The sequence below is a fragment of the Zingiber officinale genome, chromosome 9A (assembly GCF_018446385.1).
Source record: "Zingiber officinale cultivar Zhangliang chromosome 9A, Zo_v1.1, whole genome shotgun sequence".
In the NCBI taxonomy this organism is placed as follows: domain Eukaryota; kingdom Viridiplantae; phylum Streptophyta; class Magnoliopsida; order Zingiberales; family Zingiberaceae; genus Zingiber; species Zingiber officinale.
The window spans coordinates 17,282,397-17,426,575 of record NC_056002.1 but is presented as its reverse complement, the minus strand read 5'-3'; the positions used below and the strand labels follow the sequence as shown (position 1 = coordinate 17,426,575).

General features: G+C 43.2%; 4 protein-coding genes and 1 non-coding gene across 5 annotated transcripts; 3 read left to right on the top strand and 2 right to left on the bottom strand.

Annotated features, from left to right (window-relative positions):
* Positions 1–78,955: 78,955 nt before the first annotated feature.
* LOC122020540 lies at positions 78,956–80,257 on the bottom strand. Its single transcript, XM_042578506.1, has one exon. The coding sequence runs from the start codon at positions 79,899–79,901 to the stop codon at positions 79,140–79,142; it is 762 nt and encodes a 253-aa protein (XP_042434440.1). The 5' UTR covers positions 79,902–80,257; the 3' UTR covers positions 78,956–79,139.
* Positions 80,258–82,282: 2,025 nt separating this feature from the next.
* LOC122020539 (exocyst complex component SEC3A-like) lies at positions 82,283–119,092 on the top strand. Its single transcript, XM_042578505.1, has 25 exons — positions 82,283–82,673; positions 84,255–84,331; positions 94,709–94,789; positions 94,913–94,980; positions 95,125–95,227; positions 109,090–109,235; positions 109,737–109,854; positions 110,013–110,117; positions 110,672–110,773; positions 111,916–112,053; positions 112,143–112,271; positions 112,378–112,458; positions 112,543–112,617; positions 113,071–113,244; positions 113,331–113,481; positions 113,627–113,688; positions 114,313–114,483; positions 114,763–114,842; positions 116,769–116,850; positions 117,054–117,151; positions 117,257–117,365; positions 117,476–117,544; positions 117,951–118,016; positions 118,288–118,377; positions 118,841–119,092. Exons 1-25 carry the CDS (start codon positions 82,505–82,507, stop codon positions 118,949–118,951), a joined length of 2,655 nt encoding a protein of 884 aa, XP_042434439.1. The 5' UTR covers positions 82,283–82,504; the 3' UTR covers positions 118,952–119,092.
* Positions 119,093–121,328: 2,236 nt separating this feature from the next.
* TRNAT-AGU lies at positions 121,329–121,402 on the bottom strand. The gene has a single exon. It is a non-coding gene; the product is annotated as a tRNA-Thr (tRNA).
* A 91-nt stretch (positions 121,403–121,493) lies between these two features.
* On the top strand, positions 121,494–123,233 carry LOC122020898 (pentatricopeptide repeat-containing protein At2g22070-like). Its single transcript, XM_042578943.1, has one exon. The coding sequence runs from the start codon at positions 121,533–121,535 to the stop codon at positions 122,421–122,423; it is 891 nt and encodes a 296-aa protein (XP_042434877.1). The 5' UTR covers positions 121,494–121,532; the 3' UTR covers positions 122,424–123,233.
* A 926-nt stretch (positions 123,234–124,159) lies between these two features.
* On the top strand, positions 124,160–125,216 carry LOC122020899 (dof zinc finger protein DOF1.6-like). Its single transcript, XM_042578944.1, has one exon. The coding sequence runs from the start codon at positions 124,394–124,396 to the stop codon at positions 125,105–125,107; it is 714 nt and encodes a 237-aa protein (XP_042434878.1). The 5' UTR covers positions 124,160–124,393; the 3' UTR covers positions 125,108–125,216.
* The last annotated feature ends 18,963 nt before the right edge of the window (positions 125,217–144,179 follow it).

Below are 144,179 nucleotides of genomic sequence, written 5' to 3'. Positions count from 1 at the left end.
AAGATAGGTCGTCAAAGGGGACAACAGATGGGTTGTACATCTAACATGGTCGGGTCGTTAGTCATGTACTATTGCCTTACGCAAGCTATTTCGCTAAGGTTGGTGCTTCGCCTATCAAAAATTGTCAAAGATTGAGATCAAATGACTCGCTTGCTAGGGATCCTTTCATGTATCGGAGTTGCATGCTATGCACGATTGGCAAGGAGAGAGTCATCGAGCAAGGCTCATAGAGGGTGTGTCGTCTTGCACGAAGAAATTATTTATGTATTTCGATTATATTTATATACACGATTTGATATATATTGCATGCTTCTTCTTGCACGCCTGTGCGTGACTAAGACGTCTAGAATATATCCAGAGCGTCTCAATTGTAAAATTATTTTTTAAAAAAATTTTAATGAGGCACCAAAAATGAATTCAAACGTCTGGAATAGATCCAATCATCCAGACGCTTCAATACATATACAAATTTTTAATTTTTAATGAGGTAAGTTAATTAAATTTTACCTTTAGAGTTTAGAGATTAGATTATAATATTCAAGCTAAACAAAAAATAAAACAAAAAAAAATTTAAGTGCTCATGAGGTATATATTTAGGGTACCTAATAGCATTTTTTTTCTTTTTTTTTTTTACTCCGGAGTTAAGCTAATTAGATTTTACCTTTATAGTTTAGGAGTTAGGTTATAGTATTCAAGCTAAAAGAAATTAAAGCTAAAAAATTTTAGATGCTTACGGGGTATAATATATGTATTTAGGGTTTAGGATTTTAAAAAAAATTATTTACAAAATTAAAAAAATGTTAACTCACATACCATCGAGACGCCTGGATTCATTTCAAGTGCCTCGAGCACCCCCTCGCACACGGCGCATGGAGATGAGTCTTGCAGGTATCATTATATATAAAGATCGACATGATGCCCTGACTATTAGGCTTAATGACTATAAACCATCAACTTCACAAAATAAAGAAAATAAAAATTTTAACTTAATGTGCATAGAAAAAATAGATGATGAAACTGTTGGTGTTGTAAGGTTGCAAATATAGTCCCACATTGAAAACACATGGGAAATATCATGGGTTTATAAGAGAAAGATATCTCCATTTGGCATGAGGCCTTTTGGGGAGAGCCCAAGAGCAAAATCATGAGGGCTTAGACCCAAAGTGGACAATATCATGCAATTGTAGGGATATCTAAATTCTTTTCGATCTTACAATTGGTATCAGAGCTCAGATTGCCAGAAGGTTTAACCGCCGACTGTGCACAAGAGCTATGGTCTGATTGAACCATGTGGGTATAATATTGACCTCAAACAAAGAAAGTGGGGGCTCCTATATTCGGATCAAGAGGACCAAACATCGGGCAGGAAGTCCCAGTTGCGGTTAGGCAAGGAAGTCCTAGTAGGTCGGGTGAACCGAGGGGCAGGCCCAAAGTGGACAATATCATGCAATTATGGAGATATCTAAATTCTTTTCGATCCTACATAAACTTTCCTAGAAATTGAATAAACTAGAGAAATATTACAACAACTAAGAAAGAAATGTTGATACAATCGACCTAGGATTAAATGGGACAATCTTTGTTTTTGATGTGTGTGTCAAAGAGTTTAAGTTAGGGTTTATATTGGTTCTAAGATATACTCAAGTTGTGCAGGACCTGGTAAATTACACAAGCTTGGAAAGTCTCATCTTATAGCTCAGTCTCTTGAAGATTGGTGAAAGATGGTGCATTCAAGGGACCACGGATAAGGAGCAATGAAGTGAAGGGAAGTGAACCTCGAGGCAACGTGAAGGATGGCACGAAGAAGAGCTGCAGGCTTGAGTACATCTGAGGGACAAAGGCTGAGGAGAAAGACTTCAAAAGGCAACTCCGGACACCAGTCGACTGGTGCAGTCGACTGCATGTTTTAACAGTCGACTGGTATAATACCATTGAGATGATGATGCACAGGATCTTCACATATTCGAACGGAACAGTAGTCGTTGTGTGCTACCAGTCGACTGCATGTTTCAATAGTCGACTGATATCGGGAATTCCAGCAACTTGTATATAAACTGGAAGCTTGGAGAGAAAAGAGATAACTGATTCGAAATTATTGTTTGAGCTCTCCAAGTGACCTCCAAGACTTACTACTCTTATTCTCTCCTCCCTAAGCTCATTACAAATCTTGTGAAAGGAAGAGATCATCTTGTAAAGGTTTCTCCACCTTCACTCTTGGATTGAAAAGGAGAAGATCTTAGTAAAGCTTGATTGGGTGTGTGCGTGCCTTGGATTAGTCACCTCAAGGAGGTGGAGACCAAGTAAATCGAGGAGTTAGTCTTGTTCTCTTATTGTTTTTCAATTTCATTTCTTTTTGTGCTTCCACTAACAAATTGTAGGTAACAAATCAAAGAAAGGCTATTCACCCCCCTTATAGCCATACGCAAAGGTCCTATCAATTGGTATCAGAGCACGGTTCGCATCGGAAGACCTCACCGTCAACCGAAGCATCAAAATAGTATTTCAAGAGGGATATAGCACCGCAAGGCCACCTTTCTTTGATGACAACGACTTTTCATATTGGAAAGGTAAGATGGAGTATTATTTAATGAATGATATTGAAAATTGGTTTAGTGTTGTAGATGGATTCGAGATGTCGAAGGATGGGTTAGGAGCTCCTCTTTCAACCAAGGATTGGACAAAAGAGATGGCAAAGAAGGCCCAAGCAAATGCAAAGGCCACAACAACCCTACAATGTGGACTCTCAAAGGAGCAACTAAGCAAAGTAGGACCATTTAACTCCGCCAAAGAGCTTTGGGAAAAACTCATTGAGTTAAATGAAGAATCAAGCGAATCAAGGAGAGCCAAGAGAGATCTCTTGTTGGGGCAACTTCAAACTTTCACTATGAAGACCATTGAGACCGTGAGCCAAATGCACGGTAGGTTCAAAGAGATAGTAAATGAGCTTCATATAATAGGTGAGAAAATTGATAATCGAGACCTAGTAAGGTATGTTCTTCAATCCTTTCCTAGAACCACCTTATGGGCATCAATGGTTGATGCATATAAGGTTTCTAGAGATCTTTCTCTAGTTAAGCTTGATGAATTATTTTGTGAATTTGAACTTCATGAATAAGCTAATATGACTTCAAAAGAGAAAGGTATAGCTCTTGTTGTAGAAAAAAAGGAGAAGAAAAAGAAGAAATAAAAGAAAGTGGAATCCGCTGTTGGTGCAACCTTAGGTCAAGGTTGACCTGGTTGACTAGACTTGAGTTGACTGGACTCGAGTTGTGTTTTGATGTTTGACGAGTTATGTTTGACAATGGTTGTATCTTGATGTTTGACAAGGATACAAGCTTGGGAGATTGTGGGTGCAACCTGTGGTCAAGGTTGACCTGGTTGACCCGAGGTGAGTTGACCTGACTCGGAAAAGTCCAAGCAGGGAGCTTGGCACGGGAAAAGTCCAAGCAGGGAGCTTGGCATGGGAAAAGTCCAAGCAGGGAGCTTGGCACGGGAAAAGTCCAAGTATGGAAGCTTGGCACATGGGAAGTCGGAGAGGGCTCGGTAGCTCGTTCTCCGGACTGTGGTCAGAGAGGGCTCGGGAGCTCGTTCTCTGGACCGGATGGAAGTCGGAGAGGGCTCGGTAGCTCGTTCTCCGAACTGTGGTCAGAGAGGGCTCGGTAGCTCGTTCTCTGGACCGGATGTGGAAAAGTCCTGGTGAGTGAAGCCAGGCAGACGGGAAAGTCCTGGTGAGTGAAGCCAGGCAGTTAGAAAGTCCTGGTTGTTAGGATCTCTTCGTACGGCTAGAGAGGGGGGGTGTGAATAGCCGACCCCAATTGCTCGCGTTTCTTTCTACGATTAGGTTAGTGCAGCGGAAATACAACGTAGAAAGAAAACAGGAGAAGAGAGACAAACCATATAACGAGGTTCGGAGATGAACTCCTACTCCTCGGCGTGTCCGTGAGGTGGACGAAGCCTACCAATCCGTCGGTGGATGAGTCCTCGGAAACCCGGCTAATAGATACTCCTTGTGGGTGGAGAAACCTCGCCACAATAACTCGCAACAGCAAGATAGAATACAAGGAATACAAGAAGTAAATACAATGAATGTAACAATACAAGCTTGCCTTCTTGTCGTCGACTGAAGTCCTGGAAGCAACAACTTCACGGACGAATGCCAACAAGCAGCTCAGCCGAAAGAAGCTCACGCGGGGCTTCGGAAGTGAGCTCAACAAAGCTCAGTCGAAGCTTCAGCAGCAGAACGAAGTTCTAAGGAGGAAAAGAAAGAGTAACTGCACAGAAGATGCCTCGTCTCCTTATACCGCGAAGAAGAAATGAAGAAACTAGTCGGCTAGAACCTGATCGGCCCGTGGACCGATCAGAACATCTGATCGGTCCACGATCGATCGGAACCTTCGATCGGTCCGTAGACCGATCTCTTCTCGCTCGTTTGCCATCGGTCTCCTTCGATCGGTCTCGGCCGATCGAGATAACCATCGAGCATATCGATCGGTCACCGATCGGCCACCGACCGATCGATGAGCATATCATTGGATCGGTCTGCACCGATCCAAACTTCTCACCCTAAACCTAAGGCTTCCACACCAACATCCGGTCAACCTTGACTGTTGGTACATCATGCCTAGCATCCGGTCCACCTTGACCTCTAGCACTCCCGCTAAGTGTCCGGTCAATCCCTTTGACCCACTTAGACTTTTCCACACCGGATGTCCGATCATCCCCGATCCATCTGGATTTTCCTCTTCGTGCCAAGTATCCGATCACTCCCTTGACCTACTTGGACTTTCCAACACCAGTCCGATCATCCCCGATCCATCCGGATTTTCCTTGCCTGGGTTCACTCACTGGACTTTCACCTAGCTTCACTCACTAGGGTTTTCACACTGCCTAACATCCCGGTTAGGACTTACTCGGCTTCACTCACCAGACTTTCCAACCGCCTAACATCCCGTTAGGACTTTCCCACCGGCTTCACTCACTGGGACTTTCCAACCGCCTAACATCCCGTTAGGACTTTTCCACTGCCAAGCTCCCTGCTTGACTTTTCCGTGCCAAGCTCTGCTTGGACTTCTCCAGCCAAGTCTCCATACTTGGACTTTTCGCGCCAAGCTCCTCGCTTGGACTTTTCCATGCAAGTCTCCATACTTGGACTTTTCAGTCAACCAGGTCAATCCTTGACCTAGGGTTGCACCAATAATCTCCCAACCATCTATTCTTGTCTCACATCAAGAATAGAACTCTCTCACGAGTGTCAAACATCAACATGCAACTCAACTAGGTCAACCCTGACCTAAGGTTGCACCGACAATCTTCCCAAGTCAAACATCAAAATACAACTCGAGTAAAGTCACCTCGAGTCGGGTCAACCTTGACCTAAGGTTGCACCAACAATCTCCCCCTTTTTGATGTTTGACAAAACCCATAATCAAGTTAGGTTAACCCGATAACCTATCTTAGGTTTTCCAGTGCCATCTTCCAATGTCCAATGTTCTTTCCTTGAACATTCTCTGGACATTCTCCCCTTAGGTTAACCCGATAACCTAACTTGGGTTTTCCAATAATTCTCCCCCTTTTTGACACACATCAAAAAGAATTCCAATGTTCTTCCTCGAACATTCCTTGACATTCTTCCCCTAGCTTAGGTTAACCCGATAACCTAACTTGGGTTCTCCAATAATTCTCCAATGGACACTCTCCCCTTTTTGACACACATCAAAAAGAAAAAAGGAGGGTATCAAGGTCAAGAGTTTCTTCCTAATGAAAGTCCCATACCTTTCATTGAAACTCTTAATTTCCCCCTTGATACTAAACTCAACAATCAACTTAGTGATAATCCCATATCACTAATCCTCAAAAGTCTTAAGGAGTAAAAACTCCCCCTAAAAGTCAACTCCCCCTTGACAATTAGGTAAAACTCCCCCTAAAAGTCAACTCCCCCTTCGACCATTGCACCAACAATGTCTTTGAGAGTTCCAAACCTTTAGAAATCCAAAAACACCACTTCCATAACTAAAATTTCAGACAACAGCTGAAAAATCAGAAATTCGTCACTTCACCAGATCGCACTCGTGCTACTGGAACTCACTGGATCGGTCTGCAGACCGATCCACAATACTCTGGATCGGTCCGCATACCGATCAGATCTTCCCTGGATCGGTCCCCGGACCGATCCAGCCACTGAAATCAGAACTTCTGATTTCCCCTTCCGGAAAATCAGAAACTCCTAATAAATTCAAGAAAATTCCAAAAATTACGAAACTTTGAGGATACATTCCTCATATCATACACTATCATGGAAAAATAGTTTTCTATGAAAATAACTTCTATTTTTCAATCTTGATACAAAGTTTAAAAACTTTGAAATAGTTCAAGTTTAACTCAACTTTGTATCACAATGTTCAATGATGAATGCAATCACTAGGAAAGCTTCATCAAGGTTTTTCAAAACAATTTTAAAATGCTTTTAAAACCATTTGAATTTAGGACCATAATCTTAGGGCTAGATGTACATGACTTGTACACAAGCTTTCCCTATGATCCTTAATTTCTTGAATTAGGGTCATCTAGGTACAAGGACTATGCACCTTGATCCTAACTCATGATCCTAATATCTCACACACATCTAAGGTGTATCAAACCACTTTCAAGTCAATTTGATGTGAGATATGGATTAAGGTCAACTTAGGCTAAGTTCTCATGCATTTTCTAAACACCAATTTGATCTCAATATCAAATTATATGTTTGTCCTTAAATCAATTTCATTGATTATAATGCAAGAGATGATGACATGGCATATAATGATATCATAAGTAAAAACATGTGCCAATGTCATGATGTCATGGCATAAAGTTTGAAAACTTAAATAAAGCATGACATATAAACTAGCCTAAGCATTATCATGACATTTCAAATGATAATAAAACTAAACATGATGTCATGACATGTGAGGGCAAACAATCATGTCAAGATTTAGCATAAATAAATATACCTAGATTACCTATCTAAGTATCCTTAACCACTTTGCTAACCTAAAATTTAACCCTTGATTGCCCTAAAATGCCAAAATCCTAATTTTGACACTTCTTGAACTCTAGATTGATTCATGCCACTTAAAGATCAAGTTTATCCTCAAAACTTGGTATGTTTCATTTTTCCTCAAGAGTTCTCTAGATTTTCCCAAATTGTGCCAATTAAAATCATTTTTTTTCATAATGGCACATTTTACTCTTCCAAGGAGTAAATGATAATTCCATTTCATTTTCAAAGGTTCACAAAACCTTGAAAATGCTCCTTGAGTGTCAATTTCCTCAAAGTTGGGTTAACTACCCTTCTTATCGGAGTTGACACTCTCTAACCCATCTATGGGGTAGAGAAGATGCTCCTAGGAACCCAATATCTATGTGAGCTCATTGGGTTCACTAAATATTCACTAGGGATGACTTCCCTAGCAACCCTCCTAATGACCCTCTTAGGCTTTGAAGCCTTGGTCATTTGGGACTCATCAAGATCAACTCTAGGGGTGACTCCCCTTGTGACCTTGGTGGTGGTCTTCCTAGCCCTAGGTTTTGTTCCATAATCGAATGGAACACTATGATAAGTGGGCTTGACCACTTGGGACTTAGGTTTGTGACCCAAACCTTTCGTGTCCTTGGACTTGGGTTTTTGACTCTTAAACCCTAGAGATGACTTCTCCATGTTTTTAAGAGCCTTTTCTAAATTATCAAGTCTTGACCTCAAGACTTGATTTTCCCTCTCTAATACCTCAAGTGTTAATTTGTCATTTTCTCTTGAGATATTCCTAGGCATGTGTCTAGTCTTCTTGGGATTTCTACCTAGGTTTTCCTTAACTTTAGAAGCGTTAATCCTAGGGTTGGTATTTCTAGTGTTATCCTTACCTAGGCTAACATGTTTAGCTCCTAAGCACATGTATTGGTTCCTAAAGTTAACATGCTTATCATTATTAACAATTGCAACAAGACTACTAGCATGAGTTTTATTAGAATTGCAATAATGAACCTTAGAGATTACCTTAGGGTTTGCCTTAGCCCCCCCTATTGATGTGCTTGGTTTCTTGTCCTTGTGAGGTTGCCTCCCCCTCGGACATTGGCTCCTATAGTGTCCCCTTCGCTTGCATTGGAAGCACACCACGTGCTCCTTGCCTTTGCGTATCGGGCCTCCGGCTTCCTTGACCTTAGGCGCCGGTGGAGTCTTCCTAACTCTCTTTGGACATTTGCTCTTGTAATGTCCATACTCCCTACACTCAAAGCATAATATATGTAATTTGCTCGAAATTAAAATGTTTGAGTTACCTAGGTTTGTGGATGGAGATTAGCTTTCTTCTTCATCCCTTCCGGAGGTAGAATCTTCTTCTTGCTCCGATCTTGAACAAGAGGAACTCTCCTCCTCTTCTTCCTTGGATGTTGAGTAGCCCTCAACTCCCAATTCGCTCCCTCCATGATGTGAGCTACTTGGCTCACTAGGCTCCTCTTCATGGCTTGAAGTGGAGCTCTCCTCATGGTACTTGGCCAAGTTATCCCATAATTCCTTGGCATTGTTGTAACCTATCTTACACAAGATGTTAGTAGGCAATGAAAATTCAATTATTCTCGTTACCTCTTCGTTGATTTCGGATTTGTGAATTTGTTCTCTTGTCCACTCCTTCTTCTCAAGTGGTTTTCCTTCCTTATCCACCGGAGGAATAAACCTTCTTGTACACAAAACCAATTCATTATGTTAGTCATAAGAAAGTACTTCATCCTTACCTTCCAATACGCGAAGTCACCGCATTCGTAGAATGGTGGAATGGTGACATCTTCTCCGAGTAGATCCATCCTCTAGCTCGTGCTCCCCGGGTGTTAATCCGATGAAGAGCAAACCTGGCTCTGATACCACTTGTTAGGATCTCTTCGTACGGATAGAGAGGGGGGGTGTGAATAGCCGACCCCAATTGCTCGCGTTTCTTTCTACGATTAGGTTAGTGCAGCGGAAATACAACGTAGAAAGAAAACAGAAGAAGAGAGACAAACCATATAACGAGGTTCGGAGATGAACTCCTACTCCTCGGCGTGTCCGTGAGGTGGACGAAGCCTACCAATCCGTCGATGGATGAGTCCCCGGAAACCCGGCTAATAGATACTCCTTGTGGGTGGAGAAACCTCGCCACAATAACTCGCAACAGCAAGATAGAATACAAGGAATACAAGAAGTAAATACAATGAATGTAACAATACAAGCTTGCCTTCTTGTCGTCGACTGAAGTCCCGGAAGCAACAACTTCACGGACGAATGCCAACAAGCGACTCGGTAAAAGAAGCTCACGCGGAGCTTCGGAGCTCAACAAAGCTCAAGAGCACAGCAGAACAGCAGAAGTTCTAAGGAGGAAAAAGAAAGAGTACTGCACAGAAGATGCCCTCGTCTCCTTATACTGCGAAGAAGAAACAGCGAAGAAACTAGCCGTTGCGTCACAACGGCTAGAACCTGATCGATCTGTGGACCGATCAGAACATCCTGATCGGTCCACGCCGATCGAGAACCTTCGATCGGTCCGTAGACCGATCAGGCTCTCTTCTCGCTCGTTTGCCATGGTCTCCTTCGATCGGTCTCCAGACCGATCAGATAACCATCAGTAGCATACTGATTCGTCACTGATCGGTCACCAGACCGATCAGATGAGCCATGTATCATTGGATCGGTCTGCAGCCCGATCCAAACTTCTCAGCCCTAAACCTAAGGCTTCCACACCAACATCCAGTCAACCTTGACCTGTTGGTACATCATGCCTAGCATCCGGTCCCTCCTGCTAGCACTCCCCGCTAAGTGTCCGGTCAATCCCTTTGACCCACTTAGACTTTTCCACACCAGATGTCCGATCATCCCTGATCCATCTGGATTTTCCTCTTCGTGCCAAGTATCCGATCACTCCCTTGACCTACTTGGACTTTCCAACACCAGAAGTCCGATCATCCCTGATCCATCTGGATTTTCCCTTGCCTGGGTTCACTCACCAGGACTTTCACCTAGCTTCACTCACTAGGGTTTTCACACTGCCTAACATCCCAGTTAGGACTTTCTCACTGCCTGGCTTCACTCACCAGGACTTTCCAACTGCCTAACATCCCAGTTAGGACTTTCCCACTGCCTGGCTTCACTCACCAGGACTTTCCAACTGCCTAACATCCCAGTTAGGACTTTTCCACTTGCCAAGCTCCCTGCTTGGACTTTTCCCGTGCCAAGCTCCCTGCTTGGACTTCTCCAGTGCCAAGTCTCCATACTTGGACTTTTCGCGTGCCAAGCTCCCTGCTTGGACTTTTCCAGTGCCAAGTCTCCATACTTGGACTTTTCAGGTCAACCAGGTCAATCCTTGACCTAGGGTTGCACCAATAATCTCCCAACCATCTATTCTTGTCTCACATCAAGAATAGAACTCTCTCACGAGTGTCAAACATCAACATGCAACTCAACTAGGTCAACCCTGACCTAAGGTTGCACCGACAATCTTCCCAAGTCAAACATCAAAATACAACTCGAGTCAAGTCACCTCGAGTCGGGTCAACCTTGACCTAAGGTTGCACCAACACTGGTGAGTGAAGCCAGGCAGTTGGAAAAGTCCTGGTGAGTGAAGCCAGGCAGTTGGGAAATCCTGGTGAGTGAAGCCAGGCAGATTGGAAATCCTGGTGAGTGAAGCCAGGTGAAAACCCTAGTGAGTGAAGCTAGGTGAAAGTCCTGGTGAGTGAAGCCGGGCAAGGGAAAATCCAGATGGATCAAGGGTGATCGGACATCTGGTGATGGGAAGTCCAAGTAGGTCATAGGATTGACCGGATACTTGGTACGGAGAGAAAAGTCTAAGTGGGTCAAAGGGATTGACCTGACACTTAGCGGGGAGTCCTAGCAGGTCAAGGGAGTGACTGGATGCTAGGCGCAATGTACCAACAGGTCAAGATTGACCGGATGTTGGTTTGGACTTGGTTTGGGCGAAAACCATGAGTTGGATCGATCGGTGATCGATCCAGAGATCACGATAATTCGATCGGTCCGGTGACCGATCGGCATGCTGAATTTGCTGAATAGGACGATCGAGTGGTCGGTCGATCGAAGCAACAGAGCGAGCGAACGAGGAGCTGATCGGTGCGGGGACCGATCAGCCTGATCGGTCCCCGGACCGATCAGGAGTTCCTGATATCCGTGGACCGATCCTGATCGGTCCACAGACCGATCAGGGCGACGCAACGGCTAGATTCTGTGCTTCTTTCTCCGCAGGTATAAAAGGAGGCCGAGAGCTTCTACATTGGTTTCTTCTTCTTCTTCTTTTTCCTTGGATTGAAGCTTCTGCTCCTGTGCTCTGAGGTTCTGAGCTTTGTTGAGCTCGCTTCCGAAGCTTCGCGTGAGCTTCCAGTCGTCGATCAGCTGCTGCAGTTGGGTTGTGAAGTTGCTGCTTCATCGCCTCCGGTCAATAGAGAACGCAAGTGAGTGTTGCATTCATATTGTTGTTTGTATTTGCTTCTTGCTTTCCTTGTACTCCTTTCTTGTTGTTACAAGTATTGTGGCGAGGTTTCTCCACCCACAAGGAGCATCTATTAGCCGGTTCTCCGGGGACTCATCCACCGACGGATTGATAGGCTTCGTCCATCTTACGGACACGCCGAGGAGTAGGAGTTTATCTCCGAACCTCATTACATCGGTTTGTTTGAGGTTTGTCTTCTTTTCCTTTCGTTTCTGTGTTTATTTTCAGCTGCGCTAACACATTTTGTAGAAAGAAACGACGATTTGGGGTCGGCTATTCACACCCCCCTCTCTAGCCTCCGTACGAAGGATCCCAACAAGTGGTATCAGAGTAAGGTTGCTCTTCGTCGGATTAACACCCGGGGGAGCACAAGCTAGAGAATGGATCGACTCGGAGAAGACATCACGTTTCCACCATTCTACGAGTGCTGCGACTTCGCGTATTGGAAGGTAAGAATGAGGTATTTTCTTATGACTAACCTTGAAAATTGGAGTTGTGTTCAATTAGGTTTCAAGTCTCCGATGGACAAGAAAGGAGAAACCCTAGAGAAGAAGGAGTGGACCAAGGAGCAAATCCACCAATCAACCATCAATGATGAGGTAACGAAAATCATTGAATTTTCTTTACCTAATGACATTTTGTGTAGAATAGGTGGTTACAACAACGCCAAGGAGTTGTGGAATAACTTGGCCAAGTTTCATGAGGAGAGCTCCACTTCAAGCCATGAAGAGGAGTCAAGTGAGCCAAGTAGCTCACATCATGGAGGGAGCGAATTAGAAGTTGAGAGTCACTCAACGTCTAAGGAAGAAGAGGAGGAGGTCTCTTCTTCAAGATCGGAGCAAGAAGAAGCATCTACCTCCGGAAGGGATGAGGAAGAGAGCCTTCATCCATCCTCAACCCTAGGTAACTCAAGCATCGTAATTTCAAATAAGTTACATATAATATGCTTTGAGTGTAGGGAATTTGGGCACTACAAGAGTAAGTGTCCAAGGAGGGTTAGGAAGACTCCACTGGCACCAAAGGTCAAGGGAGCCGGAGTCCCGACACGCAAAGGCAAGGGGCACGTGGTATGCTTCCAATGCAAGCGAAGGGGACATTATCGGAGTTAATGTCCAAGGGGGAGGCAACCTCACAAGGACAAGGGATGCACATCGATAGGGGGAGCTAAGGCAAACCCTAAGGTACCTTTTAAGGCACATTATTGCAATTCAAATAAGAAACATGCTAGTAGTTTTATTGCTATTGCAAATAATGATGAGCATGTTAACAATAGAAAACCATATGTGTGCTTAGGTGCTAAACATGTTAGCTTAGATAAGGATAATACTAGAAATGTCAACCCTAGGATTAACTCATCTAAGGCTAAGGAGAACCTAGGTAGAAACCCCAAGACAACTAGACATATGCCTAGGAACACCTCAAGAAAGAATGATAAATTAAAATTTGAGGTTTTAGAGAAAGAAAATCAAGTCTTGAGGTCAAGACTTGACACTCTAGAAAAGGTCCTAAAGAATTTAGAGAAGTCAACTCTAGGGTCTAAGGGTCAAATTTCAAAGCCCAAGGACAAGAAAGGTTTGGGTCACAAACCTAAGTCCCAAGTGGTCAAGCCCACTTATCACAATGTTCCATTCGATTATGGAACAAGACCTAGGGCTAGAAAGACCATCACCAAGGTCACAAGGGGAGTCACCCCTAGAGTGGATCTTGATGAGTCCCAAATGACCAAGGCTTCAAAGCCTAGGAGGGTCATTAGAAGGGTTGCTAGGGAAGTCATCCCTAGTGAATACTTAGTGAACCCAATAAGCTCCAATAGGTATTGGGTTCCTAGGAGCGTGATTTCATCACGCTAGATGAGTTAGGGTGTGCCAACCTTACTTGAATAGGTAGTTAACCTAATCATGGCAAAAGGTGGCACTTTAGGAATTTTCAAGGTGCAATCAAGCCTTGAAAATGAAATTGAAAATTATTCCTAAGGTGATTAGGATGTGCCAATCACATTTGAGGAGTTCTCTTAGGTCAATTTAATTGGCACATAGTGATCTAAACATCCTTGGTATGTGATTTTAGGTCTATTACACTTAGGAATATAGAACCTATGGCGAAATGATCAAAACTATCAAAAATGGCAACTAAGGCTAGAATTAGGTATTTTCTATACCTTTATGTGCTATTTGACATATATTGTTTGCCATATGCCATGTCATGACATCATATTTATTTTATGATCATTTGAAATGTCATGATAATGCTTAGGTTAGTTATATGTCATGCTTTATTTTAGTTTCATACTTTATGCCATGACATCATGACATTGGCACATGTTTTCATTTATGATATCATTTTATGCCATGTCATCATTTCTTGCATTTATAATCAATGAAATTGATCTAAGGATAAACAACACAATTTGATATGGAGATCAAGTTGTTGTTTTAGAAAATGCATGAAAACTTAGCCTAAGATAACCTAAACTCATATCTCACATCAAAATTGACTTGGATGTGTTTGATACACCTTAGATGTGTGTGAGATATTAGGATGATGAGTTAGGATCAAGGTGCATAGCTCTTGTACCTAGATGAACCTAATTCAAAATTGGGGATCATAGGGAAAGCTTATGTACAAGTCATGTACATATAGCCCAAAGATTGTGGTCCCAAATTAAAGGGTTTAAAATCATTTCAAAATTGATTTGAAAAACCTTGATGAAGCTTTTCTGGTGATAGCATTCATCATTGAGCAAATTGATACAAAATTGAGGTAAACTTGAACTATTTCAAAGTTTTTGAACTTTGTATCAAGATTTGAAAATGGAAGTTATTTTCATAGAAAACTATTTTTCCTTGATAGTATATGTTATGAGGAATGTATCCTCAAAATTTCACAATTTTTGGAATTTTCTGTAATTTTCTAGAGGTTTCTGAATTTCGGGAGAAGAAATCAGAAATCAGAATTGTGGACCGATCAGAGGGGATTCTGATCGGTCCAGAGTTGCCTGGATCGGTCACCGTGACCGATCCAGGGAATCCCTGATCGGTCTGGTGACCGATCAGGGCGTGCCAATCTGCTGAATTTCGACTGTTTGTCTGAAATTACAGCTCGGGAAGTGGTGTTTTAGGTTTCTAAAGGTTTGAAACTCTCCAAGACATTGTTGGTGCAATGGTCAAGGGGGAGTTGACCTTTAGGGAGAGTTTTACCTATTAGTCAAGGAGGAGTTGACTTTTAGGGGGAGTTTTTACTCGTCGAAATTTTTGAGGATGAGTGATATGGGATTATCACTAAGTTAATTGTTGACTCTAGTGTCAAGGGGGAAATTAAGAGTTTCAATGAAAGGTATGGGACTTTCATTAGAAACCCTTGACCTTGATTCACTCTTTTTGATGTGTGTCAAAAAGGGGGAGAGTAGAAAGGAGAATGGAGAATGTCTAGAGAATGTTCAGGGAAGAACATTGGAAAACCTAAGTTAGGTTATCGAGTTAACCTAACTTGACTATGGGTTTGATTATGAGTTTTGTCAATGGGTTTTGTCAAACATCAAAAAGGGGGAGATTGTTGGTGCAACCTTAGGTCAAGGTTGACCTGGTTGACTAGACTTGAGTTGACTGGACTCGAGTTGTGTTTTGATATTTGACGAGTTATGTTTGACAATGGTTGTATCTTGATGTTTGACAAGGATACAAGCTTGGGAGATTGTGGGTGCAACCTGTGGTCAAGGTTGACCTGGTTGACCCGAGGTGAGTTGACCTGACTCGGAAAAGTCCAAGCAGGGAGCTTGGCACGGGAAAAGTCCAAGCAGGGAGCTTGGAATGGGAAAAGTCCAAGCAGGGAGCTTAGCACGGGAAAAGTCCAAGTATGGAAGCTTGGCACATGGGAAGTCGGAGAGGGCTCGGTAGCTCGTTCTCCGGACTGTGGTCAGAGAGGGCTCGGGAGCTCGTTCTTTGGACCGGATGGAAGTCGAAGAGGGCTCGGTAGCTCGTTCTCCGAACTGTGGTCAGAGAGGGCTCAGTAGCTTGTTCTCTGGACCGGATGTGGAAAAGTCCTGGTGAGTGAAGCCAGGCAGACGGGAAAGTCCTGGTGAGTGAAGCCAGGCAGTTAGAAAGTCCTGGTGAGTGAAGCCAGGCAGTTGGAAAAGTCCTGGTGAGTGAAGCCAGGCAGTTGGGAAATCCTGGTGAGTGAAGCCAGGCAGATTGGAAATCCTGGTGAGTGAAGCCAGGTGAAAACCCTAGTGAGTGAAGCTAGGTGAAAGTCCTGGTGAGTGAAGCCGGGCAAGGGAAAATCCAGATGGATCAAGGGTGATCGGACATCTGGTGATGGGAAGTCCAAGTAGGTCATAGGATTGACCGGATACTTGGTACGGAGAGAAAAGTCTAAGTGGGTCAAAGGGATTGACCTGACACTTAGCGGGGAGTCCTAGCAGGTCAAGGGAGTGACTGGATGCTAGGCGCAATGTACCAACAGGTCAAGATTGACCGGATGTTGGTTTGGACTTGGTTTGGGCGAAAACCATGAGTTGGATCGATCTGGTGATCGATCCAGTGATACCGCGAATATTCTGATCGGTCCGGTGACCGCGATGCACAACATCGTGAGAATACCGTGGTCTGGCACCGATCGTGAGTCGATCGGCACCGAGAGGAGAGCACCGATCGGTCTGGGGACCGATCAACACAAAGCCTGATCGGTCCCCAGGACCGATCAGGAAGTTCCCTGATCGGTCTGTGGACCGATCAGTAGGTTCCCTGATCGGTCCACAGACCGATCAGGGCACTAGCCGTTGCGACGCAACGGCTAGATTTCTTCTGTGCTTCTTTCTCTGCAGATATAAAAGGAGGCTGAGAGCTTCTACATTGGTTTCTTCTTCTTCTTCCTTGGATTGAAGCTTCTGCTCCTGTGCTCTGAGGTTCTGAGCTTTGTTGAGCTCGCTTCCGAAGCTTCGCGTGAGCTTCCAGTCGTCGATCAGCTGCTGCAGTTGGGTTGTGAAGTTGCTGCTTCATTGCCTCCGGTCGACAGAGAAGGCAAGCGAGTGTTGCATTCATATTGTTGTTTGTATTTGCTTCTTGCTTTCCTTGTACTCCTTTCTTGTTGTTACAAGTATTATGGCGAGGTTTCTCCACCCACAAGGAGCATCTATTAGCCGGTTCTCCGGGGACTCATCCACCGACGGATTGATAGGTTTCATCCACCTTACGGACACGCCGAGGAGTAGGAGTTTATCTCCGAACCTCGTTACATCGGTTTGTTTGAGGTTTGTCTTCTTTCCCTTTCGTTTCTGTGTTTATTTTCAGCTGCGCTAACACGTTTTGTAGAAAGAAACGACGATTTGGGGTCGGCTATTCACACCCCCCCTCTCTAGCCTCCGTACGAAGGATCCCAACATCCTCTTCATCCGAATCCGAGCAAGAATCATCGGATAGTGATGATGAAATGTCGGCAAGTGAAGTGGCTTACTATGTCTAAAAGATGATGGGAAGATCAAGAAAATTCACAATAAAGGATGTGAAGAAAATGTTTCAACCCTCAAAAAGTAAAAGTAGTCAAAGTTCAAGTTTTAACACTAATGTCACTTGTTATGGATGTAACAAGAAAGGACACATCAAGCCAAATTGCCCGGAATTAAAGAAGAAAGAAGAAAAGGAGAAGAAGAAAAAGGAGAAAAAGAAGAAGGAAGCCATGGTGGCCCAAGCTACATGGGATACACCAAGCATTGACTCATCGGATGAAGATGAGTTATGCCATGTTACTCGACATATGACATTTATGGCTTTTGAAGATGACAAAGAAGAATCAAGTCAAGAGGAAGTGTCAAGTGAAGAGAATTCATCAAATGAAGAGGAATCAAGTGATGAATAGTCATCAAGTGATTATGATGAGGTAAAAGAATCTCCCAAAGTAGAATTTCTTTATAAAACTATTGCTCGCCTCAAAAATCCTTTTATCAAATCACAATCTAAGGTGAAGACCTTGAGGGAAAGCTTAGGACCATTAAAATTGATGCATACATGTCTAGTGAGTCAAATATGCTCAAGGAAGAAAATGAAAAATTGAAGAATGACGTGATTGAATTAAGAGCATGTTTAGAAAAAATCACAAATGGATCCAAGTATCTAGATATGATCATTAGAGATTAAAGAGTCATTTACAACAAAGCCGGAATAGGATATAGACCTAAGGAAAAGGAAGTTGCATATATGTCTCTAATCAATGGTACTAGAAATGATGTACTTAAGAACAAAGTTAAGAAAAATCTTAAAGGGAAGGTAAAACAAGCTTGGGTGGCTAAAAAATATTTGAATGATATTTCCGAATCAAGTGCATGAATACCAAAGAGTTGTGTGTTTTATGTTTCTTAGGTAGAGGAGAAGAAGGATGCAAGTATGTGGATTGTGGATAGCGGTTGCTCAAGATATATGACTGATGATGTGAGCAAGTTCTCCACTATAAATTATATAAAGAATGGAACAGTATCATTTGGGAATAGTGGAAAGCTCAAGATTATAGGTAAAGGTACAATTGAGGTATCATCTAAAATTACCATTCATAAAGTCCTATTGGTTAAAAATATGGGGTTTAATTTGCTTAGTGTTAGCCAATTATGTGATACCGGATATAATGTAGAGTTTCATCCCGATAAGTGTTTAGTTAAGCACAAAAATCTTGAAAATGTTGTGCTAAAAGGATTTAGAAAAACAAATCTTTATTATGTTGATCTTTCATATGCTTCTAACCCTCCTATTAAGTGTTTGATATCAAAAGAAGAGGAAGGATGGTTATGACATAGAAGACTTGGACATATCAACATGAGGAACATAGCCAAAGTAGCCAAGATGGAGCTAGTAAAGGGACTACCAAAGATCTAGTGCATTAAGGACAAATTGTGTGATGCATGTCAAGAGTGTAAGCAATCAAGGTCATCACACAAAAGTAAAACTTTAACTAGCACTTCATTACCATTAGAGTTATTGCATTTGGATCTTTTTTATTGTTATAGAACACTTTCTTTGATAGGCAACAAATATTGTTTGGTAATAGTTGATGATTACTCTAGATATACTTGGGTGTATTTCTTGAAATATAAGGGTGAAACTTTGGAAACAATCATAGGATTTACCAAGAGGGTAGAAAATGAGAAAAATCTAAAAATTGATAGAATTCGAAGTGATCATGGTAGAGAGTTTGGAAATTTGAACTTTTCTAAATTTTGTTTGGAAAACAGCTATAAGCATGAATTTTCTTGTCCAAGAACACCTCAACAAAATGGTGTAGTAGAGAGGAAAAATAGGGCCTTACAAGAGGCGGCTAGGATCATGCTTAATGTATATTCCTTACATAGCTACTTGTGGGCCGAAGCCGTTAATACCGCATGTTATATCCAAAATCGTGTCTTGATTCATAAATTTTTAAGAAAAACACCCTTTGAACTATGGAATGGAACGATCCCTACAATTCATTATTTCAAAGTGTTTGGGTGTAAGGTTTATATTCTTAATACCAAAGATGACTTAGAAAAATTTAAGGCCAAGTCAAATGAGGGAATTCTAGTTGGATACTCATCTACTAGTAGAGGTTATAGAGTATACAACAAAAAGACTCAAATGGTTGAGGAATCATCAAATGTTGAGTTTGATGAGTCTACTAGTACTTACCCTAGGAAATCCTCTATTGATAAGGATATAATTGAACAAAATCAAACCCATCACTTAAGAAATACAAAATCTACATTTAGGGGGTATTGATTAAGGGGGAGGAAGAGATGGTTCGGATGATGAAAGAAACAATGTAATCAATGATCCTCCCAAAGATGATGATTCCATAACTTCGAGGACCTTAAGGCATCATCAAGATCATCCTATCAATCAAGTAGTTGGAGATGTTGCACAAGGGGTAAGGACTAGATCCTACTTTAGAGATCACACTAGTCAAATTGCTCTAATATCACAACTTGAACCAAAAATAATTGATGACGCCTTACTTGATACGGATTGGATTATAGCAATGCAAGAAGAGTTGAATCAATTTGAAAGGAGTGATATATGGGAGTTGGTTCCAAGACCTAATGATAGCACAATTATTACAACAAAATGAGTTTTTAAAAATAAGTTGGATGATCAAGGGAGAGTCACTAGGAATAAGGCTAGGTTGGTAGCTAGGGGTTTCAATCAAGTAGAAGGACTTGATTATGATGAAACATATTCTCCGGTAGCTCGATTAAAATCCATTCAGATACTATTAGGATATGCCGCCAATATGAGGTTTAAACTTCATCAAATGGATATAAAATCGGCTTCCCTAAATGGATTCATTAAGGAAGAAGTTTATGTAGAGCAACCACCCGGATTTGAAAATATAGATTATCCGAACCATGTTTATAAATCTAAGAAAACATTATATGGGTTAAAACAAGCTCCCCGGACATAACAGATCACTCCATGAATTTTGAGTATTTTTGAGGGTCTAGAGAATATTTGGTGATTTTCTGAAACTCAGATCCTGAATAATTAATCTGCGTGCCAGTCACCTGATACAGATATCAGTCGACTACATCAGTCGACTGGTTAGTCGACTGATAGCATTGTTCGACCATACAGAATGGTTCTGTATGATTTCTCTCCCGGGTGCAGTCGATTGCTAAAACATGCAGTCGACTGGTTCAGTCGACTGCATATTTTATCAATCGACTGGTGCCCTCAATTGTATATAAGGCGCGCGATCGGGCGACGACAAAAACCCTAATTTTTCGCCACCGCCCATTATTCCTCGCCGAATACTCTTCCTTCCCGGCCCCTCCTACCTTCTTTTGTCTCCTAAACCTCTCCAAAACCTTTTGATCTGCTCTCCTTTTCACTCTTTCTCTCCTCTGTCACCTGGAACAAGGTCCAGCCACCACTCAGAGGTTTGGGTTGAGGATCTCGTCGTTCCCCCTTCATCCGGTGAATCTGCGGCACAATGGAGCGTCGGTAATACTTTCTTTCATCTTGGATCTTTCATTTTGGTTTGATTCATGCCTAAAATCATCTATGTTTTGCTTCCTTTCTTGTTTGACTGAAAATGGTCACTGTGTATTGTATTTGCACGGTTTAGAGTTAGGCAAAAATGTCCTGTTAGAGAGGGTACCTCTCGGCAGCCCCCTTCAGCGCCTTCTGGGGGACAGTTTCCCTCCGAGGCTTGCCGCATTCGTTTTGAGAACACCGACTTCAAAATGATGAGTTGTCGATATCTAAATCGTCCCTATTTCACCGGAATTACTCCCGAAATCATTGAGATTAGTGTGCATTATGGGTTAGAAAAATTATTTCATTGCATGACTACCGTCAATTTAGATCTGTGTAAGGAATTTTATAATAATTTGTATCCGTCTAGTACTGAGGGGCATGCATATGTCACTATGGTGGACGGGACATCCATTAATTTCACCCCTGATATACTGAGGTCTTTCTTAGGGTGTAGGCGGTCTACTAGCACCTTTACATGTTTTCCTCAGGTCGAGGAGCCTCTCTCTAACTCGCTTTCCCATGTTTCCATTGATCTGATTCATCAGCATTATTTTCATGTTCTCAGGACTCTACTAAAATGTATTTTTGATGTCACCCGCATGTCAGCCTCCAGTTACATCCTCTATAAGGTTGTCATTGCTTGTCTTCTGCCTATCGTGACCAAAGGGCAAGCCAAAATTAGATTTCCTCATTTAGTTATGATGTATGCCCTAGAGCAGCGTCTTGATATCAATATCGCTCTTTAGGTCTATGAGTCTATCATCCATTTTTCTAGACCAGTCCAGGGGAAGTTATACATGCCCTTCTGTCATGTCTTGATATCATTTTTCATTGATAAAAGGATAGATGTCACTAAGGGTGCCTTGCATCAGTTGTCTAAGGACTTTGATCAGTTAGGGCTTCGCCAAATGTCTTTAGCCCAGATTGAGCAGCGTGACAGTGTTATGGTGTGGCGTCGCCGCCCTGGCCAGGATGATTCTGATTCCGATGATGATGCGGAGGAGATCCTTGCCCCTGCTACAGAGCCGGCACGTGCCTCCCTGCGGGAGAGAGTCTTTCATTTGGAGGAGTTTGTTCGCGAGGAGTTTCGGACTATTCGTCAGCAGCAGACCGAGATGTTTGATATGATGCGGCGCTGGGATCTTGCCTACCAGAGCCCCCTCCTCCTCCTCCGTCTCATGATGATGCTTCGACGTAGGGCCTTGTTTTGTTGTTTGGTGTCAGGTGGACTTTTGGCTCTGATTTGCTTACTCTTTCTCACCTCGAACACTGTTGATGATATTGTTGGATGTTATTATCTCTTTTGCCTATGTCGCTTGAGACCTTTTGTATTTCTATCTATGCATGCTTGTTATGTTTATGGTGTTACTGTTTGTCTATGACTATGTGTCACTATTTATCATTATTCATGTACACATATGCTTTTGTTTATTCTTGTATGGTTTTTTCTTTTTTTTTTAGAAGGTATTGTTGGAACCCCAAGGTTGTTTTGGTGTGATCAACAAGTTAAGTTAGGTCCTGTTTGTTTCTAACCTTGTGTCTAAGTGTGCAGGAGCTTAGGAACACAGGTAGTCTAGCGGAAGACGCAGCTAGCGAGAAGGACGGCACGCTGTGCGTCCGAGGGACGAGGCGCTGCGGAAGAGTACACCGGCGGACAAGAAGGAAGTGCGCGGTGGTTCCAAGGGACGAAAGCCGGAGCGGAAGATTGCTCGGGGAGCAAGAGACGCAGCTAGCGAGAAGGTCGACGACCGAGGGACGAAGACTGCGGATGAGTACGCTGGCGGACGAGAAGGAAACACACGGCAATTCCGAGGGACGAGAAGCCGGAGGAAAGCACGCTTGAGAAGACCGGAACTTTGGTTCGGGTGAGCCCTATTCCGGATAGCAGAGATCACCCAATCAAGCGGATCCGGAGCAGAGGACCCGGACGAAAGTCAACTAGAGTTGACTCAACACCCGGGGCGCCCGGACCAGTCCGGGCGCCCGGACAAGCCCGGGGTGCCCGGAACCCTTCCGGGCGCCCGGAAGTCAGTTTTTGACCAGATCGAGCTTTGACTCGATCTGAACGTTGGGGGATACAATTTATCCCCCCAGAGCGCCCGGAACCCTTCCAGGCGCCCCGACCAAGGCTATAAATATAGCCTTGGTCCAGAAGCTTAGATTTAACTCAGTAATTAGCATTCCAAACACTTGTGCGCTCACTGTTCTAGTTTAGCTTCTGTTTTTGTGCTTTCACCGGTGTAAGAGGCTTCTCCGCCCGAAGGAGTTTTTAGTGCGATCACTTTCCTTGGATTAACAACCTCCCCGGTTGTAACCAAGTCAACCACGGTGCCTCGTTTCTTTCTTGTATTTCTGCTTAGCTAATTTTATACAAGTGTTAGTTTAAGAGTTCGAGAAGGGTTGCTTTTGTTTTTTTATAGGGATATTCAACCCCCCTTCTAGCCGGCCCAACGGTCCTATAAGTGGTATTAGAGCCGAGACGCTTCAGGAGAACTAACCGCCGAACGAAGCAACGAGATGGTCGGACCAAGCATCCACCCGCTGAAATAAGAAGGGGACTTCACTACTTGGAAAAAACTGATGCAGGTATTTCTTACAACAGATATTGAATTATTTTTAACGATGAAACTTGGCTTTGAAGCTCCAGAGGACAAGGAAATAGATAAATGGACAAAAAAGGAGCAGGCCGACTTCGTGGCGAATGACAAAGCAGAGTACCATCTGCTAAGCGTTCTTCCGCCTCAAGAAGTCAACAGGATCGGTAAATACAAATCCGCAAAGAAACTTTGGGAGAAGTTCCTCGAGTTGCACGAAGGGACGTCCGAAGCCAAGCCCGCCAAAAGAGATCTGCTTCGCAATCAGCTCACTAGCCTGCGACTTGGGGAAGACGAGTCAGTCGCGCATCTGCACTCGAGAATAAAAGAAATTATCACCGGACTCTCGAATCTCGGAGAAAAGGTAAGTAACCGAGATTCGCTCAGGTACGCTTTAAATTCCTTTCCTAGAAATACCAATTGGGCATCATTAGTAGATGCATTTTATATTTCTAAAGATTTAGAAAAGATTTCATTAAAAGAATTCTTTTCAACATTTGAAGTGCATGAGTCAAGATGTGCAGGAATGAAGGAGCCTAAAAACAACGTCGCTCTCAAAGCCTCGAAAGACGAACCAGAATCGGAATCCTCTCTCGACGATGAGGAAATGGTAATGATGGTAAGAAGATTCAAGAAACTTTGTAAATCCAGATCCACTAACCATCCGCAGGGAAAGAGGAGAAGAACGATCCACTACTACCACTGCGACGAAGAAGGGCACGTCAAGGACAACTGCCCCAAGCTGAAGAACAAGGACAAGGAGAAGGGTAAGGAGCCTATCCAAAAGTGAAAGGCCCTAAAGGCGACGTGGGACGATACATCGTCCGAATCAGAAGTCGAAGCTTTCTCCGGACTCGCACTGTTAGCGAGTCATCAAGACGACGACTGCGATTCAAGCTCTTCCGAAATGAGCATCTAGAGCATCGATGAAGGGGGAGACACGTCGGAAGAAAGCAGCAGCTCAGGGGGAGAAACGGACAACGAGATCGACAAGGTAAGTCAGGTACGATCTCTTCCTCCCGATAAAATGTTTAAGTTTGTTAAACTTTTAACAAAAGATTGCTGCAAATTAGAAAGTGAAAAGAAAAAAATTAAAAGTAATTCTAGCTAAGTCTTGTCCCTTAGAAGAATTAGATAAATTAAAACTAGCAAATGAAAAATTGAAACTTGAAAATGATGATTTGAAAATTCAAGTAGATAACTTGAGAAACCATGCATGTTCATCTAAAACCAATGTTAGAAGATTTAATAATTTAAATTGGTATTTTAAATATCACCCTAGACAAATTAGGTGCATTTCAAGAAAATATGTTCCTAAAAACTTTTTAGTTAATCCAGTAGGTTGGAACCTATATTGGGTTCCTAAATCATGCTTAAACTAAATTTTTAAATTAAAATTAGCGCTTTAAGTGAGAAAATTAAACAATGAATTTCTTTATGAGGCTTTGTCTAAGGAAGTGGTTGTTGCTCCAATAACCAAGAAGGCCTAGTGCCTCGCCACGACCTGGAAGACAAAATATTGAAATAAATGTTTAATTAACTTTCTGTCAAAGCATAAAATTTAGAATTAATTAATGCTGTCGAAGTTTTTTCAAACATTTTTTCAAAATTTTTTTTACTTAGAATTTTTTTTAAAATTCTCTTTAACACTTAGAAAAATTCTCAGAAGATGTCTTTAGTTAAAGGTTATAATGAAATTGAAAATTTATGCTTCAAGTTTTTTTTAAAATGCCTAAGTTAGATTTTTTTATTTCCCTTAGAAAATTTTATTTATTTTTTAAAATTATTGCAAATTATTTCAATATTTTCTAAGTCTTTAACCCTTAGATTTTTTTTTTTGAAACCCCATTTTTTGTGTGATCAAAGGGGGAGAAGGATTAGTATAAGTCTAGGGGGAGGTAGACCAAAATATTAACTCATTTTATGTTTGCACTTTAATTGCAAATTACATTAGTTTACTTAATTTTATTTAATGTCTATTTTACCCTAGCTTAACTTGGGTTGATCACACCAAAAAGGGGGAGATTGTTGGAACCCCAAGGTTGTTTTGGTGTGATCAACAAGTTAAGTTAGGTCCTGTTTGTTTCTAACCTTGTGTCTAAGTGTGCAGGAGCTTAGGAACACAGGTAGTCGAGCGGAAAACGCAGCTAGCGAGAAGGACGACACGTTGTGCGTCCGAGGGACGAGGCGCTGCGGAAGAGTACACCGGCGGACAAGAAGGAAGTGCGTGGTGGTTCCGAGGGACGAAAGTCGGAGCGGAAGATTGCTCGGGGAGCAAGAGACGCAGCTAGCGAGAAGGTCGATGGCTGAGGGACGAAGACTGCGGATGAGTACGCTGGCGGACGAGAAGGAAACACACGGCAATTCCGAGGGACGAGAAGCCGGAGGGAAGCATGCTTGAGAAGACCGGAACTTGGGTTCGGGTGAGCCCTATTCCGGATAGCAGAGATCACCCAATCAAGCGAATCCGGAGCAGAGGACCCGAACGAAAGTCAACTAGAGTTGACTCAACACCCGGGGCGCCCGGAACTGTCCGGGGCGCCCGGACAAGCCCGGGGCGCCCGGAACCCTTTCGGGCGCCCGGAAGTCAGTTTTTGACCAGATCGAGCTTTGACTCGATCTGAACGTTGGGGGATAAAATTTATCCCCTCAGGGCGCCCAGAACCCTTCCAGGCGCCCCGACCAAGGCTATAAATATAGCCTTGGTCCAGAAGCTTAGATTTAACTCAGTAATTAGCATTCCAAACACTTGTGCGCTCACTGTTCTAGTTTAGCTTCTGTTTTTGTGCTTTCACCGATGTAAGAGGCTTCTCCGCCCGAAGGAGTTTTTAGTGCAATCACTTTCCTTGGATTAACAACCTCCCCGGTTGTAACCAAATCAAACACGGTGCCTCATTTCTTTCTTGTATTTCTGCTTAGCTAATTTTATACAAGTGTTAGTTTAAGAGTTCGAGAAGGGTTGATTTTGTTTTTTTTACAGGATTATTCAACCCCCCTTCTAGCCGGCCCAACGGTCCTACAGGTATGTTATGTCTCTATGAACTTGTTGCTTCTTCTTTCATTTTTGATGTTTGTCAAAGGGGGAGGATAAGACAAGTTTAAGTTAGAATGTTTTTGATAAAGCATATGTTAAGGGTGAGTTTTGGATATCATGATTTATGTTTCATAATAAAGCATATGATAAGGGGGAGTGTGTGTGGATTTTTATGCCTTATGGTTCATGATTTATACCATGCTTACAATCTTCAAAGTTATGAACTAGTATTCTTCATGATTTTATGTTTCATGATAACAAATATCAAAGTTTTGGATGTTATGTTTCATGCTTACATTATGTTTGTAATTTTCAAAGTTAATCTTATGTCTAACTTAAACATATTGTCACACATAAAAAAAAAAGGGAGATTGTTGATACAATCGACCTAGGATTAAATGGGACGATCTTTGTTTTTGATGTGTGTGTCAAAGAGTTTAAGTTAGGGTTTAGATTGGTTCTAATATATACTCGAGTTATGTAGGACCTGGTAAATTACACAAGCTTGGAAAGTCTCATCTTATGGCTCAGGCCCTTGAAGATTGGTGAAGGATGGTGCATCCGAGGGACCATGAACAAGGAGCAACGGAGTGAAAGGAAGTGAACCTCGAGGCAACGTGAAGGATGGAACGAAGAAGAGCTGTAGGCTTGAGTGCATCTGAGGGATAAAGGCTGAGGAGGAAGACTTTAAAAGACAACTCCGGACACCAGTCGACTGCATGTTTTAGCAGTCGACTGGTATAATACCGTTGAGATGATGACGCACGGGATCTTCACATATTCGAACGGAACAGTAGCCGTTGTGTGCTATCAGTCGACTGCTGAAACATTCAGTCGACTGGTATCGGGAATTCCAGCAACCTGTATATAAAGTGGAAGCTTGGAGAGAAAAGAGAAAACTGATTCGAAATTACTGTTTGAGCTCTTCAAGTGACCTCCAAGACTTACTACTCTTATTCTCTCCTCCCTAAGCTCATTACAAATCTTGTGAAAGGAAGAGATCATCTTGTAAAGGTTTCTCCACCTTCACTCTTGGATTGAAAAGGAGAAGATCTTAGTAAAGCTTGATTGGGTGTGTGCGTGCCTTGGATTAGTCACCTCAAGGAGGTGGAGACCAAGTAAATCGAGGAGTTAGCTTTGTTCTCTTATTGTTTTTCAATTTCATTTCTTTTTGTGCTTCCGCTAACAAATTGTAGGTAACAAATCAAAGAAAGGCTATTCACCCCCCTCTAGCCATACACAAAGGTCCTATCAAGAAATATCTATAATTAGCTAACCAACTCTTATATTCAAACAGTGATATGAATTGTATATTTTAACAAGACCCACAACAAAATTTTTTTATAATTTAAATGAATTATTATACATGCATGTAGAAATGACAACTTATTTAACCCCAAAAGAAATAACTAAACCTGAGAATTCATGTCTACTTCAATAAGTCTTATGACTACTTTTTCATCATCTGAAAATCTAGTGTTGTATAGTATTAGAAAGATTTTGGCTCCTATGTTCTTTCTTATTAAGCCTCTAAGGCCAAATACTATTAATCATAGATGTATATAATTATGTTTTCATTGTAAAAGTGCTCTTGTTGATTCGTCAGTCATAAGATTCAGCCTTTCTTTTTCTCCATTTGGAAGATGAAGCGGTTGTACGTGTTCTATGATGACAATAGAGTGATGTAGTAAGGACAATATTCCTTGATTATATAATCTCTTAGGATTTAAAGAATTAAACCGTTCATTTGATAAAGTTGTTAAGTTTCTTTCTACATCTATCAGGTCTTCTAATAGATAAGTGGAAATACTACATTGTCTGGTTATGATATTGTCTAACCAAGATGTTGTATTTGACTCTATTTGTCTTCTTACTATCTGTAAGGGGCCTATGAATGGCTCAGTCTGTGTTCGTGCTAGATTCATTATGTTGCTTGGTATAAGTTAAGAAGGAATATGTTCTGGGTTATCTTCTAGGGATAATATTTCCTGTAGATAGCTTGCTCAAGTCCTTTGTTAAAGTTTCTATACTTTCTCTCCACTCGGTAGCTTTAGTGGTTTTCTAAATTTGTGTTTCAACTTGAAGTAGTTTATTTTCTAATAAAGTGAATCGATGGTGTAAGGATGCTAGAAAGGCTAGTATAGTATTATTTTGTTGAACTAACACTTGGTCTCCTTGTCCAATTAACTTAATCTTACAATAGTTGTTCTCTTGGGTTTTTGAAAAGTGTTTAGAAAGTTCCAAGACTTCTTCATAATATGTATTTTCAAAGTTCAGTTTATTTATTTATTTATATTTGATCTCCTCAAGTGTAGTATGTATATTGTTCAATTTGTCTATTATTTGAGTTTTATGTATTTCAATTTGTTCTTTAATTTGAAGTAAAATAGTTTTAGATTAGAGCTCAAAATGTTTAGATTGAAATTTCTAATTTTTAGGTTTATTTTCTACGATCAGTTTTAAAAGGCTTAAGATTTATTTCTTAGTATGAATACTGAGTAAATTGAGTTGGCTAAATCTTCTATTCATGAGTCTTGAATGTCTTTTAGGAAATCAATATTTCTTTTTAAATCACTTAGTATTTGTGTTTGTTGATTTAAAGGGATAGTTATTTTTTGCAATAGGATTTTAGTTTGACTTTGTTGAGACTCTAAGTTGGTTCTTATACTAAGTTGTAGATCTGTGATTATATTTAAGTGTGCACTATCAATATGAAGACAATGATTATGTGCTCTAGATCTAAAATAACAATTGTGCTCATGTTGATCTAAAATAATAATTTTTTGAGCTAGGACTTGAAAGGCAAGATCTAAAAAATCTAATCTCTGAAAGTCCGAAAAATCTCTAGAATTAGAAGTCATTCATGATGGTCCGAAGATCTTATGACTCTGATACGAAATTTTTACGTGGTTCGTAAAAGTGAATAGTTCATGTCAAAGAGTTGTGTTTTTCAAATGTGAACAATAATCTTAAACAATGATTGTGAACAGTAAAAAAAGTGTAGGGACCTTTGTGCCCGCTAGAAGGGGGGTGAATAGCGCTTCGTCGTGCGCTTGCGTCGTTTGCTTCGTCTTGATGGCTTGCAACGGAATACAACTCGAAGACAAACTATACAATGCTAACAAGTAAGATTTACTTGGTATCCACCTCAAGAATAGGTGACTAATCCAAGGATCCACACACAGACTCACTCCTCCACTATGAAATACTCCATCTCGGTCGCAGCCGGAGGCGGAGAAGCCTTGTATAAACCCAAACACACAAATACAACTCACACAAGAAGAGAAATACAAAAATGCAAGTGAAAACACACTCTTCTTGCTTACTTGCTGTGTGTTGTTGTCGCCTCTTGAATCTTGGAGATGCACTCCAAGAACCCTCAAGAACTGACAAGAAACTCAGAGGAAATCACTGGTGAAGATCACAAAAAACCGCAGGAAGAAATCGCAAAGATCTATGGAGAAAACGCTTCCCCAAGGCTTTAAGCAGTGCTCCTAATCGATCCAATTCATCCCCAATCGATTGCCACGTCAGTATCGCTTCATCACAGCCGTCCATCACCTGCATCCTGTGCAACGGTCACTTCCCAATCGATCGACCGATCAATTGGACTGCCTGAATCGATCGGCCGATCGGTTTAGAACCTTTCTGTGCTCTCGCGATCGCGCGAGAGCTTCTGCTGCCCAATCGATGGACCGATCAATTGGCAGCTCCCAATCGATCTCCCGATCAATTGGGAATGTCTCTATGCTCGCGATTTCACATCCCAATCGATCGACCGATCGATTGGGCCTTCTCAAAATCGCAGCATAGTCCAAATCGATCGACCGATCGATTTGGACCATGTTCAATCGATCGCTCGATCGATTGAACACCTTGAACTTGACTCAAACTCAAGTTCAAAGTCCCAAACCCAACTTCCGGTCAATCGTGACCTATTGGGTCTCCATGCCTAGCATTTAGCCACACCCGACCAACCTCGAACTAGCCTTCTAGCCTCCTCCATCAGCCTTGCGTCCCTCGGATATCTCCCCATCCTTCATGCCTTGCCTTCAGGAGCTTCCTTCGACCTCATCCTAGTTGTCGGGTCTTCCTTGCCAAGTCATACCAGGACTTGCCTTGCCAGGACCACATGCTTGGACTTACATCCTTTGTCAAGATCACACTTGGACTTTCCAATTGCCTGGCTCCTCACCAGGACTTTCCAATTACCTGGCTCCTCACCAGGACTTTCCCGTTACCTGGCTTTTCACCAGGACTTTCTCCTGCCTAGCTCCTCACTAGGACTTTCCTGTTGCCTGACTCCTCACCAGGACTTTCTCCTGCCTAGCTCCTCCCTAGGACTTTCCCGTTGCCTGGCTCCTCACCAGGACTCTCCTAATGCCTAACATCCAGTTAGGACTTTCCCAGTCAAGTCTCCTGTCAACCTTGACCTACTTGACTTGTATTCTCATCAATCTGGTCAATCCTTTGACCATCTCCATAATCGGATGATTGCTTCAGCAATCTCCTTATATTGTCAAACATCAAAACTCAAATCCCGACTCAAGCTTGACTCAACTCAAGCTTAGTCAAACTGGTCAACCTTGACCTAAGGAAATTGCCCCCAACAAAAAGAACAGTGATTGTGAAGTGAACATTAATTGTGAATATTAAAAAATGAACAATAATTGTGAACATTAATTTTAAACAGTGATTGTGAAATGTTAATTACTAAAACTAGCTAGGATATTTCTCTCATTTTTGCTTTTTGTTAGTTATGTCTTATTATTTAAACTTTATCCCGACTTTTATAAGTCTTAAAATGAGTTTTTTTTTTGTAGCTCTTGCTGCCCAATTTAGTCAGCATAGGCTTTACAAGTTTAAACCATGAGACAGTTTCTTGTTGGGACCTTGATCGTCAGTTAGAAGGGGTGAATAGATGGTCACCCACTTTGTTTGCTTTCCTACACTTGTTAGCGCAACAAAAATATAAACAACAAGTATAAACGAAAGTTAAACCTAAAGACTAAGAAGACACAAAGGAAAACAAACCCTAACATGTTCGTTTAACATAGTTCGGAGATAATGCTCCTATTCCACGGTGTGTCTGTAAGGTGGGTGATCCCTCAATCCATCGATGGATCAATTCTTGACAAACTTTGTCTAGTGAACTACTCCTTCTCAGTGGAAAAACCTTACCACAATCTTGATCATGAACACTTGGATCAATGAGAGCTTGTAAATTCTAATTAGGGGTTAACCTCCTCTAATTTTGTTACCCAAGCTAGTCATCCCAAGCTCCATTATATATAGCTTGGAGGAAAATATCCAAGGTATTTTCTCACTACCAGTCGATCGGTAAAGTCATCAGTCAACTAGCCTCTATAAAAAATTGACCGTTACACCCTAACGACTCGATATCAGTTGATTGGTGCCAAGACCAGTTGACTAGTCCACTTCGGTTGAGAGAACAGAAACATTTTGTTCTCTCTCAGTTGACTGGGACTAGTTGATCGATGAAGACATCAGTCGACTGATCACCTTGGCTAAGCAAACAGAAGCTCGACTACTGAACTTCCTATTTCTCAACCTCCAATCGATTGAGACATACACCAGTAGACTGGTGATCCGGCGGTAAGAACAGGGACCCCCCCTCTGAGGGAAGTCAACGCCACGTGGAAGTCAAATGACCGACCGGAGAAGGGGAGACCGGTCGGCCGAACGGGGTTCCATCGGAGTCCAAGGCACCCGGCGAGGAGTCAGGGTTCAGACGCTCGTCGAACGAGATTATACGGCCGAGCGGGTGGAGCACTCGGCCGAAGGCACAAGATAGCAATGCTGCGAACAGTCTCCACAGAGCACACTGCCGGGAATATCCTAAGTGGACCAGCACGTGTGACCGGTCGGAAGCAAGGAGACTGCCGACCGGCTGGACACCCGGCACGGATTAAGAAGAGAACAGAGCCAGGAAACATCCTCTGACAGCGGATATGGCCAACAAGCAAACCATGCGCAGGATCTTATGACAGGGTTCCGCTGTCCCATCAAAGACATGCTTGGACTGTAACAGTATGGTGTCAGGTAAGCTCGCTGACAGGCCCTTACTGGGGTATGGGCTGAGGACATGTGTTTGCCTAGGTAGGTGTGCCTGAGCTCCTCCTCAGCTCTATATAAGGAGCTTTGCAATTCACCAGAGGTACGTGTTCTTTGATATTCGGAGCCACCTCTTTGCTTTCCACTTGCCTGACTTGAGCGTCGGAGGATCGTCGCCGGGAACCCCTTCCCGGCCCGATTTCTTTGCAGGTTCGCCGGAGGCCCGTACGTCTAGTCGGGGATCTACGTCAGCAACGAGGAGAGCGCCACGTGCCCAGCGTCCGTTGATTCAGCGTTCGGACAGGATCAATTTGGCGCCGTCTGTGGGAACGCGCCTGCATCCGATCGGAAGCAATGGACGAAGCTGGACGACAGAACACGGTGACGCTTTCCACGGAGGAACTCGACGCTCTGATCGAGGCGAGGGCCGCTAAGCTTGTGGAACAAAAACAGAAGGCACAAGTCGAGTGGCCTGAGCAGCAGGCAACATCAGCATCTGGTGGCCGAGCGGAAGCACCACCAGCCACAGTTCCATTCCATCGGGCTCTATTCCGCACTCCTGAAGCCGCAGTAGTTAATCGTGATCGAGGATCATCTTCAGATGAAGTACCAAGACGAGACAGTAGAAAAGGAAAAGCCCCTTGAGTGGACGCCTCGCCCGAACGGATCAACCGTCAATTCTCAGAGGCTATTCTATAAGACCCTCTGCCAAAGCACTATGTGCCCCCGCCGATCGGTGAATACAATGGAACCACCGACCCGGATGATCATTTGGGTAAGTTCGATAACACGGCTACTCTTCACCAATATACAGATGGAGTGAAGTGTCAGTTTTTTCTTACCACCCTCTCGGGATCGGCTCAACGGTGGTTTCGGAGATTGCCGGACGGATCTATATCAAGTTTCAAAGACTTCCGGACGACTTTCCTCCACCACTTTGCAAGCAGTCGGCGCTATCAGAAGACTAGTGTCAGTCTGTTTGCCATCAAGCAAGAAGCCCGCGAATCGCTCCGAGCCTATATTCAGCGGTTCAACAGGGTGGCCATGGATATCCCTACAGCCACCTCGGAGACCATGATGAATGCCTTCACACAAGGCCTCATGGATGAGGATTTCTTCCGATCACTCATTCGGAGGCCGCCCCGAAACTACGACCACATGCTACATCGGGCCAACGAATACATCAACGTGGAGGAAGCCCAAGCGGCCCGAAAAAAGGAAACTCCAACTATGCAGGCTCCTCCTGCCGAGCGGAAGCCGCACACTGCTCATCAGCCGCCCAGAGGACCAAGAGCCGAAGCAATCCGCTCCCCCCATGCTAGGTCCCACGTGCAAGAGGTAGCTGCCGCGCAGCCCAAGCCAAAGAAGAAATGGACCCCAATGTTCTGCTCCTTCCACCGGACGAACACACATAACACCAGGGATTGCCGGAGCCTTCCTCTAATCGCCCACCCCGTTCCCAGGAATGGCGGTCGTCGATCGCCATCAGCCGACAGGCGACAGAGGCCTCGTGAATCCGATCGGACGATAGCTGACAGGCGACAACAACATACTCCCGAGCGACATCACACTTCGAGGCGTGAGAATCTCCGGATGTCTAGGGAACGGCCCCGATCGTCCGCTCGGGAAGAAGAAAATAGAAGTAATACTTCACGAGGCGAGATCAACATTATTGCTAGTGGGCCGACCGGAGGTGACTCTAACCGAGCAAGGAAGGCGAGCATCCGGCAGCTCCAGATCCATGCGGTCGGCTGCAGCCAGGAACGGGCAAGCGGACCCGAAATTAGTCTCGGGCCCAGGGACTTGGAAGGAGTTGAAGTTCGTCACGACAACGCTCTTCTCATCAAAGCGGTAATAGCCAATTACATAATACACCGCATTTTTATTGACACAGGAAGCTCAGTCAACATCATGTTCAAAAAGGCCTTCGATCAACTACAAATTGACCGAGCCTAGCTGCTGCCCATGACAACCACCCTTTACGGGTTTACGGGCAATGAAGTTCAGCCGGTCGGACAGATCCGGCTGGCCATATCGCTGGGAGAGGAGCCGCTCAGAAGGACGCGGACTGCAAACTTTGTTGTGGTGGACTCTCCGTCGGCGTACAATGTCATATTGGGACGACCGACTCTAAGTGAATTCCGAGCAGCCGTCTCCACCTTCCACCAAAAAATCAAGTTCCCAGTCGAAGACAAGGTGGGAGAAGTACGAGGAGATCAACTGGCAGCTCGGTGATGCTACGTCGAGATGGTCCGAGCTGAAGCTAATGCTGCTCGGAAGGCGCCACGAATCGAGGTGAACGCTATAACTGAAAAATCTCCTCCTTTGGTTTATGAAGAAAAAGAGGAAGTGCAGATTCACCCGACCCGATCGGAGGCCACAACGTTCATTGCGGCCAATTTGGAGGCAAGCCAGAAAGAGGATGTGATCAAATGCCTCCAGAGGAACTGTGATGTCTTCGTCTGGTCGACGCACGAGCTGCCCAGAATTTCGCCAAGCATAGCACAACACGAGCTACATGTCCGACCGGACGTTCGGCCGGTGAATCAGAGAAAAAGGGATTTCAGCGCTGAACAGAATGCTATCATCCGAGCAGAGGTTGAGAAGCTCCTAGAGGCCGGCCATATACGCGAGGTCCAGTTCCCGAGCTGGCTGGCTAACGTAGTATTAGTCTCCAAGCCGGGCAACAAGTGGAGAGTGTGCATAGATTTTCGGGACCTTAACAAGGCGTGCCCGAAAGATTTTTATCCTCTGCCTCGGATCGATCAACTAGTGGATTCTATGGCCGGCTGCGAGTTGATATGCATGCTCGACGCATATCAAGGCTATCATCAAGTGCCGCTCGCCCTAGAAGATCAAGAAAAAGTCAGCTTTGTTACAGCCGACGTCACCTATTGCTATAATGTGATGTCGTTCGGACTAAAGAACGCGGGAGCCACTTATCAGCGCTTGATGAACAAAGTGTTCAAAGAGCAGATCGAGCGAAATCTGGAAGTATACGTGGATGACATTCTCATCAAGTCCGTCCGAGCGGCCGATCTCTTTAAAGACATGGAGGAGACTTTTCGAACGCTGAGGAAGTATGAGGTCAAGCTCAACCCCCAGAAATGTTTGTTCGGAGCAAAGGGCGGACGTTTCTTGGGCTACATAGTGACCGAGCGGGGCATCGAGGCAAATCCCAGCAAAGTGAAAGCACTACAAGATATGCCGCCCCCAAGAAATCTGAGGGAAGTGCAGCGCTTGACCGGTCGGATAACTGCTTTATCCAGATTCATCTCCAAGACTGCCGACCGGAGCTTACCTTTTTTCAAAATCTTGCGTAAAGCCACTAAGTTTCACTGGGACGAAGAGTGTGATCGGGCGTTCGAAGATCTGAAGACGTACCTGAACTCTCTACCTGTGCTAGCCAAGCCGACTGTTGGTGAGCCACTTTGTATCTATTTATCTTCAACTGAGCAAGCAGTCGGCTCGGCACTAGTAAGGGCGAGCGGAGAAGAGCCTGTATATTTTCTAAGCCATATTTTAAAAGATGCTGAATCTCGCTACACTGGGCTCGAGAAGTTGGCTTTCGCTCTGGTCCTCGCTGCTCGGCGCCTCCGGCCCTATTTCTTGGCTCATACTATCATCGTCCGGACGAATAACCCATTGGGAAGAGTGCTGTTGAATCCCGAAGCGCCCGGACGGCTCATCAAATGGACCACGGAGTTGAGCGAATTCGACATTCAATATCAACCCCGCTCGACGATAAAGGCGCAGTCCTTGGCAGATTTTATCACTGAAGTACAAAGGCCAGAGCCCGAAGCAATGTGGAAATTGTTTGTGGACGGATCGCCCACCCGGCTCGGTAGCGGGATTGGCGTGCTGTTGCTCTCTCCACAAGAAGAAAAGATGCACTTATCCGTTCGGCTGGATTATAGAGCTACAAATAACGAAGCAGAGTATGAGGCCCTTATAGCAGGCTTGCAGGCCGCCCGGCATGTGGGGGCCGGACGGGTGACGCTACATTCAGACTCTTTGTTGGTCGTTCAGCAGCTCTCTGGTACTTTTGAGATTAACAACGCTCGGCTCAAACTCTACGCTGAAGCCTTCAAAAAGCTTAAAGCCAATTTCAGAGAAGTCATTATCCAGAAGATACCCCGAGCGGAAAATCAGGCGGCAGATGAGTTGGCCAAACTCGCAAGTTCAATAACGCCAGTCGTCATCCAGCAGCCAATTGAACAAGTATCTTTGGTGGTACATGTCGACCGGATGGAAGGCCTCGTGTTTTCGAGCGATTGGAGGACACCCATCATGGAGTTTCTCCGCTCGGGTGCTACACCGTCCGATCGGGATGAAGCCCAGCTGTTAAGAAGGAGAGCCGGTCGGTTCACGCTTATTGGAGACTAACTCTACAAGATGGCTTTCTCCCGCCCATTGTTGAAATGCGTGAGCTCGGAAGACGCGGTGTACATCCTCCAAGAAGTGCATCAAGGATCGTGCGGAGGACATCCGGGCGGACGATCGCTGGCTAGGAAGATCCTGCTAGCCGGATACTTTTGGCCAACCCTGCAAGCAGACGCCGCTCGGACCGTTGCGACGTGCCTTTCTTGCCAAAAGTATCATAACTTCTCACACCGACCGGCGAAGGAAATGAAAGCAGCTACTGTGTCCTGTCCTTTCGACCAATGGGGAATGGATATTGTGGGTCCGTTTCCTATGGCGATCGGGCAGCGAAAATTTCTACTAGTGGCGGTCGATTATTTTTCCAAGTGGGTGGAGGCCGAGCCGCTAGCCAAAATCACCGAGCAGATGGTCAACAAGTTTATCTGGCAACATATCATCTGCCGGTTCGGCATCCCTCGTCGACTTGTTTCCGATAATGGGCGGCAGTTCACGGGAAAGTTGCTCGAAGATTGGTGCAAAAGCTATGGTATCGAGCAACACTTCACATCCGTGGCATATCCCCAAAGCAATGGTCAAGCCGAAGTAGCCAACCGGGAAATTCTTCGCATTCTGCGCGCTCGGCTCGATCACTTGGGAGGAAGCTAGGTCGATGAAGTGTCGGGCGTCCTATGGGCCATCCGAACGACCCCGAAGGAGGGCACGAGCGTGACACCATTCCACTTGGTGTATGGCGGCGAAGCAGTTATTCCTGTTGAAGTCGGCGTAGAGTCCGCCCGGATCCATAATTATGATGATGATAACGTTGAGCGGAGGAACATGGAGCTGGATCTGGTCGAAGAAGAGAGAGCCAAGGCGTCCATCCGGCTGATGGCGTACCGACAACGGATGAAGCAAAATTACAACCGGCGCGTAATTCCCCGATCGTTCCAGGTGGGTGACCTTGTTTGGAAGAAAGTAAAGCCGGTAGGCAACGTCGGTAAGTTGGAAGCTGCTTGGGCGGGCCCCTTCAAAATCATCGAAAAGCTCCGCTCGGGCGCTTATTATTTGGAGGATGAAGATGGGCGGCAGCTAGATCGACCATGGTGCGCGAATCATCTCCAACCATACCGAGCTGGGTAAGAGGTGCGCTGATGTAATTTTGCATATGTTTTGGTCGCCTATGTACTTGTAATGCAGGCAGCAAAAATGATAAAAGGATGACAAATAACTTCGCCGAACGGCAGTGTTAAAGTTAGCCTTAAAGGCCGTCGAGCTCCGACGTTAAAAATCGAGAGACGAGCCGGCGTCTATAAATCATCCGAGCGGAAGACCGTCGAGCTCCGACGTTAAAAATCGAGAGACGAGCCGGCGTCTATAAACCCTCCGAGCGGAAGACCGTCGAGCTCTGACGTTAAAAATTGAGAGACGAGCCGGCGTCTATAAACCCTCCGAGCGGAAGACCGTCGAGCTCCGACGTTAAAAATCGAGAGACAAGCCGGTGTCTATAAACCCTCCGAGCGGAAGACCGTCGAGCTCCGACGTTAAAAATCGAGAGACGAGCCGGCGTCTATAAACCCTCCGAGCGGAAGACCGTCGAGCTCCGACGTTAAAAATCGAGAGACGAGCCGGCGTCTATAAATCCTCCGAGCGAAAGACCGTCGAGCTCCGACGTTAAAAATCGAGAGACGAGCCGGCGTCTATAAATCTTCCGAGCGGACGAAGAAGGCAATCAAAAGGACTTGTAAGCGCTATTGATATCGTGACCGACTATGCGTTTTGCTCGGCCCAGTACCCAAAGGTACTTCATCAATATCCAGTGAATAATCTCGTCGAAGCGGGACCTATTCGTCCGAGCGGAAATGGTACGTAAGCACGAGAGGTGATAAGAGGCGAGCGGACAACACATATTAACTAGCAAAAGGACAACAAGCGAAAGGATAGCATATTAAAAAGACTGGCCGAGTGGCCAAATTACAAAAAAGGAGTGCCTTGGGCCGAGCGGCCAAATTACATGTAAAACTCCTACTCTAGGTAATCATAGAGGTCCTTGGGGATGTTGTCGAGAAGAGCCACTTGATCTGCGGCCGGGATGACGACGGACTCGGGAAGGTGCCCCTTGGACTTCAGATAGGTCACCGTGGTGGTCATGGCAAGGTCAAACGCAGTATACATCCGCTCGCAAACCTTCTCCGAAAATTCAGGCGAGCGGATGTAATTCTGTCTCAGAGCGGCGACCCGACTCGGCTCGGCCTCCTGATATTCTGTGAAGACCGCTTGGGAGGCAGCGAGGGATTCTTGCAGAGTTTTCAGCTCGTCCTTATTCTTGATTGCGTCGGTCGAGCGGCCCGCCTTCTCTTTATCGAGCTGCTCCATCAACTCCTTGACTTTCAGCTCCAATCCCCGAGCCTCGACATTCTTTTTCTCCAGGTCGGAGATGGCCGTGTTTTTGCGAGTGGTGGCCAAGGTTATTTTCTAGTCGAGCGACTTGACTTGCCGCTCAGACTCGGCCAAGGCGTGGGCCTGATCGGCCATCTTCTTCTGCTCGGCCACCAGCAAATCCTGAGTCTTTTTGAGCTCCTTCTGAAGCTCGGCATACGAAGGGCCTTGCAGAGGAGCGCCGCCCGAGCTCCGCAGCCTTTTAAGCTCCTCGTCCACCATCGCAAGCCGATTGGAAACGGCAATCTCCTCCACCCATCTCTGACAAAAGAAAATTTATTATGAGCCGTTCGGAAAGAATGTATGAGGAAATTGAAGAAAATACACCTACCCCGGTGGCCTGTTGCATGTGGCTATCGGCCAAGTTGCGGAGCGGAATTAGTGCCACACGCGCCTGAGCGTCGGCCCACATTTCAGCTAAGGGCCCCTTCATTGTGATCATGTGCTCGGGCGCTGTGGGTCGGTCAGCCTTGGGCAACAGTTCTTCGGTCGGGAGGTGGAGTGAGACTCGGATGGTGCGGTGCCGACCGGGGGTCGTCTGGGCGGAAGCCGGAGAAGGAGCGGAAGCCGGCGCAGAAAATTAGGACAAAATTGTAGAATGATGGACCTGGTGGGGAGCGGGCGGAAGGACGCTTACTGGAACTGCCTCGAGAGGGTCCGCGGACGCGTCAAGTTGAGAGGGAGTCCGATCGGACGAAATTGCCTCGATCTCTGGAGCTTTACCTCGAGAAGCGGCGGTAACCCGCTCGGATGGATGTATAGCTGAAGCTGCCGAGCGGAGTGGCGCTTCCTCTCGGCGTCTTTTTTGTCGAAGGGGGCGTTCTTCCCCTTACGCTGAGCCCTCATCCCGAGCGGAAGGCTCTCGACTGGCAGTTGCGCCAGTCGCTTGCCCGGGAAGAGAAGCCTGAGCGGCCGACTCCCCAGCATGGGTCTCGCTCTCCCCCTCATTAGATCCGACCGGCTGGATGCCAAGAGCCTCCATTTCTTTGGCCGCTGCGGCTTCGAGCGCCGCCACCCTTTTCTTCAAGATGCCAGCCATCACTGACTCCATGACGGTGTTCGCTGCAAAGGAAAACAGAGAAAATCAGTTAGCAATTAAAATGAATTTACCAAGTTAAATTCTTACCGAAGTCGTTCGGTAGTGGGGCTCTGATCGGACTCAAGCCGAAGATGTACATAACCCCTTCTGGAAGGAACTTGTTGATGTCAAGCCGCAGACCGGATAGCATGTTAGCGGCGTGGAGATAATCCGGTCGGGTCTTGAATCTTTTGAGTTCTGGGGAGAGTGGATTTCCGACCTGCCATTGGGTTCGAAAGGGAGCCCGCTCGGGAAGGCGGATATAAAAATAGAATTCTTTCCAATGCTTATTGGAAGATGGAAGTTTATTGAAGAAAACCAAGTCAGACCGAGCATGGAACATGTAAGTGCCCGGCTCAGACTGTTTTGGGTAATAGAAGTAGTAGAAGACCTCCGGTCGGAGGGGAATGTTATGGATTTTGAAGAGGACGACTACACCGCATAAGAGGCGGAAAGTATTGGGGACCAGGCTTCCGAGCGGAATGCCGAAAAAGTTGCAAACTTCTACAAAGAAGGGATGAATGGGGAGTCGCAGACCGGCCGTGAACTGGTCACGGGAAACACAAAAACGCTCCGCGCGGCGGTTTGTTTGGCCGAGCAGAATCTGTGGGTAAGATGATTTCAAGGTTGGAGGGGATCTCAAAAGTATTAATTAGAAGGTCAGCATCACGCCGATCGAATCGCAACTCCATGGTAGTATACCATGGACCGAGGGCTTGGTCTTCGGGTTGAGAAGATTGGGCCATGGTCCGGACGGACGAAATCAAAAGAGAAGGAAGAAGATGGCAAAGAAACAGTAGCCCAAGAACGAAAACTTGGGAAAGAAAAGCAACGAAAATGCCAGAAACAAAGAGAAAAAGAAGCAGAAAGAAGCAGAACCTTACAACGGAGAGGAGGATCGAGGGAAGAGCACTGGAGACCGCCGGAAACAGAAGCGCAAGATCGCCGGAAGTCTGGAGCGCAAGAGGAATTGGGAGGCACGCGATAGCAGACGTGAGGTGAAGGAAAGAAAACGAAGCCTTTATAGGGTGGAGCCCGAGCGACCTCCACCGTTGGATCCAGGTCGCGAGAATCGGAGCACGCATCGCACCGTTCATTTCGAACCGCCTCGATCCCATCAAAACCCACGCTATCGCCGTACGATGACGGCAGCACCTCCACGTGGCATTCAGTCACTGGAATGCATTTAATGAGCGCGTGCTCGACCTTAATGATGGAGATTGGCGGAAAATTCGAAGGGATGCTGAGTAACGGTGGCGTTGACTGGCGTTTTGGCTGCCCCTGGTTTCTGGGCGGATGGTGGTTTCAGCACGCCGCTCGGCCCAACTGATGGTCCAGTCAGTCGGACTAATCGCCTCCTTCGACTTGACTTGAAGGGAAGGCAAGTGATACGGCGGTAAGAATAGGGACCCCCCCTCTGAGGGAAGTCAACGCCACGTGGAAGTCAAATGGCCGACCGGAGAAGGGGAGACCGGTCGGCCGAACGGGGTTCCATCGGAGTCCAAGGCACCCGGCGAGGAGTCAGGGTTCCGACGCTCGTCGAATGAGATTGTACGGCCGAGCGGGTGGAGCACTCGGCCGAAGGCACAAGATAGCAATGCTGTGAACAGTCTCCACAGAGCACACTGCCGGGAATATCCTAAGTGGACCAGCACGTGTGACCGGCCGGACACAAGGAGACTGTCGACCGGCCGGACACTCGGCACGGATTAAGAAGAGAACAGAGCCAGGAAACATCCTCTGACAGCGGATATGGCCAACAAGCGAACCATGCGCAGGATCTTATGACAGGGTTCCGCTGTCCCATCAAAGACATGCTTGGACTGTAGCAGTATGGTGTCAAGTAAGCTCGCTGACAGACCCTTACTGGGGTATGGGCTGAGGACACGTGTTTGCCTAGGTAGGTGTGCCTGAGCTCCTCCTCAGCTCTATATAAGGAGCTTGGCAATTCACCAGAGGTACGCGTTCTTTGATATTCAGAGCCACCTCTTTGCTGTCCACTTGCCTGACTTGAGCGTCGGAGGATCGTCGCCAGGAACCCCTTCCCGGCCTGATTTCTTTGCAGGTTCACCGGAGGCCCGTACGTCTAGTCGGGGATCTACGTCAACAACGAGGAGAGTGCCACATGCCCAGTGTCCGTTGATTCAGCGTTCGGACAGGATCAACTGGTAAACCTTAAACCTAGGATTTTACCCTGAATACAATCTCTCAGCATTCGTCCTCGCATGCACAGCTTAGACCTTGCCTTCTAGCCTCCTCCATCAGCTTTACGTCCTTTAGATGCTTTCCCATCCTTCACGCTTTACCTTCAAGAACTTCCTTTGGTCTTGTCCTTTGTTGTCAGGTCTTTCAATGTCAAGAAGCTCCTCAACTCCAAGACTTCAACCTTGCCAAGAGCTCCTCACTCTGGGACTTCATCCTTGCCAAGAGCTCCTCACTCTGGAACTTTATCTTTGCTAAGAGATCCTCGCTCTGGGATTTCATCCTTGCTAAGTCACACTTGGACTTATATTGCCAAGACTACATACTTGAACTTACACCACCAAGGTCACACTTGGACTTTACCTTGTTGTATCTACATCCTGCACACTCACAAGCACATGTTAAACAATATCCTAACTTAGACATTTGCACAAACATTAAAACCTAGGATCACACTGATTGCTCCAACAATCTCCCTCCTTTTGATGTTTCATAATACATTTAAGTTAGGGAAGCATATAATGCTATTACATGCAAGTAAATATACAATCTACTCATGCATATATCATGGAATCTAATCCCAGACTCCCCCTTCACCTAATCTCCTCCTTGAGTTAGGATTTCTTACAAAGGTATTTAGGTTTCCCACTTAAACATAAACTTCTCCCCCCTTGTTATATATCAATAAGAGCTCCAACAATATCCCAATTATTAGACTCTTTTAGCCTCTAATGACCATTAATCATTATGTATTAATCTCCCATAAGATTACATACATTTATATAATCCTTTTGGTCATTTCCAAATGCTGAAAAACAGTTTCAGACTATATCAGTCGACTGCCCTATGCCCCAGTCGATTGCTCTCATTGAAATAATCTCATAGAATTGTTCTGTGTTTAATGAACATTGTTACTAGTTGGCTGGTCTCTGATACAGTTGACTGACACCCTATTTCAACCTAAAATATATTTCTAAACCCAATTTCAAAAATACACCAATAATTTTACAGATCTCCAAAAAGTCTTAAATTTTATAGAAATGTCTGTTTTATCCATGTCTACTTGAAAAAAATATAATAAAAAATATATTCATCATGGATCCCAAGATTGATATAAAAATTCAAAACCATCAAAATGATTCAATTGAAATTTTACCTAAAGTGCTAGTTTTAGTTCTCTCTTGATATATTTGCTTATACTAAATTATAATGCATCCCTAACATTAGTTTATATGACATTTATATATCTAAAATTAATTATCATGCAATATGAACTTCATTCATATTCTCATACATGAATCTTATATTCCTATGTGCCAATTAACTAGATTAGCAACTCAAGTCTATCTCTAACCCCTTTAGCACATTCCATGACTCATCTAGAATTTCAAGCAAGGTTCACTTGAGATCCATTGACTATGAGTCCCAATTTGACTCATTGAGATCCACTTAGAGCTCTTAACCCTAGTCACCTCCCTAGGTGACTCATCTAAAAATACGAGGCCACAACGATGCATCTTGGGTGACACTTGTTGACTCATTGAGATCCACCTAGAGCTCTTAACTTTATTCACCTCCCTAAGCGACTCATCTAAAAATACGAGGGCACAACGATGCATCTTGGGTGACACTTGTGTTGGTCCTGGGTGACCAGTAAGAGGGGATGAATTGCTTAAAAGCAAAGTTAAAAAAAATAATCTCTTACTTTTGCTTAGCAAGGATATATAATTAAATGTAGCAGTTAAAGACAATTAACATTAATGAAAATAATAACAACTTAAAAAATAAGTAAGAAGGACAAAATTTATTTGGTTACAATCTAGGTGGTTGTTAATTTAAGGCAAATGAAAACACTAGAAAAATCTCCTTCGTTGAAGGCGGAGAAGCCTCTTACACTCTTTGACAGCTCAGAAATAAACTAGGAATTAAATACTGAAGTTGTTATTAATTTTCTACCTCTAGAGGTCTTTTTATGGCCCTTGAAAAACTCTATCCGTAACTTGAATGCACATTCAAGTGGGTCCAAGGCACTTTCAATAGGCTAAGGTTTATCCGCCGAAGATAAAGTTGTATCTTCGACTAACGTCTATAGAATGCACCTCCAGTAGGCTGGAAGACGCCTTCGACACTATTCATGGAAGACACCTTCTAATCCATTGAAGGTGCCTTCCCTGAAGTAGATCAGCTCCTTAGCTGATCTTCTTAGCGTGGTTGATGCTTTGGTTAACCAGAGTTGAGCTCACCCGAACCTAACTCTGACCTTCTCCTCGAGCAAGCTTCCTTCCCGACTTCACGTCTATCGAACCTCGCACACGTCCTTCTCATCGATCGGTGTACTCTTCTGCAGCACTTCGTCCCTCAAATGCACCGAGTCCGTCGACTCATTTCCCGTGTCATCCTTCTCGCTAGCTACGTCGTTTGCTAGACTTCTTGTGCTCTTAAGTTTCTGCACACTTAGACACAAGGCATCAAAGACAAACATGACCTAACTTAACTTGGTTGACCATATCAAAACTACCGCAGGGTACTTACAATCTCCCTCTTTTTGATGTGCATCAACCCAAGTTAAAGTTAGAGTTAAATAGATAAAAAAAAAATTAACTGAAATAAATTGACATAATTTGAATGCAACAATTTATAAGCATGCTATCCAATTAATAAATTTATAAAATTAAAACATTTAATATGCAAATATGTACCCCATACTTAAATTATAATTCTCCCCCATTGATTACATTAAAAATAGAAGGAAAAATTTTAAAAAAAATACTAAGGATTATACAAACAGTGACTAACACTTAGAAAAATCCTAAAAATTATTTTTTGAAAAACTGAATTTTTGTGACTTAAAAGTTAGTTTTAAAAAAATTATTTTAATTGTTAAAAAAATTTAAAAATTTTTGTAACGGTTAAACATACTTATCCAAAACATTCATAAAATTTTCATGAAGTAACAACATTAACATAATTAATTATTCTATATAGAGAGATATATTTTCATTAAAAAAATCAAAAAAATTTGTAAAATTTTCTGAGTGTGTAAAATAGAAAGTATTTCTAAAAAAATAAATTTTCAAAGAGAATATTTGAGATGTTTTAATATTAAAAATTAGAATTTTGATAAAAAAGATTTCGTAGAAAATTAAATAATGATTAACAAATTTTGAAAAAAAAATTAATAAAGAACATGAAGTTCTATCATAGAAAAATAAAATTTTTCAAAAATAACTCTGTGAAATAATTTTAATTTCAAAAATATATTTTTTTGTTAAAAAATTCATAAAAAATAATGTATCAGTCAAAAAATTTTAATTTTTTTTTCTACAGATAAGTAATAAAATCCTTTTTCATGAATAAGATTTAATTAATTTTGAATAGAAAGGATTTGAAAAAAATTATTTGATATTTAAGCAAATAAAAATTAGAGCATGCATGGAAATTTAGTATGATTTTGGAACCCAATATATGTTTCTACCTACTGGATTAATTAGAAATTTTCTTGGTGTATATTTTCTTGTTAATTTTATGATTTGACTCTTATAAAATCTATAATATTAATTTAGCCTTTGATAACTTCTTAAATTTGAAGTAGCAAAATTTAAACACGCAGAATTTTTTAATTTTCTATCGCTTCTTTCTACTTAGCATTTCCAATTTTCAATTTATCGAAATTCTCTAATTAAACATGATTTTGCTAAAATTATTTTTATTTCTTTTTTTTTTTTGCAATTTTTCATTTTTTTTTTCTGAGTTTACACATTAATTTAGACATAGATTTTATTCTAAAGTATAATTGATTAGAAGGTAAGAGACATACCTCACTTACCATGTCGAATCTGAAGCTAGATTCTCCCCCTGCATCGTTGCATTCATCTGATGTGGCACCTCCTTCATCGATGCTAGCTTCCGAGTTACTTGGTTCTTCGTGACTAGACATAAGTGCAAGTCCGGCATATGCTTCTATTTCAGACTCGGATGACGAATTTTCATCCCAAGTAACCTTAAGATTCTTGTGCTTGTTTAGCTTTAGCCCTTTGTCCTTTTTCTTCTTGAGCTCTAGATAATCCTTCTTTATGTGTCATTCCTTTTCGCAATGGTAGCATCTAACATTTCTTTTGTTTCTTGGATTTTTCCTTGTCTATATTTCTTTAAACTTGTTAGATTTAAACAAACATTAAACTTCCTTACCATATAAGCTTCTTGGTTTGCTTTCATATTTGAGTTTGACTCGAGTTTGTCCTTCTTGTTGGCTTTCAGTGCTAGATTCTGACTTGACTTTTTTTGTTATACCTACACATCTAGTTTCATATAATTCTAATGTTGATAAGAGTTCTTCTAAGATACTTACCTCTAAGTCCTTAGAGATGTAACAGACGTCTATTATCAGGGTCCACTTTGTAGTTCTAGGAAATGCGTTGAGCGTGTAGCGGATCAAGTCCCGGTTGGTTACCGTTTCGCTAAGATTAATCAATTTGGTGATCTGCCCCTTGATCTTTGTATGTAGTTGAGTCATCTTCTTACCTTTTTCCAAGCAGAGGTTCATTAGCTTGCTTCAAAGAATATCCCGTCGTGCAAGCTTTGCTTCGAATGTGCCTTCATGGACCTCCAGGAATTTATCCCAGAGTTCTTTGGGCGAGGTGTATCTCCTGATGCTATTGATTTCTTAAGACAGTAATACACTTAGTAAGTGACATTCTGCTCTACTATTGGCTACGAAGTCACTTTATTCCTTTTTTGTCCATAGATTTTCTTCTTTATCTTCTCCTTGTTGATCCTTAGAACTACAAAATCATATTTTATTATTAAAAAAATTTCAAATTTTATTCTTAGAAATACCTTCATTCGGCGTTTCCAGTATGTGAACTCCTCCTCGAACTTTAACGGGTTGAGGCTTGGTCCGACCATCGATTTCTTTACTTCAGTCGACGGTTAGTTCTTCTGAAACATCCTCGCTCTGATGTCAATTGTTGGTCCCTGGGTGACTAGCAAAAGGGTGGTGAATTACCTTAAACCAAAGTTTAAAAAAATCTCTTGCGTTTGCTTAGCAAGGATGCATAATTAAATTAAGAAGGCCAAAATTTACTTGATTACAACCTAGACGGTGGTTAATTTAAGGCAGATGAAAGCACTAGAAAAATCTCCTTCGTTGAAGGTGGAAAAGCCTCTTACACTCTTTGACAACTCAGAAATAAACTAGGAATTGAATACTGAAGTTGTTGTTAATTTTTTTAGCTCTAGGGATTTTTTTATAGCCCTTGGAAAACTTTATCCGTAGCTTGAAGGCACCTTTAAGTGGTTCCAAGGCGAATTCAATAGGCTAAGGTTTATCTGCTGAAAATAAAGTTTCATCCTCAGGTAACGACTATGGAAGGGGCTTCTAACAGGATGGAATGCACTTTTGACACTGTTCATGGAAGGTGCCTTCCAAGCCATTGAAGGTGCCTTCCTTGAGGTAGATCAGCCCCTTAGTTGATCTTCTTCGCGTGGGTGATGCTTTGGTTAACCAGAGTTGAGTTCACTCGAACCCAACTTCGACCTTCTGCTCGAGCAGACTTCCTTCCCGGCTTCTCTTCCCTTGAACATTGCATAAGTCCTTCTCATCCACCAGTGTACTCTTCCGCAGCACCTCGTTCCTCGGATGCACCGAGCCCGTCGACTTCTTTCCTATGTCATCCTTCTCACTAGCTACGTATTCTGATTGACTTCTTATGCTCCTAAGTTTTGGCACACATAGACATAAGACATCAAAAAAAAATATGACCTAACTTAATTTGGTTGACCACATCAAAACTACCACGGGGTATTTACAACTTGGCCTACAAACTTAACCTTCTTAACTTTAGACACCTTGTCCTTGGTTAATTTTTCTTTATCCTTAAATGACTTTCTCTTATCATTTCTTGACCTCTCCTTGCTATAGATATATGTCACCCTAGCACCTAGCATATGACTCTTCTCTAGCTTTGGAGGATTTCCCCTTGCCATTTGCACTTGCAGTCATTGCATGTGACTTTCTTTTGGCCTTAGGAAACTCTTGTTGGTTGCTACTCGGAAAACCTATAGGTTCCACTGTACAAAAATTTTGTACAAAGGTCTGAACCTTTTCCTAGCTACCATGTGTTCTTTTAAATTAAATTTTGGATCTCCTGCGGAACTTAACACGTTTGATCCAAAACTTAACCTATTTGTTCTTTTAGGTTTTGACTTGGATCTCCTGCGGAACTTAACACGTTCGACCCAAGTCTCCTTAAGTTACTAATTCCATTAAATATTAATTTCCATAAAAGGTTCCCAGTACTGACGTGGCGAGGCACATGGCCTTCTTGGATATGGGAGCAACCACCACCGACTAGACAAAACCTTTAATAGAAAGCTAATATTTAATTTCCTAAAATAACTTTAGGTTAACCAAAGAGAACAATCAAATCACAAGGAAAAGAAAGAAACAAAAGAACACAACTTCGAAAAAACATATTCGAAATACTAGAACGTAAGCCTCTTGTATTTGGTATTATTTCCATAAATAACTAGCATGATGCGGAAATAAAATTTACTAGTTATACCTTGTAGAAAAACCTCTTGATCTTCTACCGTATTCCTCTTCTAACCTCGGACGTTGTGTGGGCAACGATCTTCCGAGATGAGAAACCACCAATCACCTTCTTCTCCTCCTAGCTAGGTTCGGCCAACAAAGAGGAAGCTTCACCAAGGAAGAAAAACAAAATACTAACCAAGCTCCAAGAGATGCTAGCTTTCTCCTTCTTCTTCTTCTTCTCCGAGTAGTATCCGCCACCACAAGAGCTCCAATAGAAGGGTAGGGTTCGCCACCACAAGAGGAAGAGAGGAGAGGTTGGGCCACACCAAGGAACAAAGAGGGAGGAATAATAGATGTTGTGTCTTGTGAAGGCACCCTCACCCCTTCTTTTATTCCTTGGCCTAGGCAAATTAGGAAATTTAATTACAATAAATTTTCCTTAATTTCCTTGACATGATTTAATTGAGAGAAATAAAATAAAATTTCCTCAATTAATTTCAAGTGGCCGGCCATCATTGGATAACAAAAGAGGATAAGTTTTAATCAACAATTAAAACTTCCTAATTTGTTTCCGGAAATTTTAAAAAATAAAATTTCTCTTTAAAATCTCTTCATGGTTGATAAAAGGAAATTTCTATAATTTTAATTTTATCTATATGTGAATAATTTTTAAAGAAAAAATAAAACATCTCTCCAATCTACAAATAAGGAAAGAGATCTAATCTCTTTCTTTAATCTTTTGTAGATCTTTTACAAGAGTGATATTTTAATTTTAATTCTCTTTAAAATATATCTTCCACATAATAATAAAAATTAAAATTAAATTTCTTTTTAAATTTATTTGGCCGGCCCTACTTAGCTTGGGTTCAAGCTAGGGCCGGCCACCCAATCATACCTAGGCCGGCCCTAGCTTGATCCCAAGCTAGCTTGGCCGGCCCCCATTGGGTGGGTATAGAAGGTGGGTATAGGTGGGTATAGAACTCTATAAATAAGAGGCTACGATAGGGACCGAGAGGAGGAATTGGTTTTGGTCTCCCGATAAAATTAAGCATCCCGTGTTCGCCCCGAACACACAACTTAATTTTATCAATGATAATTCATTCCACTAGAGAACTATCATTGAACTACCGCACCAATCCCAAATTACATTTTGGGCTCCTTCTTATTATGAGTGTGTTAGTCTCCCTGTGTTTAAGATATCGAATGTCCACTAATTAAGTGAGTTACTGACAACTCATTTAATTAATGTCTAAGTCCAAGAGTAGTACCACTCAACCTTATCGTCATGTCGGACTAAGTCCACCTGCAGGGTTTAACATGACAATCCTTATGAGCTCCTCTTGGGGACATTATCAACCTAGTATCTCTAGGACACAGTTTCCTTCTATAATCAACAACACACACTATAAGTGATATCATTTCCCAATTTATCGGGCTTATTGATTCATCGAACTAAATCTCACCCATTGATAAATTAAAGAAATAAATATCAAATATATGTGCTTGTTATTATATTAGGATTAAGAGCACACACTTCCATAATAACTGAGGTCTTTGTTCCTTTATAAAGTCAGTATAAAAGAAACGACCTCAAATGGTCCTACTCAATACACTCTGAGTGTACTAGTGTAATTATATAGTCAAGATAAACTAATACCTAATTACACTACGACCTTCTAATGGTTTGTTTCTTTCCATTCTGGTCGTGAGTTACTGTTTATAATTTATAAGGTACTGATAACATCATCTTCTGTATGTGACACCACTTACTATGTTATCTACAATATAAATTAAATGAACAACTACAAACAAATGTAGATAATTAGACCAAATGTGATTCTTTATTCATAATGAATGTTTACAAAGCTTAGGCTTTCAGTATACACTCCAACAATCTCCCACTTATACTAATGACTAGTGCCATATCTTCTACCATACATCCGATTCTCATTCCTCCACATGCCGATCGAAAGCTTTCGATGGAAGGGCCTTAGTGAAAGGATCGCCAGGTTATCCGGTGATGCAATCTTGGCGATGACAACTTCTCCTCGCTTCACAATATCTCGTACTTGCGCTCTATATGTTTACTTGCCTTATGAGCTCGTGGTTCCTTCGAGTTTGCAATGACCGCTATTATCACAATAAATTGTGATGATTTTGGGCAAACCAGAATCACATCTAAGTCCATTAGAAAGTTCCCGAGCCATACTGCTTCTTTAGCCGCCTCGAGTGCTACATACTCAGCTTCCATGGTTGAGTCCGAAACGCATTTCGCTAACACTCCTCCATGAAATGGCTCCACCTCCTAAAGTAAACACATAGCTCGATGTAGACTTCTGTTATCCCTATCGATTGGAAATCAATCGTATAACCCACGGGGAGCGGATCATCTCGCTGGTAAACTAGCATATAATCTCTAGTCCTTCTCGGGTACTTTAATATATGCTTTCCATGCATCCCAATGTCCTTGTCCAGGTTACTCGATATCTGCGACCATGCCCACGGCAACAGATATCGGGTCTCGTATATAGCATTGCATACATTAGGCTTCCTACACCGAAGCATAAGGAACTGCTTTCATGTCCTCTATCTCTTTTGATGTCTTTGGAGACATCTCTTTAGATAGAGCTACTCCATGTCTAAAAGGTAAGAAACCTTTCTTGGAGTCTTGCATGCTAAAACGAGCAAGGATTGTATCTATATATGAAGCTTGGGATAGACACAACATTCTTTTCTTGCGATCCCTTATAACTTTGATCCCAAGAATGTGTGCACATTCTCCTAAGTCCTTCATATCAAATTGTTTGGACAACCATACCCTTACATCTGATAATACCTTGACATTGTTGCCAATTAACAAAATATCATCTACGATAGTACAAGAAATACCACCACGTTTACACTTCTTATATACACAAGACTCATCCGGACTTTGAATAAATCCATATGATGGATTACTTCATTAAACCGAATGTTCCAAGACCTTGAAGCTTGCTTCATCCATAAATGGACCGATTGAGCTTGCATACTAGATGCTCTTTGCCTTTTCAATAAATCCTTCCGGTTGCTTCATATGGATGTTCTCTTCAAGACTTCCATTAAGGAAAGTCGTCTTGACATCCATTTGCCAAATCTCATAATCCATATGAAAGCAATGGATAAGAGTATCCGGATAGACTTAAGCATGGCTCGGTGAAAAGGTTTCCTCATAATCGATTCCCTCTTTCGGAGTGCCCTTTCCAACAAGCCTAGCTTTGAAGGTTTCTACCTTCCGTCATCCCTCTTTTCCTTTTGTAGATCCACTTGCATCCAACGGCTTTTACACCATCGGTGGTTCTACAAGCTCCCGGACCTTATTAGAGTACATGGACTCTATTTGAATTCATTGCCTTTTGCCAAGATCTGCATCTATATCTTGGAGTGCTTGTCATATGATGGGGATCGGGTTCATGTTTACCCGGATCAAGTCCAAGACTCTCCCAAAACATGAATCTTTCAGTGCCTCACAACCCTCCACTACGACGAGGCATTATCGTGGTTGTGTATCGTGTGTGACACGTGTTGCGTCTCTTGTGATACTTCATCTTGTACTGTTAGTACTGAAGTAGACATGTCCTCTCTAAGTTCTTCTAAAACAACTTTACTCTTGGGCTTGTGATCCATTATATAGTCTTCTTCAAAAGCGGGCATTGGTGCTAACAATGACCTTCGGTCTTTAGGACTATAAAATAAACCACCTTCGTTCCTTTGGGATATCCTACAAACACACGAACTTATGTACGAGATTCTAACTTATCAAGATCTTGTACATGTGCTGGACTACCCCAATCCGAATATGTCTTAGACGGGTTTCGCCCATTCCACAATTCTATGGGAGTAGAAGAAACTGATTTAGAAGGTACTAAGTTCGGAATGCACTTCTTGTTTCCAGAGCATATCCCCAAACGAATTTGGTAATTCGAATAACTCATCATCGATCTAACCATTTCCATAAGAGTCCTATTCCTTCGTTCTGCTACACCATTCTGTTTGGGGTGTTCCAGGTGCGCACAATTGGGATTGAATCCCACCTCCGATAAGTAATTCCTAAACTCTCCTAAGAGGTATTCGCCACCACGATCGATCGTAGTGTCTTGATACTTTTACCTAATCGTTTCTCCACATCGACCTTGTATTCTTTGAACTTGTCAAAGCACTCGGACTTCGGCGCATTAGGTAAATGTATCCATATCTTGAATAATCGTCTATGAAAGAGACAAAATATTCAAAACCTCCTCTTGCCTGGACAGACATAGGACCACACAAATCGAGTGAACCAACTCTAACACTTCTTTGGCTCTATACCCCTTGGCCTTGAACGGCCTCTTGGTCATTTTACCTTCTAAGCAAGATTCACAAGTTGGAAAATTTTCCAACTCTAATGAACTCAAAGTCCATCGGCTATAAGCCTCGAATCCTACTTAAATTAATATGATCAAGTCTTAGATGCCAAAGATATGCTTGGTTCATTTCTGAAGGTTCTTTTCTCTTATTAGAATTAGAAGATGAGTTATAAATTTCCATGTTTTGCTTTGTGGAAGAAATTGGATTTAAAATATACAAATTGCCAACTAATGCACGAGAACAGATAATCACTTTATTTCTTTTAATAACTACATCGTTCTTGAAAGAAACGAATATCCATCTATAAACAGTTTAGAAACCGAAATTAAATTCTTTCTAAAACTAGGTACATAAAGACAATTTCTTAAAACCAAATTCCTATTTCTACTAAAAGATAAGTAGGCGTCTCCCACTGCAACAGCTGCCACCTTAGTAGCATTGCCCATATAGACGGTAATTTCTCCTTGAGATAGTCGTCGGGTTTCCTGGAACCCCTGCAGGAATTGCAGACATGATCAATGGCTCCGTATCTACACACGGTGTTGGTAGATAACACCGCTAAACATATTTCAACAACTAGAGTATGAGATATACCTTTGTTTTGGTTCCTACGAGGACAGTCCGCCTTAATGTCCTGCCTTCTTACAGATGAAGCACTTGCCCTTGGCTTCTTCATTCCAACTTTAAATCCCGTACTCGAGATTTATTCACTTTCTTTGATGAACTTGTTTCTTCTTCTTCTTTCCTTCGGTTTAGAAGTAGAACCATTTTCATAGTGAATATGAGCATTGTGACGAAATAATCCTTCTGGCTTGAAGTTCCATCAGTAGTTCCGCTAATGAATAAGCCCTCTTATTCATATTATAGTTCAGCGGCTCAAAACTTCTAGGTAGCGTTTGGAGGATCATATCGATCTGGGTTTCCCATCAATTTCTCCTCCAAGGAGTATCTCGTTCGGATAAGCCATCATCTTTAGGATATGATCCCATACGAGTACCCTCTTGCATGGTGGGTCATTATCTTTCTCATGGCTTCTTGCCTAGAAGCCCTATCCCGATGACCAAAGAGTTCCTTGAGATTGTTCATAATATCATATGTTGTTGGTAAATCTTGATGTTGCAATACATTTGACATTGAAGCCAAAATGTAACACCGCGCCATCTCATCGCTTTTACCCATTTCCTATGATATTCAATCTCCTCTTGTAGATTCACCGATGGGTGCATCGAGGCACTTTCGGTCAAGACAAATTTATAGCTTTCAAAGATGAGAACAATGTCCGTGTTTCTTTTCCAATCTATGTAGTTTGGTCCAATAAGTCTATTCTGTTGAAGTATGATGGACGGTGGGTTGAAAGACATCCTAAGAATCACAAATAACTTTTGGTCGAACTCTAAATTTAGAATAATATTGATTCCTCAAACAATACTATTTTAAATTAACCAACACTCATAACACCGTGAATTTTGTATGCCACGTTAGTGTGGACGTATACAAATTCAACATTTGTAAAGGAGGGTTTTAACCCATTAATTTTATTATCTTGTCAACCTAACTTTTGACAAATAAAAATAATAGTTGGTATCATTTGGTCACACAAATAATAGCGATGACTCCGTTGGGAGGATACTATTAGATGTGTCTAAGTGTATACCATTACTTGACACTAAGTCCATTAATAAGATTATGCCCTTCCGTTGGGGAAGATCACACGCTCTTAACTAACTTCCTATAGTCATCCAAAGATGAAAGTCTGTTCTAGTGATCCGCAAACAAGCTCATCCGTTATGGAGGAAGGCACTCAGAGCCAACGCGCAAGCTTGTTTGCATCACTTACAAACCAGTAATGGAGACCATGGGATTTATTTAAAAATCCCTCTCCCACTTAGTTATTTATAAATGAGGAATTTTAACTATGTTAGCCTACTTAAACTTGTAAACTAACATGCACACACAGTACAATATAAAAGCAATAAATAGAAAATTTAATTTTCAACTATATGTCTTTTATCTCTAATTGTCCTCCGTGTGTTGTCATCCCAAGCTGCTGCCATATTTGGCCACCGCCTCCGGGTCTAGCTGTCGCATCCATCTTGCTCCTAGTTCCGCTGCGCCTCTGGTCCTTAGAAGGTTCCACGCTTTGCAAGATTCGATCCGCGACATAAATAGAATTTTACATTTTTGATCCTATATTCCATAAAAGGAATGTACATGTATCTAGATCAAAAATAAAATCCTAATAAAACTAAATACAGCTCCTGCTGTATTTTAATACAATCATGCACACACATATAAATTGCCCTTGACATGTCCAAGGGTCCAATCACACACATAATTAACTAAAAGCCATAATAGTTGGATCCTGCATCCACAAAGTTAGCACATCCTACTATTATCCTGCCTAAATTATGTATGACATGTGCATAATTAAACTAAATACCAAATACACAGAGGCAAAACCTAGCTCGATACCAATTGTTGGTTGCTACTCGGAAAACCTATAGGTTCCTCTGTAAAAATTTTGTACAAAGGTCGAACCTTTCCTAGCTACCATGTGTTCTTTTAAATTAAATTTTGGATCTCTGCGGAACTTAACACGTTTGATCCAAAACTTAACCTATTTGTTCTTTTAGGTTTTGACTTGGATCTCTGCGGAACTTAACACGTTCGACCCAAGTCTCCTTAAGTTATTAATTCCATTAAATATTAATTTCCATAAAAGGTTCCCAGTACTGACGTGGCGAGGCACATGACCTTCTTGGATATGGGAGCAACCACCACCGACTAGACAAAACCTTTAATAGAAAGCTAATATTTAATTTCCTAAAATAACTTTAGGTTAACCAAAGAGAACAATCAAATCACAAGGAAAAGAAAGAAACAAAAGAACACAACTTGAAAAAAAATTCGAAATACTAGAACGTAAGCCTCTTGTATTTGGTATTATTTCCATAAATAACTAGCATGATGCGGAAATAAAATTTACTAGTTATACCTTGTAGAAAAACCTCTTGATCTTCTACCGTATTCCTCTTCTAACCTCGGACGTTGTGTGGGCAACGATCTTCCGAGATGAGAAACCACCAATCACCTTCTTCTCCTCCTAGCTAGGTTCGCCAACAAAGAGGAAGCTTCACCAAGGAAGAAAAACAAAATACTAACCAAGCTCCAAGAGATGCTAGCTTTCTCTCCTTCTTCTTCTTCTTCTCCGAGTAGTATCCGGCCACCACAAGAGCTCCAATGAAGGGTAGGGTTCGGCCACCACAAGAGGAAGAGAGGAGAGGTTGGCCGGCCACACCAAGGAACAAAAGAGGGAGAGGAATAATAGATGTTGTGTCTTGTGAAGGCACCCTCACCCTTCTTTTATATTCCTTGGCCTAGGCAAATTAGGAAATTTAATTACAATAAATTTTCCTTAATTTCCTTGACATGATTTAATTGAGAGAAATAAAATAAAATTTCCTCAATTAATTTCAAGTGGCCGGCCATCATTGGAAAAGAGGATAAGTTTTAATCAACAATTAAAACTTCCTAATTTGTTTCCGGAAATTTTAAAAATAAAATTTCTCTTTAAAATCTCTTCATGGTTGATAAAAGGAAATTTCTATAATTTTAATTTTATCTATATGTGAATAATTTTAAAGAAAAATAAAACATCTCTCCAATCTACAAATAAGGAAAGAGATCTAATCTCTTTCTTTAATCTTTGTAGATCTTTTACAAGTGATATTTTAATTTTAATTCTCTTTAAAATATATCTTCCACATAATAATAAAATTAAAATTAAATTTCTTTTAAATTTATTTGCCGGCCCTACTTAGCTTGGGTTCAAGCTAGGGGCGGCCACCTTAATTACCTAGGCGGCCCTAGCTTGATCCCAAGCTAGCTTGGCCGCCTACTGGGTGGGTATAGAAGGTGGGTATAGGTGGGTATAGAACTCTATAAATAAGAGGCTACGATAGGGACCGAGAGGAGGAATTGGTTTTGGTCTCCGATAAAATTAAGCATCCCGTGTTCGCCTGAACACACAACTTAATTTTATCAATGATAATTCATTACACTAGAGAACTATCATTGAACTACCGCACCAATCCCAAATTACATTTTGGGCTCCTTCTTATTATGAGTGTGTTAGTCTCCTGTGTTTAAGATATCGAATGTCCACTAATTAAGTGAGTTCTTGACAACTCATTTAATTAATGTCTAAGTCCAAGAGTAGTACCACTCAACCTTATCGTCATGTCGGACTAAGTCCACCTGCAGGGTTTAACATGACAATCCTTATGAGCTCCTCTTGGGGACATTATCAACCTAGTATCTCTAGGACACAGTTTCCTTCTATAATCAACAACACACACTATAAGTGATATCATTTCCCAATTTATCGGGCTTATTGATTCATCGAACTAAATCTCACCCATTGATAAATTAAAGAAATAAATATCAAATATATGTGCTTGTTATTATATTAGGATTAAGAGCACACACTTCCATAATAACCGAGGTCTTTGTTCCTCTATAAAGTCAGTATAAAAGAAACGACCTCAAATGGTCCTACTCAATACACTCTGAGTGTACTAGTGTAATTATATAGTCAAGATAAACTAATATCTAATTACACTACGACCTTCTAATGGTTTGTTCCTTTCCATTCTGGTCATGAGTTACTGTTTATAATTTATAAGGTACTGATAACATCATCTTCTGTATGTGACACCACATACTATATTATCTACAATATAAATTAAATGAACAACTACAAACAAATGTAGATAATTAGACCAAATGTGATTCTTTATTCATAATGAATGTTTACAAAGCTTAGGCTTTCAGTATACACTCCAACAACTCTACTGTGGTATACCCGCTAAAGTGCTCCATGGGTAACTTCCCCTTACCCTTGTTTGATGAAAACCGATATCCCAAACTAAATCTATCACCATTAGATCTTTGACTACCCAACATTATATCTAATTCCTTAGATCCAATATTGAATCTCTTAAGAAATTTCTCTAACCTATCAAGTTTTTCCTTTAAAACTTTATTTTCTAATTCTAAATTTTTAACCCTAGAATCCATTTGTCCATCATGGACATTCCTAGACCTACCCACCTTTCTAGGCATATATCTTATATTTTTGGGATTAATGTCTTGGCTTTCAACTACTTTCCTCTCCTTAGGCAAAGTAGATTATTTTTGGTTTGGTCTAACCTTAAAATTCAATTTCCTAGGGTTAGCAACTTTGTTAACCCTATTTCTATCATTATAACCAAAATCCATAATTATGTATAGATAAATAACCTACATTGTTATCTCTAGCATGCATGTTCCTCAAACTTGAATTAATATTAGAATTAAATATCAAGTTAGGGATTACCTTCTTACCTACCATCGAGCTCCCCCTTGACACGAGCATCCACATAGCTTCTTCCACTTTCTCAATTGCTTCTTTTTTATTTCTCCCTTTCTTAGACACTTTATGTGTAATGACCCCGCTCACTACACGTGAAGTAAATGGTATGCATCTTTTCTTTTTTCTTTCTACAACTCACATTAGATTTTAAATGAATTGAATTGAGTTTAAGAGTTACCTTCTTGAGCAAGGGACATCTACTCTTGTAATGTCCTATATCCCTGCACTCAAAGCACTTGATGTTGGCTTTAGTGCTCTTCTCAGTAGATGCGGTTGAGGGTTAAACTTCCAAGACTTCTTTACCCATCTTGGATTCTTCTTCCTCCTTCGAAGACGTGGACAGTTCCACTTTTTCCCCCTTTGAAGATGTGGTTGATTCCATCTCTTCCTCCTCATCAGGTGTTGAATATGTCTCCACATCCGATTGGTCATTCTCCTCCTCTTAGACCAATGAATCTTTCTCCTTGGACTCCTCCACTTCACGTGCTTGTGTAGGACCTTCATGAAGAGCAATCACTTTGCTCCATAGCTCATGAGTACACTTGTACTTACCTACACGCAACACAATATTAGAAGGTAATAAATTCAATACAATTCTGATTACATTCTTATCCGCCTTCAATTGTAGTCTTTGCTCCTCGGTCCAATACTGTGGCCGGAGGCACTTCCCCTTTTTGTCCATTGGAGCTTCAAAAGGAACTTCTAACGCGGTTCAATGGTCTCAATCCATTTGGAACCAAGTCTCCAACCACTTCCCCTAATACTCAAAATCTTCTCTATCGTATGGAGGTGAGATTCTGATATCCCATCCTAATGATCCTTTTGCCTCCATCTTCTTCCTCTAGCACTTGCTCCTCCCAACGATTAGTCCAATGAAGAATTATCCCACTTTGATACCAATTGTTGGGACCTTGATCACCAACTAGAGGAGGGTGAATAGACGGTCACCTATTTCGTTTGCATTCTTACACTTATTCGCGCAAGGAAAATACAAACAACAAGTATAAACAGAAGCTAAACCTAAATACTAAGAAGATGCAAAGGAAAACAAACCCTAATACATTCGTTTAATGTGGCTCGAAGATAATGCTCCTACTCCATGGCGTATCTGTACGATGGATGCTCCTTCAATCTATCAGTGGATCAATCCCCGACAAACTTCGACTAGTGAACGACTCCTTCTCGGTGGAGAAACTTCGCCACAATCTTGATTACGAATACTTGGATCAATGAGAGCTTGAAGACTCTAATTAGGGGTTAATCATCTCTAATTCCGTCAACCAAGACAATCATCCCAAGCTCTATTATATAGACCTTGAGGGGAAACATCAAAGTTATTTTCCCGCTACCAGTCGATTGGCCTCTGTGGAAAATTGGCCGTTACACCCCAACGACTTGATAACAGTCGATTGGTGTCAAAACTAGTCTACTAGTCCACTTCGATTAAGAGAACATAAACATTCTATTATCTCTCAGTCGATTGACGAGTCAATTGGGACCAGTCGATTGATCACCTTAGCTGAGTAAACAGAAGCTTGATTGCTGAACTTGCTATTTCTTAACCACCAGTTGACTGGGACATACACCAGTAGACTGGTAAACCATAAACCTAGGATTTTACCCTGAGTACGATCTCTTAGTGATCCTGTCCGAACCAGGGGTCAACGAACGCTGGGGACGTGGCGCTCCCTGCTGAATCCTCGAGTGCTCCAGCGAACCTACAACAAAACCGAGCCGGGAGGGGTGTCCCGGCGACGACCCTCCGACGCTCAAGTCAGATGAGGGAATAGATGAAGGAAGTGGCTCAAAGATGAAGACTCATGTACCTCCGGTTGAAGAAGTGGAGGCCTTATATAGACTTCTGAGGAGGCTGATGTACATATACCGAGGCACACACACGTGTCCTCAACCCATACCCAGTATGGGCTTGTCAGAGGAGCTTGCCTGACTCCTTACTGCTACAGTACGAGCACGTCTTTGATGGGACAGTGAGCATGTCTTTGATGGGACAGTGAGCCTATGTCCTTGATGGGACAGTGAGCCTGTCTTTGATGGGACAGTGAGCCCATGTCCTTGATGGGACAGTGAGCCCATGTCCTAGGATCCTGCATATCATCTGCTGTCAGAAGATGTTCCTATCCTTGCCTTTTCTTACTCCCCGTCAATCGTCCGACCGGTCGGCCGTTTCCTCGCGTCCGGCCGATCGGATGTTCTGATCCGCGCGGGAGCTTCCGGGTCATGTGCTCGACTGTTCGCAGCGTTGATGTTTTATTCCTTTGGCCGAGCAGACCCTCTGCTCAGCCTTTCCTACTGTTCATCATGAGCGTCGGAACCCCGCCTCCGGCGGGGTATATTGCTTCCGCTCGGAAGCCTCAGCTGGTCGTCGCCCTCCTTATCCGCTCGGCCAAGGCCTTTGGCCCTCCTCGCGGCGTTGACTCTGCTAAATGGGGTCCCCCATTCTTACTGCCGGATCACTTGCCTCCTCTTCAAGTCTAGTCGAAGGAGGCAGTGAGTCCGACTGACTGGACTATGTGTCCGAACGGGCGGTCGTCATCTTACCTCCGCTTATGATATACCTAGAGCCGTTCGGCCCTCATAACTCATCATCCGCTCGGCTCTTCGTTCTGAATGTCTTGGCCTCTAGCGTGGATGTTTGCTTGTCTAAATCTTCTCGAAAATCGCGTAAATCTTTTCCATTAAGTCGAAGCATGCGCGGTATGGGCGCATTAATTGTGCCTGGTGACAGAGTGCCACGTGGCTCTTCTCGCATGGCGGTGATGATTCGTACGATGGGACGCGATTACTTTGAAATGGACGGTTAGATGATAACCTCGTCTCTCGTGACCTGCATCCGACGGACGAGGTCGATCAGCCTCGTTCGCATAAAGCCTTCGTCTCCACCCTTACGCCGCATTTCTCTGTTTCATCGCTCGTCCTCCGTCGAAGGTGCCCGCGGCTGCTTCATTCCGGTTGTCCTAGCTTTCGCCTCTTGGTGGTTTTCGGCTTTCTGGTGATCTTCTCCGTTCACCTTTCCTCAGTAAGCTTCTCCCTTCCTTTCGTTCGGCCTTTCCTTTTCGCGTGGAACTCCTTTCGTTCCCCTACTTGCGAACTCTTGTCTGTCCTCCGTTTCCGAGTTTCCTTCGGCTTCCTTCTTTCTTTTTCTTGATACTTCAGTCATGGCAAGTACTTCCGTACCCACTGTGGATGTTCATGGCCCTTGGTATATGACCATGGAGAGTCGGTTTGATGAAGAGGGTGCTCGGCGTCTTGCTCGGACGTATGGGATCCCTGATGACCATGAAATAATTATAGCCGACCCGGCCGATCGGCCCCATAACCCGCCGATCGGTACCATTTGCTTTTTTCTGGACCAATTTCAGGGCGGCCTTAGATTTCCTACCCATCCCTTTATTTTGGAGGTTTGTAATTATTTCCGCATCCCGCTCGGCCAACTTGTGCCGAACTCCTTTAGGTTGCTGAGCGGGATGGTTGTCCTCTTTAAGCTGCACAGTATCCCACTTGACCCCAAAATATTCCACTTCTTCTTCTACCCCAAACAATCCGAGCTAGGCACTTTCATTTTCCAAAGTAGAATAGGCTTTAAATTTTTTGATAATATGCCGACTTCCAACAAGCACTGGAAGGAGTTTTTCTTCTATATCCGACTTCCCGAGCGGCCAGCATTCAGAACCAAATGGCAGACCGCTGTGCCGACCCAGCCGGAGCTCGGCAAATTCAGAAGCAATCTGGCCTACCTTCATGCGGCGAACTGGTTGTCTGGTCAGCGGTACAAAATCGACCAGTTGCTTCTCAAGGGGGTGTTATACATTTTCGGACTATCTCCCGTTCGGGCAAATCTCCCCTACCACATGAGTAAGTACTTTTTACTCTCTTCACCTTTTTTGTCTAACTGATTTTAATTTCTTCCATTGCAGCTGAAGTCATGTGGCGCTCCAAGGCGACTAAAAAAGAACTCGCCGAGCGGGGTCTTATTCCCAGCCGCCCGGCAGCTACCGGAGAGGGGGGGACGCAGTCCGCCCCTGAAACAGAAGTTACCCCATCCGCTTCAACGGAAGTTGAGGCGGACCCTGTTTCCTCTGCCCCAGCCGAGCTGGGGGTCCCCCAGGTCGGGGATCCCCCACTGGAAGTTCGGCGAAAATGTCAAAGAGATTCCAGCCTTCCGCCGACCCAAGAGGGCGGACCACAGGCGCCAATCGGGGTAGCTTCGCCAGATCGCACGCCGTCGCAGATAGGGACTCCAGTGGCCTCGCCCACCGCACAGCCCTCTGGTTCTCCTCCACGAACTCACCGTCGCTTACGACGGTTGGGCGAAACCTCTACCATAGGGGAGTCCTCGGGCAAGGCGAGTGCGGCCAAGGAAACGCCGTCCGGCCACCCGACCATCAAGACTACCCTCTGATTTCCATCGGAGGAATATTTGCTGTCCGTCGATCGGCCATCAAGCCCCGTACATGAAATAACCCTGACGGGTCCGCTCGCCAAGCTCTTCGAGGATGCCCAGATTCAAGTGGCCCTCATGACGCCTAAGCAGCTCGGCGATAACAACATGCAGCAGGCCACTCAGGTGAATTCATTTTTCTTTCTGTGCCATGCTACTGTCCGGTTCCTCATTTTATTATTTTCCTTACAGCGCTGGGCTGAGCAAATCGCCACTAGCCATCGGCTAGCCGAGCTGGAGGATCTCCTGGAGAAACTCCAAGTGTCGGGGGGTCCATCGGCCGAGCGGGAGAAACAAGCCCGCGAGGCCGAACAGAAGAAGGTCGCCGACCTGTCTACAGAGGTGGCTCGGCTAGAGGGCCAAATCAAGAAGCGCGAAGCGGATGCCAAACGCGCTACTGCTCGGAAGAAGCGAGCGATAGCTGATCTGGACAAGATGAAAGTAGATGTCCGTGCGCTAGATCAGCGATCCAAGGATCTGGAGGCCCAGCTGAACGCCGTTTGGCAGAACGCACAAAGGCTGAAATGGACTTGAAGGCAGTCCAAGATTCCTTAACTGCTTCCCGGGCGGTACTCAAAAAATATAAGGAGGGAGAGCCAAGCCGCCTAGTAGCAGCGCGCCAAGACTACCTCCGCTCGGAACGATTCGGCGCAAAATTCGGCGGCAACGTCTCATCAACCTTCGCCGAGGCGGTCAAGGTCACCGTGGCGTACTTGAAGAAGGGTGGCCACCTTCCTGCGGGAATGCACATTCCCGCCTCCGACCTGGCGGCCATGATTGACGATATCTCGGATGCCTTTTTCAATTTTGAGGACCCGGAGTGAGGCGAGTTCTTCCAAGTACTTACTGTATTTCATCCGCTCGGCGGATGTAAAATTTTTGTACATGCCGTTCGGCCTAATTGTATTCCTTTGCTTCCATTTTTGTCGGTCCTTTATTGCCCTCTTCTGTCTGTTTGGTGCTCATTTGTAGAGTCAGTTAAGCTATACGTGTCTCCCACTAGACAACCGATCAGGTTAATCAATTAACTCGTTTTCCTCGAAATCGTTTAGCGCTTGGCTATACTGTTTGCATTCAGTGAATGCGAAGTATTAACAAACCGACGGCCGATCGGACTTAAACAATTTAGTTTTTGCGAATGCTCGTTGCGCGGATGTTTATAGACAATTGGTGCGGTTCTCGATTTTTAACGACGGAGCTCGTCGGTCTTCCACTCGGGGATTTATAGACGCCGGCTCGTCTCTCGGTATTTAACGTCGGTGCTCAACGGCGCGGATATTTATAGCCGGTCGGCGCGGCTCTCGATTTTTAACGACGGGGCTCGTCGATCTTCCGCTCGGGGGGTTTATAGACGCCGGCTCGTCTCTCGATATTTAACGACGGAGCTCGTCGGTCTCCCGCTCGGAGGGTTTATAGACGCCGGCTCGTCTCTCGATCTTTAACGACGGAGCTCGTCGGCGCGGATATTTATAGTCGGTCGGCACGGCTCTCGATGTTTAACGACGGAGCTCGTCGGTGCGGATATTTATAGCCGGTCGGCGTGGCTCTCGATGTTTAACGACGGAGCTCGTCGGCGCGGATATTTATAGCCGGTCGGCGCGGCTCTCGATGTTTAACGACGGGGCTCGTCGGTCTCCCGCTCGGAGGGTTTATAGACGCCGGCTCGTCTCTCGATATTTAACGACGGAGCTCGTCGGCGTGGATATTTATAGCCGGTCGGCGCGGCTCTACGGTTTAACGTCTGGGCTAGACGGCCTTCAAGGCTAACTCCTTACCAGGTCGAGCGACCTTGGCCTTCATAACTCATCTCGTGCTTGAACTATGTTTATGCCCGGCCGAACAGCACGGGTCATACGCCCTTTCCTCCCAGCTTGGAGAACGTACTCCTGGCCGAACGGCTCAGGGTTTGCTTCGTCGAGCACCTTGGCTCGACCAATATACCTCCGTCTGAATGGCGCGGGGCCTTCGTTCATCGGTGACGGTGCCATATATTTGTTCTCTTGATTCTTCATTTCTGCATTTCCAGTATTCGATCGAAAAAAGTACACAGGATGATTTACAGTGGTACACCTTTCATCCCGCCCGATAAGGCTGGAGGTGGTTCGCGCTCCACGGCCTATCCAACTGCCGACCGTCTTCATCCTCCAAATAATACGCACCCGAGCGGAGTTTTTCGGTGATTTTGAAGGGACCTGCCCACGGAGCTTCAAGCTTGCCGACGTCGCCGACCGGTTTGACTTTTTTCCAGACAAGGTCGCCGACCTGGAATGATCGGGGAATGACGCGGCGGTTGTAGTTTTGCTTCATTCGTTGACGGTGTGCCATCAGCTGAACGGATGCCTTGGCTCGCTCCTCGTCAATCAAATCTAGCTCCATGTTCCTCCGATCGGCGTTGCCTTCATCGTACAATTGGACTCGGACGGACTCGACGCCGACTTCAACTGGAATGACTGCTTCGCCGCCGTACACCAGATGAAAAGGTGTGACGCCCGTTGCTTCCTTAGGAGTCGTCCGGATGGCCCATAAAACGCCCGGCACTTCATCCGGCCAACTCCCCCCCACGTGGTCGAGCCGAGTGCGTAGAATACGGAGAATTTCCCGGTTGGCTACCGCTTGACCGTTGCTTTGGGGTATGCCACGGACGTGAAGTGTTGCTCGATCGTAGCTTTTGCACCAATCTTCTAGCACCTTCCACGTGAATTGCCGCCCATTGTCGGAAACCAACCGAGGATCCGAACCTCTGATGATGTGTTGCGGATGAATTTTTGACCATCGCTCGGTGATCTGGCTGGTGGCTCGGCCTCCACCCACTTGGAAAATAATCGACCGCCACCAGAAAAAATTTCCTTTGCCCGGTCGCCATCGGGAATGGACCCACAATATCCATTCCCCATTGATCGAACGGACATGAAACGGCTGATGTCTTCATCTCCTCTGCCGGTCGGTGCGAGAAGTTGTGATACTTCTGGCATGAGAGGCACGTAGATACTGTCCGAGCGGCGTCCATTTGTAAGGTTGGCCAAAAATATCCAGCTAGCAAAATCTTCTTGGCTAGTGATCGTCCGCCCGGATGTCCTCCACACGATCCTTGATGTACCTCTTGGAGGATGTAAGCCGAGTCTTCCGAGCTCACACACTTCAACAGCGGGCGAGAGAAAGCCTTCTTGTAGAGCTGATCGCCGATGAGTGTGAACCGACCGGCCCTCCTCCTGAGCAGCTGGGCTTCTTCCCGATCGGCAGAAGTGGTGCCCGAGCGCAAAAACTCTATGATGGGTGTCCTCCAGTCGTCCGGAAATCTGAGGCCTTCCATCCGGTCAACATGTGCCACCAAAGATACTTGTTCAATTGGCTTCGGGATAATGACCGGCGTCATAGAACTTGCTAGTTTGGCCAACTCATCGGCTGCCTGGTTCTCCGTTCGGGGAATCTTCTGGATAAGAACCTCGCGGAAATTAGCTTTGAGTTTTTCAAAGGCCTCAGCATAGAGTTTAAGCCGAGCGCTGTTGATTTCAAAGGTGCCAGATAGTTGCTGAGCGGCCAACTGTGAATCTGAATAAAGTGTCACCCGACCGGCTCCAACATGGCTATGAGGGCCCCATACGCTGCTTCATTGTTGGTAGCTTTATAATCCAGCCGGACGGATAAGGGCATCTTTTCTTCTTGAGGCGAGAGCAACACTTCCGAGCCGAGTGGAAGACCCATCCACATATATTCTCCACAGAGCTTCCGGCTCTGGCTTTTGCACTTCGGTCACAAAGTCAGCCAAGGATTGCGCTTTGATCGCCGAGCGAGGCTGGTATTGGATGTCAAATTCACTTAGTTCTGTCGTCCATTTGATGAGCCGTCCGGACGCTTCTGGATTTAATAGCACCCTTCCTAGCGGGCTGTTGGTCCGGACAATGATAGTGTGAGCCAAGAAATATGGTCGAAGACGCCGAGCGGCTAGAACTAAAGCAAAGGCCAACTTCTCGAGCCCGGTGTAACGAGATTCAGCATCTTTTAAAATATGGCTCAGAAAATACACCGGCTGCTCTTCGCCGCTCGCCCTCACAAGTGCTGAGCCTACAGCATGCTCAGTTGACGACAGATAAATATAAAGTGACTCACCGCTGATCGGCTTGGCAAGTATAGGCAGAGAATTAAGATATGTCTTCAATTCTTCGAATGCTCGGTCACATTCTTCATCCCACTGGAACTTAGTAGCCTTGCGCAGGATCTTGAAGAATGGTAGGCTCCGGTCGACGGTTTTGGAGATGAATCTGGACAAAGCAGTTATCCGACCGGTCAACCGCTGCACTTCCCTTGTATTTCTTGGAGGCTTGTCTTGCAGAGCTTTCACCTTGCTGGGATTGGCTTCGATTCCCCGCTCGGTCACTATGTATCCCAAGAAACGCCCTCCTTTTGCTCCGAACAGACACTTTTGGGGATTTAGCTTGACTCCATATTTGCGAAGCGTTCGGAAGGTTTCTTCCATGTCCTTGAAGAGATCGGCCGCTCGGGCGGACTTGATAAGAATGTCGTCCACATAAACTTCCAGATTCCGCCCGATCTGCTCCTTGAACACTTTACTCATCAAGCGTTGATAGGTGGCCCCGACATTATTCAATCCGAACGGCATCACATTGTAGCAATATGTGCCGTCGGCCGTTACTTGATCTTCCGGCGGCTTGATGATAGCCTTGGTAGGCGTCAAGCATACAAATTAATTCACAGTCGGTCGTAGAATCCACCACTATCCAGGGCGGGGATAAAAATCTTTGGGGCATGCTTTGTTTAAGTCCCGAAAGTCGATGCAGACTCTCCACTTGCCGCCGGCTTGGAGACTAATACGTTAGCCCCCGGCTCGTGCACTTCACGTATATGGCCTCCAGTTCTCTACTTCGCCGGATAATTGCATTACGCTCGGCTGAAATCCCTTTTCTCTCGCTTCCTGGACGGCGTCCGGTCGGACATGCAACTCATCTTTGCGCTATGCTTGGGAAATTCCGCAACTCATGTGTCGACCGAGGCGAAGACATCATGATTTCGTTGGAGGCATTGGATCGGCTCCTCCTTCGCCTCTCCTCCGGATCGAGGCAATAAAAGTCGTGTTCTCCGATCGGGTCGGATGGATCTGAACTTCCTCCTTTTCATCATAAATTAAAGCGGGAGGTTTCTCGGTTATGGCGTGCACCTCGATCGGGGTGCCTTCCCGGAGCAGGCTTCCGGATAATCTCTATATAGTGCTAGCGATCTCCACGTACTTCTCCTACTCTATCCTCCACGGGAATTTGATCTTACGGTGGAAGGTGGAGACAACCCGGAACTCATTGGCCGGTCGTCCCAAAATGACGTTATATGATGAGGAGAGTCCACCACCACGAAGTTTCTTTGTTCGCGTCCTCTGGCGGCTCTTCTCGTGAGATAGCCGGTAGTATTTGTCCGCGCCGTTACCCGTGAACCCGTAGGCGGGCGTTATCATGGGCGTGACTCGGCTCGATCAATTCGGTGATCGAACGCCTTCTTGAATATAATGTTGACCGAGCTCCTGTGTCAACAAATATGCGATGAATAGTGTAATTTGCTATTACGCTTTGATGAGCGGGCGTCGTCGTGGGCACTTCTCTCCTTCTAAGTCTCGGGCCAAGTGATTTCGGTCCACTTGCCGCTCTTGGCTAGCCATTGCGTGGATCATGGCCGGACGCCCGCCTTTCTGGCTCGGTTGGAGTCTCCTCCGGTCGGCCCACCAACAATAACGTTGATCTCACCTCGGGCAATATTGCTTCTATTCTCCTCTTCCCGAGCGGACGGTCGGGACCGTTCTCTGGACGCCCGTCGATTCTCCTGTCTTGGAGATCGGTGCCGATCGGGTGTCTGTTGATATCGCCTCTCGGTGCGGGTCCGGTCGGTTTCATGGGTCCTTTGTCTCCTGTCGATGGGAGGAGACCGTCGTTCGGCACTCCTGGGGACGGGATTAGCCACGAAGGGAAGACTTCGACAATCCCTTGTGTTGTGCGTATCCGTCCGGTGGAAGGAGCCGAACATAGGGGTCCATCTCTTCTTTGGCTTGGGCCGAACGGCAGCTACCTCTTGTACGTGTGATCTGGCATGGGGGGATCAGATTGCTTCAGCCCTCGGTCCTCTTGGCGGTTGATGAGCGGCCAAGGGTCTCCGCTCGGCAGGAGGAGCCCGTTCGGTTGATGTTTCTTTCCTGGCTGCTTGCGCTTCCTCCACGTTGATATATTCATTGGCCCGGTGCAACATATGATCATAATCTTGGGGCGGCTTTTGGATGAGCGACCGGAAGAAGTCCCCGTCCACAAGGCCTTGCGTGAAGGCATTCATCATCGTCTCCGATGTGGCCGTTGGAATATCCATCGCCACTTGGTTGAATCGCTGGGTGTAAGCTCGAAGCGATTCTCTCGGCTCTTGCTTGATGGCAAACAAGCTGACACTTGTCTTTTGATAACGCCGACTGCTGGCGAAGTGGTGGAGGAAGGCTGTTCGGAAGTCCTTGAAGCTAGTGATGGATCCGTCCGGCAGCCTCCGAAACCACCGTTGAGCCGATCCCGAGAGAGTTGTAAGAAAGACTCGGCACTTTACTCCATCTGTATATTGATGGAGCGTAGCTGTGTTATCGAACTTACCTAGATGATCATCCGGGTCTGTTGTTCCATTGTACTCGCCGATCGCCGGGGGCGCGTAATGTTTAGGCAGAGGGTCTCGTAGAATAGCCTCCGAAAATTGGTGATTAATCCGCTCGGGGATCTTTCCCCTTTCTGGCGTCTCGTCTAGGCATTTCGTCGGAAGAAGATCCTCTATCTCTCCGAGCTGGTACGGCTTCAGGCTCGATGGAATGCAACGGTGGCTTGAGGTGCTTCCGCTCGGCCACCCGACGGAGATGTTGCTTGTTGCTCCGTTCGCTCGGCTGCTGCTTTTTGTTTTTGCTCCATGAGGGCGTGAGGTTTAAAAGCGTCACGTGTGTTGTCGTCCGCCTCGTCCATTGTTCCTTTCGGATGCAGTGCGTTCCCACAGACGGCGCCAAATTCTGTTCGAACCGGGTCGACGGAGCTGGGGCGTGGCGCTCCCTGCTGAATCCTCGAGTGCTCCGGCGAACCTGCAACAAAACCGAGCCGGGAGGGGTATCCCGGCGACGACCCTCCGACGCTCAAGTCAGACGAGGGAATAGATGAAGGAAGTGGCTCAAAGATGAAGACTCGTGTACCTCCGGTTGAAGAAGTGGAGGCCTTATATAGACTTCTGAGGAGGCTGATGTACATATACCGAGGCACACACACGTGTCCTCAACCCATACCCAGTATGGGCTTGTCAGAGGAGCTTGCCTGACTCCTTACTGCTACAGTACGAGCACGTCTTCGATGGGACAGTGAGCATGTCTTTGATGGGACAGTGAGCCTATGTCCTTGATGGGACAGTGAGTCTGTCTTTGATGGGACAGTGAGCCCATGTCCTTGATGGGACAGTGAGCCCATTGTTGGTGCAACCTTAGGTCAAGGTTGACCTGGCTGACCCGACTCGAGGTGAATTGACTCGAGTTGTATTTTGATGTTTGACTTGGGAAGATTGTCGGTGCAACCTCAGGTCAATGTTGACCTAGTTGAGTTGCATGTTGATGTTTGACACTCGTGAGAGAGTTCTATTCTTGATATGGGACAAGAATAGATGTTTGGGAGATTATTGGTGCAACCGTAAGTCAAGGTTGACTTGGTTGACCTGATTCGGGAAAAAGTCCAAGTATGGAGACTTGGCACTGGAGAAGTCCAAGCAGGGAGCTTGGCACGAGGGAAAGTCCTAACTGGGATGTTAGGCAGTTGGAAAGTCCTGGTGAGTGAAGCCGGTGGAAAGTCCTAACTGGGATGTTAGGCGGTTGGAAAGTCCTGGTGAGTAAAGCTAGCGGGAAAGTCCTAACTGGGATGTTAGGCGGTTGGAAAGTCCGGTGAGTGAAGCCAGGCGGTGGGAAAGTCCTAATGGGTGATGTAGGCGGTTGGAAATCCGGTGAGTGAAGCCAGGGAAAGTCCTAACTGGGATGTTAGGCGGTGTGGAAAGTCCCGGTGAGTGAAGCCGGGCAAGGCAAAAATCCAGATGGATCAAGGGTGATCGGACATCCGGTGGGAAAAGTCTAAGTGGGTCAAAAGGATTGACCGGACACTTAGCGGGGAGTGCTAGCAGGGGTGACCGGATGCTAGGGATGATGTACCAACAGTCAAGGTTGACCGGATGTTGGTGTGGAAGCCTTAGGTTTAGGGTGAGAAGTTTGGATCGGGCTGCAGATCGATCCAATGATACATGGCTCATCGATCGATGCGGTGACCGATCGGTGACCGATCGATATGCTGCGATGGTTATCGATCGATCCGGACACCGATCGAGAAGAAGATCGATGGCAAACTAGCAAGAAGCTTTGATCGGTCTACGGACCGTCGGAAGGTTTCCGGATCGAGCGTTCGCCCGATCCGTTTCTGATCGGTCCATGGACCGATCGGGGGAAGCGAGCTTCTTTCACGATCTGCGGCCGTCGAGGATGTTACTGATCGGTCCCGGCATCGATCAGGGTTCTAACGTTGACGCAACCGCGGCTAGTTTCTTCATTGTCTTCTTCGCGGTATAAAGGGTCGAGGGCTCGGCCTACTTTTCTTCCTTCTGGAAGTTCTCTCCTGCCTGAAGCTTCTGCTTCTTCTTCCTGCTGAGCTTTGTTGAGCTCGTTGGGTGCTAAAGCTTCGCGTGAGCTTCTTCCTGTTGCTGGTTTTCTAGCTAGGCTTGGATCCGAGAAGCTGCTGCTTCACCAGGGTTCCTGCTGACTTCAAGAAGGCAAGCAAGTGTTGTTTACATTTCTGTTCTTGTTTTCTTGTTCCTATTTGTACTCCTATTGCTGTTGCAAAGATTGTGGTGAGGTTTCTCCACCCACAAGGAGTATCTATTAGCCGGGTTTCAGGGGACTCATCCACCGACGGATTGGTAGGCTTCGTCCACCTTACGGACACGCCGAGGAGTAGGAGTTCATCTCTGAACCTCGTTATATGGTTTGTCTTTCTTCTCCTGTTTTCTTTCTACGTTGTATTTCCGCTGCACTAACCTAATCGTAGGAAGAAACGCGAAAGATTGGGGTCGGCTATTCACACCCCCCTCTCTAGCCGTACGAAGGATCCTAACAAGTGGTATCAGAGCGAGGTTGCTCTTCATCGGATTCACACCCGTGGGAGCAAAGCTAGAGAATGGATCTCTATGGAGAAGACGTCACCATTCCACCCTTCTACGAATGCGGCGACTTCGCGTATTGGAAGGTAAGGATGAAGTACTTTCTTATGACTAACATAATGAATTGGTTTTGTGTACAAGAAGGTTTTACTCCTCCGGTGGATAAGGAAGGAAAACCTCTTGAGAAGAAGGAGTGGACCAAAGAACAAATTCACAAATCCGAAATCAACGAAGAGGTAACGAGAATAATTGAATTTTCATTGCCTACTAACATCTTGTGTAAGATAGGTTACAACAATGCCAAGGAATTATGGGATAACTTGGCCAAGTACCATGAGGAGAGGAATTAGAAGTTGAGGGTTACTCAACATCTAAGGACGAAGAGGAGGAGAGTTCTTCTTCAAGTTCGGAGCACGAAGAAGAAGCTTCTACCTCCGGGAGGGATGAAGAAGAGAGCATCCATCTATCCTCAACCCTAGGTAACTTAAACACCTTAAGTTCAAGTAAATTGCATATAATGTGTTTTGAGTGTAGGGAATTTGGACATTACAAGAGTAAATGTCCAAAGAAGACTAAGAAGACTCCACCGGCGCCAAAGATCAAGGAAGTCGGAGTCCCAAAACGCAAGGGCAAGGAGCACGTGGTGTGCTTCCAATGCAAGCAACGGGGACACTATAGGAGTCAATGTCCAAGGGGGAGGCAATCCCACAAGGACAAAAGATCAAGCACATCGATAGGGGTAAGGCAAACCCTAAGGTATCTTTTAAGGCTCATTCGTGCAATTCTAGTAGAATACATGCTAGTAATCTTATTGCATTAGTCAATAATGATAAGCATGTTAACACTAGAAATCAATACATGTGCTTAGGTGCTAAACATGTCAACCTAGATAGGGATACTACTAGGAATGCTAACCCTAGGATTAACACTTCTAAGGTTAAGGAAAACCTAGGTAGAAACCCTAAATCAACTAGACACATGCCTAGGAACACCTCAAGAAAGAATGACAAATCAAAACTTGAGGTAATAGAAAAGGAGAATCAAGTCTTGAGGTCAAGGCTTGATACCCTAGAAAAGGCCCTTAAAAATTTAGAGAAGTCAACTCTAGGGCCTAAGGGTCAAAAGTCCCAGGACAAAAAAAGTTTGGGTCACAAATCTGAGTCCCAAGTGGTCAAGCCCACTTACCACAATGTTCCATTCGATTATGGAACAAAACCTAGGGTTAGAAAGACCACCACCAAGGTCACAAGGGGAGTCACCCCTAGAGTTGATCTTGATGAGTCTCAAATGACCAAGGCTTCAAAGCCTAAGAGGGTCATTAGGAGGGTTGCTAGGGAAGTTATCCCTAGTGAATATTTAGTAAACCCAATGAGCTCAAATAGGTATTGGGTTCCTAGGAGCATCTTCTCTACCCCATAGATGGGTTAGAGAGTGTCAACTCCGATAAGAAGGGTAGTTAACCCAACTTTGAGGAAATTGACACTCAAGGAGCATTTTCAAGGTTTTGTGAACCTTTGAAAATGAAATGGGATTATCATTTACTCCTTGGAAGAGTAAAATGTGCCATTATGAAAAAATGATTTTAATTGGCACAATTTGGGAAAATCTAGAGAACTCTCGAGGAAAAATGAAACATGCCAAGTTTTGAGGATAAACTTGATCTTTAAGTGGCATGAATCAATCTAGAGTTCAAGAAGTGTCAAAATTAGGATTTTAGCATTTTAGGGCAATCAAGGGTTAAATTTTAGGTTAGCAAAGTGGTTAAGGATACTTAGATAGGTAATCTAGGTATATTTATTTATGCTAAATCTTGACATGATTGTTTGCCCTCACATGTCATGACATCATGTTTAGTTTTATTATCATTTGAAATGTCATGATAATGCTTAGGCTAGTTTATATGTCATGTTTTATTTAAGTTTTCAAACTTTATGTCATGACATCATGACATTGGCACATGTTTTTACTTATGATATCATTATATGCCATGTCATCATCTCTTGCATTATAATCAATGAAATTGATTTAAGGACAAACATATAATTTGATATTGAGATCAAATTGGTGTTTAGAAAATGCATGAGAACTTAGCCTAAGTTGACCTTAATCCATATCTCACATCAAATTGACTTGAAAGTGGTTTGATACACCTTAGATGTGTGTGAGATATTAGGATCATGAGTTAGGATCAAGGTGCATAGTCCTTGTACCTAGATGACCCTAATTCAAGAAATTAAGGATCATAGGGAAAGCTTGTGTACAAGTCATGTACATCTAGCCCTAAGATTATGGTCCTAAATTCAAATGGTTTTAAAAGCATTTTAAAATTGATTTGAAAAACCTTGATGAAGCTTTCTTAGTGATAGCATTCATCATTGAACATTGTGATACAAAGTTGAGTTAAACTTGAACTATTTCAAAGTTTTTGAACTTTGTATCAAGATTGAAAAATGGAAACTATTTTCATAGAAAACTATTTTTCCTTGATAGTGTATGATATGAGGAATGTATCCTCAAAGTTTCGTAATTTTTGGAATTTTCTTGAATTTATTAGGAGTTTCTGATTTTCCGGAAGGGGAAATCAGAAGTTCTGATTTCAGTGGCTGGATCGGTCCGGGCACCGATCCAGGGAAGATCTGATCGGTCTGCGGACCGATCCAGAATATTGTGGATCGGTCTGCAGACCGATCCAGTGAGTTCCATTTTCATGCGTTGTCTGAAATTTCAGTTATGGAAGTGGTGTTTTGGATTTCTAAAGGTTTGGAACTCACAAAGACATTGTTGGTGCAATGGTCAAGGGGAGTTGACCTTTAGGGAGTTTACCTAATTGTCAAGGGGAGTTGACTTTTGGGGAGTTTTACTCCTTAAGACTTTTGAGGATTAGTGATGAGATTATCACTAAGTTGATTGTTGAGTTTAGTATCAAGGGAAATTAAGAGTTTCAATGAAAGGTATGGGACTTTCATTAGGAAGAAACTCTTGACCTTGATACCCTTTTTCCTTTTGATGTATGTCAAAGGGGAGAGTGTTCATTGGAGAATTATTGGAGAACCCAAGTTAGGTTATCGGGTTAACCTAAGCTAGGGGAAGAATGTCAAGGAATGTTCAAGGAAGAACATTGGAATTCTTTTTGATGTATGTCAAAAAGGGGGAGAATTATTGGAGAACCCAAGTTAGGTTATCGGGTTAACCTAAGCTAGGGGAAGAATGTCAAGGAATGTTCAAGGAAGAACATTGGAATTCTTTTTGATGTATGTCAAAAAGGGGGAGAATTATTGAGTTAGGTTATCGGGTTAACCTAAGGGGAGAATGTCAAGGAATGTTCAAGGAAAGAACATTGGACATTGGAAGATGGTTGGAAAACCTAAGTTAGGTTATCAGGTTAATGGGTTTTGTCAAACATCAAAAAGGGGGAGATTGTTGGTGCAACCTTAGGTCAAGGTTGACCTGGCTGACCCGACTCGAGGTGAATTGACTCGAGTTGTATTTTGATGTTTGACTTGGGAAGATTGTCGGTGCAACCTCAGGTCAAGGTTGACCTAGTTGAGTTGCATGTTGATGTTTGACACTCGTGAGAGAGTTCTATTCTTGATATGGGACAAGAATAGATGTTTGGGAGATTATTGGTGCAACCGTAAGTCAAGGTTGACTTGGTTGACCTGATTCGGGAAAAAGTCCAAGTATGGAGACTTGGCACTGGAGAAGTCCAAGCAGGGAGCTTGGCACGAGGGAAAGTCCTAACTGGGATGTTAGGCAGTTGGAAAGTCCTGGTGAGTGAAGCCAGGTAGTGGAAAGTCCTAACTGGGATGTTAGGCAGTTGGAAAGTCTTGGTGAGTAAAGTCAGGCAGGGGAAAGTCCTAACTGGGATGTTAGGCAGTTGGAAAGTCCCGTGAGTGAAGCAGGCGGTGGGAAAGTCCTAACCGGGATGTTAGGCGGTTGGAAAGTCTGGTGAGTGAAGCCAAGGCGGTGGGAAAGTCCTAACTGGGATGTTAGGCGGTGTGGAAAGTCCTAGTGAGTGAAGCTGCAAGGCAAAATCCAGATGGATCAAGGATCGGACATCCGGTGGGAAAAGTCTAAGTGGGTCAAAAGGATTGAGGACACTTAGCGGGAAGTGCTAGCAGGTCAGGAGTGACCGGATGCTAGGGATGATGTACCAACAGTCAAGGTTGACCGGATGTTGGTGTGGAAGCCTTAGGTTTAGGGTGAGAAGTTTGGATCGGCATCGATCCAATGATACAGCTCATCCGATCGGTGACCGATCGTGACCAATCGATATGCTCTTGATGGTTATCGATCGATGCGGACACCGATCGAGAAGAAGATCGGTGGCAAACTAGCAAGAAGCTGATCGGTCTACGGACCGTCGAAGGTTCTGATCGATGCTGAACCGGAGTTCTGATCGGTCCATGGACCGATCAGGGACGAACTGAGCAGAGCTTCGATCGATCTGCGGATCGATCGGAGGGTACTGATCGGTCCACGGACCGATCAGGTCAGCCTGGCACGCTAGTTTCCAGTGTCTTCTTCGCGGTATAAAGGGGTCGAGGCCTGCGGCTGCACTACTCTCCTTCTTCTTTTCTACTGCTGCTGACTGCTTCTTCTTGCTGAGCTTTGTTGAGCTCGTTGGGTGCTAAAGCTTCGCGTGAGCTTCTTCCTGTTGTTGGTTTTCTAGCTAGGCTTGGATCCGAGAAGCTGCTGCTTCACCAGGGTGGCAAGCAAGTGTTGTTTACATTTCTGTTCTTGTTTTCTTGTTCCTTTTTGTACTCCTATTGCTGTTGCAAAGATTGTGGTGAGGTTTCTCCACCCACAAGGAGTATCTATTAGCCGGGTTTCCGGGGACTCATCCACCGACAGATTGGTAGGCTTCGTCCACCTTACGGACACGCCGAGGAGTAGGAGTTCATCTCCGAACCTCGTTATATGGTTTGTCTTTCTTCTCCTGTTTTCTTTCTACGTTGTATTTCCGCTGCACTAACCTAATCGTAGGAAGAAACGCGAAAGATTGGGGTCGGCTATTCACACCTCCCCTCTCTAGCCGTACGAAGGATCCTAACACCCATGTCCTAGGATCCTGCATATCATCTGCTGTCAGAAGATGTTCCTATCCTTGCCTTTTCTTACTCCCCGTCAATCGTCCGACCGGTCGGCCGTTTCCTCGCGTCCGGCCGATCGGATGTTCTGATCCGCGCGGGAGCTTCCGGGTCATGTGCTCTGGACTGTTCGCAGCGTTGATGTTTTATTCCTTCGGCCGAGCAGACCCTCTGCTCGGCCTTTCCTACTGTTCATCATGAGCGTCGGAACCCCGCCTCCGGCGGGGTATATTGCTTCCGCTCGGAAGCCTCAGCTGGTCGTCGCCTTCCTTATCCGCTCGGCCAAGGCCTTTGGCCCTCCTCGCGGCGTTGACTCTGCTAAATGGGGTCCCCCATTCTTACTGCCGGATCACTTAGCATTCGCCTCACCCGTATAGCTTTGACCTTGCCTTCTAGCCTCCTTCATCAGGCTTGCATCTCTCAGATGTTTTCCTATCTTTCACGCTTTGCCTTCAAGAGCTTCCTTCGACCTTATCTTTTGTTGTCGAGTCTTCCATTGCCAAGAGACTCCTCACCTTCGGGACTTCAACCTTGTCAAGAGTTCCTCACTCCGGGACTTCATCCTTGTCAAGATCTCCTCGTTCCAAGATTTCATCCTTGCCAAGATCTCCTCGCTCCGAGACTTCATCTTTGCCAAGTCACACTTGGACTTACGTTGCCAATACTATACACTGCCAAGATCACACTTAGACTTTGTCTTATTGTACTTGCATTCTGCACACTCACAAGTGATGTCAAATACAACAATAGCCTAACTTAAAACTTTTACGCAAATATCAAAGTCTAGGGTCACATTGATTGCTCCAACATTTCTAACTTTTGAAGACAAAGAGATGAAAACAAAGCCTTTTTTATTAAATTGCCATAGAAATTTATAAAAAATTATACAAACTAGGAAATTGAAAGCATAAGAGCTAACTTAGCTAGTTACAGACTCACTTAGGTTTTTTACACTTACATAGGAAAATTATAAGGACATTACAGGAGATACTTATAGAAAAATTGGAAAACACACTTGGACACTGCACTCTTACACATTTACACACTTCTTGGATGTCGTCCACGTATGATGAAGAAGAGAGGTAATTATAGAAGGAGAGGGAGAATTTGCTTCGGGTGAAGAAAAATGAGATGTTAGTTTTAGGAAGAGTTGGGGGGGGGGGGCGCAATTTTAGTGGAGATGAGGTGTCAGGAAAATGGAGAATGAAGTGAGATAGTGGAGAATAAAGTTGTTACCTGTGAGTAAAGTGGTCAGTGGAAAATAATGTTTCATGTCGTCACCATTTACGTTTTTAGTATCATGTCGTCATTGCTTACGCCTTCTTCAAGGTTTCAGTATACTGTCCAAGTTTTGTTCTCCAATGGAGTCTAGTGATGGAGCTTTGAAGTTAGTAGCCGGAGCCTGAGTATCATCTCTATTTTGACCCTCTAAATATGTTGTAACGCATTATATATATATATATATATATACACACACACGTATGCACGTGAGATTATTAGCCTAGGCGATACGCGAGACACCTCTCCACGTGAGAAACGGTCAGCTTAATTCATTATGAATTATTTAAATTTACTGATTTAATTGGTCTTTTTTTTATGTTAAAGGAATATTAAATAAGAAATATTAAATTTGCTAATCAAGATTTGGTTCATTTACCATCTTAATCATGCATCGGTAATAAATCAAGCTTTAGCCAAGCTTAATTTTGCTAGTTAGAGATTAATTAAGAAAAGTTGCACAGATATCTCTGTTAAACTTATTAACGCTGCTCTTTAAGCAAAGGCGAGGCCATCATTTGGAGAGGAAGGATCCCACGATGCCGGCGATCATCGCCGTTGGATCCCCCAGCACCGCCGATATGATGAACTGCACCGCCAGCGCCGCCACCTCGCAGCACCGCTTCATCTTCCCCTTCCCTCGATGGTGGCTCTTCTCCCATCCCTTGATGCTTGGGATCCTGCCGTACCCTCCGCCGCCCACGCCCATCAATCCTCGCTTCGCGCCCCCGCCGTAGTAGATCTCGTGCCAGCTCTCTACCAGCATCTCCATCACGCACGCCACGTGCAGGTTGTACTTCTTGCACGAACTCCGGTAGCTCCAGCTCCGCCCTTTCCGCCCGCAGCGGTGGCATTCCGCGCTCACCTTCTTGTAGAGGTAGAGCCGCACCCCTCTGCTGCTGCCGCTTCCGCCCGAGGCAGCGGCCTCGATGACAGGGGGCAAGGCGGCGCAGCAGGGGTGGAGGTCGAAGCCGCAGGAGTAGCAGTGGAGGACGAATCCAGCTACGTCGCGCTCGCAGGCGTTGCAGTAGCGCGGGCCGTCGCCTGGTGGCTGCGCCAGAAACTGGAAGGCGCACTTCGGGTAGAATTGGTGGCGGAGCGGCGCCACCGACGGCAGCGCACACTGCCGGTGGAGGTCGTAGTCGCAGATGCCGCACTTGAAGCGGGATCCGATGCCCACTTCCTTGCAGCCGTCGCACTTGAACGGCACCTCTGCATACTCAAACCGCAGCTTGTGCTGTGGGTGGCTGGAGTGAGTGATCTCCCCATACTTCATCTCTACCTCCTTTTTTTTAACAGATTAATGCACTAATTGTAGCTAAACGACCATGGATTGGAAGATATGTACACAGAAATTCAGAGGTTTGGAGGTTTAGGCCAAGGTTACAGTTCTAAACAGGTAGGTTTAGAGACTTATATAAATCAGAAAAAGATGGTATGGCTTGAAGAAGAAGTTCTTCGAATATATTCTTGATCATGGAGAGTGTAAACAAGTTTGCGTGCAGTTGGGTCTGTTGGAGAATAGCAGGAACATATTCTAGGTGATGAGAGTGTGCTTAATTTGAGACAGTACCAGGGGACATCAAATTGGTAGGTTCCTCGTCAAACAGTTATGTAGGATCCATCTTCTCATGTTTGCTACACATACAAACATCAAGAACTAGCATTCATACTGCAAAATCCTATTTTTTCAAACACAAGTATGTATTTTCCTTGTAGATAGTTAAAGATCTGATGGTTGATAACGAAGCTGCTAAAAATTGCATATGGTGGAAAAGACTGTATAGGGGGGATAATGATGCAATATTCATAGATCCTAGGTTTTTTTGAAGCTTGAAGTTGTCATATGGAATAATACATTATAATATAGATAACGTTGGAACCTACATAGATGCATATTTATCTTAAGTGTGCACATTTTGTATCGTTTTGATCAAAAGATCCATTAATATTATTCATATTGAGAGAACATATGCTCCATCATAACACTAATGGCTAATGGTTAAAAGAGGATTGGATAGGAATTATTCCTAGCTCTTTTCTTATGTTTGTTAAATACCATAGCTAAGTTTATCTGTTCGTTTTAGTCTTTGTTATTGAAGCATTAGGAATTTTTTTTCTCTTAAATGCCTGAGAATCCTTCTTTTGAAAAGAATTGGTTAGAACAGTAATTTGCTTTGGATTAAAGTGATGATTGTTGATATGTTGTCATGATTTGTTTTTGTAGCAAGAGATATCATGTTCCTCTTTTTATGGTTTTATGCTTGTAATTCTTGGAAACATACATTTGTTGGCATATTCTTGCTGTTTTTTCCTTCATCTACTGAACCAGTAATTTGATGCCATTGATGTCGGTTGATTTGCCCTGCCTTTTCCTTTTTCCTTGGCTTTTATTCTGCTTGAAGTTAGTAGGAATTCTGCTCGACTCTCCAAGTATCTTAATATGAAAGTTTCATCTCAAATTGAACACTGAGAGTAATTAGATGACGATGAGATGATAATTGACTACTGGCCTAATCTTTTTTGCTGTACTATTTCTTTTTTGTTATTGTCATTATTCTTTCTTAAACCTTAAACAAATTTCCTTCAATCTTCTTCTGGAACTCAGCTGACAAGCGCCACAGTGAAGACTGAAGAGCATCAGTCAAGTGTAATGGCAGATCTGTGTACCATAATGACTATCTATCTGCATCTTGGCATCAGTCCTGTGCGCTACACATCATGTTATTCCATGTTCTCAGCAATCCAAGAGAACAGGTTCTGGAGTATGCGGAATGGTTTTGAGATGTCGTTAGGAGAGTAAGTTGTATCAAATAATTGCACAATAGAATAATTGAGGAATAAGAATAATAATTAACCCCCAATGATCCAACTTTGGCCTTTATATTGGATTCTTTCTATCAGAGGCACCATAAATTGCTCTAGTGGAACCCAAGAAGATGCTTCAAGTGAGCGAGTAAAGCAACATTCTGCTTGTCTCCAAGCTTTGAAATCATTCACTTCTACAGAGAATGAAGCAAGCCAATGGCAGTCAGCAACAGTTGGAAGACCCATTCCTTTCCTCTCTGCTTGAAGATGAGCAGTTTCTGACATATTTTCATTCACTTTTTAGAGACGAATATTCTTTTATGCTTGAGTGTGGCAAGAGCATGGTTCTGTATAGTGTCAATTCTTGAATTCTTAGCTGCTAATTCTTCTACCTTGTTTATTTATTTAAGTTATAAGAACAATCTGTTTGCCAATGGGCATGAATTATTGCTTACTTCATTGAATTCTTAACACCCTCATTTATTAACAGTTCAAGTGCAGCCAGAAAATGGTCTATATATAGTTTGGTCGACGGTTGAGTTTGTCTCTCTTATTTATTGAAACTTAACTATGTTCAATGGTAAATAAGTATTTTTGATATTTTAAGTCACAAAATTAGTCTGATTTTAATTTATTGAAATACTTTGGTAGCTAATAAATTGTCCAAAAAATTTTCAAAAATATAATCGCTGTTGTTTTAATTTGTGAAGAATAATTTACATTACATGAAATTATTCTATTTTTCTTATTATTATAATTTTAGCATAGTTGCATTTAATTTCTTCTATTTATATCTGTTATTTTATCGTATGACATATATCTTTGGCAAGGGAACGATGGACGCGGTTAGTAGATGATCCGAATCCGATACAGCCGCGGTTAAGACATCCTTCCGTGTTTTATGATATCACACGCCAACGGATCGGGCGGCCTACGCCCACGTCACAAGTTAACTCCTTAGTCCTTCTGTTTCCCCACCAAGTAAACCATTCTTCTTCCCCTCTCCCTCTCTCTGTCTATCCGCACGGATCGATCTCCCCTGCCGATTCGGCAGGCGAAGTGCGACCGGCGATGGCGAGGACGAACGCCGAAGACCCAGAGCTCCGGCGCGCCTGCGCGGCTGCCATCGGCGCCGGGGGAAGCGCCGGGGACATCGTGCTCGCGATCCGCGTCGCCAAGGGCCGGGGCATCTTGGAGAAGCTTGGCCGCATGGCGTCCCCTCGAGTTCTCGTACTGACCAGTAAGATCTACCGTTTCCTCCCCTACTTTTTCTACCTTCTTTGCCAAGCCGCTTGTCTTAGTCTTTGTTGCCGGACGTAGAACCTGGCCCGGTGGCACTGTGGTTCGATGCCCCTTTTGTTTCCTGTTGCTTTTATCGGGATCTGATCTTGGTTTTTTTGGAATATTTGGAATCGGTCGCCAGCAGGCTACATTCTCAAATAGCAGCATTGATCCGTGATCAGAGACCATCCTGTCACGTTGATTAGTCGGTATAACAGTTTGAAAAGTAATCTCAAGCGTTAATGACTTCGATCTAGAGACTTTATTATTCTCCCCTACGTTTTGAGAATGTTCAGGTTATTGGTTAAATCTGCCTCGTTGACTACTGGCCTGTGTATATTGACTAAGGTTGCGTACAATCAGGTCATGGTTATGAACTTGCATAATTGAAGGACTGATTGTACTTGGAATGGCGCTAATGTGTGCCAACTAGCGAACTAGATCCTAAGAAAGGTAGCTTCTTGCTTGGAGCAAAGTGAGCTACCTATACCTAAGTCATTGTTGGTAAAGAATAAATAGTAAATCTCGTTGAAGTTTGGTGTATTCATATTTATTTTGTTTATAGAATGATTTGTATTGTTTGGTTAGCAATTAAATCAAAAAAAGTTTTCTGTGTTTATTTGCTTCCAAGTGGTTTCATAAAGCGTAGATCAGTGTTTTGAAAACCAGATTGAATGGACCTCCTTGTTCATCTGGGCACTGGAAGCCTAACTGGTACAGTTTGTTTAGTAGACGATTGTTTGACTGATTAGATTTTGGCTCAGTTCAACTGGGCAGATTAAGATCTGGCTTGGCCATCCAGTGCACCTGCACCCACTTGTTGGTATAAAAACAGCGGGCTTGTTGGGGTTCAAATGCTTTCGGAAGCTCAATTACTCTGAAGAGGAAGTTTCTGGAAATGACGACATACCACTAAGAGAAACTTGAAAGGATATACATGTTTAAGAATAAAAGTAACTTATGAGTTGATATATCTAAGGATAAACTAAGTGATCTTAGCTGTCCAAATTTTATGGATAAATTTAAGAATAAAAATAACTTATGAGATTGAGATATCTCTAAGGATAAACTAAGTGATCTTTGCTGCCCAAATTTTAAGGATAAACCGATTGTTTTTTCACTCCCCTACTTCTAGGTGAACCACTTTGTCTTCTCTCTCTTTGTGCTCTCCAGTGGTTGTGTTGTCTGCTCTTGATGAACCAAGAAGAATGTTTAGGATTGACATGATCACGTTGAGCGGTGCCTCAAGCAAGAATAAAATCAAACAAAGAGGAGCATTAGAAAATAAAATAGAAATAACTCTGCAATTTAATTTCAAAACTTCTGGTCAAAAGAATTAGTAAAAAATGGAAGAAAGCTAGTTAAACTGCATCATTTGATGATGATCAATTTATTTAATCAATCTATCAATTAATATCTGATTTTAATGATTTTTTATTTTTCTCAATCACCTAAATATGTGATTACAATCATAAATTTTGCTGTTATTGATCTTTACAACCTTTCTGATGATGTTATAACTGGTACCTGTTTTATGCAGCTAAACAGTTACCCAAAGGTGAAAAAACAAAAGCTTTCCTTCGAGTCCTGAAATATTCTTCCGGAGGAGTTCTTGAGGTGATTTTTAGAGTTGTCATTGTCCATTTTTGTTTGTTCATCCAAGTTGTGGTTTCCTCCTAATTTACCTTGGCAGAAGCTGGACAATTATGGAGTGCGGAAAGATTTGGCAAATGCCTTTTAGTATTTGTTTAGAGTCCCAACTCATGGAATTCAGATTTTTTAGATTAGGCAACTGAAAAGATCAAGAGGAACTTGATATCATTTGTAGGCTAAAAAAAGTTACTATGGTGATGAGATAGATGGCAAGATCTTTATGTAGGTGGACAAATGAGAAAAAGGAAGAGAAGAAAGTATCAACAAGTAACTAGTTTTCATTTTGTAGACTTGAAAATTTTGAATTCTTGTGTATCGCCTCTTTCGATAAGAAGTTTGATACATGCTGATACGGGTTATAGAAAAAGGGGAAAAAGGGGGCAAACAAGGGTTTTACTTTATCGTCTTCTTCCTCTTAGAGATTTTTCTTCTTCCTGTCCGATTCGCGATTCTCCCCTTCTGTCAACCCCTCCCCTCACAATGGCTTCTTCCTCTTCTACCGAATGGTTTACCCGTTGCTCTTCTGATTTTAACGAATCAGAAGCGTATGAACTTCAAGTAAACTATGGCTTCCCTTCATACCTGACTCTTCCTACCCCTGAGGATCGTCCCCATCTTCCACCCTCAAGGAGCGTTGCTATTTTCTGGGAATAAGCTTTGTCTGGCTTCCGGTTCCCTCTCCATCCCTTTATTGTTGAGGTTAGCATGTATTTCAACATACCACTAAATCAATTTATCCCTCAATCTTTCTTTATTTTAGTTGGTTTCATTGCTGTTTCTCGATTGCTTAACTTTCCGTTATCTCCTTGTTTGTTCCACCATTTCTTCATTCCTCGTCAAGTGAAAGATAGCCTTTTCAAATTCCAGAGTCGTCCTAAGGTCATTTTGTTTAATAGAATCCCAACACAGGAAGAGTGGAGGCATAAATTCTTCTTTTTACGCCTTCCTTCTCCTCCTCCTTATCCTATAACTTGGCAGCGAAATCTTCTTACCCTCCTTAATCCAAAAGATATATCTGTTGATCCGACCTTCCATACTTCAATGTTAAAACTAAAGGGTGCCAAGTTTAGTTTGCCGGCGTTAATAGCTGAAGGTCTACTATTTGCCTTTGGAATAAGTTCTATTGATACAGAATTGGATGTTTCTTTCGGTAAGTTAAATGTTCTGCTTATTTGTTACCTTCAAATTGGTCCTCCCTTAAATTTATGATTTTTTGTTTCTTTTAGCAGACGCCGTTCTCCTAGCTCTCATGTACAAAAGTGCAGAATTGTCTAGATCGTTTTTAGCTAAGTTTGGAGAGGATTTATTAAAAAATCATCACCTTAATTGCGTTTCTTCCACCCTTGGACTACTTCCTCCTAATGAAGTGTCTGTAGAGAAATTTGAATCTTCTGAGGAAGACTGTCCCTTCATTGTCCTGCGAAAAAGACCAAATATTGACAAACACACTCCTCTTGGGCTTACTATCTCCACGCTTGAACAAATCCCCATTGTCCCTTCTGAGATTTCTTATGAGAGAGGTAAGGAGTCTATGCCTTATACTCGTATTCGTTATAATTTATCTCTTAATATGATACGACCGGCTTACTTATTTCTACTGTTCTCCCTGCTCCTGGGACGATTTCGAATGTGCCTGTATCTCCCCAACCTCCAACAATTTCTTCTTCTTCTCCACCTAGAGTGAGGGCCAGGAGAACTCCTTGCAGGTGATCTTCTGGCTCTACCTCGCGGGGTATTTCTATTGAACCAAATTCTGGCTCTCTACCTTTTGCTTTACCACCACCAATCCCTACTCCTGTACATAATATTCCTACCACGTCTAGTGTTAGGGCATCCCCACCCCTCCTTGAATCTTTGTCTACCCCTTCTGCGAGGCCTTCCACCTCTGTCCCTCCTCAAGTTCTTTTTAAATAAGCTTACCTTCTTTATTGGGACAACCATATCCCTCTCCTATTTCTTACGGGCTTCTTCAATTGAAAGCTTTGAGGGTCACCTGGCCGTCGAATTAGAGAGGGAAAACAATATCTTGAAGAATCAGATAACAGCTTTGAGGGCAGCTCCCCCTCCTCCCAGCGACGAGATCATTCAATTACGAGAGAAGCTAGGTTCTTAAGCTCAACATATGTCTCTTTTAGAGAAAGATCTTCAGAATCATCGACAGTTGCTATAGGTTCGAGAAGGAGAGAAGAGGACACTGGAATTACAGATAAGGGATTTGAATTCTAAATTGAACATTGAAGCATCCCTGAAGGAAAAGCTATTGGAGATGCCACTCTCAGATCTTCTCTTTTGGAAAATTTTTAAACTTCTCATTCCAAATCCCCGGACGTAGCTCAAGAATTAACCTCCTGAGACTTTGGTTTATTACAATTACAAGAGCGGTTAAAAGTTCAAGACTCTCAAGTAGATTTCCTTACCAAGGATTTAGAGCAGGCTAAAACAGCTCGAGATGATCTCAAAGGCAAAGTGGACCAATTGGAGTCAGAGCTACAATCTTATAGGGCGGGTGAAGAAGAGCGTTGGGAGAGCCAACGTCGACAATATTTAGACCCCCCTAAATTTGGGAATGAATTTGTTGAACGCATTATAGGGACCTTAACTCATTCTGCTGATGGGTCTTTAAACAACTACGAGAAGGAGGGTATTTACCTCAAGAGTCTTCTCCTCGATTTATAGATCGTCGGCGGCTTAACAAAGAATTACCCAAGAAATTCCTTAGTAGTTTTAAGTGAACATTTGGTGGATGGGCTGACCAGGGGTTAGGCCAATTGTGCTTATTTTCCTAAACTTGTATCTATAAGAGATACTACTGTTTTGTTGACTAATATTTGCATGTTTTCCAAATTATTTTAAGTGAACTCGCAAATGAGTACTTAAAAAAGAGCATGCGATAATCATAATAGTATGAATAAACATGTAAAGTAGGTAGTTGCATGTATATATTTTATTCTTGAATTATAAACGAATATCTGATACTTGTTCATCGTTTTCCGATATTTGTATATCTTTAGAGCTATTTCTGTTACACTTATAATAGATATAGTGAATAAGCAGCTATGTGGAGCAGTCATGAGATAGCCTGATCTTGAATAATCAAATATTGCCCCCAGGGCGTAGCGCAGACGGTGGGCGCATGATATCTCTGGCGTAATGGCCAGGGGTCGATTCTCAGGAACTGACGACCTGGGATTTACCCCGCCATGCGCCTATGGCCTGTGTACCTACATGAACCTCCCTCCATATCCGTGGGGCCGGCACTAGGGGGGCCGCTAAGGTAGCGGATCTACCATTTTTTGAATAATCAAATATATGCACTTCTTGTTTGCTAAAACTGAGAATATAATTGTAAAAATCGGTACTTGTTTTTTGCCGATTATATCGCTTTGAGAATTTTTTTGGCGGGTTACCTTGATATAAAGAACTTTATCCGTTGTTATGTCTCGGCTTAGCTTCATATTCTAAGTGGACTGAGAAGATCTGTAAGCTGTAGCACGCTCTTGTATCTCGATCAGGATTGAATTGCCGGACAGATTTGAGATGATGTGTGAAGACCAAGGTGACAATATATCTTAGTTGGGATATTGCTCCCGAGCGAGTCTGAATTGATGAATGAATCCCAAGTGCTTATTACACTTCAGTCGGGAACTTACTCCTTAGCGACTTTGAACGGATGGGTGAAAACCAAAACGCTTATCATATTTCGGTCAGATTTGGGCTTCCGAGCGAGCTTGAGCTGTCAAGTGAGTATCCAAGTGTTGTTGTATTTCGGTCGGGATTGAACTTCCGAGCGAGCTTGAGCTGTCAAGTGAGTATCCAAGTGCTGTTATATTTCGGTAGGGATTGAACTTCCGAGCGAGCTTGAGCTGACCCGTGAATATTCAAGCGCTGTTGTATTTCGGTCGGAATTGAACTTCCGAGCGAACTTGAGCTGTGCTAGGAGCATATCAAGAAGCTTGAAATTGCCGCTTATCAATTCGAGGTTTAACGTCTCCGGTTCCCCTTAAGAAAGCCAGGCCGGTCACTCCTTAAAGTCCCCAATCGACTAGTGTTGAGCGGAGGAAACACACTCGGAAGTTTAGAGTTGCTGCTCGACTGTTAAGGGTTTAAAGTCTCTGGTTCCCCTTAAGGAAGCCAGACCGGTCACTCCTTAAAGTCCTCGATCGACTAGTGCTGAGCGGAAGAAACACGCTCGGTAGTTTAGAGTTGCTGCTCGACTGTTAAGGGTTTAAAGTCTCTGGTTCCCCTTAAGGAAGTCAGACCGGTCACTCCTTAAAGTCCCCGATCGACTAGTGCTGAGCGGAGGAAACACGCTCGACAGTTTAGAGTTGCTGCTCGACTGTTAAGGGTTTAAAGTCTCTGGTTCCCCTTAAGGAAGTCAGACCGGTCACTCCCTTAAAGTCCCCGATCGACTAGTGCTGAGCGGAGGAAACATGCTCGACAGTTTATAGTTGTTGCTCGACTGTTAAGGGTTTAAAGTCTCCGGTTCCCCTTAAGGAAGCTAGGCCGGTCACTCCTTAAAGTCCCCGATCGACTAGTGCTGAGCGGAGGAAACACGCTTGGAAGTTTATAGTCGCTGTCGACTGTTAAGGGTTTAAAATCTCCGGTTCCCCTTAAGGAAGCCAGGCCGATCACTCCTTAAAGTCCCCGATCGATTAGTGGTGAGCGGAGAAAACACGCTCGGAAGAGGGTAGGGGAATTGGTTTATCCATCCAAGAAGACATATGTGTTTGAAGGATAGATGTTTGCATTGTCCCACTATATTCAAAAATCAAATGAAATACATGGGTAAATTACAAGCGTACTTGTTAAGCTCTGTATGGTTGTAAATGATTTACACTCCAAAGTCGCTCGAGATTCCTTCCTTCTGCATCCTGTAGATAATAGGAGTCCGAAGCAATCTTCCGTATGACCTTGTATAATAGGAGCCCGAAGCAATCTTCTGTATGATCTTGTATGATCCTCCCCATTGTGGTGCTAATTTGCTAACATCTCCTACGGGCTTGATACGCTTCCATATTAGATCCCCTATCTGGAAGAATCGGGGAATAACCCTTTTGTTATAATTTTACTTCATCCGTTGTCGATATGATATAAGGTGAGTTGTTGCTTTGTTCTGAACTTCTTCTATTAAATCGAGCTCCATAAGACGCCGATCTGCATTATCCTCGTCATATAGTTGTCTTCGATCATATTCCACTCCAACTTCAATGGGAACTACTGCTTCACCTCCGTATACTAACTGAAATGGTGTTATTCCCGTAGCCCCTCTAGGAGTAGTACGATATGCCCATAACATACTAGGTAACTCGTCCACCCAGCTACCACCAACATGATCCAATTTAGTTTTAAGCCCTCTGATAATCTCCCTATTAGTTACTTCTGCTTGCCCATTGCTTTGTGGATATGCCACAGAAGCGAATGCTTGCGTAATACCATACCCTACACACCATTCTTTGATTCTTTGTCCTTAAAATTGTCTTCCATTGTCGGAAACCAGTTTATGTAGAATACCAAATCTGCAAATGATGTGTTGTCATAAGAATTTAATGATTGCGTTTTCAGTTATTCTTGCCAATGGCTCAGCTTCCACCTATTTTGAGAAATAATCTGCAGCTACCAATAGGAACATTCTCTGTGCAGTCGCCAAGGGAAATGGACCTACTATATCCATGTCTCTTTGATCAAAAGGGCAAGAAACTATAGAAGTGTTCAATAACTGAGTAGGATGATGTGACAGATTCTGATATTTCTGACAAGATATGCATGTTCTTACGAGTTGTGCCGCGTCTTCTTGTAGAGTAGGCCAGAAATATCCGACCAATGCTATTTTACGAGCTAAGGATCTCCCTCTGATATGGCTCCCACATGAACCTGGATGAACTTCTTGTAGAATATATTATATGTCTTCTGGTCCAATACATTTGAGCAAAGGACTAAAGAAGACTCTCTTATAAAGGTGATCACCCACCAGCGTATACCGAGCAACGCTTTTCTTGAAAACTCTTGCTTGCTCTTCTCCGGCTGGTAGAATGCCTTGTTGCAAGAATAATATAATGGGTGTCCTCCAGTCACTCTATATCTCTATATCAACTTGTCTCTCGATACAAGATACCAGCACTGTTTGTTCCACAGGTCGATCCAGGTTTCAAGGTATTATTGCTGAAGCTAGTTTAGCTAAGTCATCAACCACTTGGTTTTCCGATCGAGGTATCTTTTGTATATTCACTTCTTGAAATCTAACCTTCAATTTATCGAATGCTTCGGCATATAGCTTGAGTCGGTCATTGCTAATTTCAAAGCTACCTGTTAATTGTTGTACTGCCAACTGAGAATCAGAATAAATCCATACTCGAGCGGCCCCCACATGCCGAGCAGCTTGCAAACCAGCTATCAGTGCTTCGTATTCTGCTTCATTATTAGTGACCCTCTAATTCAATCGGACTGAAAACTGAATCCGGTCCTCTCTTGGAGATATAAGGACAATTCCAATTCCGCTGCCTTGTCTAGTTGAAGACCCATCTACATAGATTTTTCAAGTTCCTTCCTCTTCTGGACCTTGTACTTCTATTATAAAGTCCGCCAGAGCTTGTACTTTGATGGCCGGGCGGGGTTGGTATTGTATATCATATTCATTTCGGTTGTCCATTTGATTAATCGTCTAGATGTTTCTGGATTGAGAAGTACTCGGTCGAGAGTGCTATCAGTTAGTACTATAATCGCATGTGACAAAAAGTAAGGACGCAACCTTCTTGCTGTTAACACTAATGCGTAAGTTAATTTTTCGAGTGTAGTATATCTACACTCAGCTCCCTTCAATAAATGACTTGAAAAGTACACTGGCTGTTGCTTTTTACTCTCCTGCCTTACCAACACCGAGCCTACAACATGCTCATTTGCTGAAAGATAAATCCATAGTCTCTCCTACTACAGGTTTAGCTAAGACCGGGAGGGTTGACAAATAATCTTTTAACTCTTGAAATGCCTTGTCACATTCCTCATCCCATTGAAATTTAGTAGCCTTTCGGATATCTTGAAGAAATGGAAACTTCGGTCGACTGATCGAGAAATGAAGTGAGATAAAGCAGTAATTCGACCAATCAACCTTTGGGCTTCTTTCATGTTCGTGGGGGCTCCATGTCTTGGATTGCTCGAACTTTGCTGGGGTTCGCTTCTATTCCTCGTTCTGTAACCATATAACCAAGAAACTTACCACTTTTAGCCCCAAATAAACACTTGCAAGGGTTAAGCTTGAGTCCATACTGTCGTAAGGTCTTGCATGTTTCTTCTACATCCTTGCATAAGTCTTCTGCCTGAAGGGATTTAATTAATATGTCATCTACATATACCTCCATGTTTCTTTCATTCTATTTTCGGAAGACTTTATTCATAAGCCTCTGGTAGGTTGCCCTTGCATTCTTTAATCCAAAAGGCATGACATTATAACAATAAGTACCCTTAGCTGTTATAAAACTAACTTTCTCTTGATCATCCTTGGCTAAAGGAACCTGATGATAGCCTTGATAGACATCCAGCATGCAAATATATTCACAGTCGGCTGTAGAATCCACCACTTGATCAATGCCTCGATAGGCATCCAGCATGCAAATATATTCACAGCCGGCTGTAGAATCCACCACTTGATCAATGCGAGGTAGGGGATAATAATCTTTCGGGCAATCTTTGTTGAGATCCATAAAATCGATACACACTCACCATTTGTTTCCTAGTTTGGAGACCAAGACAACATTTGCCAACCAACTAGGGAATTGCACCTCCCGGATATAACCTGCCTCTATTAATTTGTCCACCTCCTCCTTGATAATTTGGTTTTGCTCAACTCCAAAATCTCTCTTATTTTGTTTGACAGGTCGAGTATCTGAGTATACGTGTAATGAGTGCTCCATCACCCGGGGGAAACACCTGTGACTTCCGTGGTTGTCCATGCAAATACATCATTATTTCGTATTAAACATTGCATCAGCACAGATCTGAGCGGGGGATCCAGATCAACAGCTACATAAGTCACGACTTCCGGTCGCTCGACCTGTATTTGTATTTCTTCTTTTTCTTCATACATTAGAACGGGCGACTTCTCCTGAATAGCATTGACCTCCATTCTTTGAGTTTTGTGAGCAGTGTTGGCTTCTGTTCTGATGATCTCCACGTAACATTTTCGCGCCAATAACTGATCTCTGCGAATTTCTCCCACTCGGCTGGAAAGTATCCGATCGAGCATAAACATAACTCGCTCGGTAATATAATTTCAGGCGAGCGAGTAGATATACAAACTAAGGTGGATAGAAGTCACTCGGCTGGGAAGTATCCGGTCGAGCATAAACATAACTCGCTCGGTAATATAATCTCGGACGAGCGAGCAGATATACAAACTAAGGTGGATGGAAGGCACTCGGCTGGGAAGTATTCGGTCGAGCATAAACATAACTCGCTCGGTAATATAATCTCGGGCGAGCGAGCAGATATACAAACTAAGGCAGATAGAAGGCACTCGGCTAGGAAGTATCCGGTAAAGCATAAACATAACTCGCTCGGTAATATAATCTCAGGCGAGCGAGCAGATATACAAACTAAAGTGGATAGAAGGCGCTTGGCTCGGAAATATCCGATCCGAGCATAAAGATAACTCCCTCGGTAATACAATCTCGGAAGGGCATATAAACACACACTTTTATAAGGCTATTAGTATAAGATCGACCTGACAAAATCCGACCGGGCATGAAGACATTCACACTTACTAAATCTCGTAAACATAGCTAGTAAGGATTAGTATGACTAAATATGTGTGATATATGAACAATATGAGAATAATATATGATCGTATGACAATTTGTTTAATTTAGCGTGAAACATTTTCCAGAAGCTTCCGTGGGGGTGATAGAAGACAAAGAAGGCACATCTGGGGTAAAAAAAGATTCCTTAAACTGTTATTGCAGGTGCTTATGTCATCTCATAACAAATTCTAACAAATTGGGGTCCACCTTATGATCGCGGAGGTTATATGAGGTGGTATAAAAAGGTGAATCCTCTCCGTTGGCAAGGTACGTGCAACGCCACCACTGAAACCCTAGTTCCACATCAGTTTGACGGTATTTTCTTCTTCTTCTTCTTCCCGCTGGGAATAGAGGAGCCTGACTTGAACGTCGGAGGGCCTGGCCAGGGATTCCCGTCCCGGCCTTAGGTCACTAACGCTTTGTTGATTGGTTTCATAGTGCGCATGAGTGAGGACGTCGGGGGCATTCTGTATCGGAGTCCTCGTAGATCTGCTTTGGTCTTCTCAAATCTAGCTTCAACCTGTTATTCTCGTCGTGGGGAGGTATTCTTGACTGAATTTCTTCGGGATTTGCTTTAGTTTTCTCAGATCCATTGTTATTCACCTTCTCCGGAGTCGTCGCCTATCTTTTCTCCGGAGTCATCGCCTGCCGTCCCCAGCTCTTCATCTTGTTACGCTTTCAGACAGGATCACATGTAGTATTTGTTTCTGGAGTGTGAGGGAACTAAAATATATTTACTCTTTCTGGGCCCAAGGATGGAGAAGGGAATTGACTGAATTTCATAGTGCAATGAAGGAAAGGAATGATAGGGTATTCCTTCTGCAAAAACAGAAAGGCAGCTTATCTTTAACCAAACGACGTGAAAGGTAGTTGAAATTTAACCTGAGGAAAATGTGAATGTTTTTTGAAAGAAATACAATAATCCCCCAAGGGGGTTTTGGGGGAAAGAGTCCTTTTTTCACTTGCTCTATCTTCTCCGTTGGGGAGGAGACCAAAGTGGAGGGGAATCTGACTTTAATATAGGCAAAACTTTAAAGGTCCCAGAAGTTGGCCAACTTCCTATTGAAGGTTATAAGAGTCATTTGTCAATAGAATATGATGCAAACTTATTGAATTTCAACCTGTCTTGATCAACAGTATGACCAAAAGAGAATAGCTTGTCTTTTGTATCTTGCATGGGTTTTAGTAGTGTTGCTTTTTTTATGATGGGAACGACTTGTGATATAATGTCTTGTTTATCCTGACTTTGCTGCATTTCATGAGCTCCTAAACCTGGTATGGACTTGCTATTATCAAATCCAAAAGGTCTTTAACGTTAGCCTTTTATGTTTGATTAAACCGGATACAATAGGAAAGCAAAGGAATGAGTAAGAACAACTACAATGCCACTACTGCCAATGAAGACAGAAATGTCAACTATCCTGAGCTACTTACTGACTGCACCACTCACGAACTGCTAATAAATACTAATTCCTTAACTGCTACCAGTAAGAGCAGCAACTACAATGTTAAAGTAGAGCACTAATTTACATAATTTATTTTTTGCTTGTAGCCAGCTAAACTTTACAAGCTGAAGCATCTTGCAAAGGTGGAGGTTATCTCAAATGATTCTACTGGATGCACATTTATTCTGGTAATTCGCTTGCTTCCACCTGTTTGTTTGTTTCTTATACTCTGCATCTATGAAGGAATTTATTACATGGTCACAGGAATTTTTTTGAAGTATTCTACTTAGACAAGTGAGTTAACCTTGCAGGGCTTTGATAATCTTAGGAGCCAGAGTGTTGCTCCTCCACAATGGACTATGCGTAACATTGATGAGAGGTAATTATTGAAGATGCTAAACACTACACAACTTCTCTATATAATCTCTTTCAAACTTGCATGTATGTTATTCATCCGAAAGAAGAAATGGCTCAAATGGTCACATGACATCTGAAATTCGATTGATTTTTGATTCATTCATAGGAATCAACTTCTTCTTTGCATTTTGAACATGTGCAAGGAGATATCACAGCGTCTTCCTAAGCTTATCGGGATAGATATAGTGGAGCTTGCTCTCTGGGCTAAGGTACAAACTGAATCAAATTACTTCTGTCTTTTTGTTCAAGCTTTGACAAATTATCCTATAACTAGATAGCTTATCTGATTTTTTCATACTTGTTTGCTATCAAGAAAATTTTTGTTGAATTATAGATTCAACAAGTTAACCCTATCCCACTGATTCACGACTTAGTATATTTATGAAAGGAATCTCACAATAATGTGGCTTAGGTGTGTAGAAGAGGAAAAAATATATCTCGATTATCTTTTCTATCAAATACACCCGTATTTATATAGATAAGACTCCCTATAATTATGTCTATCAATTGCTAATTACAATCAATCACAATCCTTATAATTAAGCCACCGAATTCAACATTTCCTGTCAAGTTGGAGCATATATGTCAATCATATCTAGCTTGTCACAAAGTTCGGAGAATCGTTTTGCTCCTAATGCTTTAGTGAAGACGCCAACAACTTGGTTGGACAACGATGTGAATGGAGTAGCAATTTCTGGCTCATTACACACTTGCAAACAAAGTGACAATCTACCTCAATATGTTTAAATCCTTTCATGCAAAACTGGGTTACTTGCGATGTGAATAGCTATTTGATTATCACAATACATAGGCAATGGTTCATTATAGGTGAATCCTAATTCTTCAAGCAACAACTCAGTTACATGTGAGTCAGGGCTCTGTACTCAACTTCAGCAATTGACTTAGCAACAGTAGTTTGTTTCTTACTTCGTCATATTACTAGATTTCCCCCCTACATAAGTGCAATATTCATAAGTAGACCGTTTGTTGGTCTTTGATCCAGCATAGTCGGTATCAGAATAGACTTCAATTTTTTAGGTGCCCATTTCTCTTAAATAACAACTTTTTCCAAACAAAAAAATTCTTGATGTACTTAAGAATCCTGATTGCAGCATCAATGAACTTGTTTAGGCTTATCTATAAAATGACTCACCATTCCCATAAGAAATGTCAGGTCTCGTTAGTGTTAAGTAACGAGTTTCTTAACAAGCCGTCTATATTTTGCCTTAGCCTCAAAGAATTTCTCATTATCATCCCAAATACTTGGATTGATATCCTGGCTTCATTCCAAGCATTCCAGTTTCTTTGAGTAAATCTATAGCAAATTTCTGTTGGCATAATGAAACTCTAGACTTAGCAATTTCAATTCTCAAGAAATACTTAGGGCGTCCTATATCCTTAGTGATAAAGTGTTGTTGCAAATACTTCTTAGTTTCGTTCCCATGTATATCACTACCAGATATTAGGATGTAATCAACATAAATGATAAGAATGATAATCTCATTCGTGTTATGTCGTATAAATACAGAATGATCCGATTTACATTGTCTGAAGCCAACAACTCTGATTACATTACTGAATTTATCAAACTAAGCTCTGGGCTTTGTTTAAGACCATAAATAGTCTTTTTAAGTCTACAAATCATAGAAGGATTCTCCCCCTAGCGACATACCAGGTTGCTCCATAAAAATGGTCTCGTGCAAATCGCCATAAAGGAATGCATTTTTCATATCTAGTTGATACATTGGCCAAAATTGATTGACAGCCAGGGGGAACAAAACTTTAATAGAATTTAGACGTGCAGTAGGAGAAATGTCTCAAAATAGTGAACGCCATAAGTTTATGTAAATCCTTTGGCTACTAGACGAGCTTTGTATCGATCAATACTACCGTCAACTCTATGCTTTAGAGTAAACACCCAATGAGAAGGACAATAACAGCGCACTATGGTACAATTACTAGCTCCCAAGTACCAGAAGAGATAAGAGTGGGCATTTCTTCATCCATTGCAGTCAGCCAAGCAGAGTGTCGATAAGCCTCAAAGTAGGAAGTCAAAACTTCTGTAGATGAGAGAGAAACAACAAAAGCGCAGAAAGCAGACCAGGTAAGCAAACGAGATATGGTTAAACAAAGGAAGGGTAGTGCAAGAACAAAGACCTTTATGAAGAGTAATGGGAAGATGAATATTGGAGGGGCGAGGATCACCATAAGCTGCATGAAGAGGAGGTGTGGGACATGAGATAGATTCTGACCGAGAACGCCTCGTATACACTTGTAATGGTTTGGAAGATAGAGCATCTGTAGTGGGAGATGTAGATGATGGGATTGGTAATGGAGAAGCTGATGTATCCGGTGACTGAGCAAGATGGGGGAAAAGTATGGTTGTGACTCAAAAAAAAGTAACATTAGCATAGGTGTAACTGCATTTTATGAGTGAATCAAAACAACGATATCCTTTTTGTATACGAGAGTATCCAAGCAAATACATTTAATAGAGCGAGGAGACAATTTATCCAAGCCAGGAGTAAAATCATGAACAAAACAAACACAACCAAATATGCGAGGAGGCACAGAAAAATTAGGTTTGTTAGATGAAGACACGAGAATGGGATATCCCCATGTAACACAATAGATGACATCCTATTTATGAGAAAGCAAGCTAAGAAGTGTACGAGCTATATCTAAAATATTATGGTGTTTGTGTTCAGCAATACCATTTTGTTGGGGCGTACATGAGTAAGACGTTTCATGAATTATACCATGAGAATCACAGAATGTAGAAATAGTTTTCTGAGTAAACTCGAGTGTATTATCAGTACAGAGAGTGCGTAAGTCAACGGAATATTAGGTGTTTATTTCATTATAAAATGATTTTAGTACATTATGAACCTCACTTCTATTTTTGAATAGATATAACTATGTCATGCGGGAATAATCATCAACAAAAATTATAAAATACTGGAAGTCCCCTTTAGACTCAAATCTACTAAGTCCCTAGACATCACAATGAACAAGTTCAAAAGCAAAAGAACCACGTTTATCAACTCTGGAAGGAAAAGACGTGCTGTGATGTTTGCCAAACTCACATGATTGGAAATCAGTAGATTGAACCTGGACTAAATTTTGAAGAGAGGAAGGAGAAGAGTGACCTAGACGACAATGCTATTGATAAGGGGAAACAATTGCTGAGAGTGCATGGAACATGCAGGTGTAACAGAATTCAGATAGTATAGGTCATCCCGCTCATTCCCTCCACCAATCATCCTCTTTGTTTGTAGGTCTGAAAAATACAATTGAATGGATTAAACGATATAGAACAGTTGTGAGTTTTTATGGGTCGGCACGAAAAGAATATTATCAAGAGTGATATTTGTAGTGGGCCTGACAACATCTATTTTCGTAATTGGAGAATAGGTACTATTGGCTAGATGAATAGAAGGTAAAGTTGAGGAAACAAAAGAGGAAGGGAGGATAGACTTGTTACAAGTAATATGGGTAGAAGCACCGGATCCAACATCCAAGACTTATCATGAGATATAGCAAATGCACCTGCCGAGGATGACGCAGCAGTGACAAACGAAATGCTAGCAGAAGAATGAAGCAATTTCTCATAAAGACTACGAGAAACATAGACCATATCATCATTTGGTGATGGTTCGGTAGAAGCACTATTAGCCCAATCATGCTTTACCAAAGTTCGCCCAACACTTCTCGGAGACATGGTTGGAACGACCCCCTTGGTGGCATTAGATTCGCGACCATGATTGCGACAACCATTACGGCCCCGCGAGGACCCCTAACCACGAGTAGTCATAGCCGAATTATCGAAAGATGGGCAAGAACCAACGTTAAAATGGCCTGTGGTCACACAAAGAACCCGAGATAGAGCATTCGATAGCGTGGGAATCTTATCACTTTCCAGTAGATTATCCCTAATCGACCGTAGAGTAGAATCTAAACCGATAGGAACTTTGCGACCAAGAATTCTTCCCATCGTTTCTTTCGAGTCTGAGCGTCACAGGAGAGAGGATGGTATAATAGAATTTCACTGGCAGCTTCCTTAAGAGTAGCAAAATAGTTACTAACAGACTGACCATCTTGGCGAAGAGTGAAGAATTTTTCATATAATTCGAAAACACGAGAAACATTCTTTTCATTCAAATACATGTCCTGTACTGCATCCCACATCTCTTTGTCAGTTTCAACGAATAAAACATTAGTCCATGGCTCCGTTTCTTTGGCCCTGCACCAAAGTCTGTATGCACGCCAAGTGCTTAACCCACGGCTCCATTTCTTAGGCACCACAAACAAGTCCATCTGTCCGCTCCTTTGGCAACACGGACAAGTCCATCCGCCCCTGCACCACGAACAAGTCCATCTGTCCATTCCTTTGCTGTTTGGCATGAGTTTGGCCAAAAGGAGCCAAAGTTTGGGCGAAAATTCAACAAAAGATGGCTAGAAGCAACAACGAAATCAGAGAACGGATGGCATTGCTCAAATTCTTAATCAATTCTTTCAAGGAGAAAGTTACTGATTAAAATCTAATGGAAAAGATTGCCAAGGAGGAGGCTTCAAAGGAGCAAATTCGTGGGGTCTCTGATGGAGGAACGTGTTCTGATTTGTATAAAAATGCTGATTTGTCCTCTAGGTTCTCACCGAATGATTCCAGCAAGTTCGTGGGAACAATACTAGAGTGGGAGGCCTGCCTTTGGAAGCGTTCGACGAGGGCGTCTAATTCTTCTGGTGGGGGTGGTTTGTTAACCCCTGACTTTGGGTAGCGCGGGGCTACCCAAGCCAGGTCTTGCAGGAAGGAGACTTGGCATTCTAGTGGGTATGACGTGCACTAGCCATGCCAAGTAGCAGACAGGCAGTGCCCAAGTTTGCAAGATGCGGACTTGGCATTTCAACGGATGTGGTTGGGCGTAAGCCATGCCAAGTAGAGGAGCATTTGGGCGGCGCGGGGCTGTCTAAGCCCAAGTCTGGCAAGAGGTAGATTTGGTATTCCAACGGGCGTGGCATGGGCGCAAGCCATGCCAAGCAGCAGACCGGCAGTGCGCGGGGCATTGTCATGCCCAAGTCTGCAAGAGGCAGACTTGGCATACATCTGAGCTGGGCATACACGCAAGGCATGCTAAGCAGCGGCGAGGATTCGGACAACACGCGTGGTGCTGTCCAAAGCCTAAGTCATGCAGGAGGCAGACTTGGCAAATGTTCAAGGTGTGGCATGCGCGCAAGGTATGCCAAGCGAAGTGGCAGTGCGGGGTTGTCCAAGCCCAATTCTATAGGAGAAAGACTTGGCAATATCTGAGTCGGCACGCGCGCAAGGCATGCTTAGATGCGGCAAAGGATTCTGGCAGCGTGTAGGACACTATCCAAGCCTAGGTTTGCAGGAGGCAGACTTGGCAAAGAAGCGAGCGTGACATGTGTGCAAGATATGCCAAACAGCCAGTGGATCGGCAGTGCAGGGCTGCCAAAGCCCAAGTCATGCAAAAGGTAAAGACTTGGCAATCCAGCGAGCATGACATGTGCGCAAGACATGCCAAGCATTGGAGCGATACGCGGGGCATTGCTCAAGCCCAAGTATGCAGGAGAAAGACTTGCCAATCTCCTGAGCATGGCTTACGCGCAAAGAATCTAAATAGTGGAGACTTATCACAGTACACGGGGTGTTGTCCAATGCACCAGACATGCCCAGCACACATGCCTTGCTCGTGTGATCACCAAGTTTGCTCCTGTATGTTTGGTACATTAAACAACACCCCGCGTACTGTCACATCTCTACTATTCGACAAGCCTTGCGCATAGGTCATGCTCGGAAGATTGCCAAGTCTGCCTCCTGCATACTTGGACTTGAGCAGCGCCCCGCGCACCGCTCCAATGCTTGGCATGCCTTTCCCACATGCCATACTCGCTGGATTGCCAAGTCCTTGCCTTCTGCATGACTTAGGCTTGGCAGCCCTGCGCTGCCAATTCACTGGCTGCTTGGCATGTCTTGCGCACGTGCCACACCCGCTTCATTGCCAAGTTTGCCTCCTGCCCCACGCACTTCCAGAATCCTTTGCCGCATTTAAGCATTCCCGGCTCGGACATTTGCCAAGTTTTCCTCCTGTAGACTTGGGTTTGGACAGCCCCGCGCTGCCGATTCACTTGGCATGCCGTGCACACATGCTATGCCTTGAACATTTGCCAAGTCTGCCTCCTGCAAGACTTGAAATTTGGACAACACCCCACGTGCTGTCAGAATCGTCGCCTGTAGACTTGTGCATGGACAGTGCACCGCCGATCCGCTACTTGGCATGACTTGCGCTCATGCCACGCCTGCTGGAATGCCAAGTCTGCCTCCTACCATACTTAGGCCTGGACATCCCCACACCGCCCAAATACTCTGCTGTTTGGCATGGCTTGTGCCCATGCCACATCTGCTGGAATGCCAAGTTTGCCTCCTGCAGACTTGGGCTTGGACAGTGCCTCGCGCACTGCCAGTCCCCTGCTTGGCATGGCTAGCGCCCATGCCACGGCCGCTAAAATGCCAAGTCTCATTCCTGCAAGACTTGGCTTGGACAACCCTGTGCTGTCCAAAGTTAGGGGGCTAACAAACCACCCCCACCAGAAGAATTCGATGCCCTCGTCAAACGCTTCCAAAGGCAGACCTCCCCATCCAGTATTGTTTCTGCGAACTTCCTGGAATCCTTCGGTGAGAACCTCGCCAACGAAAGATAAATTGACACTTTTCTGCGAATCTGAACAAGTTCCTCCATTAGAGACCAACGAATTTGCTCCTTTGAAGCCTCCCCCTTGGCGATCTTTCCATTCAGATTGTAATAAGCAACTTTGTCCTAGAAAGAATTGATTAAGACTTCAAGCAATGCCATATGTTCTCTGATTTAGTTGTTGCTTCTAGCCATCTTTTATTAAATTTTGCTCAAACTTTGGCTCTGATACCAGTTGTCACAGGGTATCAGAGACTTGGGCAACTGCTCGAGGCTGCCTAAGCCAGGTCTTGCAGGAAGGAGACTTGGCATTCCAGCGGACATGACATGGGCGCTAGCCATGCCAAGCAGTGGACTGGCAATGCACGAGGCACTGTCCAAGCCCAAGTCTATAGGACGCGGACTTGGCATTCCAGCGGGTGTGGCATGGGCGCAAGCCATGCCAAGCAGCGGAGCATTTGGGCGGCGCGGGGCTGTCCAAGCCCAAGTCTGGCAGGAGGCAAAGTTGGCATTCCAGCGAGCATGGCATGGGCGCAAGCAATGCCAAGCAGCAGACCGGCAATGTGTGGGCCACTGTCCATGCCCAAGTTTGCAAGAGGCAGACTTGGCATACATCTGAGCCGGGCATGTGTGCAAGGCATGCTAAGTAGCAGCGAGGATTCTGACAGCACGCAAGGTGTTGTCTAAAGCCCAAGTTTTGCAAGAGGTAGACTTGGCAAATTTTCAAAGCGTGGTATGTGCGCAAGGAATGCCAAGCGAAGCGGCAGTGCGAGGCTGTCCAAGCCCAAGTCTACAGGAGGAAGACTTGGCAATATCCAAGTCGGCATGCATGCAAGGCATGCTTAGATGCGGTAAAGGATTCTGGCAGTGTGCAGGGCACTGTCCAAGCCTAGGTCTGCAGGTGCTAGACTTAGCAGAGAAGCGGGTGTGGCATATGCGCAAGGCATAGCTAGCAGCTAGTGGAGCGGCAGTGCGGGGTTGCCAAAGCCTAAGTCATGCAGAAGACAAAGACTTACCAGTGAGCGTGGCATGTGCGCAAGACATGCTAAGCATTGGAGTGGTGCGTGGGGTGCTACTCAAGCCCAAGTATGCATGTGGTCGACTTGGCAATCTCCCAAGCATGGCTTATGCGCATGACATGCCGAATAGTGGAGACTTATGACAACACGTGGGGTGCTGTCCAATACACTAGACATGCAAGAGAAAACTTGGTGATCACGCGAGCAAGGCATGTGTGTTGGGCATGCCAAGCAACAAAGGAGTAGACAGATGGAATTGTCCGTGATGTGGACAGATGGATTTGCCCGTGTTGCCAAAGGAGCGGACAGATAGACTTGTCTGTGGCAACAAAGGTGCGGACAGATGAACTTATCTATGGCAACAAAGGTTCAGACAGATTGACTTGTCCGTGGCACCAAGGGAGCGGACAGATGGACTTGTTCGTGGTGCTAAAGAAATAGAGCCGTGGGCCGAGCACTTGGTGTGCATACAGACTTTGGCACGGGGCCAAAGAAGCGGAGCCATGGACTGAGCGGACAGATGAACTGTCCGTGGTGCCAAAGGCGGACAGATAGACTTGTTCGTGGTGCTAAAGATACGGTGTCGTTGTGTGAACACTGGGCAGACAGATGAACTTGTTCGTGGTCCCAACGAAGCCAGATCGTGGTCAAGCACAAGGTGTGCAGATTGACACTTGGCGTGGGTCGATTGTAGTGAAGCCATGGGAGCGAAGTAGCAGTAGTGCATGCTGACACTTGGCATGGGCCAATGTAGCATGATGATGGGGCAAAGCACAAGGTGTGCAGGCTGCCACTTAGCATGGAGTCAATGCAGCCAAGACATGTGGATAAAATGGTTTTGTAGAAGTTGAGTCGGTTTTGTACATGTGGCATTGGTACTTGGGGCAACTACCATATAACTTCCTTGTAATTGCTTGCCTATGCATGATAAATAGGCAAGGTGGGTCATTGGTAAGAGGGTGCCAAGAGTGGTGCCAAGGAGTGCCAAAGAGGAGAGGCATTGAGGCAAATCTTGGATGAGATTCTAGGCAAGTGCCAATGGGGCTTTGTCTAGGCGAATCGTGAAGTATTGTGAGCAAGATAGTGAAGGATTTGTATGGACGGATCATAAACGATTTGTAAGCAATTCTATATTGTTCCACTTGTATTCTTTTGTTATAGGGATAATAAAGGTTGGGAGTTTTCCAGTACTCGATGTTGCTTGCTTGCTTGAGACTTTTGTTGTGCCTTTGAATTGGGCGTTCTTCGTACCTCGGTGGTGCATTCGTTGGTAGGTTGAGTTAAGTGCGGGACTTGATTGCCGCGCAGACAATTTTCTAAGGTGAAAATTTACCCTTTGACAACTTTGGACAGCGCGGGAAGGAGACTTAGCATTCCAACGGGCGTGGCATGGGCGCTAGCCATGCCAAGCAGCGGACTGGTAGTGCACGGGGCACTGCCCAAGCCCAAATTTGCAAGAGGCAGACTTAGTATTCCAGCGAGCGTGACATGGGCTCAAGTCTTGCCAAGCAGTTGAGCATTTGGGTGGCACGGGACTGTCCAGGCCCAAGACTGGCAAGAGGCAGACTTGGCCATGGACATAAACTTGACCATGGATGGACAGTGCCCTGTGCACCGCCGGTCTACTGCTTGGCGTGACTTGGGCTTGGACAGCCCCGAGCCTCCCAAATGCTCCGTTGCTTGGCATGGCTTGCGCCTATCCCACGCCTGCTGGAATGCTAAGTCTGCTTCTTGCAGACTTAGGCTTGGAGAATGCCCGATGCACTGCCAATCCGCTGCTTAACATGGCTAGCACCCATACCACTCCAGCTAGACTGCCAAGTCTCCTTCTTGCACGACTTGGCTTGGACAACCCCACGTTGTCCAAAGTTAAGGGGCTAACAAACCACCCATACCAGAAGAATTCGACGCCTTCGTCAAACGCTTCCAAAGGCAGGTCTCCTGCTCTAATATTGTACCTGCGAACTTGCTGGAATCCTTCGGTGAGAACCTCGCCAACGGAGGATAAATCGACACTTTCATGCGAATCTGAACATATTCCTCCATCAGAAACCCACGAATTTACTCCTTTGAAGCCTCCCCCTTGGCAATCTTTCCCATCAGATTGTAATCAACAACTTTCTCCTTGAAAGAAGCAATGCCATCTGTTCTCTGATTTAGTTGTTGCTTCTAGCCATCTTTTGTTGAATTTTGCTTAAACTTTGGCATCTTTTGGCCAAACTTTGGCACCTTTTGGCCAAACTTTGGCTTTGATAGTAGTTGTTACAGAGGTAAATTTTCACCTTAGAAAATTCCCTGCGCGACAATCAAGTCCTGAACTTGACTCAGCCTACCAATGAATGCACCACCAAGGTACGAAGAACGCCCAATTCAAAGGCATAAAAAAGGCTCAAGCAAGCAACCAACACCAACGAGCACGACAAACCTCTCAACCTTTATTATCCCTATAACAAAGGAATTCAATTAGAACAAAATACAGAATTGCTTACAAATCACTCATGATCCGTCCATACAAATTCTTCACGATCTTGCTCACGATTCTCCTAGACAAAGCCCCTTTGGCACTTGCCTAGAATGTCGCCCAAGATTTGCCTCAATGCCTCTCCCCTTTGTCACTCCTTGGCACCCTCTTGCCAATGACCCACCTTGCCTTTTTATCATGCATAGGCAAGCGGTTACAAGGAAGTTACATGATAGTTGCCCAACTACTAATACCACATGTACAAAATCGACTCAACTTCTACAAAACCGTTTTGTCCACATGATTTGGCTGCATTGGCTCCATGCCAAGTGGCAGTTTGCACACCTTGTGCTTGACCACGATCTGGCTTCATTGGCCCCATGAATAAATTCATCTGTCCGCCCAGTGTTCGCACAACGACTCCTCATCTTTGGCACCACGGACAAGTCCATGTGTCCGCTCCTTTAGCAACACAGACAAGTCCATCTATCCGTATCACGAACAAGTCCATCTGTCTACTTCTTTGCTGCTTGGCATGCCCAACACACATGCCTTGCTTGCGTGATCACCATGTCTGCTCCTTCATGTCTAGTGCATTGGACAACACCCCGCGTACTGTCACAAGTCTCCACTATTCAGCATGCCTTGCGCATAGGCCATGCTCGTGAGATTGCCAAGTATGCCTCCTGTATACCCACGCACCGCTCCAATGCTTGGCATGCCTTGCGCACATGCCATGCCCGCTGGATTGCCAAGTCTTTCCTTCTGCATGACTTGGGCATTGGCAGCCCCGCGCTGTCGATCCATGATCCACTGGCTGCTTGGCATGTCTTGCGCACATGCCATGCTTGCTTCATTGTCAAGTTTGCCTCTTACAGACTTGGGCTTGGACAATGCCCTACGCACTGCCAGAATCCTTTGCCGCATCTAAGCATGCTCGGCTCGAACATTTGCGCAGTCTTCCTCTTGTAGACTTGGGCTTAGATAGCTTCACGTTACCGCTTCGCTTGGCATGTCTTGCATGCATGCCACGCCTTGAACATTTGCCAAGTCTGCCTCTTGTAAGACTTGGACTTTGGACAACAGCCCGCGTGCTGTCAGAATCCTCGCCGCGGCTTAGCATGCCCGACTCGGATGTATGCCAAGGCTTCCTCCTGTAGACTTGGGCATGGACAATGCCTCGTGCACCGCCGGTCCACTGCTTGGCATGGCTTGCACCCATGCCACACTTGCTGGAATGCCAAGTCAACCTCTTGCCAAACTTGGGCCTGGACAGTCCCGCGCCGCCCAAATGCTCCGCTGCGTGGCATGACTTGCACCCATGTCAGGCCCGCTGGAATGCCAAGTCTGCCCCTTGCAGACTTGGGCTTGGATAGTGCCGTGCCAGTCCGCTAGTTGGCATGGCTAGCGCCATGCCACACTCGTTGGAATGCCAAGTCTCCTTTCTGCAAAACTTGGCTTGGACAGCGCTGCCCAAAGTTAAGGGGTTAACAAACCACCTCCACCAGAAGAATTTGATGCCCTCGTCGAACGCTTCCAAAGGCAGGCCTCCCGCTCTAGTATTGTTCCTACGAACTTGTTGGAATCCTTCGGTGAGAACCTCGCCAACGGAGGCTAAATCGGCACTTTTTTGCGAATCTGAACACTTTCCTCCATCAAAAACCCACGAATTTTCTCCTTTGACGCCTCCCCCTTGGCAATCTTTTCCATCAGATTGTAATCAACAACTTTCTCTTCGAAAGAATTGATTAAGATTTCGAGCAATGCCATCTGTTCTTTGATTTCGTTGTTGCTTCTAGCCATCTTTTGTTGAATTTCACCCAAACTTTGGCTTTGATCTCAGTTGTCATAGGGGTAAATTTTCACCTTAGAAAATTTCTTGCGCAACAATCAAGACCGCACTTGATTCAACCTACCAACGAATGCATCACCGAGGTACGAAGAACACCCAATAAAAGGGCACAACAAAAGCCTCAAGCAAACCAGCAACAACAAGTACGAGAAAACTCCCAACCTTTATTATCCCTATAACAAAAGAATACAAGTGGAACAATACAGAATTGTTTACAAATTGCTCATGATCCGCTCATACAAATCCTTCATGATCTTGCTCACAATTCTTCATGATTCGCCTAGACAAAGCCCACATGGCACTTGCCTAAAATCTCGCCCAAGACTTGCCTCAATGCCTCTCCCCTTTGGCATTCCTTGGCACCACTCTTGGCACCCTCTTGCCAATGACCCACATTGCCTATTTATCATGCATAGGCAAGCGGTTACAAGGAAGTTACATGGTGGTTGCCCTTACTACCAATGCCACATACAAAACTGACTCAACTTCTACAAAATCGTTTTGTCCACATGTCTTGGCTGCATTGGCTCCATGCCAAGTGGTAGCCTGCACACCTTGTGCTTTGTCCCATCATCATGCTGCATTGGCCCATGCCAAGTGTCAGCATGCACCGTTTGTGCTTCACCCCATGGCTTCACTGCTTTGGTCTACGCCAAGTGTCAATCTGCACACCTTGTGCTTAACCACGATCTAACTTCATTGGCCCCACACACAAGTTCGTCTGTCCGCGTGTTCGCACAATGGCTCCGTATCTTTGGCACCACGGACAAGGCCATCTGCCCGCACCTTTATTGCCACAGACAAGTCCATCTGTCCGCTCCTTTGGCAACATGGACAAGTCCATCTGTCTGCTCCTTTGCTGCTTGGCATGCCCAACACGTATGCCTTGCTCGCATGATCACCAAGTCTTCTCCTGCATGTCTGGTGCATTGGACAACACCCCGCGTACTGTCACAAGTCTCCACTATTCGGCATGCCTTGCGCATAGGGGCGTGGCATGGGCGCCCAAGCCAGGTCTTGCATCCAAAATCCAATTTGAATATTTCGGGTCTTTAAGGTTAGGAGGGCTAGATATGATATGTTCCTTCTTCTTGGGAAACCTCGGAATAGTTTAAACGAACATGACCACAAGAGATAGTTGGTCTCATTCAATTTAATAGTGGTAGCCAAATTGGGTTTAGAATCTGAAGACTTCATCGCAGGAGGAATTTAGGATAGAAACGTGAGTAGTAGTAGATTAGAACAATGTCGGTGGCGATCCAGCAACACTTGAGATCCAATTGAATAGAGAAATTCTAATCTACTGCTTACTCCAACTGTGCAAGATCCAGTAGATGAGATGAGGCCGAAAGGAGAGGGTTGGTAGTGGCGTAGCAACAGGTGGCATAATAGTATTGGGGTTTCTGGTAGTGGCAGCAGGAGAAAAGAAAATTAGGTCAGAGAAGGATTAACCTTGCTCTGATACCATGTAAAAGAGGAAAAATATTTCTTGATTAACTTTTCTATCAAATACACTCGTATTTATATACATAAGACTCCCTACAATTGCTAATTACAATCAATCACAATCGAGCTAATCAATCACAATCCCTATAATTAAGCTACCGTATTCAACAAGGTGAACTAATGGAAACTTCTAGATGGCTTAAGTGATTTGAATATGTTTCTTTATAACATATTAACACAGTTACAAATTACGACAGGGTAATATAGAGATAGTTGTGAATTCAATTATCAGTTGTGATCTAATTTTGTAAATATTCTTCCATGATAAGTCTAATCTAGGCCAAATTAAAATTGAAAACTGATTTCTTTGGCTGAGGATGATTGTTGTACAAAATGAGGGATGCCTAGGTGATCTATTTGTGTGTTTATTCTTTTGATCCAGATGTTTGGATGATGTGTGGTATTTATTTTTTGATGTGGGATTCTTTAAGAGAATATCCTTTATGTCTTCTTATTCTTTCTGAAGATTGATTTGAAGCCCATGTGAAGGAGTCAGTCATGTTATTTCATATGTTTTACCCAGGAAAATACACCATCAATTACTAAGCAAGTGAACACACAAGATGGACCAGCTACATATGTTATGGAACAAAATGACATGAAGGTTACCGTTGAAAAAGACCTTGTTTCACAAGCTGAAGAGGAAGATATGGAAGCTCTTCTTGGCGCGTATGTCTTATCTTTCATTTGCTTTAGAGCATTCAATGATACTTTTTTGCATTCTGATGAGATTTTAAGCTAACTAATTTTTTGCCTCCTTTTGATAGTCGTTCTCATAATTAATTAGTTTTGTTGGTTGATAAAACTAGATATATCTCAAATGTAAATCATTTTGTCAAGTTTGTTTTTTCAACTACATAGCCCTGGGGAAGGGGAACCTTGGCGCAACGGTAAAGTTGTTGCTTTGTAACCAAAAGGTCATGGGTTCGAATTATGAAAACAGCCTCTTGCAAAAAGCAGGGTAAGGCTGCGTACAATGGATCCTTCCCTGGGATCCCGCATAGCGGGAGTTTCATACACCGGGCTGCCTTTTTTTTTTATATAGTCTCGTCAGTCAGATTGATATATTTTCATCTCTTATTTACTGGTTATTTGCCAATTTTATTTACGTGTATTTGTAGCTAGCATTTATGATTCATCGATTGTATTCAATTGCATCTACTAATGCAGGTATGTTATGGGCATTGGTGAAGCAGAGGCTTTTTCTGAGAGGATGAAGCGGGAACTTCTTGCTCTCGAAGCAACAAATGTCTATGCTCTACTGGAAAGTGAACCACTGATTCAGGAGGTAATCACGAACTCTTCTGGATTGATATGGTTGTATCCTTGTTTTCCAACTTTATCTTAGCTGTTTTCCAACTTTGGTTTTTGCAAAAATATTAGACCACATAGTTCTGAATATTTATGGAATTTTGTGAACTAACTCATGAAACTATATGCCTCCAGGTATTGCAGGGATTAGAAGCAGCTACACTGTGTGTCGATGATATTGATGAATGGTTGCGAATTTTCAATGTTAAGCTCAGGCATATGCGGGAGGATATTGCATCGGTAATATCTCATAATGATGTCAATTTTTCCTACTATATAATGGATATTATCAGAAATATGTTTTCTACTCTATGTATTACCTATTGCTTATAATCATACTCTAAGAAGAACTAGACTCATGTATATTGTTCAAGTTAATATTGCTTCTCCAACTCTAGGCCTCTTTCTATGATCATTGAGTGAAACAAGGAGAGGTATATAAGGGTAGCTTGAAATGTGATAACTTATGGCGTGTCATATTTGTTAGCTATCTATTGCATGGGTTTTAAAAAAGTTTTATTCAGATTGTTTTAAGTTTTTTTTGGGGAATTCAACATAATGTAAGATTCTTTGTTTTAAAATATAAAGGTTAGTTTTGTCACTACTTATTATCTCAGAATTATGATTTGAATTCTCTCATACTGCACACAATGTTTTAACTACTTATTCGATAATGGATGGATGTGCAACATTGCTGTCTATTGTCTGTTCATCTATGTTCACTGATTCTAGCAAATACCTTTTATCTTGACTCCTGATTCTAGCATTACTTTATTTACTGAACTTATCTACAGATTGAATTGCGGAATAACAAACTGGAGATGCAGTCTATGTGTAGTGAAGCACTTATTGAGGAGCTAGATAAGCTCCTTGAACGTTTGCGTATTCCTTCTGAGGTTTGGTTTAATTCTCTATCTTTAAAACAGGAAACAATTGTAAATGGCGATTTAATATTATGAAATCAAATGAATTCAGTAGCATAAATTTTACAATTATTTAAGCTATTCGCAAAGTTATACTATTATGTATTCATTAGTGACAAGTATGTGTTTAAATCTAACAACCATAATCAGAAGCTATGTAGAGAGAGTGGGATAGATATAGATATAGATATTTGCAATAATATTTTCATTCCATTCAGCTTTATTTAGGGCAACTGTAACCAAACTAAAAGCAGTTTTGCATTTCATCATTTTTTTAGTTTCTCTATTATGTTCATCAGAATGTTCTTAGATCAATATTCCTTGACAAAGAACATATTTTAAGTTCCCTAGGAGGCTCAATAGTTTCAGAAGCTGCACAGAGTTGTTCATTATTTGTGCAAGTTTTTGTCTTTGTATCTTTACTAGGATCCTTGCTCAAGCTACACATTCTAGCACCATTGGCTTTTAACAAATGTGTTTTCCTATTTCAATGCATTTTGATCTGTAGATATGACTTACTTTGCAAGAAACAATTGCATAGAAATGCTTGATGTTCTTTGCGTTCTAGGTTTCTGAATAGCATTTTCTGTAATCCCCCTGCCATTTATGAATTTTTTGTGAGCATGTACTAGCTATACTTAATTGCAAAATAGATTCTGTATATCAGTTCTTTTCTAAGTATAAAAGAACTCTACCTCCTAGTAATTGTTTTCACTGCTCAGTCATCCAGGTTGTGGTTGTAACTAGGTTGGTTCATTCTTAAATACAATGAAAAATATGTATATCTAGTTGAGATATCTTCAGGAACTAAGTCTATCTAGTGTATTTAGCAACTCTATTCTAGTGTTTTCGTTCTAAATCAATTAAGATCATTTACAGGTCGTCTGTAAATATATTGTTAACTGCCTTAGTTGCTGCTGCTATCATCAACACCAGGAAAAACTGGTTATTATTGCAACAAAGTTCATTTGCGGAATTAAATGAAATATTTAGAGATTCATATTGCTCATATTTGCATTTTGCTATTTGCTTGCAAATATGATATTGGGCAAACCAACATTAAAAGAGCCAGTTTGTTTCGGTCCTGCTAATTTTAATAACTGAATTTGTTTCAGTTTGCTGCATCTTTAACTGCGGGATCATTCGAGGAAGCACGCATGCTCAAAAATGTTGAAGCGTGTGAATGGTTAACTGGCGCAATTCATGCTCTTGAAGTTCCAAACTTGGAACCAGCTTATGTGGATATGCAAGCTGTATGTGTTCTCTACCTTATTCTAAGCATAAATAGTGATTGTTCTGCCTGCCAGTGGGAACTCATACTGTAGGAGAGTAAATTGTGCAGGTTAAAGATAAACAAACAGAGTTAGAAAAGTTGAAGAATACATTTGTTCGGCGGGCAACAGAATTCCTGAGAAATTATTTCTCTAGTTTAGTGGATTTTATGATAAGTGATAGGAGTTATTTTTCGCAGGTATGGATGCGAGTTTACCATTTTGCAGTTATAACCATTAAAGTAGCTTCTCTTTTTTGTTTTCTTGTTAAACTTTCCACCTGAGCTGCTGTTTCATTACATGTAGCGTGGACATCTGAAAAGGCCTGATCATGCTGATCTAAGATACAAATGTAGAACTTATGCTCGACTTCTGCAGCACTTAAAGGTTCAAGCATCCTAAGAACTACAGTTTCAATCAGAAATGTTTGTGTATATATCTCTTATGTTTTTTTATCTTATGTTGCTTCAGAATCTTGACAAGAATTGCCTAGTCCCTTTGAGGAAGGCATACTGTCAGTCCCTTAATTTGCTTCTTCGACGAGAGGTAGGAGGATTTCTTTAATGTTATTTGGAAACTATCTTCCTTATTTTAGCAGTACATAGAGTGGAGAAAATAGATATTGGTACCTTTTCTTTGAAGCTAAGGAAAGAAAGCACCTATATCTATGGTTTGACATGTGATAATTCATATTTTCTTGAGAATCACATTTGGTTTGTCGTAGTTTGTAATTCGTACACCTAGCTATCTAGGTATATCATATTGCATAATTGAAACTAAGTCATACTTTTCTACAGTTTATAACTTGATATTTCATAGTTTGGGCATCATATATCTACAATGTGGAGTGTTGAATTTCTAATATCCTATCGAAGAAATAATAACTAAGCAGCCCAGATGCAGGATCCCTCTTACATGCTCCTTTAATGCTCTGTTTGTTACAGGGATTTGTGTCAATAAGAAGTGTATATATAATACCTCTTCATTTACACTTCACAGGCCCGTGAATTTGCAAATGAACTTCGTGCGAGTACAAAGGCATCAAGGAATCCTACTGGTTGGCTTGAAGCTTCCACAGGCTCCAATCAGACAGCAAGTAGTTCAGATACATCCACTGTTTCTGAAGCATACTCCAAGATGCTTACAATATTTATTCCTCTTCTCGTGGATGAGGTTGTAGATCCTTTTGTGGTGATGCATCATAAACTTTATCTTTCTGATTGTTGAAAGTGTTTACCTTCTTCACACTTTTTCTGTAGAGTTCCTTTTTTGCACATTTTATGTGTTTCGAAGTTTCTGCGCTTGTTCCACCTAGTGCCCCAAATGGAAAGAAAAGGGAATCTGATGGAAATGGTGAAAGTGACGATGATTTGAGCATGATGGATGCTGATGGAAACGATGTGAAACAAAGTGAGTATTCTGTTTCCTTTTTCTCCCTTTTCCATGTTTAAGGTTTTCATTGTTGATTTTTTTAGTAGAACACTAGAACTGTTATCAATATTATTCATTGGCAGATGTTCGCCAATATCTTTTGATGTTATATACATATATACAGGTAATCACTCTGAGTTAGGGGCACTAAATGACGCTCTCCATGATTTACTTGATGGAATCCAGGTAAATCTCCTTTCAAACTTAGAAGGAATAGGTTTTTTACTACATGGTGCGAGCTTTGCTAGTCACAAAAAGCATTATCATCCAACCATGAATGTTTAGTGGTTATGATTAATGTTGGTACCCATAATTCAGTAGCCATTAGTAGACTTCATTCATGGGGAATTTCATGTCATCATAATACCTAGATAGATGATGCTTCTGTGTGTGTTATTGATGATTGATGAGTATGATGACCTGATTATTTATTTTTGATTTTTGAAATAATCTTATGGTTTTAGAGCTTCTGAAACTCTCATAGTCAGAAAGTTTAGTTTGTCTTTTATGTTAGCCGTCAATCTTATACAATCATATTTCTTAACTTCTGCAATATCAGTGTATTTGATTGATTAGAAGACAACTTGTTCTCCAATTGTCTTTTATTATTATTATTATTATTTTCATTTTGATATACCATAAGCTCCTTTTGATGGAAATGCACCAAAAAAAAAGTTTAAGCTTCTATTTTCCTAATTACCTTATCCTTTTGACTTGCATTTTTCATTTGTAGGTTACATAACTGTGCTAAGTTCAGAAAACTATAGACTCATTCATTATCAATAACAAGATATGTTACTCTATTTCTAGGAAGACTTCTATGCAGTAGTTGATTGGGCTTACAGGATTGATCCTCTCCGTTGTATATCAATGTATGGGATTACAGAGCGGTATCTTTCTGCACAGAAAGCTGATGCTGCTGGATTTGTAAGAGAGCTTCTAAAAGACCTGCAGACTAAAATATCAACACAATTTAGCAGGGTCAGTGTTCGCCCATGCTGTGAAAATTTATGCATCTTTCATCTGTGTAACGTAGGATAACGAACAACATAAAAATATATACCAGATATCTTATCCTAGGATATTAAATGGCTGTTCTTGGTCATACATGCGGATCAATCCCTGACATTAAGAATATACATCTAGATGCCAAATCGCTTGGGGTAACAAGCGGCGGCAGTTTCTTTATTAAATATTGTGGCATATACTTTCCACCCAGTATTTGTTTCTAACTCTCTTTTGCAATCATTAAATTTGCAGTTTGTTGATGAAGCATGCCATCAAATTGAGAGAAATGAACGTAATGTGAGGCAAATAGGAGTTTTATCCTATATTCCAAGGTACATATTGAAATTGTAATTTGGAAATTAATAAAGAAAGATAACTTCAGCAGGTCCCATGAAGTTTATTGCATGCTAACCCACTAGTGTCTTCCTATTTGCTTTTAGATCCTAATAACCTTTGGCATTTGCCCAAATTTAGATGTTTGCTAAGGAATATATTCCAGATTAAGATACAATGAACTGATTAAAAATGGAAAAGTTGAAGTATGAAGGAAATAGAAATAGTAGACACTAGGCAATGAATTTAATCCAAACAGCAGAATGAATATTCAACAAAGAAGCAAATGCAGATGAATAACATATAAACATGATAGTCATGCAATTGAAAGAGTCTCCTAGACTTGAAACTATAGGATTCAGTTTTTTATTAGTACTCATTAATTTTTTGTAAAGCTATTCTAATTTATTTGTATTTAGAGTTTAAAATCTCAAGTAATTTTGGTCCTTTACTGGAAAGATATGATTGTTGTATGGTATCATATTCTTACATGGGTTTGATGTGTATGCTTTAATTTTGGTTGATTATATTTGAGTAAATCAATCATGTTAATTGATTTAACTTGAATTGGTCGGATGGCTAATGGGCGATTTTGGTATGGCACAGATTGAAATTCCATCCACTGTTTATACGTACAATTTTCATGGAGTAAATTACTCCTATTAGATATAAAAGGGCAACTCGGTGCACGAAGCTCCCGCCATGTGGGATCTCGGGGAAGGATCCATTGTACGCAGCTTTATCCTGCTTTTTGCAAGAGGTTATTTTTAGGATTTAAACCCGTGACATTTAGGTCACAAAGCAACAACTTTACCGTTGCACCAAGGCTCCCCTTCCATTACTCCTATTAGCTATGTGGATGGACAATTTACTTTGTGTAACTAAAGGTTGTGTAAATTTTATCTTTCATTAATCTGGGGTCATTTGGATTAATTGGTATTTTGAATTAAATATCCATATCCGATCTGTGGTCCAAATATATTATATTTTTTTGACTAGGTGATCGAAACATAATAATTTACTTTTTTGGGTTGTATCGAGTTTCAGTCAGATATGCATTAGATCGGATCCACTCTTAATAAAGGTTCTTAGTAGAATGAAATTGGACTTCGGAAATAGCCAATTTCAAAAAGAAATCAATTGATGTCATGAGGTCAGTCATGTGATCATTGTGTCGCTTAAGCTAAAATAATATATATATTATGGTACAACCTGCCATCTTTTATGGTTAGAGTGTTGACATTTGGGAATAAACACACAGAAGGATTAATGTAGAAGAGACAAGATTACCAGATGGATGGTATGGGTACATTAGGAAAGATAAAATACTATTCAAGAGCAATTAGGTTTAGCTCCAATGTCTCCTATAGATAATAAAAATGAGAGAATATAGGTTGATGGGTGGACATGTTCAAAAGCAGCCAACGAATTATCAAGTAGAATCCATTTGAGTTGAAGGTGTAGGGGAAGAGAGAGACAAACTAAAACTAATTTGTAAGACAAAATGATTTAATTGATTTCAATATTATTAGTAACAAAGTTCAATGGACAAATAAGGTCTTTGTAAACGGCCTCAAGAATTTGGGACTTGTACAACTTTGATTATGATGATGATGATAATCGAGGGTTCGGTGTTTTTTTTATTATTATTTTGAGTAAAACTTATGCAACTAATTTGTTTTAGCTTGAAGGGGCCAAATTCTGTGGGTTTTTTTGTTCTCAGTTAAATATATGGGTCTAGTCTTGATGGATTTTGCAATTTCATCTCTTAAAGTGCGATAAAATTTGCACAAAGATGTTGCCTTCATATGACTACTTTCTAGTATGTTACCGTGAAACAAATAGACTTTGGATATGTCTTAAATATGAGATTTTGACTTTTTTTTAATTATGTTCTCATTGCATAACTAGTTATTTTTGTGTAGGTTTGCTACCCTTGCGACGCGAATGGAGCAGTATATTCAGGGGCAATCAAGGGATTTAGTTGACAAGGCATACACAAGATTGGTAAGTCATAAGATATTGTTAATTAATCACTTTGTGCTTATCTTATGCTCATCCTTAATGGAACTTATTAAAAATACTATAATGCTTGTTAAAAAGGTTTCCATCTGAAGCTTATAATAATTTGGTTGAGGTAACTTAAGATGTAGCATATGGACATTGTTTATAACTGTGAAAGCATGATTTGTTTTTGTCTCGTTTGTCAGGTTAACACTATGTTTGTAACCCTTGAGAAGATTGCACAAAGTGACTCAAAGTACACTGATATCATACTTTTGGAGAATTATGCAGCTTTCCAGAACAGGTTTTCAAGAATAAATACATTGTGTACCCATTTTACTAATTTCAACATAGTTGCCAAAGCTTTTAGTTGAATCTGCTTATTGAAAACTATATCTGATTGCTGCAGTTTATTTGAGTTGGCCAATGTTGTTCCAACACTAGCAAAATTCTATCATCAGGCTAGTGAAGCTTATGAACAAGCTTGCACGCGTCATATCACCATAATCATTGAGAATGTAATTCTTTTACTCATTACTACATTTTTTTTCCCCTAATTTTCTTTTCTTCAAATATTTAGCAGGTATTTGTTCTTACTGATGTTGCAAACTGTTGTCTTCTTTCTCAGCAATTTGACAAGCTATTTCTGTTTTTCCGAAGAATTGAGGATCTAATGTACACAGTGCCTTCTGAGGAGGTGAGTTATATTACCCATGACATCCTAATCAATATCATTAAATAGGTTAGATATGTATGATATTATGCTCTGCTCAACAAATATAGTTCGTTGTACATCCCAAATTGAGTTGACCTAGTCATATGAGGTTCTCTGTTATCACATATTCGTTTCTAGGCCTCATTCAGAAACATACAATAATAGTAAATTAGTTTCTCTTTTACAAATGCATCCCTAGGGGATTTTTGTCAGACTCAATTTTCAAGTCACGAAGTTGCTAAGTCTGTTGTTCATCTCCTTTCAATCTTGGCTTTCTTGTCTACTGTGAAATGAACAGAGTAAATTGTGTCTGCCAATGTTCCACAGTACAAATGTTGATCCGTCTCATTTGATCAAAATTCTCTAACATTTGTTCTAATGCACACAGATTCCTTTCCAGCTTGGGCTATCAAAAACAGATCTTAGGAAGGTGTTAAAATCCAGCTTATCCCAGGTATGACGACTATGAGCAACACCACGTGTTACTTTATTGTCAACGAAGTTACTAGCCAAAACAATTCTTCAGAACCTCAAGTTTCCCCAATAAAATTAATTGTAAATTCTTCCCTTTGCTGTTTGTTTGATTCACATGGCACATTTTCCTCAACTATTTTCCTATCGCCTCAATCCTCAAAAACTATTAGGTTATTAACTAAGGAGTATATGACCTATCTGGAAGTGATAAGTCATATACAATGTTCTTATGGTTATTTTCTTGTTACCAGGTTGATAGATCCATAAATGTGATGTATAGGAGACTGCAGAAGACTTTAAGCTCTGAGGAGTTGTTGCCACCTTTATGGGATAAGTGCAAGGTACTTTTTTTTAAAAAATATCTTCTCTAAATTTTCTCATCTACCATTTAAGTTCAAAAGATTCTTAGGTTAAAATTTTGCTAACTCAAAATATATTACATTACTCTTCTTCTCCATTTGGCACCAACTGATCACAAATAAAGCTTTTGGCTATATAGGCAATATAGAATTTAATTGTCCGATGAATTAATTAGCCTTAACTAATTCAAATAGTTGCTAAACCAATCGTGTCAGATTTGCTTAATCAAAATCTACTGGTAAAAGTGATTTTCCTTGAGTTTATTCCAAATAGTTGGTTGTACTCTGTTCATTGTATTTTACTTTCGCTTTATGCTTCTTATGGTGTTCATTTTCAAAGCAACCAAAAAAAAAATATGAAAATTTAAGAAAATTGGGTTTTGCAAGAAATTATTACACAAGTGAGTTTAAAATTTCCATTACGTCTGTCATTTGAATATCGCAGAAAGACTTCTTGGAGAAATATGAAAGCTTTGTTCAGACAGTGGCCAAGATTTACCCCAACGAGGGCATGCCTCCAGTGTCAGAGTTGAGGGATCTCCTTGCTTCCAGTTAGATATGAATTTCTTCATGTTGTAATTTCTCCCCCGTGTGTAAATCTCATTTGCCGTTATCCTCTCTGAGGCTAATAACGCCTGTTGCTTTTGAACAAAATGAGTTGAAGAAAAAAAATATTAATTTTGAAAAGAATTTTCTATCTTCGCTCCAAGATCCCAATCACTGGCTAAGATTTTATTGTTGTTGCTACTGCTCCATTCCCGTTCTCAGAGTTTACTATTTCCAATTTTTATTTTTTTAGAAAATAGAATTTAAAATAAAAATGAACATTTATCAGTACTTTTAATGACATTTTTTTAATAATAAAATTTTAAAGAAAAGATGGTTGTTATTCATTTAAAAAAATAAGGGCGAAAGGAATGCAGTGGGATATTTCAGTGACTACAAGAATTGTGCTCAAGTTAACTTGTTATTGTAACTGAAAATATTTTAGTATTGTTAGGTGCAATAAAATTGTGGTTGCAGACTATTTAAGCTATATGATTCATAATGAGTGGGTAGCTATGACGATTGAACCATAGGTACCCACTGCATTTCTTTCGCCCTAAGTAAAAAAAATTTAATTTTCATGCAAAGACACCTACGATGATCAAACTATTGGTGAAATTGGAGCATCATCTCAGTAGCAACCATGCTTTCTAAATTTACTCTATGGGCGGAATATGAATTTACAAAATATGGAATTGTCACATCAGCGGCTATGAATTTACTATTAGACAATCTGTTGCCGAAGATATTTGAAAAATTACTAAATTGAAATTACACAAAATTAATTCTAACTTATCTGTTGAGATGACCTAAGTGGATAATCTCAGGTTGTCAGCGGGGTTGGTTCTGCTAAACTTTCGGTGGTCCAAATTGCAGAGTTGATGGGTGCGTAGCAGAATTGAGAGTTGATCGCCGAGTCGGGAAGAGAATTCGCTGATTAAGATATTAAGCACTATGTTCTATGCAGTTTCCTTGAAATAAATTCGCCCCACCTTCGACTGTGCTTTGAGGTTCTCTCAGGTCGTATGTTTCCCAGTATATAACGGTAAAACTACGCACGCAACCAAGCACTGGTTACTCGTGACCAACTGAGAATGTACCCAAATGCTATCACGAGTAATTTAGCCGAACGGATGCACGACTAAGAGAGTTTTGTGGGAGAACACGGCTGGATAGAGGTTCATTTTCTGCTCTTCTTCTCGCTTTCTCTTTCGTTTATCTTCATCTACTTTATCTTTAGCTCAAGATTCAGCCTACTTATATAGGAGCTCTCACCTTATCTGCAATGAATAACCAAATTATAATCATTTAATGTTAGATTTAATATCGCCATTAATAGGTTTAATGTCTTTATTAATGTCAAGACGTTACAGAATCATTATTAATATGTTTAATGTCGCCATTAATACTGAGGCGTTACGAAGTCACCATTAATAAATTTAATATCGTCATTAATGTCAAGACATTACGAAGTCACCATTATTGAATTTAATGTCGTCATTAATGTCAAGACGTTACAAAATTGACATTAATTTCATATTAATACTTCCCTTACCCTCTTGAGCAGGTAGTAAAAGAGATTCAATGGCAAACCGTTGGTTTATTTACTTGGATTTAATATCGTCATTAATAGATTTAATGTCTTCATTAATGGCGAGACGTTACGAAATCATTGTCAAACATCGAAACCATGACCAAGGTTTACGCTTGGTCAACTAGGTCAACCTTGACCTACTGGAAATTGCACCAACAATTAATTTCATATTAATGTTTCCGTTATCCTCTTGAGCAAGTAGTAAAAAGAGATTCGGTGGCAAACTGTTGGTTTATTTACTTAGACAAATCTTGTCTCGACCAGTTCGACATTCGATGTGCGTAGGTCATGCTCGCACACAAGTCAATCTTGATTCAGTACAATTCAAACACTAGATTTGCACCTAGCCCTATGCACGCACACATGAGAGAGTCTCTCCCCATACATATATGTACAACATTAATGTATGTATCATAATTTAAACTAACAATAAAACTAAGAGACTTCTAATATGAGACTAACAATCTATGTATAATAGAGTTTTTTCACCTTTACCTCTTTATTCTATTTACATTTCTAATATTAACTAGTGGATAGAACGTGATAGCAAAAGTATTTGTTAAGCAAAAATAATTAAGATTTAATTTTTATACAAACACACCGATGATTAAATTATTTGATTAACAACCCTGCTACGACAGAATATCAACATCACCTCAGGATTTTTAAAAAACATATATGAGAACTGAATCTGTAACATGTAGTACAAAATGCAAAAATCAGGATTTTTAAAATATATATATGTATGAGAGCTGAATCTGCAAACATGCAAAAACAAAATAAATAAATAATATGCTTTCATTGAGAGTTGAACTCAAGACCTCCCGCTTACTAAACGGGTGCTCTAACCAACTGAGCTATGAAAGCTTTATTAAATATAAATGTTATGTATTTTAAATTATTTTAAAATACATTAGGATGATATTTTCTTCTGTTTTACCTTATCTGCTCCGTCCCTTGAAATATCAGATTTTGCTTCGCGTTGTTCATCTGATCGATGGCGATGACTGCTCTTCTCAGCTTCCACTCCCTCTCCAATTCCGCCTTCTCCCCTCCCGAACCTCTCCAATCGCATCTCTCCTCCCTTCCCAAACTTCAAATTGCGGTAAAGATCTCGGCTTTTCTACCTGCGCCTCGACCAAATGTTCGCGCCACCGCTCTCGCCGAGATTGCTGCGTCGCCAGATGCGATCACCACCAACTCCGAACTTGAAAGCTTGTGCAAAGAAGGGAGCATCGAGTCCGCCTTCCAACTTCTCGACGAAACGGCCAGAAGAGGCGCCCCAATTCCACCCGCGACCCTCCTCCTGCTCCTTCGCTCATGCGCGGACACGCGGTCGATCGACCTCCTCAGGCGCGCCCGTCGTAGAGCGATGAGCACTCCCTTGGGATCCACCAAACCCTTCGTCGACCAAGTCGCCGCCTTGTGCTGCAAGCTCGGCGGCGCCGAGGAGGCTCGCAGCGTGTTCGACGAAATGCCCGTGAGAAGAAGCCGTCGCCGGAGGGGCAGCAGGGGCGGAAGCGGCGGCGGCGGCGGCGAGGCGGATCCCAAGAGGCGGGAGGCGTACGAGAAAGTGCGGCGGTTGCACGAGGAGATGAGGGCGGCAGGTTACGTGCCGGACACCCGGTTCGTGCTCCACGACGTCGACGAGGAGGCGAAGGCGCAGGCCCTGATGTACCACAGCGAGCGCCTGGCCATCGCCTACGGCCTTGTCTGCACACCGCCGGGCACGACGCTACGCGTGATGAAGAACCTCCGCATCTGCGGCGACTGCCATACCGCGGTGAAGCTCATCTCGAAGCTGGAGGGAAGGGAGATCATCGTGCGGGACAACAAGCGCTTCCACCACTTCAGGGACGGCGCCTGCTCCTGCAGAGATTACTGGTGATCGAGCTTGGACCTCCGCCACCAGTCTCTATATTCTCCTCTGCAGCTCAAAATCTCACCTGACAATTAATGTACATTTTGCATTGATAATGAATCAAATACAACTCGAGGAATTTGGCATTTGAACGTTTATTGCAGTGAATTCACTATCAATATAGCTCAAGTTGGCGGTGATCTCCGATAAGCTAATGGCTGAAGATTCCCAGCGCTGAAAGCTCTGGAGGTACGAGAAGAGGCCGAAGTCGCAGTAGGTGCGCCACTGAGGTGGGAGTACTCGTCGAGCCTAAGCCTGTAGACCCTGTTCGAAGACTGGTACTTTGGGTACATGGTGACGAACTCGGCGAAAGCCTCCTCAAGGGCTGGGATGGAGTCGGAGGAGAGAAAGGTGCGGTCGGCGGCAAGGGCGGTGGCGCGGAGAAACTCTTGCTGGGCTCGGAGGCAGGCCAGCGACTTGGAACTGCTGATGGAGCCCTGAGATTGCCGAAGTCGTCGGCGTCTATCTCCTCTGAGGTTTCATCCAGTGCCTCCCGGAGCTGCTATCCTTTCCTTTCTGAAACACTGAATCCCAAGAGGATCAAACAAGATGTCAACTTTTGGAAGACTTACCTCGATCGCCGGCGACGGAGAGGGAGATGAGCACAGAAGGAAACAACAACAACAACAACAACAAAAACTCCTTTCTCACTTCCACTGAGGTTGAATCAAATCCGCAAAGCTCAAATGGAGGAAATCAAGCAAATGAACAGAGATCCATCAGAAGATCAACCGAAATGAAAGCGCGGAAGCAGAAAGCAGATCAAAAGGGGGATCGGCCATCTTGCAAAAACCTCAAACGCGTAGCTAAACTATGCAAAGCTCCACTCGAACGATAGCATTGTTACTCCTGTTATTGTTTTCATGGCAGGACAATGCAAGGCCGGATCACAGTTCCCTACAATTATTGTCCCGTGGCAGGGAGGTCAAGAACAGCTACTGTGTCGCATCTCGTAGGCACCATGGTACGACTTGTTGATTGTTGAAGCAGCAGCGAGCCACCATCTCCTCCTTCTCCTCCTCCCTCCATCTCCACGACCAATCTGTCTGAATCAAACAGAAACACACGGCGAGTATATACGAGCACAGACACTTGGCATCTCGATCTCAACTCGCTTGATCACCATCTCCTTTCCCAGAACCCTCAGTTATTTTCCGCCCTCGGCGAGCACATCCGCTGCTCCTCCCGATTCCATCCACTTCCTCGACTCGTCGCCTTGGGACGCACACAAAAAAGATTCGAGTGGCATAATGTCGACCACTGTTGCCTCTCAATTGCTGCATGTCGAACAGTGACAGGCATCCGCCCTGCAATGGCCATCAAGTCAGCAAATTCCAAATGCTACCGGCCAAATCGCAGCAGCTGAAGCTAGCTATCGGCCGACCGCGGTGGCGCCTACTCAGACCTGTCGAAGAATCCTGCACGCGGCCAACTTGCCATGGCTTCAGCCAGCAGATATATGCCCCTCTCCCGCTGTCGTCCTCTGATGCGCAGGTCTGCTCTGCGCCCCATGCAATGCAAGCATGCCATGGATCGATGGCGTGGATTGGGCGGAAGCTCCACGGGAGCCGAAGACAGGCGCAGCTTCTCATTGCCTTGCGCTCATCTGGAAAATTAAGCCCTGCAGCGTACGTACCTCCTCCGCCTCTTCTTTCTTCTTTCCATGGCTCAGCTTTTGCTTCCGAGCCGTACAGACCGAGACAACGACGTCGAATACGTTGGACTATTTTTTTCCACCACGCATCCCGAGACCACTCCCCCCTCTTCTTTATTCTGCCTTGTATAAATCCTCCGGCTTTCTTTCTTGCTGCTTTGTTCGATTTGATCATCCTTGCGTGTGGCTGATTGAGCTACTTCAGCTGTTGAGGAGTGAAAGAAAGCTCGAGAGGGAGAGGATTGATTGATTGATTGATTGTGAGTTTGGAAAAGGAAGTGGAATGGGGATGGAGATGGGCGAGTCGCGACGGCGGCGGACGGCGCAGGGAGATCCAGCGCCGGCCGCGGGAGGCGGAAGGGAGCGGTGCCCGCGGTGCGAGTCGCGGGACACCAAGTTTTGTTACTACAACAACTACAACATGTCCCAGCCCCGGCACTTCTGCAAGTCGTGCCGCCGCTACTGGACGCTCGGCGGCACGCTGCGTAACGTCCCTATAGGCGGCGCCACCCGCAAGCGCCTCCGTCCCACGCCGGCTCCAGAGTTCCGACCCCTCCCCCCGCCGCCTCCGCAGCAGCAGCCGCCCTCGGCAGACACAGTGGCAACCTCCGATTTACCGGCCTGCCGCGGCAGCTCGCTGTTCCCCGGCGCCGCCGCTGGGCTTCTCGGGATGGACGAGGCTTTCCTCCCCAGCCGGGGTAGGTTCGCGCTGGGTCTCGGGCTCGGGCTCGGGTGCGGCGCGGCCAGGGAGACGGCGGAGGAGATGGGCTTTGGCAGCCTGGGCCACCATGCAATGCTGTGGTCCCACCCACTTCTCGACGAACCAGAAGACGCGTGGCGAGTGGGGAGCGCGGGCACCGGCGGGAACTTGGCGTGGCCGGACCTTGGTCCTGCCAGTCCACTCCAGCCTGTCGAGGCGGCTTTCCGGCGAGGGAGTTCAACTAATAGCTTGCCGATCGACGGCAGTGGCATTAATTACTTTAAGGAAGCTTCCTAATTTTGCTCTCGTATCAGACGCCTCCTCTAATTATGTACTCCACCTGCTAATTTCTCCTTTGCTTGATGAATCGGCTATTAACGTGTAAACTCTGTGCCTTTTTACTAAATCTTTATTAATTAACTACAACTGTGGAGTGTGGATTAAAGGGAAGATATCACACACATAAGAGGGTGCTCACCGTTACGTAGTCCAATTCAAGCATGCAGTGAGAGATATGCAGAGAGTCGGCGGCGAGGTAACCAAAATTATCACGCCGTAGCCTTCATTCTACCACATCAAAGTGCAAAATGCCTAGGAAATGCAGTTTCTATCTATCATTTTAATAAAAAAATTAAATAAAACCAAACCAATTGGAGGGAAAATGATTCGTTAAAAGTATTTTTTACGGGGGACGAACTTATCCGAAAACAGAGAAGTGATTCTGTTTAATTTGATAGAGACTCCATACTGTCTTGTAAAATTAGAAGCATTAGAATTAGGTTGGAAAAGAATTTTCGATGTTGGTCCTCCAATGCTTAATCATTCTTCAACACAATGAAGAGGAACAGTATGAATAGTAATTAGAGTGTGTAGAATAATAAGATAATGTATACCGTCGTCTATAGATAGAAATCCCTTTTTATAATATGCACCTTAGAGCATATGCATATTTTTTAAAATGTCCTAGAAAAGTGTCACCGACACCTTTCCTTAAGCGAGTATACAAATATCTGATATGACAAACTGGAAGTTTCTAAAGTATGATTTACTTATTAGACATGTTCTGTTGTCAATGACACAAACTTCCAAATGGGTATGATGCGATATGTAGGTGGTTCCTATTGTAAGCCGACCGGAGGCTGCTCGGCAAGGATGTCCTAGATTGGTTGTACTGAATGGAGCTATTTTCCTTCACTTGGCCTTCCTGTTGTCAAAGGGATGCCTTTTGTTCGATAGGACATGCCGTCTGATCGACAAGGACGGTGGTCCGGGAGATTTATTGCTTGTCTATTAACCCTAGTTGCAAGTTTTCAGAGCATGGTGGTCCGACGGTCACACCCAACCAGCATTGAAGGCCCGATTGGCCAATTTCGCCTGATCTTGTGGGTCTTGACTTTTGATTATTTTTACTTTGACCTCCACGTCAACCGTTCTGTTAGTGCAGGTTGCACTAATAATCTGGTTTTGATGTATGACAAATAAATTAAAATTAGATGTGATGTTTGTCTAACCTTTCTACTAAGTGTGTAGGAGTTAACTGGTCTGAAAGACCTGACAACAGGCTGAAATCCAGCTAGATCCATGGGACCCGATAACTGGTGGGAAGTCCAGATAGGTCTGCGGGGCCCGATATCAGGATGGAAGTCCGATTGAGTTTACGAGACTTGACAACCGGCCAAAATCCAGTTGGGTCTGTGGACCTGACAACTGACGAAAATATCTGATGGGTCAAAGTCAAGTCAACTTACTACAGTTAGTAAGTGGAGGTAAGCAACTGGATGAGAGATCCAATGAGCACGTATTCCTCGTTGAGGAACTGTAGGCGTCGGTCCAGTTTAGGTTCATTTGGGAAACTTAAGTTGAGACCTTTATTAGATCCTGGTCTCGAGGAGATCGGATCTAATTACTATTACTATTTTATTATATTGTGCTAACTCTGTTTTGCAGGGTAAATATATTTTCTATTGCCCGGACTAATCTTTTTGTAGGGAAGAAGTTGCTGAAAAAAGGAGAATCCGGGCTCTTGGAGTTGGTCCGGGCGCTCAGACCAGGCTCGTTCGAGCGAGTGCTGCGGACACCTGGAGTCGGTTCAGGCGGTCGGGCCCAAAAATTCATCTAAAAGCTGATGTGGAGCATGTCGACTATCCGAGCCACATAGTCCAGGTGCCAGAGGGGTTCCATCCTCCCGAAATGGGCCTATGTAAAGGCCTTCGACCAGGAGTTTCGAAACTGTTGGAACCCCGAGGTGTTTTGATGTGATCAAACAAGTTAAGCTAGGTCCTGCGTTGTTTAACCCTTGTGTCTAAGTGTGCAGGAGCTTAGGAACACAGGAAGTCGAGCGGAAGACGCGGCTAACGAGAAGGACGGCACGGGGAGAGAGCCGACGGGCTCGGTGCGTCCGAGGGACGAGGTGACCGCGGAAGAGTACACCGGCGGACGAGAAGAACGTGCGCGACGTTCGAGGGACGAAAAACCGGGAAGGAAGGCTGCTCGAGGAGAAGGCCGGAACATGGGTTCGGGTGAGCCCTATTCCGAAAGGCCGAGATCACCCAACCTTAGGGCTCCGGGCGCTCGGAACCATTCCGAGCGCCCAGAACCGACCGGGGCGCCCGGAACCCTTCCGGGCGCCCGGAATCGACTTTTCAACAGGATCGAGTTTTGACTCGATCCGACCGTTGGGGGATAAAATTTATCCCCCCAGGGCGCCCGGAACCTTTCCAGGCGCCCGGACCAAGACTATAAATATAGCCTTGGTCCATAAGCAATTATTAAAAAAGAACAACTACTTGTAATCCAATGCTTTCATTTGTGTTATTTCTTTCTGTGCTTTCAACGCTGTAAGAGGCTACTCTGCCCAGAGGAGAATCAATTAGTGCGCCTTCTTTGCCTTGGATTAGCAATCCTCTGATTGCAAACCAAGTAATTCCTCTATGTCTATTTTCTGTTTTAATTAGTCTATGTCTTTTTAATTACAAGTTCTTTTAAGTTAGTTGAATATCCGAGAAGGGTTTTTTGGTTTTATTTTGTAGGGAAATTCACCCCTCCCCTCTTGCCGGCCTCCAAAGGGACCAACAAGTGGTATCAGAGCGAGGGCGCTTCAGGAGGACTAACCGCCGATCGAAGCAACAAGATGGTCAGACCAAGCATTGTCCCACCAAAATTCGAGGGGAACTTCGCAGACTGGAAGCGTCGTATGGAGGTATTCCTAAAAACATATTTTGAAATTCGGTTTATCATGAAATATGGTTTTGTAGCTCCAATAGATAAGGATGGAAAAGAAAAAGAAGAGAGCGATTGGACAAAGAAGGAGCAGAATGAGTCGGTAGCAAACAGCCGTGCGGAACATCACCTGCTGAGCGTGTTACCGCCTCAAGAGGTCAACCGCATCGGAAACTATTTATCTGCTAAAGAACTTTGGGAGAAGTTCTTGGAACTCCACGAAGGCACGTCCGAAGCGAAGCTCGCTAGAAGGGACATCCTCCGCAACAAACTGATGAACATCCGTCTGGAGAAAGGTGAGAAAGTAGCTGGTCTACATGCGAAGGTAAAAGAACTAGTTACTTGTCTCGAAAACCTTGGTGAAACGGTAACAAACCGGGACACTATACGCTACGCGCTCAACGCGTTTCCAAGAACTCCGGAGTGGACATCAATCGTCGACGCCTACTACATCTCAAAAGACCTGGAGGTAAGTACTTTAGAAGAGTTGTTTTCTACTCTTGAATTGCATGAAACCAGGTGTGCAGGAACGACAAAGGATACAACCCAGACTATGGCGCTGAACGCAACCCAGAAAGATGAACTCGAGTCAGACTCCGAAGACGATCAAGAAGCATACATGGTAAGAAATTTTAAAAAGTTTTTAGATCTAATAAATTTAAAATGCAGAATCAAAAGAATCAAAAAGGTAGAAGAAAGGTACGGTGCTACCAGTGTCAGAAGGAGGGACACCTAAGGGAAGAGTGCCCAGAACTCAAGAAGGTCAAAATGAAGACACCCAAGAAACACAACCTAAAAGCAACTTGGGATGACACTTCTTCATCTAAATCAGAAGCTCAAGAATATGCGGGGATTGCACTGATGGCAAGCCACGAAGGACAAAGCACATCAGAACCCAGCATCGATGAAGGGGGAGCGACGTCAGATGGAAGTAGCGAAGCAGGGGGAGATTCAGGCTTCAAGTCTGATATGGTAAGTGAGGTATGCCTCTTACCCCCTGATGAACTTTACTTTGGTATCAAAGCTATGACTAAATCCATGTATAAATTAGAAAATAAAAATACCAAATTAGAAAATGAAATTTTAGAAACAAAGAGAATTTTGGCAAAATCATGTCTTATAGAGGATTTTGAAAAATTGAAAATTGAAAATGAAAAACTAAAAGAAGAAATAGAAAGATTAAAAAAATCCAATGGTTCAAATATTTCAACTTTTAGAAATTATAGAGGCCTAAATTAGTATTATAGATTTCATCAAAGTCAAATTAGAAATATATCAAAAATAAAATTAAAATCAGACTTAGCATTTTCAGCAAGGAAATTAAACAACTAATTTCTTTATGAGGCTTTGTCTAAGGAAGTGGTTGTTGCTCCAATAACCAAGAAGGCCTAGTGCCTCGCCACGACCTGGAAGCCAAGTATTGAAATGAAGAGTTTAATTGACTAACTGAAAAAAGCATTAATTTAAATTACTTAATGCTTTAAAAGAGTTATTCAATTTGTGTTAGAAAATACTTAAAATTAATTTATATAATAATTTTTTTTGGAAAATAACTTAGAATTTTTTTAAAAAACTAGATATTCTCTTTTGAAACATTGCCTTACAAATTAATATTAATTGCCTTAGAAATTTTTTATGAAAATTCACTTAAAATTTTGTTTACCTTATACTTGTTTAAAGAACCCCTATTTTTAATGTGATCAAAGGGGGAGAAGAATGTTAAGTCTAGGGGGAGGTATATAAATTTTTTTATGAAATATCTTTGGACTTAATTGCAAATAAATTGTTTTTATTACATCTGTTTTTCCCTAGCTTAACTTGGGTTGCTCACATCAAAAAAGGGGAGATTGTTGGAACCCCGAGGTGTTTTGATGTGATCAAACAAGTTAAGCAAGGTCCTGCGTTGTTTAACCCTTGTGTCTAAGTGTGCAGGAGCTTAGGAACACAGGAAGTCGAGCGGAAGACGCGGCTAATGAGAAGGACGGCACGGGGAGAGAGCCGACGGGCTCGGTGCGTCCGAGGGACGAGGTGACCGCGGAAGAGTACACCGGTGGACGAGAAGCTTAACAAAGAACACCTCCGTGTAATCCAGTGCTTTCATTTGTGTCATTTCCTCCTGTGCTTCCACCGCTGTAATTAGCAATCCTCTGATTGCAAACCAAGTAATTCCTCTGTTTCTATTTTCTGTTTTAATTAGTCTCTGCAACAACTGCTACTACTTTCACTCTTACTCGGTGCTTTGAAAAAGCTCTTGCGACGTTATGACGCTCCTCTAACAACCTGCGATCAAGATTTTCTTACTTTCTCTATTGTCGGTAACATTGTTTGTTAATTCTTGTACTTAACTTTTGTAATCATTCGAGCTATTAATGGATTGCCCAACGAAAATACTCGACGAGTGTGGGCCTTGGAGTAGGAGTTGTCGAAGGCTCCGAACCAAGTAAAACTTGGCTCTGTTAGCGTTGTCTTTTATTCTTCCACTACGTACCTATTTTTAGTCGTGATTTTTTCAACGAACGTTATTCCCCCCCCCCCCCCCCCTTTAGTATCTTTCCGGTCCTACACGCTATTCCCTGCTTTGGCTCATCTTTGGTGAGGTCCCTCTTCATCACCGTATCACAAGTCTTCCTCTCGAGTCTAGTCGAAGAAGGCTACAAGTATGACTGACTGACAATTAGTATGTTCTACAACTCTTCTTCCCGATCGGGTGTTTTAGGATTTAGAGATGTCGCTCGGCTATGCATTCATTGTTCCTGTTACTCATCAAGAAGTTGACTTCTCCCCAACCGGACATACTAGGATTTAGAGACGCCTCTCAGCTATGACACGAATGACACTTAGCCACTTGTTAACTTCTTTCTGATCTCTTTTCTGAGTGGCTACTCATACTCCAAGGTTGATGCCACTCGAATCCGACATGAATGGCACTTAGTCGTTTTTTAATTTCTTTCTTATCTCTTTTCCGAGCGACCATTCATACTCCGAGATTGATGCCGCTTGGATTTGACATGAACGACACTTAGTCATTTTTTAAACTTCTTTCTGATTTCTTTTCATAGTGGCTACCCCCACTCAGTGTCTTTTAATTGCTGTTGACGTCACCATAATTTCTTGAAAATCATTCAAATCTCTAACCATTAATGTAAAGCGCACTGACCACGCTTTTTAATCATACACTCCCATTCCTCATTAATGCCACATGTCATGATTCGCAGCCGCCGAATGTGTGATATGATAGGTGACTGTTGGGATCTGATGAGATGGCTGCCTTTTCAAATTCAAAAGCCAAGATTAAATCCTATTTTTCAAAGCTCTTGATTGGATGGTTCAGGGCAATCGTCAGCAGGGTTTTTTAAACCCTTAATTTCTTCCTTCGCCTTATCGTCTCCTTCGCTCTCATCTTCGTCTCCAGTGCTTCCTTCCCTTTGCTCCTCACCGGCAATCTTTTTCTAGTAAGTTCTTTGCCTTTCTCCCTTTCGATCTTCAATTTCCATCTTCTGTCTCATGGTGCATTCTCCTTCTCCACCCTCGGTTGTCCCAGAGCTATGGTATACCTCCACCATGTCCGATTTCAACGGCGACGAGGTCGATCAAATGAAGATGACCTATCATATTCCGACGACTATCAAATCACAATCCCTTCCACTTATGCTCGCCCTCATACACCTCCAGATGACTTTCTCTCTTTCTTCAAAGACCATCTCTATGTTGGTAAGTGATTTCCTATTCATCTATTTTTTCTGAAGTCATAGGTATTTTCACATTCCCTTGCAACAGTTGGTACCTAATTCATTTCGGTTAGTATGCGAGGTTGTGATAGTATTCCATGTGCACAGAATTCCTCTTTTACCCTGCATTTTCTGTTAGTGCATTTGGCACTGATGATCAAACTGAGTTTTGATGAATGAAAAGTGGATTAATGTTAGATGTGTTGTTGATCTAACCTTGTTACCGAGTGCACAGGGTTGACTAACTTGACGAGTCAAGAGAACTAGATATCAAGTAAGAAGTCCAGTCGGAATGTATGATTCCTGATTGGTGAAGTCCAAATGTGAGATTCTAGTAGGAGGTCAGGATATTCGATTCCTGATGGATTAAAGTCCGGATGTGCAATTTCGACAAGAGGTTGAGATGTTCGATTCCCTATGGGCGAAGTCTAGATGTGTGATTCTAGCAGGAAGACCTGGTGGGACAGATTGGACGTCATGGAGGTAAGACATTTGGTAAGTAGAGGTGAGTCACTAAAGGATAGTGACTTTGTGAAGACGCGTCCCGTTTGAGGGGACAGTAGGCATCGGTCCAATTTAGGTTCATTTCAAAAATCTAAATTAAGACCCTAACTAGATTCTGATCTTAGAAAGGTAAGATCTAACTCATAAATTTATATAAACCGTAGAGACAAACGTAGACCTTCGAATTTTACACGTATGGCAACTAACAGAGCTTAATTCCAAATTTGGAATCAAAAGTTATAGCCTCTGGAAGATTATTGTATCAAACCAACAGTTGGAGGCATCTTGAGCTTGCTAGAAGGCGCCTTGAAGAGCTTTGAAAGCGCATTCCAGAGGATAAAACCTGAAATTTGTAGATTTTATCATCATCGAAGATATGGGATAAAATTTACTTGTGGAGGCGCCTTAGAGGAGGTTGAAGACACCTTCCATAGCCTATATAAGCCCTATTTGAGCAGTATTCAAAATACAACTCTTCTATAAGCTTATACGCGTTCGTTTGGAGTTCCGAATACCCCAGCTTCCTGCTGCTACTCTACTATGACGCTACTACACCCGACTACTGCTGAGGAGCCATCCAACACTAAGCTTGATCCGATCATCTTCAAGGGTGTTGGGTAACGAAATTTTAATATTGTACTTAATTATTGCATAAAGCAAAGTGTAGTGTGTTACACTCTTTCTTATTTTTTTCATTGTACTTGATCTCCTCTTCTGACGGTTTCATAAGAGACATTTAGTGGATTATCCATCGATAGGTCCGCGGGATTTGGGTCTTAGAGTAGGAATCATCAAACGCTCCGAACCAAGTAAAACTAAACGCGTGCTCTTTTACTTGCTTTTCTATTTCACTTTCTTACTTAGTTTTCAGCTGTCACACTTTATTTTCTAAACCAAAAAAGAACAAGTTTCACCCCCACCCCTCCCGCATATGTCTCGATCCAATATTTTCTATTATCTTTACTATCCCATACTGTATAAGCTGGACACATTCCTTTTTCAAGCTCGAGTGGGTGATGTTTACTTTGAAAAGATGCTCACATCTAATCAGGGCTGGAAGGATCACTACTTCTTCGTCTAACTTCTCGACTGGCCAGCTTTTGCGATCGATTGGAAAATGGAGTTGCCAAAATCCCCCTCGTTGGGAAAAATATCGATGGGAGTCAACCTACCTCCAAGCAACCGCGCACCTGACAGGTCAGAAATATCACATCCATAAGTTATTATTGGAGAGTGTTCTGTATATGTTTAAGCTGAGTCGCATCTGAGCCCGGCTACCCGACTCCTTTGGTAAGCCATTTCTCTCTTTGTTGTTTTTGAATCTAACTGATTTCCTTTTCTCTTTTGCAGCCCAAGTCATGTTTAAGGCATTGCTAAGTAGCAGGGGCAACCTAACCGCTGTCGAGATCAACACTAGGGGGTTGCCGAGCTAGAAAGTCGTGGACGCTTGCCGGTCGGCACATCGGAGGAGTAGACCGGAGAAGCAAGCCGAGTGGCAAGAAGCGACGCCGCGGCTACCACAGGTGAGTTTCCACTCGCCCGACCCTCCATAGTCCGAGTAATAGTTCCTTTCGAGTCGACCTCCTCTAGCAAGCCCTTGATCCAGGGCTAATACCGGAAGAGGCTCCGATTGGAGGCCCCTGATCCAATGCTAATGCCGGAAGAGGCTCCGATTGGAGGCTTCCTCCCGCTCGGAGGTCTCTAATCTGTGGCCGTGTTGTCTCCTTGACCTCCATCAAAGCAAGGCGAGAGCTCTTCATCCGCCGTCCTTGAGAGGATGATTGACCTGTCGACACCTCCATCGTCCGATCAGACCCTTTCCTTGTCTAAACTACTAGCTAGGATGACAAAAGCACAGCTGATTTCCTACCTAATGCCGCTACCAGCCGACCTAGTGGCCCCTACTTCAATTATCCATTTCTCCCCAATGTCTAAGTCTGAGGACAAGGCTACTTCGAAGCCTTCAGATCCAAGCGGTCGTAGACATATTATGGCCATCATCAGATTACCAACTGATGACTGGCGCCATCCAGATTATGTCGAGTTGCACTCCCCAAAACACTATATTAGGATACAAGGTCCCCTAGCCCAGACCTAAGTAGATGCTAGGGCCAAGGCGGCAACAATTCAGCCTGGGGAGCTTTCTAACATCTTTAGTTAGAAATCCACTGGGATAAGCTTATCTGGAATTTCTTATTCATTTTTTCGATGGACTGTAACTGACTTCTTTTACTTGTAGTTTTGGATGGAAAGCTTGACTATATGCCAAAGACTGTCCTTCCTCGAACATGAAAACAAGCAGTTGCAAGCTCCGACTGGGAAGTCGAGCGCCTAGCAAAACATGGTCGATCGGCTCACTGCTGAGGTGACTTAGCTAAAAGAAGACTTGGAGAAGACCTCTGAACAACTCCTTGGGTCTGAGCAAGCACTGACGGTGGAAACGAGCAAGAATCATGAGCAGGCCCTTCAGCTTGGCTAGGCAACCAAGCAGGCTCATAATTTTGAGTTGAAAATTAACTCTACCAATACTAGGAAGCTTCAAACCATCGAAGACCTAAATATCAAAAATAAAGAGGCCCAGCTTCTAGAAAAAAATCTTGAAGAGGCAGAGGCAGCTCTGGCTATAGAGCAAGTTAGCCACATGGTGGAACAGATGGCTAGCGAGCTCTAGATCTAGGAACACCAAAGGGCAATCACTGAACAAGATGCTCGGCTGCAATCATTGAAGGCCGAGCTGGAGGCGTAGAAGGCCCAATTTACTAAGTTCAAGGAGGAGGAGCCCAGTCGACTAGAGGTCTTCAGAGTTGAGTACCTTCGTTAGAGGCTTTCAACCAGATAATGATCGATCAGACCTTCCGATTATTCGACTATGCCATTTGATCTTGTCCGAAAGTGAGAAAGTGGAAAGCTGGGGATGTAGTGGTTTCACTATCCGGCTATAGACCTCACTCTGCTCTATAAAATAGGTGATGTCAGTGCCGAGCTAGGGAAGATGTCTCTGGTATTAGTCCTCCGACGCTCAAGTCAATCACCAGAACAGTGGAAGAAAGCGGAGCAATAGTTACTCTAGCGCAAACAATGAATAATGCGTACCTTCACTGGTGATGAACCCCCTTTATATAGAGTCCTGGTGGACGACGTGCATGCTTCTCGAGGTATAGGCACGTTCTCCAATATATCCTATGAAAGGACTGTTGGTGCGGGAAGTATCCGACAGTCGAACCTATGTTTTGATTATGTCAAAGGGTCCAAAGTTAAGTTTTTTTGTTATCTAACAAGTTTGATGAGATTGTAAGAAAGCCCTAAGTGTACTTAGACAAAAGTCCTGTCTGCGGTTAGGCAAAAGGAAAACCCTAGGAGGAGAAAACCCTAGGTCTTAGAGGGTGGTAACCCTAAGCGGGAAGTCTTGGAGGGTTGAGAGCTTTGGGAAAAATCCTAGGAGGTGGTAACCCTAGGTTGAAATCCTGGTGTTGCGAATCGGGTGGAAGACTAGACGGGTCGTGGAGCGAATGTCCAGCATGAAGACCGGAAGCTTCGGACGCTGAGCAAAAGTCCAGTTGGTCTGGAGGATCAACTTGCAACAGGTAAACTCTCCTAAGTGGAGTAGGTGAGGACCCATTCCCCGGTGAGGGAACAGTAGGCGTTGGTTTGACCTAGGGTTTTTAGTTAGAAATCTGAAGTCAGAACCGGACAGTCCGATGATTGTCAAATATTTATCTTAACCTTATTAAATTATGTCTAACTCAGTTTTGCAGGATATATTTTATATTTTGGACTAACACATCTTGCAGGGAGCAAAAAAGATGTAAAGTCTCGGATGAACAGTACCCGAGGCGCCCTCCATAGAGCTTGGAGGCGCCTCAGGTGCACTATCCGAACACCTCCGTGCAGCAGGGCAGAGGTCGCCCTCTATGGAGCTGAGGGTGTTGGGTTTTTCGGGCCGCGAAAATCGCTTTTCGCGTCGCGGAAACCCCGAATCACCCAAAGTCGTAGATCCGTGCAAGGAAAAACCGAATGAAATACAAGTACGAGTTTCAAAAACTTTAGATCTACTCCTAGATCTATGTGTTGAGAGCTTTTACCTTTGAAGCGTGCCCTCGCAAAATTCCCGCTCGTCCAAACGGTGCCGGATCTCAAGAGTATCAAGATAGATACTCCTCTAGAAGTATCCACACGAACACGTAGGTGGAGAAAACCACACAAAAGGTGTGCTAGCACCTATGTATGGTTCGGCCAAGTTGAGGAGGAGAGGGAGAGCTTGAGAGGAAGAAGGAAGAAGATACACCCTTGAATGAAAAATGAATTCTCATTCAAACCAAAAGTGGCCGGCCACTCTACATTGTGAAACTCCCAAATTAATTGCATTAATTGCAATTAATATGAAGCCATTAAAGAGAATGGCTTTGTAACTTCCATGAGGTGGCACCCATGATGATGTGGAGTAACATCATTGGTCCACATCAATGCCAACTCACCAATGAGGTGGCATAAAGTCAAGTCAAACTTGACTTTTAATCTTCCTCTCAAGTCAAGTCAAACTTGACCAAATCTCTTCCATGGTTGATCGAATCCAACCATTTGATTTAAGCCAACTTAATATAATGAATCTAATTCATTTAATTAAATTGATTCAATGAGTCAAAATCTAAATTAGACTCATTGAATACATGAATCAACTTGAGTCGAACTCAAGTTAGCCCAATTAGGATTACTCTTAATCCAATTTGATTTATCAAATGAATCTAATCCTCTTGGTTCATCATATGAACCTAATCTCCATCTAATTGTCCTAAGTGTGTGACCCTATAGGTTCTTGTAACGTTGGCAATGCCCTAAACCCATTTAGGAGCATAAGTAATGAGCGGTATCTAGCAACACATCATTACTACCCAAGTTACAAGAATGTCGAGATCCAACATCACCTTGTGACTACTAATTGTGACCCCTCACAATATATGACAAGTGTCCTTCTATCCTAGACATCTAGATTGGTCAATGTGAGGCATAGACCGTGTCATCCTCTGACCAATCTAAATCTTGAACTCCAAGTAGACTCACTAAATCAAATGAGCTCAATATCCTATATTGACTTATTTGGGCATGGTTATGCACTTCGTGGTCTCATTCTATCAAGAATATTGATGTCTCTCCCGTCATATAGGAGGGATAGATCCCATCTACATCACTCACATCCCTCTGCATAATTCGTTACATACCCAGTAATCGCCTTTATAGTCCACCCAGTTACGAGTGACGTTTGACGAAACCAAAGTACATAACTCCTTATGTAGGGATCCATGGTGACTTCAGGTCTAAGGACTAATAGTCATACTAATAGCCACATGAGAAAGTATATGACACTCATATAACGATCCATGATACTTTCTCATGGCGGGTCATTTAGTATACATTCTCCAATGCATACCCATGTGTCAACTTGATATCTCCATATCCATGACTTGTGAGATCAAGTCATCGAGTTGACCTACATGCTAGTCTTATTGCATTAACATTGCCCCTGAATGTTAATACTCGACTAGGAATGATTTAGAGTAGTGTTCTCTATATCATCTCACTATTAGTTCAACTAACCCATTGATATAGGTGAGAACCATCTACTCAAGGACATTATTATACTTAGTTTATTTGGCACCAATACAAGTAAGTATAATAACCATACAAATGCCTTTATTAGTATAAAAAATATGATACAATAAGTCCCTAATACAATCATCAAATGATTGGCTCTAGGGCTCTAGCTAACAATCTCCCACTAGCACTAGTGCCAATCAGTGTAGGCTCTAAGCCCAAATGACCTAGTGTGACCATCATGCTTCCTCTGTGCCAAAGCCTTGGTCAAGGGATCTGTGATGTTAGCCTCTCTTCAAATCTTCACATCTCCTCTCTCGATGATCTCTCGAATGAGATGGAAGCGTAGTATGTGTTTGGTCCGTGGTGTGAGCGAGGTTCCTTCGTCATATAGCTCCATTGTTGTCACAATAGAGCTCAATGGGGTCAGCAATGCTTAGAACCACCCCAAGTTCAGTGATGAACTTGGGATCAAACCGCTCCTTTCGCCTCGATGCAAGAATGTACTCGGCTACTGTTGTAGAATCACCATCAGATCCCGCTCAACTCTTCCACCGACAGACCACCATTAATGCAAAATACTAACCCCGATCGCGATCTATAGTCATCACGTTGGTCTCGAAGCTAGCATCATCAGAACCTTACGCCTAGCTCATCATCGCCTCCATATATCAAGAAATATTCTTTAGTCCTTCTTAAGTACTTAAGAATATTCTTCACCGCTATCCAGTGACTTTCACCTGGATCTGACTGGTATCTGCTCGTCATGCTCAAAACATACGAGACATCAGGTCGAGTACATAGCATGGCGTACATGATCGATCCTATGGCTGAGGCATAAGGGATCTGATCTATGCGGTCTCTCTCCTCTCTAGAAGAGGGACCTTGAGTCTTCGAAAGACTCACGCCATGTGACATTGGCAAAAATCCCTTCTTGGAGTTCTGCATGGCAAACCGAAGGAGTACTTTGTCAATATATGTACTCTGACTTAGGCCAAGCAATCTCTTAGATCTATCTCTATAGATCTGTATCCCTAGAATGCGGGATGCCTCACCTAAATCCTTCATTGAGAAGCAACTCCCTAGCCAGGTCTTGACAGACTGAAGCATAGGGACGTCCTTCCCAATGAGTAGTATGTCATCCACATACAATATGAGGAAGACAACTGTGTTCTCTACAACCTTCTTGTAGACACAAGGCTCATCTTCATTCTTGATGAATCCAAACTATTTGATTGCATCATCGAATCGAAGATTCCAGCTCCGAGAAGCTTGCTTTAGTCCATAAATGGACCTATGCAGCTTGCATACTCTGCTAGTATGCTGTGGATCTACAAAACCCTCAGGTTGTGTCATGTACACATCCTCGAGTAGGTTTCCATTCAGAAACGCTGTTTTGACATCCATCTGCCATATCTCATAGTCATGGTAAGCTGCAATAGCAAGCATGATCCGAATGAACTTAAACATCGCTATTGGAGAAAAGGCTTCATCATAGTCAATACCATGAATCTGCTTGAAACCTTTAGCTACCAAGCGACCCTTATAGATAAGTCCATCCATGTCAGTTTTTCTCTTAAAGACCCACTTGCACCCAATGGGTTTTACCCCTTCAGGTGGATCAACCAAAGTTCATACTTGGTTGGTGTACATGGATTCCATCTCGGATCTCATGGCCTCTAGCCATTTCTCGGAATCTGGTCTCATCACAGCTTCCTGATAGGTGGTAGGCTCATCCTCTATGAGCACAACGTCATCATGGTCAGACAAGAGAAATGAGTATCTCTCAGGCTGACGACGTACCCTATCAGACCTGCGAAGAGGTATGTCTACTTGAACTGATTGTTGTTCCTCGTATATGTCTACTTGAACTGATTGTTGTTCCTCAACTCCTTGTGGAACAACATCATCCACAACACTTTGTGGTTCCAGTTCAATTTCCATCGAGGCATCAGTGCTATTGTTCGCATCTTGAACTTCTTCAAGATCGAACGCGCTCCCACTAGTCTTTCTAGAAACAAAGTCTCTTTCTAGAAAGACCCCAGTCTTTGCCACAACTACCTTGTGCTGACTGGGAATGCAGAAGTAATATCCCTTAGTTTCCTTGGGATATCCGATAAAATAGCACTTTTCAGATTTGGGTCCTAATTTGTCTGAGACTTGACGTCGAACGTAAGCCTCACAACCCCAAATCCTCATGAAAGACACCTGGGCATCTCTCCCAGTCCATATCCTATATGGTGTCTTTATCACGACCTTGGATGGAACTCGGTTGAGAATGAAAGCTGCCGTGTCTAGAGCATAGCCCCAAAGGTATGTCGGAAGATATGTGTGACTCATCATAGATCGTACCATATCTAATAGGGTACGATTCCTCCTTTCGGATACACCATTCCACTGTGGTGTTCCAGGAGGAGTGAGTTGGGATAGAATCCCACACTCAGCTAAATAGTCACGAAACTCATGGCTTAAGTATTCACCACCTCGATCTGATCGAAGTATTTTAATACTCTTGTCAAGCTAGTTCTGTACTTCATTCTTGAATTCTTTGAACTTTTCAAAGGATTCGGACTTATGTGTCATCAAGTACACATAACCATATCTACTGAAGTCATCAGTAAATGTGATGAAGTATCTATAACCGCCTCTAGCAGCGACATTGAAAGGGCCACATACATCACTATGTATGAGTCCTAACAAATCAATCGCTCTCTCGCTGTGCCCACTAAAGGGAGTCTTGGTCATCTTGCCTCGTAGGCATGACTCGCATATCTCATATGATTCAAAATCAAATGAGTCCAACAAACCATCCTTATGGAGTTGGGATAAGCGCTTGTCATTTATATGACCTAAGCGACAGTGTCAAAGGTAGGTTTGGTTCATGTCATTAGACTTGAACCTCTTGGTATTTACGTTATAGATAGGGCTTTCAAGGTCTAGAATATAGAGTCCGTTTATCAGAGGTGCACTACAATAGAACATATCGTTTAAATAGACGGAACAACATTTGTTCTTTATTATAAACGAAAATCCTTTCTTGTCCAAACAAGAAACTGAAATTATGTTCTTAGTCAAGGCAGGCACATAACAACAATCATCTAATTCTAGTGCAACCCCAGAGGGAAGGGATAGATGATAAGTTCCTACAACAATAGCAGCAACTCGTGCTCCATTGCCTACTCGTAGGTCTATCTCACCCTTCGTCATTGTCCTGCTATTTCTCAGCGCTTGTACATTAGTACAAATGTGCGAAGCACATCCGGTATCTAATACCCACGATGAAGAAATAGAGAGGTTGATTTCTATAACATGTATACCTGAAGTAGAAATCTTATTTCTCTTCTTCGTAAGATCTTCCAGGTATTCTTTGAAGTTCCTCTTCCAGTGCCCTGCTTGTCCTTGATATAGTTGACGAAAATGTTCAACCATATCATAAGCACACATCAACTCATGTTGCTTCTGAAGCTCAGAGTTCATGGTTGCGAGCATTAGACAGGACACATCTAATGCGTCATCTTGATGCTTCTTGTAAGCATCCCGCCAGCTCGCAAGGTGGCAAGGTGAGGAGCCTCGAATGGATCGCCTAACGCATGCTTCGTTCTCCGAGTGAGAACTATTCTCGGTTCTGTGCATCCGGAAATTTGTTCGTTGAGCTTGTCCTTCTTAAGGATGGAACGCAGAAAGAGTTCGTATTCGACGTCATGGTTATCTACAATAGAAAATTTGCAGAAATAAATATCATATTCTTTTAAAATCATTTAATTAGGTCTTTAATTAAATGATGCTCCCACTGAATTCTATAATTCTTGTGGGACAAGATCCACATCATACTAACCCTTGAGTTAGCTTTGGCTAATACGCCCAAGGCTTAGTATGATCGGTAGGTAACGATTGCCAATTACATCTCTATGCAACTCTTGTTTATAAAATCAATATCCGCATTTATATTAAAACTCGAGTTAGCTTTGGCTAATACGCCCGAGAGTTAATATAGATGTGATTTTGACCTATTTTTTTCAACCGTTGGAAGAATGCCTATAGTTGACTCGATCTAACCGAGCAACTAGGAATACTCAATCTAATTGAGTTTGTATTTACCCATGCATTGATAGGCGGGACCAAAATTGTCCCTCCGTACCCTACCAAGATAATATGTATTGCTCTGCTTTGGCAGATTCAACAATACATGTGATCGAGGTAGTGATAGGTATCACGGCACGGTTAGGCATTTAGAGTTGGTTCGATCGAGATCTAATCTAATCGAAAAGGATGCATCTTGTGCACGACTTAGATCTAATCTAATCGCAAGGGTGCATCATGTGCACGACTTAGATCTAATCTAATCGTAAGGCACTAATTAATTAATTACTTATTAAACATGCATCATATACATAAGCAATTAACTAATTAATCTATTTGTGATTTAGTCATAGCCCCACTATGATCTTCTCAAGCCAATAAGAAGATCAAATGGTCAACCTAGGGTCAACAGCTTCTCCAAGCTCCTCCCTTTGACCACCTTGTGTTGCTCGTGCCCGCCTCGGAACTCCGTCTCGTGTGGACCCTCCACCGCTCCAATTTGTACATTACAATTTGAAACTCGAGTTACATTCGAGTCTAAATCTAATTTACAACCAGAATATATGAGAAAGGCACGACGCGCAGGTCGCGGAAAAATAAAAAACATACAACACGCGCAAACACATAACGGCACGCAGGCCGTATTATGAATTACAACACAATCCAATCATATTGGGTTTTTGGGCCATCACTATCACAAAATTAATATATAATTCAAAATTATATATTTTCATAATTTTCTATAATTTTAAAATTAATTTATTACAATTTTTACGAGTTAAATTTCCCGGCGGTCCCGTTTAGCAGTTTCGGGCGCAATCGCGGAACGGATCCCCTTACGGGGCCAGGGGCAGCGCCCCTACCCGCGATCTAACCATCGCGAGGGTTCCTTTGCGATCCAACAGCGCCTAAACTCGCTGTCCCAAAATGATTTGGGTCGAGACATTGCCGTTTCGGAAAAATCTTCCCGGCAGGTTCATTTTTAGCGATTTCGGGTGCAATCGCGGAGCAAATCCCCTTGCGGGGTTAGGGGGAGTACCCCTACCCACGATCTAACCATCGTGAGTTGCTCCTTTGCGATCTAATGGCACTTGTAGCCAAAGCCTACAAGTGCCGAGATACTTGTGCTTCGCTTCTACGGAAAAATTACCCATAAAACCATAAAAAACTAAATTTTACAGAAAATCACAGAAGGTTTAGTTTTCATAAAACCAAAAATTAAACTCGTACAAGCCTTGCACGTGGCTCTGATACCACTGTAAACCGCTTTTCGCGTCGCGAAAACCCCGAATCACCCAAAGTCGTAGATCCGTGCAAGGAAAAACCGAATGAAATACAAGTACGAGTTTCAAAAAACTTTAGATCTACTCCTAGATCTATGTGTTGAGAGCTTTTACCTTTGAAGCGTGCCCTCGCAAAATTCCCGCTCGTCCAAACGGTGCCGGATCTCAAGAGTATCAAGATAGATACTCCTCTAGAAGTATCCACACGAACACGTAGGTGGAGAAAACCACACAAAAGGTGTGCTAGCACCTATGTATGGTTCGACCAAGTTGAGGAGGAGAGGGAGAGCTTGAGAGGAAGAAGGAAGAAGATACACCCTTGAATGAAAAATGAATTCTCATTCAAACCAAAAGTGGCCGGCCACTCTACATTGTGAAACTCCCAAATTAATTGCATTAATTGCAATTAATATGAAGCCATTAAAGAGAATGGCTTTGTAACTTCCATGAGGTGGCACCCATGATGATGTGGAGTAACATCATTGGTCCATATCAATGCCAACTCACCAATGAGGTGGTATAAAGTCAAGTCAAACTTGACTTTTAATCTTCCTCTCAAGTCAAGTCAAACTTGACCAAATCTCTTCCATGGTTGATCGAATCCAACCATTTGATTCAAGCCAACTTAATATAATGAATCTAATTCATTTAATTAAATTGATTCAATGAGTCAAAATCTAAATTAGACTCATTGAACACATGAATCAACTTGAGTCGAACTCAAGTTAGCCCAATTAGGATTACTCTTAATCCAATTTGATTCATCAAATGAATCTAATCCTCTTGGTTCATCATATGAACCTAATCTCCATCTAATTGTCCTAAGTGTGTGACCCTATAGGTTCTTGTAACGTTGGCAATGCCCTAAACCCATTTAGGAGCATAAGTAATGAGCGGTATCTAGCAACACATCATTACTACCCAAGTTACAAGAATGTCGAGATCCAACATCACCTTGTGACTACT

What these genes read in the sequence shown, in the direction of transcription:
- LOC122020540 (XM_042578506.1), bottom strand. Translation starts at nt 79,901, where the DNA reads ATGAAGTATGGGGAGATCACTCACTCCAGCCACCCACAGCACAAGCTG.
- LOC122020898 (XM_042578943.1), top strand. Translation starts at nt 121,533, where the DNA reads ATGGCGATGACTGCTCTTCTCAGCTTCCACTCCCTCTCCAATTCCGCC.
- LOC122020899 (XM_042578944.1), top strand. Translation starts at nt 124,394, where the DNA reads ATGGGGATGGAGATGGGCGAGTCGCGACGGCGGCGGACGGCGCAGGGA.
- LOC122020539 (XM_042578505.1), top strand. Translation starts at nt 82,505, where the DNA reads ATGGCGAGGACGAACGCCGAAGACCCAGAGCTCCGGCGCGCCTGCGCG. An exon ending in AGCTTGCTCTCTGGGCTAAG is followed by an intron (nt 95,228 to 109,089) that starts GTACAAACTGAA and finishes TGTTTTACCCAG; the next exon opens with GAAAATACACCATCAATTAC. An exon ending in TAAAATCCAGCTTATCCCAG is followed by an intron (nt 118,017 to 118,287) that starts GTATGACGACTA and finishes TCTTGTTACCAG; the next exon opens with GTTGATAGATCCATAAATGT.